The sequence below is a fragment of the Castor canadensis genome, chromosome 16, assembly GCF_047511655.1.
Source record: "Castor canadensis chromosome 16, mCasCan1.hap1v2, whole genome shotgun sequence".
In the NCBI taxonomy this organism is placed as follows: Eukaryota; Metazoa; Chordata; class Mammalia; order Rodentia; family Castoridae; genus Castor; species Castor canadensis.
The window spans coordinates 25,194,198-25,332,403 of NC_133401.1; the positions used below are offsets into that span (position 1 = coordinate 25,194,198).

Consider the following 138,206-nt stretch of genomic DNA (forward strand, 5'->3'; position numbering starts at 1 on the left):
TTCCTTCCCTCTTTCATTCAGCAAACACTAAGTTTCAGAGACGTGCTAAACAGAGGTATTTGGTGAAAGGTGGTGCAACTCAGAGACAGGGACCTGCCTACTTGGCTGGGACGCTGAGGATGAGGAAGGATGCTCGCAAGACCCACACCTGCTGGCTACTCCTTGTCACACTTTATGGAGCAGGTGCCGCCCACTCGCTACGCTATTGGTCGAACTGAAATGAATGATAACAGAACCAGTGAAGAAAAGGGGTGGGCCTTCTTTCCCAACTCCTCCCCCTTGGCTTGGCGGCTGTTTTGATTGGCAGATGACTTCGGCTTGGCCCCCGCTTTGAAGGCACCTGTCTGTCTCCCATTAGGTACGCAGCCCTTAACGCCCACTCTCCATGCCGTCCTTCGTTTTCCCCACCCACTTTCAGGACCACCCAATGGCTACAGAGCAGAATATATCCCGCAACCAATTAAAAACGGCTCCAAACTTGACGGACGACTTCCCGCCCCTGATCAGCCTGACTCCTCCCCCCAGCCAATTGGTTTAGGAGAGGGGGGCGGGTACACCCAATCAGCACGACACACCCCTCTTGATTGACACACGGATCCTCGCGCTGGCGTGTTGTGCCCTGAGGCGGGAGGTGGAGGAGGAGCGGAGAAGAAAACCTGAGCCAATCCTAGTAGGCTGCGCGGGAGGCCAATCGAACGCCGCGCCTTGCAGTGATCACCCAATCTGCTTGAGGGGGCCGGCCGCGTCCCTGACAAGGACCAATGGGACACCTCCGACGGTAAAGAGCGACATGTGGCAGGAGCAATGACGAGCCTATATTCGGGGTTCGGGGGCGGGTCGGCGCCAGAGACGAGAAGAGAGGAGGGGAGGCCTCCTCCGCCGCCGCCATCTTGGACCGGGCCCGGTCAGCTTCCGCGGAGCCATCGGCAGACGCCGCGGCCTCCCTTGAGCCCCGACCCCCGTCGTCAGAACAACCCCGGGCCCATTCCCCCTACCCCACTTCCGCTCCGTGCCGCTATCGCGATAGCGCCCGGGCCCGGGGCGCGAGAAAAAGGCGGCGGGCGCTCGCCTCCCCCGCCTGTCGCGATACGCTCCTCAGCGGCGGCGCCAGCTCCTGTGGTGAGAGCGTCAGGCTCAACTGGGCCGGACCCCTTCCCCTCCCCCGGCGCCGTCGTCCGTACCCCGCGCCGCCTCCCGCCCAGCGACCCGCCGCCTGTCGCGACACGGCCTCCCCACCCGCCCTGTCCTCGTCGCTACCTCGCGCCCCGGGCGGAGCCCCCGCCTTCCTCCCTACTCCTCCACGCCGGCCGCCCGCCCGGACCCTTCCGCGCCGGACCCCAGCCGCCGCCCGCGTGGCACCACGCCGGCCCGGGTGCGAGGTGCCGCCCCCTCCGCGTCGGTCGGGTTGGGGGGCCGGGGTTCTGCCGGGGGGCCGGGCCCCGCCGCCGGGGGAGTCCACCCTTCCGGGGCTCCCTCTGTGCCTCCGCCTCCCGGAGCGTGGCCTCTCTGCACTAAGGGTCCAGCTCGGCGGCCGGTGGGGGATGTGTTTGGAGATGGAGCGGGTGCGGGACAGCTAACTCCCCGAGACCCGAGCTCGCAGCTCCGTTGCGAGTTGGAGCCTTAAGCCAAAGTTTGCACCTCTCAGTTCAAAAGTCCCCCCAGGCGGCCACATCCCGCAGCCTGCCTGTTAGGGAGCAGGGAGTTCCCCCTTCTGGGCTTCAGGACTGTCCACAGAGCTGCTGGTGGTTTCCTGGTCTCGGCTCTTGTCCCCTTTTGGAGTGGGTATGCGCCTCTGGCTGTATGGATGTGAAGCCACAAAGACAGTGGTTGCAAACTGCCTGCCTCTCTGAGGATGAGCTGCCCCTTGCTGTCAAGTGCATGGGTATTGGTGTCTTGGAGCCCTGTAGCTCCCCAGGGTCTCAGGTACTTGACCTGTCTTGGTAACACCTCCTAGGCCCCTACTCACCTTGATCAGCTCTCCTTGTGGGCAGCGCAAGAGCTCCTTTTTCTAAGTAGTAGTTGTCTCTCAGTGCAGAGGCTGTCACCTCCCCCGGGATTGACCCCTTGCACTTTTCTTCTGCACCTTCTTTCTCATCTCCCCTCACTGCATGGGTTGTCACCTGAGTCTGAGGCCTATACTCCACTCACATCTGTGCCCCTCTCCTTTGGGGTGTCATTTCTCCAGGGACCAAGAATCCTCCCTTTGGTGTTCTTGTCAGAGCTGCCCACCTCCCCCGCCCCGTGCATGTGATGTGATGGTCCCATCCCTGAAAAACACTGGGTGTAACTGGAAGTAGAACAAGAGGTCTCACACCTGTCCACCCAACTAGCACTCTGTAGGGATGTAAGGGCTTCCAGACCTAAGGTTCCTGCTCTGCAAGGGTTGCCTCTTCTCCCTGAGGTTGTGCTTTTTTTTTTTTTTTTTTTTTTTAACCAGGGTAAGGAAACTCTTAGTGTTGCCACCCGCTCGGAGTTCCTGCCTTCTTTGATGTTGGCATCAGCCCCTCCTGGATTTAAGGTGTCCATGTCCTCTGTCCTCACTGTGAGGGTGTAGATGCCCCTGGCTCAGACTTCTCACCTCTGTCTTTATGATTTCTCACTGTATGGGACTAAGGCAAAGGTTTGTTGGGGTGTGAGGTGCCTCAAACTTGGGAGAAACCATACTGTGGTCATCTTCCCTGGAACTAAAGATTCCTCTCATGTAACTTTTCAAGTTGAGGGTTCCCAGTCCCCCACCTTTGTTATAGGGGCAATAACTATCTATCCAGGACCTAATATATCTATCTCCCAGAGCCACAAAACCTCCATGTTGCAGCACCAGCATCCTCTCCTGGATTAAGGTTCAGCCTCCAACAGTCTCAGCAGAGCTCCTTGCCTAGAGTGGACACTATCTGGATCAAATGCATCTCGTGCTCTAGTCCAAGACTTGTATGACAGCCCTGTTTCAAGGACTAAGTTTGCTTAGCATGGAATTGCTATATGATGGTGTCTTGTCCCCTGAGGTTAACTGCTGGGGGCTCCCATAGGTCTGGGGTGTGGCTTCCCTACCCCACCCCCTTAGTGTGAGCTCCTGACTTGTGGATGTGCCTTTCCCTTGGACATAGGATCCTCATAGCTGAGACTTCTCCTGGGCCAGGGGTCCCAGATTCCTCAGTGCTGTCTGAGAACCCTCACTATCAAGTGCATGTTCTTCTGTGTGAAGGTGCCCACCTACATCTGAGGGGCCTTGTGGTAGTGGCCTCCTTGGGTATAGGAAAGAGCCCTCAGTGGACAGGCTCTTATGTGATAGTACCTCCACTCTGAGGCTCTACTACCAGCCTCCCTACGCCTTTGCTGGGGTAGGGTTCTGAGATGCAGGCACCCCTCTTGATACAGGATTTTTCTTTGGGAGGTGAAGCCTCCACTGTAGCTGAGGCTTCAGCCTCCAGAGCAAAAGTAGCTTGGCCTATGGCACTTGCCCTTCCATGTGGCTCACCTGCGTTTCTCCTATCAGGTGTTGTCCTCTCTGGTCACAGCTGTGCTCACCTTGATGTCAGAATCATTGCTTCTGGAACCTTTCTTTTCTTTGGCACTTCTGGCTCTTTCAGGACTTCCTCCTTGCTGCATAGTACAGCTTCCTGTCCAGGGGAAATGTTACTACCTTCCTGTAGAAGGTCCCAATCCCTTCACTATGGGATTGGGGAAGGCATCACCTCCTACAGTATAGGGGGCCTCGTGTAGGTGTGTGAACCATGAGATATCTTTTGGGCTGGAGTACCTGTCTGTGACCCTCTGTTGGGCTCTTGGAACAGAGGAAAAAAAGTGAAGGCTCTTGTCTACCATACCAATCTAGATGCAAAAAGAGGCTTTTCTCTGTTGGGGTGTTGGAGCCAAGAGTGTTGGTATCCAGGCCCTTGTATAAGCTCCCTGGATCAAAGGTAGTAGCCCCACCCCATTGTGAGTCTCCTGTGTGGGACTGTCTCCTGGGTCCTTTACCTGGTTGGCTCACCTTTGTGGAGATTCCCCATGTATGATGTGTCAGCTGACGCTGGGCTGAGGGTACTGCTGTTTCTTTTGATGGACCTTTTACTGAGGAGAGCTAAGCTCTCAAAGAATTAAAGGTGCCACCACCACCCATCTTCACTCAGAATGGGACAATATGGAGTTGGTAAAAACTTCCCAGTGGTGGAGGTGCAAGCCCTGTCCTTTTTGGGGCTCTTGTTCTAATACTTGTGCTCAGATACAGTGTTCATTCAGTAGCTATTAGCCACATGTGACTACTACTGAGGTAAAACAAAAACATGTTGAGTATGGTGGCACATGCCTGTAAGCCTATAATCCCAGCACTTGGGAGGCAGAGGTAAGAAAATCTAGAGTTTGAGGCCAGCGTGAGCAACATAGGAAGACTGTCTCAAAAAAAGGAAAAAAACTAATTCCTCAGTTGTACTAGCCACAATTCAAGTGTTTACTGGCTATTAATGCAGTATGGGACATTTCCAAAGTTGCATATTCTTTGGGCAGGGTTGTTCTCCAGGTGACCTCTCATTAGTGAGGACCCCTTAGTATGGCTGTGTTCTAGTTTAGTCCTGAGTGTGGGATTGTTTCTGCCTTTACGATTGAGGGGTCCTCTGGGGCACCCCTGCCCTATGTCAATAGAATGGGACACTCTAGAGCTCAGAAACTCTGCTGGCAGCTTAGAAGTCCTTTTAGCATAATCCTCCTCCCCTTGTTCCAGGATCAGGCCTTGTGTTATGGCTTCCCCCACCATAGAAATCCTGGTTGTCTCCTCTTTGCCCTTAGGCCCCTCTGGGCTACATGTAACTTCTTTGAGGTAAAGTTACTCTGTAAGTTTTGGGTGCCTACCCCGCTGGTTCAGGTTTCTCTGAGTCTAAATTACCAGTCCATTTGATATGGGATTCCTCTGTGTGTGCAGATTGACTCCTTAAGGTACATCTTCACTCTTCTTCCTTCGTAAGATTTCTGTCTTCTCCTAGCTCCCTTAAGTACTACTTTATGTTCCCAAGTCTCTAACCTTTCTTGGTGTCAGGCTCTTTGGGTTAAGAGTATCTCTTTCTGGTTCAAGAATTCTGCTCCAGAATAAATTTCTTGGAGGTATAAGGCCCTCTTCTGTTTGCCATTCTGTCATCCTGTCCTGTCTATAGGAACCAGTTGAGCTCCTCATGGTTTCAGACATCACCTGTCACCCCTACAGCCCAGGCACAGGTACTCAGTATCAGGCCTTTTTCTGCGAGATGCCAGTTTCATTTATCTCCTTACCTGTCTGAAGAATGCTCTCTCCCAGTCACCTCTGCTCCCAATCCCTCTGTATAGGAAGTGTGATTTCTAGGGCTGGTGCCTTGTTCCTAGCAGTCACCTGTGTGCTGCATGGCTTTGTCTTACTCAGAAATATCCTTTAAATGTAAGCTAGGGAAAAGATACTCCAGACTGTAGGAATTTTCCACTTCTTGGGTCAGCGGCCCACAAAAATGTTATCTTCCCTTGTTTCAACAACCTCCTAGAGTCCTGTTGGCCAAACCCTGTGCTGGGCAACTGAGGGAACATAAGGAGAATTGAGCCTGGTCTCTGTCATCAGATAGTAAACTCTTTTTCCCTGTACCATCCCACCTACCCCATTATTCCCACCCATATCCATGTCACTGGGTTTGGAGTGGCTGGAGAATAGATGCTCATTCCTTCCCCATCTTTCCCAGCAGCGTCCGTTTCCAAGAGAGTATGAAGAGAGTGCATCTGTAAGGCAGGGAAGATGGCGGACAAGCGCAAACTCCAAGGTACTAGACTGTGCATTGCTTGTGTAACCACATGCCCTCTGTTTTGGGAATTCCTCTTTGGATGCTTGCTGTCTTGGCAGGATTCTAACAGCCCTCCTTCCTCCCTGGCCAGGTGAGATTGATCGCTGCCTCAAGAAGGTGTCCGAGGGTGTGGAGCAGTTCGAAGATATTTGGCAGAAGGTATGGGGCAGGGGCTGGTATAGGTCCTAAAAAACTGGGTTGTAGGGAAGAGAACATAGGAAGAGATTTAGGGTCTCTGGGCATTGACCAGGAAGAGAGACTGCAAGTCTTGATGCTGAGGACTTAGAGAAGCAGCTCTGTGATGAATTGAGGGGGCAGAGGGTGGGGTGGAGTGGTCCTAGATTTCCCAGCCTCAGAAAGAGAGATACTGGGCCTTTACTACTGTGGTGGACTCTGAGGCAGCCACTCCCACACTGACTGCAGAATTCTTCATCCCTCAGCTCCACAATGCAGCCAACGCGAACCAGAAAGAAAAGTATGAGGCTGACCTAAAGAAGGAGATTAAGAAGCTACAAGTGAGGGGGCTGGGGCTGGACTCCTGTGTCCTGTGGGTGGAGGGATTGGGAGAGTGGACTACTGGGTCCCAGGGAGAAGAGGTCATGGGGGGGCCCATTTCCCAGGTCTGCAGTCTGACTTTCTTGCTTCTTCCATCTGCAGCGGCTGAGGGACCAGATCAAGACATGGGTAGCATCCAATGAGATCAAGGACAAGAGGCAGCTCATAGACAACCGCAAACTCATTGAGACGGTAGGAATCCTGAGGGCTGGGAAGGTGGCCAGATTCCAGGGACCCCAGGTGACAGGTGGAGCAGCCATTCCAGAGGTCCTAGGAGGAGTAACATCCTATACCTGAGGGATGGGCTGAGGTGATGGGCTCAGAGCCTGAGAGGTAGGGTCCCCAGGCTCCAGTTCAAGTGTTGCTGGCTCTTATTACTTTCTTTCCCATCTTTGAGAACCCAACCCCTCCCCCTTGCCAATTCATTCTTTACAGCAAATGGAACGGTTCAAAGTTGTGGAAAGAGAGACCAAAACCAAAGCTTATAGCAAGGAGGGCCTGGGTCTGGCCCAGAAGGTGGACCCTGCCCAGAAGGAGAAGGAAGAGGTTGGCCAGTGGCTCACGGTGAGTTGGGACAGAGAAGGAGGTAAGATCAGGGGCCTTGCCTTCTGGAGTATACAAGAACCATGACTGATAGCTGCCTCCTCTCCTCCCTCCCCCCAGAACACCATTGACACCCTAAACATGCAGGTGGACCAGTTTGAGAGTGAAGTGGAGTCACTTTCAGTGCAGACACGCAAGAAGAAAGGCGACAAGGATGTGAGTGGGGAGAGCCCTGAAAACTGAGGGGTAGTGGGTGGTGGTGGACTGGTGAGCAGGAGACACAGTAGAGGCCTATAGGAGTTGGAGTCTGGATGCTTAAGGCAGAGTAAGGATCAGGGATTGGAGAGGCAGAATCCAGGAGATTAGCTGACTAGGAGGTGCAGGGAAGACATGAGGCAGGATCTCGGATGCTGGTTGTCTGGGTAGACAGTGGGGGCCATCAGAAAGGGGAGAAACTTGGGCAGAGTTAAACTCAGGTTTAGCTGGGGTCTAGAGTAAGTGTGAGAGCTGAAGGACAGCAGGGGGAATCCGCACAGCCCTCAAGGGTCCCAGGTTCTCAGGAAAGGGTGGTGCATGTGGACATGGAAGGGCACTGAGAAATCAGTGGATATGACCTGCAGGAGAAACATGGTCTGGTCTAGGACAAAGCCAGATGCTGGGGTACCAGATTCCACACCTCTAGTATTGCAGGTGTATGAATTCAAAGGGATGTCAGTTGCTTAATGAGGTACCCAGAAAAGGAAGCTGGAGGTAGAATAGGAGATGGGGGTGTAGGAAGTGTGTCAGAGTTGGGTGTCAGACCCTGAGGGACTTGGGAACCAGGAACTGGGAGGGGAGATAATGGTCCTTGAAGAGAGGAGGAATTAGAACTGAGCTAAGGTGTCAAGTCCTAAAGGGAATTGAGACCTTGGGAGGGGTAGGGTTCATGAAGGCAAAGTTTATCATATTGTAAACAGTAATTTCCCCACAGATGGGGACTATAATTATTGCTGTCAGAGCAAGTCTGATAGGTATGGGGGTATGTGTCCCAGGAGGAGGTCAGAGGGGTGGGAAGATTTAGTGGAGAGATTTGGACTGTCAGGTGAGGTGCAAATAGAGGCCAAGTTGTAGGGGTGGCATGGAGACCTCTGGGTCTTTAACAGGTTTTCAGGGATGTCCAGGGTAGGGAGTAGTAGGATCCCTGAGATGTCACAAGCCTCAGATCAGTCCCCACTGGGACAGAGGGTGGGCAGACTCCACACTGCCCCAGGCCAGAAGGGGCCAGAGTGGAGCCTCTGGGTCACCATGGGGACTGGGGACTGAGGACAGGTTCTGTGGGGGCAGGAGGGTCGGGCAGGTGCTCTGCAGCCCCTGAGCCTGGCCCTGGGCTCGCCAGCAGAAGCAGGACCGGATTGAGGGCTTGAAGCGGCACATTGAGAAGCACCGCTACCACGTCCGCATGCTGGAGACCATCTTGCGCATGCTGGACAATGACTCCATCCTTGTCGACGCCATCCGCAAGATCAAGGATGATGTGGAATACTACGTCGACTCATCCCAGGACCCTGACTTCGAAGAGAACGAGTTCCTCTACGACGACCTGGACCTCGAGGACATTCGTGAGGCCCTGGGCTGACCTTCATGGTGGAGTGTGAGGGTCATGAGGGGTGGCTGTACCAGCTAAACATGCCCCCTCCTCTGCCTCCACAGCACAGGCGCTGGTCGCCACCTCCCCCCCTAGCCACAGCCACATGGAGGATGAGATCTTCAACCAGTCCAGCAGCACACCCACCTCAACCACCTCTAGCTCTCCCATCCCACCCAGCCCAGCTAACTGCACTACGGTGAGGCCCTGGAGTACAGCAACTCATATTTCCAAGAGGGTGGTCGTGGAGAAGACAGAAGCCTGAAGTCTTCCTTCTGTCCTTAAGGACAGTGGTTCCCCCCACGGGTTTAGGCCACATGTGGGTGCTGGGTGTGGGAGGTGGGAAGGGGCTAAGGTATGAGCTCACCTGAGGACCTGGGAGGCTAGCTGCCTCAGGCAGGGATCCAAGGGCTGGATTCCATAACAAGAGGAGATTCCTTTGTCCTTTAGAGGATGGGTGGGGGGTGTTGAATGCTAGTTCCCAGAAGACAAGGATCCTGGGGAATCCACATTTAGGTATTTCTCAGAAAATAAAGTTGGGTGTTGAAACAGGTCTGGGGCAGAAGGTCAGTCAGCTGAGGCCAGGTCCCTGAGAGGTTTGGAGTGACAGGCCCTCCTTCTGGGTCCTTAAAGGATTGGCATCCCAGGACCCTAGAGGTTACAGTTTCTGACTACCTTTCTCACCTCAGGAGAACTCTGAAGATGATAAGAAGAGGGGACGTTCAACAGATAGTGAAGTCAGCCAGGTGGGTCCAAGCCTGGAATTTATGACTTGTCACTTCTTTATTCCGTGGTCCCCAAAGGCTTATTGAGGGAGGCCTGAGTGCCAGCCCCAGTGCCAGGCTCTGGAACCCAGTGATAGGTCAGAAGTCAATGCCACCCTGCATACAGGCAGGTGACTAGTGCTATGATTGAGGTGGCTGTGCCCTGGGCTCCAGGAGAAGACTGGTGGTGCAGAAAGGCAGCAGCAGGTCACAGACACATTGGACAGGAAGCTTGGAAGTATGAGAAGTGAGGCTGGCTTGGGATTGTTGAGCTGAGGGGCTTAGACTTTGTGGATCAGCTCTGGAGGGGCAAACAAGCCAGAGAAGTGATGGGTCGGAAAGTCAGACAGCCTGCACTGTGCTCACAGTGGACACACGAGGCAAGTTCCTGAGAGGGGAAGGAAGCACTCAGCACTCAGAATTCCTCTTGTCCCAGTGGACCCTTTTAACCCCATTTCCTTCTCCTAAGATAGGACCACACTTAAGGAAGAAGAGTAACGGTACATAGGAGCAGAATGGGCCCCTCTGGGCTAGTGGGAGGAATGGTCCCAAGGGAAGGCGCTGAATGGACGTTGATGTTGCTACTGTGGGGACCAGAGTCTAGGAGCAACAAAGGGATTGGGGCAGGCCATGGCGACAGGAGAGACTGAGGCAGGGACTATCAAGTGCAGGCCTGCTTCGGCAACTTCCCAGGACCCCCTGCCAACCAGTGATTACAGGAAGGAAGGGAGTGGCCAGTTCCCTTTGGTGCTTGGTGGAGACGACAGCACATGCCGTCTGTCAGGCTTGGCTGTAGTGGGGATGCCCTGGCCACCACTTTGTGGAGTGCCATCACTTATTGTCCTCTAAGAGGTTTTGGTGACTCTTTAAGTAACATCAAGGACTACTGCCTGATTGCCATCTGTTTTCCCTCTACTCTTGGAAATTAGGTTTCTCCAGCTTATCCCATATTGTGCTTATTTAGAAGATCTATCTGTCAATCTGACAGATAGATCTTCTCTGACAACGTAGAGAAGTGTTAGTTCCTTGTGGGCCAGATTAGCAGGTGCACAGACAGGACTTGGGAAGCTGGGTGGGCTGAAATAAATGTGTTAAGCACAAAGGTGATTGAAGCCAGGAGATATCCTAGAGGGCCAGAGCAGTTGAGGGCAGAGAAGAGACTGGTTGGACACCATGGAACCTGAGGCCAGGGTGGGTAAGGGAATGGATGGCCCACTGGGTCTTAACCCTCTGTCTCTCCTCCCTGCAGTCTCCAGCCAAAAATGGCTCCAAGCCTGTCCACAGCAACCAGCACCCCCAATCCCCAGCTGTGCCGCCCACCTACCCCTCCGGCCCCCCACCTGCTGCCTCTGCCTTGAGTACCACCCCTGGCAACAATGGGGCCTCCACCTCAGCAGCACCCCCAAGTGCCCTGGGCCCCAAGGCCAGTCCAGCTCCCAGCCACAATTCGGGCACCCCTGCCCCATATGCTCAGGCTGTGGCTCCACCCACCGCCAGCGGACCCAGCACTGCCCAGCCCCGGCCCCCCAGTGCACAGCCAAGCGGGGCAGGTGGTGGAGGTGGCGGAGGAAGTGGCAGCAATAGTAATAGCGGCACAGGTGGAGGGGCTGGCAAGCAGAATGGCGCCACCAGTAAGTGGAGGCTGGTGGGAGGGAGAAGGAGCCACAGGCAGGGCAAATAGCAACCAACAGATGCCTCCCTTTACTTTTCCTTCCCCCAGGTTACAGCTCAGTAGTGGCAGACAGCCCTGCAGAGGTGGCCCTGAGCAGCAGTGGAGGCAACAACACTAGCAGCCAGGCCCTGGGGGCCACCTCAGGTTCCCACAACCCACCTCCTAGCACCTCGTGAGTGTCTCAGCAGGGCATGGGCATAGACTCCCACCTGCCACAGAGAGGCTGTGGTATTTCTTGCATTGCAGGGCCACAGGCCCTGCCCTTGCTGGGTTCAGTACCCAGCGGGATGTCTTCCACCTTGGCTAGGTTTCTTATCCTTATTCTTTTCTACCTAGGACATGGGCTCATTAGTCTCCAGCCTTCCCCTTTAGAATGCCCTAAAACCTGTCCACTAACTGGGACTCTGGGAGAGCCCCACCGTTACTCCCTCCCTATTTCTGTTCCCTGCCTGGAGGCTCCCTAACTCGCACTGGAGGGACTGTTTCACTTTTCAAAGTAAAATGTCTCTGAGTTCCTCCGAGCCTCAGATCAGAGCACTCTGCTGGAACCACCTGTTTCTGAGTGAAAGACCTGTCATCCAGTCTCCATCACACCCAGCATTAGCTGGGCTTCTTGGGGTACCTGTCCAAAGCTGCATGTTTTGTGACTGAAACACTCAAACCTCCTGCTCAGTGACTATTCTAGAGTGCTGTCCCCTCCTTGTCCTGTATTAGCTCCATGGACTGTTGGAGCACCCTGAGATTCTGTATTCCCATCTCCATAGCTCTGCATTACTGAGGAAGAAGGATTCCAGAGATTGGGTCTACCTTTGCCCAGAAAAGCTACTTTTGTCCCAGTTGGCCCTCAACTGCCCCTTTGGAGCCCATCTTCTGTGACATCTTCCTACCCATCTACCTTCAAAAGACCTTTCTCTGAGCCTCTTCTCCATTTTCTTTCCATAGAAAGGAACCCAGTGTGGCAGCCTCAACAGGGGCTGGGGGTGTGGCCCCAGGCTCAGGGAACAACTCAGGGGGACCCAGCCTCCTGGTGCCGCTGCCTGTGAATCCCCCCAGCTCTCCAACACCTAACTTCAGTGAGGCCAAGGCAGCTGGTGCCCTGCTCAATGGGCCTCCACAGTTCAGCACTGCCCCAGAGATCAAGGTAAGCTCCTCAAGTGGCCCTCGTGAGTCCTGAGCCCGTCTGGCCCTGCTGTACCCTTCCTCCAGGTCTCTAATGACCACCTCCACTTCCTCTTCCTCCCCCTGGAGCTCTGTTTCTTTGGCTTTTTGTCCTCTTCTTGCACTTGTTCTTTCTCAGGATCTTCCTGTACCACTCACACCCTGACCTTGATATCTGGGGCTCTCACACACACCTTGCTCTCTGGGACTGGGTTTCTTTCCCTATCTTGGTTGTATGTGCTCAACTTGCTCTCCCTGGGTTTATCTTCATCTCTTCCTAGACTCTGGGTCTCTAGCCTCATTTTTCCTTACAGACACTGGTGCTTCGTACTTCACATGACCCGTTTCCTAGCTCACCACTATCCTCCCTTCTAAGAAACCATTACATACAAGAAAATATCTGTTGCAGTCAGCTCCAGGCCAAGCTTTGTGCTGGGTGACAGTAGCCTATTCCTGCCTTCAGGAGTTATCTGGGCTGGCAGAGGGAGCTGTGTGCGATCGGGGCAGCTGTCGAGGAGGCAGCTGCAGCCCACAAAGGGGGCATCCAGCCTGACCTGGGAGACAAGCCCAGGAAGGCTCTTACAGGGAGATGTTTAAGCTGAGACTGGGCTAGGGCAAGATGTGCCAGTCTGTGTGGCTAGTCAGGAGGCTGGGTGGGACTCAGCCAAGTTGCAGGACAGTCTCCAGTCTGTCCATCTCTAGTTGCTGGCATTGTTCTTTCTGTATCTCACTTCCTTCATCTGAAGAATAGAGATTATCACGATTACACCTGCCACATAGGATTCTTTGCAAGACCAGTCCTCTAGAGCCCTTGCAACAGCTTCTGGCTTAGAAGAGGCATTCACATTGTAGAGATACTGTGGATAGAAAAATTCAGTGTGTGCACTTTTCTGGAAAAAAGAAACAAGTGTTGAAATTTTCAAAAAGAATCCAGTTTTTAGAAGAAAAGGATCACTGGGGTGGGTGATGGGGAGCCTTGGAAAGGCTGAGTGGAGAGGGACAAAGCTAGGCCTCACTGGAGAGGTCACTGGGACAGAGTGCAGGGAGGTGGCATGAAGGCCTGGCCTGCATGCGCATGGTGCAGAGTGGATTCAAGGGGACTTGGATGCAGGATGAAGGATGGGCCCTGGTGACTGGAGGATTGTTTAGAGAGTGGGGAGGAGCCAGCCCTGACCATAAGATGCAGAATCCAGCTCTAAGTCACTTATCATAGGAAAGCCGGGTGGGTTCAGCCTGCTGTTTCCAAGGAATCCCTGAGGGATGACTGTCACCCCCAGGGCAGCACTGCTTCCCTCCGGATACCACACTGCTGTGGGCAGTCCAGTGGTGTTTTGCCAGCATGTGGTGTCCTTATAGGAGGAATATATACCACGGTGTGTCCTGTGTCAAAAACGCTAGCATGCTAGTGTTCAGCAGTGTCTTTCCTTTCTAACATGTGAAGTTCTGTTTTCAGAACCACTGCACAGGATTCCAGATTAGAGTACACTCAACGTTCCTCTGTTATGGAGGCCTTGGTGGTTTCTGATATTCCCCACAACCATGGTGCTTTAACATGTCACTGGTCCATCTTGAGTGGGTGACTGGCTCTAAATGGCCTTCCCAGCAGAGCAGGCAGAGTATCCGGGGCCTGTCAGGCTGTGCATTCTTACCTAGCCCAGCCTATGCACCAAGCTCTGAGGCCAGGCCTGTCTTTCTCTCCCCAGGCCCCTGAACCTCTGAGCTCCCTGAAGTCCATGGCAGAGAGAGCAGCCATCAGTTCTGGCATTGAGGACCCTGTGCCAACGTTACACCTGACAGAACGAGGTGAGGGTTCAGGGATGGTGGCAAGGAAGCAGACCAGAGGAGGGGACTGGTCACTCTCCATCCTCATTGAGGGGGCCTGCGCCCCTCACCCCACTCCTCCCCACAGACATCATCCTGAGCAGCACATCAGCACCTCCTGCCTCAGCCCAGCCACCCTTGCAGCTGTCAGAAGTGAACATACCACTGTCACTGGGTGTATGTCCGCTGGGCCCAGTGCCCCTTACCAAGGAGCAGCTCTACCAGCAGGCCATGGAAGAGGCCGCCTGGCACCACATGCCCCACCCCTCTGACTCCGAGCGCATCCGGTGAGGGGCTACAGAAGGGCTAGGGGCCAGGGCTCCTGAGTCTAGGGAGGAGGTGGTAGCTGGGGAGCTGGCTCCAGGCCCTGAGAAATTAGGTAATATGTTGGCCCATAAGGCACTAATGACTTGGTTTGGGGCTTTCTGCAGGAGGTAGGGATACATTTTGGAGCATTCTCCTGAGGTCATGGCAGCAACCATGGGGCACCTAGTACTAACTCCCTGCTGTTTCACAGGCAGTACCTCCCCCGGAACCCCTGCCCAACGCCCCCCTACCACCACCAGATGCCACCCCCGCACTCGGACACCGTGGAGTTCTACCAGCGCCTGTCAACCGAGACACTCTTCTTCATCTTCTACTATCTGGAGGTACAGCAGGGCCCCCGGGGCAGCCTCGGGCCCCCCGGCTCCGCCGCCACCGCCGTCGTCCCCCCTCGGGCTGGAGGGGCGAGGTGGGTGCCCCACTGCGGCCACCGGGACCGCATCCCCTCCCTACCCCAGTCCTGGGCCCCTGCAAACCAAACCTGTCTCAGCCCTATCTAGCACAGAGATGTTCAGCTGCTCAGGCCAAGGGAGAGGCTGGCCTCTGCAGAGGCTCCAGCCTATTCATGTTTCTCAGAGGCATGGCTTAGGGACCCTTCTTCAGCATTCCCTGGGCAGGCCCCTTAGTCTCTAGGATGTCCCTTTGCTCTGCAGTGGGCATACTCTCAGGCCTCTGTGGAGACCTAGGGAACCATCTTGACCTCCTGCTGACCCTAGTGAGTCACAAGTAACCTCCACCCTTACCCTCACTTGAGAAGTTTTCTAAATTATCTCCTCTCTCAGCTCTCATCATGCATTAGTTTCTCTTCCTTCTCAAAGCTTCTCTGAAAGCAATTTCCACCTCCTGTCTCATTTTTCTTCTCCTGACCAACATTGGTATGTTCTGTGCCTTCAGCACTGCCTCCAAGTGGATTGTCCAGCCCAACTGTGGTCTGTGGCGGGGGACTGGGTTCAGCTCTAATGTCCTGCCCCATCCCCCTACTCCCTGTCAGCTTGAGGGTCTCCTGATCCCCTATCCTCCTTTCCTCCCCCAGGGAACTAAGGCACAGTACCTGGCAGCCAAGGCCCTAAAGAAGCAGTCATGGCGATTTCACACCAAGTACATGATGTGGTTCCAGAGGCATGAGGAGCCCAAGACCATCACCGATGAATTTGAGCAGGTGAGGGCCCCGCCCACCCTGGTCCCACTGGGATGCGGTTAGTGTCCCCAAGGTCAGGCAGCCTTTGCTGGCCTTTCTTCTTCAGCCAATTCAGTCTGCAGACTGACCAAGCTGGCCTCCCTCAGCTACTTGCTTTATCTAGGAAACTGTCCTCATCCCCCTCTTGTCCAGCTCCTACTCCTCTAGGTCTGAGCCCAAACGTCCCTTCCAAAGAGAAGAGCTGCTGGCCTGTCCCTTCAACTGTGAGGCACTGGGCACCTCAAATGGGTGTGGGATTTTCTAGTTGGTGATGTCTCCCTGAACCAGGGCTTGACTTGATAGCCCCTTCCTGGCCCCCAGCAGAGCAGGGGCTTACCACATTCTCAGAGGGGAGGCTGCTGTTTAAGTGACCATCTCATGTTCCAAGAATTAGCTGATTGGAAATTCCCGCTTCCCTGAACACCTACCTGGGTTTGAGCTCAGCTCAAGCTGGGTGACTTGGGCACCATGAACCGCTCTACCTGTTTCCTTATTTGTAAAAATGGGGGTAATAGGCTCCACCTCATGCGTTGTTACAAGGATTAAACGAGTTAATAACATGTAAGTACTAATGGTGCCTACTACACAGCGAGCGTCACGGACATGTTTTCAAATTACTTTTAAGTCTGTGTGTTCCACAGGGGTTTTTCCTTACAAATACTTCACAGGTGCCAACCTCCCTCTTGGTGGTCCTTGTCCTCACAGAACTCATCCCACCCCTCCGTTCTTCCTCGCTGTTTTCTTTGAGGCGTGTCACTCACTCACTCAGGACCCAGCTCCTCTTCTGTGTCCTCTCCAACACTGACTGTAGGCTTCCTGTCCCAACCTGGTTTGGTCCTCCACATTAGTGTATTTCGGGGCCTCTAGTCATTTAGAAACCCCCACACCACTACTGTCACAATAAAGTGTCTGTCCTTGCAGAGCACTGAATTTAGACTTTGAGCCTGTTGCGTTCTCTAGGCCTGGAGGTGGTACTATTGCCCCAAAGTGAGGAAGATCAGATTAGGCCTTACGACTGTACTTGGCACACACATACACGAGGTGTTTCAGAGCTGCAGCAGTGGAAGCTTTGCCTGGCTTGAGTACAGCCTCTGCACCCTGTTCCACTCTAAAAAAGACATGATAACCCTTCCTACCTGAGAAGATCACGGAGGGTGGAGTGAGAGCACACGTGTATAGGACAGTCTGCCTGGCACCTCTGCAGCCCTGAGAACTGCCCCCTTTGTCTGTCGGTCTGGCCCGGATCCCAGCCCACCTCCTCATCCACTCACTGACCACCTTCTCCCCCGGCCAGGGCACCTACATCTACTTTGACTACGAGAAGTGGGGCCAGCGGAAGAAGGAAGGCTTCACCTTTGAGTACCGCTACCTGGAGGACCGGGACCTCCAGTGACACCGGCCCCCCTCTACCCGACCCCTCCCCCGCATGCTGATCCCCCTGCCCAGGTGAGGGCCCTGCCCTGGAAGACTGGGGGTGGCCCCAGGCCATGAGGCACCCCTTCCCCCAGGAAGCAGGGAGGTGGCTGGGAGGTTTTCTCTTCCTCTCAGCCCCACCCTGGGGGCCCGGGGGCGAGGGCTGCCCCCTCCTCCTCTCCCCAGTGAGGGACATTTTTTGGTAAACCTATTTTCATTTTGGAAAATATTTATGAATAAATAGTTTTATATGACGGCTGGCAGCAGCAGCCTCTCCTGTACCCCCTCAAGAGTCAGTGAGCAAGAGTGGGGTCCTGGCGGGGGCGTCGGGCAAACTGGGGATTGAACTGGGAATTGTACCGCCGGCGCCGGTCATCTGTCTCTTCCTCTTCCTGCTGGCCCTCCTGGGGTGCCTGGCCTTGGACTCGGGCCAGCAGGGCCTCTGCCCGAGCTCTCTCAGCTGTTTCTCTCCGAAGACGCTCAGCTCGAAGCTGGTCCAGGGATGGGGACCTGGGGGGAGGGGAGCAAGGTCAGAAAGCTGCACAGCATACATACACACACACCCATAATCCCCCACCTCATGTTGAAGGAGCTGCCACCTGGAACGACTGCCCATAGCTAACCCACAGCCTCAGGTCTTGAAGCCTGTTGGGAGGAAGCCATGCTGCTGGTATAAATCCTTAGACCTGTCCTCCCAAGCACTTCTGTCCTCCCCAGTTCTAAGATCAGATATCCTTCCAGGTCAAGAAAGCAAATCCTAAGCCAGGTGCCAGTGGCTCTTGCCTATAATCATAGCTACTTGGGAGGCTAAGATAGGATCATGGTTCAAAGCCAGCCCAAGCAAATACTTCATGAGATACCCATCTCAAAAATAACCAGAGAAAAATGGACTGGAGGTGTGGTTAGAATGCTGTTTTAAGTGCAAAGCTGAGTTCAAACCCCCCCCCCAAAAAAAAAAAACTACCCTGGGCCTCAGTTTCTCCTTCTGTAGTAAAAACAAGACTGTTCTTTGGGGTCTGGCATCTTTAGGGACATAAACCATTTACTGTAATCCAGTGGTTCTTATACTCTGGTCTCAGGACCTCTATATTCTTTTAAAAAACTGAGGGTTTCAGAGACCTGTTTAAGTTGATTATATCTATTAGCAAATAGTGATTTAGTAATGAAACAGAACTCTTAAACACAGACATTCATGCCATTAGCTATCAGAGTGGTGGCATCATCTCAGGTCACAAAAATAGGCTTGACTCTAGGCTCCTGAGAGGTATTTTGGGACCTGCCCCTGAACCACATGGTGAGAACCGTTTCTCTGTCTTGCCTTCCCTGATCAGTCAGAGCTTTTGGGTGCCCACACTGGACTGCAGTTAAGCCCTGGAATCGAGGCCTGGTCTGTGAACTGTATCTCATTCTTACTCCTTGGGCCGTTTGTCAGACTCCTTTCTGGCAGGACGGCCTTCACTGCTTTGCTTCCTCTTCTTTCCCAGATGTTTCTGCATCTCCCGTAAGGGATCTAGGCGGCTCCTGACCTTCTCATCTGGGCCTGGGCCAGGTGAGGTGCCCCCTCGCCCTGGGGGGAGCTGGTACCAAGGAGGTTGAGTTTGGGCCTCCGCTGCATTCTGGCCCAGATAAGTCAGGATGCCCAGTGCTTTCTCTTGCCTTTCCTGAGGGGGCCAGAAAATAGAAGAGATGGGGTACAGTCCTTTCAGTTCTTGGAGCCCTGGGTGTGTCAACAGGGAAACCCAGGACCTCTGTCCCCTAAGCCCCAGGTCCTGGGGAGGCAGAACCTGTCATTTAACAAATGGGACTCACAGGCTAATAGTGAACTAGCTATGGCAGCTGCTGGGGGTATAGCAGACCCATAGGCTGAGCTCCCACCCTAGGGGACAGTAGTAGGTGCAGTAGTATTCTCGGAAAGGTGAGGATGGAGTGGAGCTACCTGAGTTCAAAGGCAGGTGGCTTGTGAATAAAAACCCAAAGTAAGCAAAGCAGAGGAGTGGTGGCAAATAGCTTAAATATCAGGCATGGTGGTGTACTCACACCTGTAATCTTAGCATTTGGGAGGCTGAAGCAGGAGGACTGCCAGTTAGAGGCTAGCCTGGGCTACATAGTGAGACTCTTGTCTCAAAATAAATAAATAAAAGAAATGAGAGCTTAAGCCTTCTCACATTCCCATAGGGTCAACCTCAGATGGGGCTAAGGGTGCTCATATCTACTAACAAGACCTGTGAGTGCCCCACAGCAATAAGCAACATCAGTTCTAAATGTCCTATGTGGTCTCATTCACTACTACACTATCTTTACATTCTTTAGCCATAGTTGAGGACCACAATGACCCCTTCCCACAGCTCTACCCTATGATTCCTCCAACAGGTTGAGGCCAGCTTACCTTCTCCTGTCGCTTTTCTTCCTCGTACTCTTTATTGCCTCTGATCACCCCTTTTCCTTCCTCCAGCAGCTCCCGAAACAGATCCACAGGGCCAGAACTTGGAGCTTCTGACTCTACTGCTTCAAGCTCAGTAGAGTTATGATGCCTGGCTTTCTTCCGTAGGAATTCTGTGCGGGCCTGGGAGTAGCCAGGGAAAGAAAGTTACAGGCAGCACATTCAGAACCTAGAGTGGTGTGGTGCTGACTGCAGAAATTACAGCGGTTCACTGTGCTGGGGGCTACAAGAAAGGGACCACAGGGCACTGCAACCCAGGAGAGGCACCTGTTCCACCCCGGGGTGGAAATGAGTGTTTTCAAATAATAAACCATGGGTTATCAAGAATACGTGGGAGGAGATCCCTGGTCTAAACCAGAAGGGTTCCCAGTCTGGAGTGATGATATAGAAATAGCTATACGACTTCAGCGTTGCTCAGTGCTAGATCTCTTGCTTAGTATGTATGAGGCCCTAGGTTCAATTCCCAGCAACACAAACAACAAAAACAGTTTATAAAAGCAGCCAAACCGGGCTTCAAAGGCAAACGATCTGAATTTCAGGTGTAGCTCCAAGTCACTATTCAATTTCTACCAATAAACGTGAATTTCAAGAGCCAAAACTACCTCCCAACTACTATTGAGAATCAGATTAGCCGAGGGACTGAAAGTTAGGTGTAAACCAAACATTATGTAACTATATAAAGAAAGTCTCTGGCCGCTCCCCTGTAAACCTAGGTACTCGAGAGGCAGAGATCAGGAAGAAAGCAGTTCGAGGCCAGTCCCAGGCAATGAAAGCGAGACCCTACCTAAAAAATACCCAACACAAAACGGCTGGAGGAGTGCCTCAAATGGTAGAACGCCTGTCTAGCAAGACTGAGGCCCTGAGACCAGTTTGGCAAAAAAAAAAAAAAAAAAAGAAAAATGTGTGTGGTGGGAGAGCAACGGGGGACAGGGTCTTGTCCACACTTCTCTCTAAAGCCATCTCACTTCTCGGTGCAAGACTATGACAGCTCCTCGTTAAGAGCACCGCTGCATGTTATGAGGGATTTCGCGTCAAACGCTCTACAAGGAGCGAGCACACAGAAGGTGCTCAATGAATAAGTGGTGCAAACGAACTAAAAAGTAATCACATTTTCCTCGAACAGTACACTGGTTCCTTTATTTACTCAACGGATACTTATTAAACTTACACTCTGCGCTAGGGTCTCTGCATTTGAAATACCAGGGTGGGGAACCTAGACTAGGGCGAGATCAACCGAGGTTTCCTGGAGGAGAGCGGAGGGCTCGCAGAGAAAAGACGCCAGAAACATCCGCCGCTTCTGCACCCGTTTACACTCGGGCATTCGCGCCTGCGCAGCACCCCACTTGCGATTCCTGCAGGCGCGATTGGCAGTGTGAGCTCCGCCTGACTGGACTCGGATCTTACCTCTTGCTGAGCGAGCAGCACTCTCCGCTCACGCTCCTTCTCCTCCTCTCGGGCCTGGGCCTCGTCACGCCGCACGCGAGCAACATTATCCTTGTTCCGGACGTGCCAGCTCTTCTTGGGCAAGATATTCATGGCGCTGTAGCTATCCACCGACTGTCAGGCCCGCCTTCTAGCACTTCCTATTGGCAAGAGGATGCCCCTTCCCTGTTGTCCCCGTCTTGTCCACGGATTGGTTCTGGGCTAATTAGCACGTCCCCTTCAGGTGTGCTGCGAAAGTTAATTGGCTGACACGCTCTCCAGTACAGCCAATCACAGGCGCTCAGCGCGGGTTATCACCTAGCGACCCCTCTTACCCGGGTTCTGAATCAATCTCAAGTGGCCCCGCCCCGGACGCTACCGTATATGACCGCCGATTGGCTAGCACGCCTGTCTAGTCCTTTGGCGGAACAGCACTTCCGGGAGACACTCGCCAATATTGGCGAGTATCCTGCCGAAGCCCTGTCCCTGGCTTCAGGAATTAGGTTTCAAAAGCACTCAGCAGCATTGGCGGTTTTTATTGATATAATTAAGAGGTTCAGTAGAGAGTAAAGGAATTGGCGGCTCAAGCCTTGGAAATCTCCGGATTTTATACATGACGTAGCGGAGGCTTACAAAGGGGCTGGGGGGTAGATCAAGGACTTGAAAGTAGGTCGTCATCTGGATCCAACGTGGTCAAAAAGCCCGTTGGTCGAGCTCAACGCCACAGCGCGCTGTGCCAGGAAGACTTTATTCCGCGCTTCCTGGGATAGAGACAGGTGGAGGTGAGACACACCTCCTCTCCCCCAAGTCAAGAACCCCTTCCCAGGGACCGGCCTATCTCACTGTCTCAATCTGGCGTTTGAGCTCAGAGATGAGGCGTCCATAGGAGTTAGCCAGAGCCACTGTATATGCCATCAGGATGCTAGGAGAGAGAGGAATTGAAGTCACATCTGAAAAGGCTTATATTATCTTCAAGCTACGGCTCTGTAGAAACCAGGAACTGAACCTTCAAAGCCCCTCCCCCTCTCTCTAGCCTTCCAGCTCCTCCTCCCTCGGAATCAGGAATCCAGGCCGAAGCCTTCCTCCTTCAGCCCCAGGAATCCGGAGCCCCAGCCCGACGCGCCCCCAGATCTCAAAAATTCAAACTCAAACCCATTAGTCTGGGCCTCCTCACCTGGAGATCAGCAGAAGGGGTATAGCAAAAGCTTGGGTCCCCAAAAAGAAGAGGAAGTTCTGGGCTGTCTGAGGGAGGCTCTCAATGGACTCAGGGATCTGAGCCCAGATGGAAGACTTGCCCTGGAATGGACCGCACACCTTAGAAGGTGGGATCCTAGAGGTGGAGACAGGATGGGTTCAAGTATGTCCAGAGTTAGAGCCCGGGATGGAGGCAAAAGGAGGGCGGGAGGCAGGAGTGTCTGCCACTTACACGAAGATGCTGTAAAGCACGGGAATAGCAGAGAGGACCAGGCCCAGGAGAAGGACCACGGGGAAAAAGAAATTTGCTGTGGAAGCTCGGAAGGTGCGGGAGGCCGGAGAGCAGGTGGAGAAGAGAGTGAGCTGACAGAGGAAGAAGAAGAAAAGGGGATCTGAGACCCAAAAGTCCCCCACGTCTTCTTTTTCCTCATCCGGGAGTCCCTCCCTCTTCCCTCACCAGGCAGGACCCAGGAATCTGGGCCCCCATCGCTCAGACCTATAAGTCGAGATACACTGGATCCCTCCTTCCCCCACCCACGACCCTGCCCTCTAGCGCTCTCCTCCCACGGGACCTAGCAGCCAGAGTCCCCAGCATCCTCCTTCCCCAGACCCCCTCACCTTCTTCAGATAGAAAAGCAGTAGGAACTTGACTGTGTTGAGCAGAGGCAGTAAAGGGCAGAAAAAGCTCCCCACCCAGACTACAGTCTGCGAATATATGAGCCTCAGCACCTCGTCTGGCACCTGGAACTCCTGGTTTCCCGCCAGACGACACAGTGCCCCTGGACAGAGGCCACAGAATATCCTGAGGGACGGGACGGAGCGATCAGAGGCGTGCTGGGGAAGTTTCCCCGCCCCACCGTCCTGCTCCAATCAAACAGGGTCATTAAGGGGCGGGGCTTTTCAAGGTCACGTGGATTCGGGTGTGCTCAGGGGTGGAGCCTGAGGACTACCAGGCTAGAGGTACCAAGGCGGTAGGACGCGGGCAGAGGGAAGTAACTAAATAACATGGATGTCGGGACCTGTGGACTTAGAGCAAGAACAGGGGGAGTCAGAGGTGGGGATAAGAAAAGGGGTGGAGCAAAAGGGGAAGGAGGACTACACCCTTGGGCAGGGCCACAGAGGGGCGAGGCTCTCACTTGCGAGGGAATTGGATGAACAGCATGACCGCCAGGCCAGTCAGTAGATCAAAGACCAGGAGTTTGTACATTTCTTGGCCCAACCGAGTCTCCCAGCACTGAAGAAGAAATGGGTGGGCAAGACCTCCAAACCCATGTACTCGGAGGCCCAAGCATCTGAGACTCCAAAACTAAAGTTTGTGAGACCCCACCCAGGCCTTCTCTGGGGGTTTTCAGTTTTTTCAAGCATCCATCCCATGTCCAGCATCCCAAGCTCCTCCTTCCTTCCAAGTCAAGGGGTTTGGACCACCCAGCTACTTCTTTCACCCAGGGATCCTGGATTTCCAACTGCATATGGTGGTCCTACCTTTAGGCCCAGGAATGCCACAAGTGGCATTCTCACCCACAACATTCTCACCGGAAGTTCTTTGTAATTGTAGCCACAGGTCTTGCATGCTTCAGCCTCACGGTCGCCCCCACAAGTGATCTGATTCCAGAGAGAGAAGAGCAGGACCAGCAGGGAGGCGAGGCGTAGAAACACAGTCCTACGAGAAGAAACAAAGAAATGGACTTGCACTGACCCAACGCCCACCACAAGTCAGCTCCCTTCTACATGGAGTGCGCTCATGATTTTCCCTGCTTGATGGACGAGGCTACTGAGGCTCAGTGACAGCCTGGATTTGAATCCACAAAGCCCAGGATAGCATATCTGCAAGACTTCCTTATCTTATCTGAAGAACCCATGACCCTCAGATGGTTCCCTTCCCCGTTCTCCCAGCACCCCCATCCCATCCATCCCATCCCACAAGACTGGAACCTGAGCAGGATGAAAACGACCTGGCGGCTCCGGGTGAGGCCCTCCAGTGGGGCGATAAAGTTGAACACAAAAGGCAGCACGAAGTTGACCACAGAGATGAAGATTGATGGAAGATAATCCACCACAAGCTTTAGCAGCGGCGTCTGCTGAACAAGGGTCATCTCCTGGGAGGGAGGGTGGTCCAAGGAAAGTGGCATGCTTAAGGTCCTCCACAGCCTTTTCTTCCCTCAGGACCCAAAAGTCCCTGGTCCAATCCACATCCCCATGCCGCCTAAGATTCCAGGAATCCTAGACCTCATTCTCCTCTCACGGCCTTCCATCCTTGGAATTGTAGGTACCAGAACCCCAGGGCTCTCCTTCCCCCAAGACCCTCTGCACCTGCAAATCCACGGTGTACCCTGTAGCCCAGTAGATGCCGTAGAAGGCCGCCCCCAGGAGCGCTAACACCAGCAGGTTGAGCAGTAACCGCACCAACCACACCTTGGCTCGCTGGCCCATTGTCTGCGTTGCAGCCTGGCGCCAGACCAGTGCTTCCTCCAGCTCCACCTAAGGCCAGGAGACAGGTCTACATGGGCTCCAAACCCGTCTGAATGGGTTCCTGTATGATGATCCTGAATCTCCCCTCAAATTGAACTGATGTAGCCCTCCCATGCTCTAACGATCTCTACAGACCTATGCCCCACGCCCTCCTGGCTGTCCTTGGGACCACTTGGATCTTTTGGCAGGCCCCTCCGCGGCCCCGCCCTGCACCTAAGCCCCACCCCTCCTCGGTCCAACCCAGAATCCCAGGTCCCGCCCTGCACTGCTTACCTGGAATTCTAGTTCAACTTTTTGAAGCCCCGCCCTCTCTGGCCACGCCAACCATCTCACTGAACCAAGGTATTTTAACACCCCCTCCCCCAAGGACTTTTTCCTGCACCCTTTGACCTCTGGCTTCCCTAGCGTGGCCTTTTCTTAGCCCTGTCATATCCCAAGACCGGCCTCCTCAGAAGAAAGGGCTGCCTCGCTTCTCTCTGGAAGCCCTGTTGCCGGCCAAGGCCAGCGTCTCATCTCAGCCTGGACCAGCCACCCCAAGCGCACCTGCAACTCATACAGAATGATGCGCTGGCGCAGCCGCACGTTTTCCTTCCCACAGAGGCCAAAGTCCCAAGCCGAGAACACGCGGTGGCTGTAGCTGGTCAGAGCCCCAGACTCAGCCAACAATGTCTGCTTCAGCCCGGACACCGACCTGAGAAAGGAGAGACCCAGAAAACAAGAGTTTGTGGGAAAACAACCATTAGTGGGGGTGAGGCACCTTTTTTATAGGACAAATCCAAGATGAATTCTAAGGCCTCTGGTATATTGCCAGCTGCCACCTGATGGAGAGTCAAAGAGGCAGGAATACATAAGGTCATTTGGACCAAAGGCCAAGAGACGTTTAGAAGTAGACCTGGGGTGCACACATCCAGGAGACTCAGAAACCTAGGACAGAGTGACAGAACTTCACAGAATGGGGAGGGACATGGGAAGGAAATAGGAAAAGGGGGCAGGTAAAGACACTCAAGAGAGGGGTCAGAGGCCTAGAGGGCCAGAAGGGGCAGGGACAGAGATCCAGGGAAAGGATAGAGAACCAGAGAAAGGGACAGAAACAGAACTGGGCAAAGAGATGAGGTCCACCTTCCTTGCTCTGACCAAGGCCTATCCTCTCTCCACAGAACACCTCAAAAACAACCTACCCATTTGGGCACCAGTGCACCAGTGGCTCACTCCTGTAATCCTTGCTACTCAGGAGGTAAAGATCAGGAGGATTGAGGTTCAAAACCAGCCCAGGCAAATAGTTCTCAAGACCCTGTCTCAGAAAACAAAAACCAAAACCAAAAACAAACTCTCATCACAAAAAAAAAAAAGGGCTGGTGGAGTGGCTCAAGGGCTAGGAGCACCTGCCTAGCAAGCATGAGGCCCTGAGTTCAAATTCTAGTGCCACCAAAAAAAAAAAAAAAAATCCACCAACCCCAAACTGAATTCTGGATATTCCCTAACAAGTCTGCTCATTCTCAAAAGATGTTAACTCCATGGTTCCGGTTGCTCAGGCTAAAACAGAAAGTGTTGAGACACAGTCTGGCTATGTAGCCCGGATGGCCTCAAACTCTCCATCCTCCTGTCTCAGCCTCCCAAGTGCTGGGATTTCAGGCATGCACCACCACACCTGGCTTCCCAGGGAATCATTCTTCCATTTTTGTACCACACCCTTCATGAAACCAATTAGGAAATCCTTGCCCCTCAAAATAAATCCAGAGTCTCCATTTATATAAAGTGCAAAAACAGGCCACAGAGTGTGAATGGAAGGATGGTGGTTTTTCTGTGTGTAGACTATAGTATTGTATTTTGTGCCATCTTTCTTGATACCAACATGAGCTTGCCAAACTCTACCTTTTTATTTGTGTACTCTTTCCAGATATGACAAGTGCCTTTTTTTTTAAATTTTGCAATACTGATATATGACATCAGGACCTCATATTTGCTAGGCAGGGGCTCCATCACAAACACCACCATTGTTGCTCTAGTTATTTTTCATGTAGGGACTCGTGCTTTTTGCCTGGAGCTGGCCTCAGATCAAGAGCTCCCAAGTAGCTGGGATGACAGTTGCATATCACCACACCCAGCTTTTTTGTTGAGATGGTGACTCACTAACTTTCTGCCTAGGCTGGTCTTGAACCCCCATCTTCCAGATCTCTGCCTCCCCAGTAGCTAGGATTACAGGCATGAGTCATCTTGCCCAATGACATGTGACACTTTTAAAAACTGAAAACTAAATCCAAAATTGACTCTTTGTCACCACCTTACTTCTGTCACCTAAATCTAAGCCACCATCTGTAATCTGGATTATTGTAGCATTCTTAACACACACACACACACACACACACTCCTTCCCTTTCTCCCTTTTTCCTCTCCTTCTGCCTCCCTCTCTTTTCCCACAAACACACAAGCAAATTCTTTTAAAACCTGAATCAGATCAAGATGGTGTTTATTCAAGAACCCACAAGGGCCAGGTGCCAGTGGCTCACGCCTATAATCCTAGCTACTCAGGAGGCAGAGATCAGGAGGATTGAAGTTCGAAGCCAACCCCAGGCAATTAATTCTTTGAGACCCTATTTCCAAAATACCTAACACGCTGTTGGCGTGGCTCAAGGTGTAGGCCCTGAGTTCAAGCCCCAGTACCGCAAAAGAAAAAAAAAAAAAAAACTCACAAGGATTCCATCCAAACACTCCAGGCTCGCTCCTGCCTGGTTCTGGCCATAGCCTCTGCCTGGAATAATCCATCCCCGCCCCAGGCATTTGCTTGGCTGAAATTCTCACCTCCCAGATATCATTACTGAAATGCCTGCCATGTTCTCAATGAAGCTCTCTTGGACCACCTATTAGTACAGCAGCCCATCAGGCATTACTGTTCATCCCCCTGGCCCATTGCCCTGAGCAGCTTCCAACAGTGGCTCACAGCCTCTGGCCTGTCTCTCCTTTCTACAATGTAAGCTCCACCTGCCAAGACTTTTGGTTTGGTTTGTCTGTTTCACTCAGTATGGAATCCCAACTGTTTACAGCAATGTGTGGCACACAGCAGGTGCTAAGTAAATTTTGTTACACAAATAAATGAATCACCTCTATATATTTACTATATAGCACTGTTACCCATTGGAAACATGCAATTCATGAGCTCATTTAATATCTTACCTTCTACACTGAACTCTAAGTCCATGGGGGAAAAAAAACTTGCCATTTTGTATTCCTCGCCTTGACCTTTACACATGAGATGCATTTTTTCTTTCTTGCTTGCTTTCTCTCTCTCTTTCTTTCTTGTGGTACAGGGGTATGTACTCAGGGAGCTTGCTAGGCAATTACTTTCCCACTTGAGCCATACCCCACACCCCCAACCTTTTTTGCTTTGGTTATTTTTGAGATAGGGTCTCACATTTTTAAATTTCTTTTTTCTTTTCTTTTCTTCCCACCCACACCCACACCAACTCATTGGATGGTACAGGATTTGAACTCAGGGCTTCATGCTTGCTAGGCAGGTGTTCTACTCCTTGAGCCACACTTCCAGCCCAAGGTCTCGAATTTTTGCCTCAGTGGCTTGGACTGAGATTCTCCTACTTATTCTTTCTTCATAGCTGGGACTCCTGCACCATGACGCAAAACTTTGTGTGTGTGTTTGTATGTGTTACTGGGATTTGAACTCAGGGCCTCGCACTTGTTAGGCAGGCACTTTACCACTTGAACCACACCTCAGCCCTATGTCCACTATTTTTGTTGTTTAGATGGGGTCTTCTTAACTTTTTATTCAGGCTGGCTTGGAATCTTGATCTTTCCCTAATTCCCGAATAGCTGGAATTACAGACATGACAAACCTAGGGCCTTGTGCACAGTAGGCAAGGACTTTACCATTGAGCAACAGCCCAACCAAGAAGGATCTTAAAAAATAGAGCACTTGGCTGGTGGAGTGGCTCTAGTGGTAGAGGACCTGCCCTAGCAAGCATGAGGCCCTGAGTTCAAACCCCAGTACCGCCAAAAAAAAGGAATGCTGGGTGCCAACGGCTCATGCCTATAATCATTTAATCATTGCTACTTAGGAGATTGGGAGGATCACAGTTCAAGGCCAGCCCAGGCAAATAGTTTGAGAGACCTCATCTCCAAAATAATAAGAGCAAAATGGACCAGAGGTATGACTCAAAGCAGTAGAGCACCTGCTTTGCAAGTGTGAATCCCTGAGTTCAAACCCCAATCACCCCCCCCTCCAAAAAAGAACCAAAAGAAAAGAAAAGGAAAAAAAAGGAGAGGAAAACTCTTGGGGAGGGGTCTTCAACTACCACATCTTGCTCCCCTCCAGCCAGGTGGTCGGGTTGTGGGGGTCACTGACCGATGCAGGATGAGCAGCAGGCAGATGAGGCCAATGGCAAAGACTGAGCACAGGTAGGTGACTGCCACATTGGAACGGGGTGGGTAGAACCCATAGAACAGAGGGGACCATTCAAGGTAACCCTAGGGAGACAAGGGCAGAGCAGTGGTCACTGTAGGGCAGGGTGGAGGCAGGGGGCAGGAAAGCTGGGCAATTAGGGTGTGCAGGTTACAGCTTGAGAACAGGTCATTGAGGACACTAGGGCTCATAGGTGCCAGGGGCAGGGCGGTGTCCTCCCAGGGAACCTGGTACCCACCTCTCCAGAGAGCAGGTTGAAGAGCTGTGAGGGGAAAGAGACCAGGCCCTGGGTGTGGGTGCTGTAAGAGCCGCAGGAAGAGGAGATATTAGGGCGAGGGGATTCCAGGGGAGCCCCTTCCAACCAGGTGGGCAGCAGCGTCATGCAGACTTCAAGCACAGATGCCATCATGTTGAGAAACAGCAGGAAGCGCAGAAGGGAGAAGTAGGACTCTGTGCCTGCACCAAACTGACCTGCAGGGGGCAGCAGTGAGGGCTCAGGATCCTTATCTGGTGCAGCCAGGTCAGAGTTCAGGTGGTTAGGGTCCCAAGTCTCCTGCCTCAGTCCTCCTCCCTCACACCTAGGGGTCAGGCTCCAGCCCTCCTCCCTCAGACTCCACCACACCCCCAATCCTCTTCAGCGTCCATGCCCAGGGCTGGAGGGTTTGCAAGCCTTCCTTCATCTTTTCCTTAGACTTGGAAACCTTCAGGGCCCAGTGGGAAGCCTTAGATTCAGAGCTGTCCGCCACTTGGTCCTTGGCCTGACTCTTCCTGGAAGGGAAACAGTCAGAAACAGACAACGAAGAGATCCCAACTGGGAACCACCCTGAGGTAGAAACACCCAATATAACAAAGGACCTAACTTATGGCACACTATAGTTCCCATAATGTGGAATATTTGGTAGTGACAAAAAAGAGAAACAAATATAACCTATTCAGGAACAAACAGAAAAGGTAGCCTCCAGTGTCTGAGGCACCAGGATCACTTGGGAAAACAAACAAACAAACAAAGATAGAGCCAGGCTAGCCAGGCTGAAGAAGGAGGATGAAGAGTTTGAGGCTACCCTAGGCTACATTACAAGACTGTCTCAAAAAAAAAAAAAGAAAACCAAAATGTCTACAAGATTCTGTTGACAAAATTCTGATCGAGCTCAATGGAACTGAGCTCCAGAAAGATATAGCCTGGTGGAAAAGCCATAAAGATAACAAGGAAGCGATCTCTTAAAGTCAGGGAAGGAGTTATGTGGTGGGGAGGAATGGTGTCAGGGATGTGTGAGCCTCACCTGTGTGCCCGTCTTGCCTGCATAGGCCATGGCAGTTCCCGAGATGGGTGAGGATCCTGTAGCTCCACTGGGGCAGCACCTGCAAAGGACTGGAGGCTTCTTCCTCCATCTTCCTCCTCTTCCAGTGTCCCCCACGGCACCACACCAGGGCCACGGTACCGAAGAGTAGCTACACTGGGGAGCTCATTCAACACAGAGGCAAGTGACCGGCCTGGGCAGGAGAGCAGAGGGCTGAGGACCCAGGGGTCCAGGCCCCAGCCCTCCCCCCTCAGACCCAGGAGTCCATACCCCAGCTCTCCTCCTTAGACTCAGGGATCCAGACCCCAGGTCTCCTTCCTGAGACCCAGGGGTCCAGGCCCTAGTCTCCTTCCTGAGATCCAGGGGTCCAGGCCCCAGACCTCCCCGACTCCTAGACTCCCCTATCCCCCAGGCTCCTTCTATGCTATGGTTGAGGAATTCAGGTTTCAATTTCCTTTTGACCCTTGCCCCTCCTACATCTGAGACACTAGAGTCCCAGCCCCTGGCCCTCTCTTCCTGCAAGACAAGAGTCTAGGTCTCCAGCTTTCTTCTCCTCAGATCCAGGTGTTCCACCCTCCAGTTCCCTTCTCAGTAAACCCTTTGGCCTTTTGTTCTCAGGACACAGCTTCCCCCTCCTCCCCCAGGCCCAAAGTTTGGATAGACCTAAACTCTTCTGGTTCTCCCACCTCCTCTGGTCTCCTGGGGGTCTGGCCACCCCCCAGAGGGGCCCCAGGCTTCTGCTATCCAGGTTCGGCTTCCTTCCATGGCCCTAGACAGTTGTTTCCGTCTCTAGTGGCCCCCAGGGCGGGGACTGCACTAGATAAAGGGAGGGGCCTGGGGCAGGGCTATACCTGGCCACCAGGTGGCCTGAAGAGAATACAACACACTTCCCGTAACTCAGGGCCACTGCTGCGAAAGTTCTTCTGGGAACTGAAGTCCTGAGCAGGCTGGTCTGCTTCCGAAACCCAGGGCAGGGGCACATCACACCAGCATTGGCTGGGCTAAGCGTTCCTATCAGTTTACTGTCCACAGATACTCTCACAAACAGATGCCTGTGCGATACTTTATTGGGAAAGATTTACACATTTTGACTTCTCAGGCCAAGGATGACAGGAGGGAGGCAGGTGCATTGGGGCCTGGAAGTGGCTCTGAGGGAACCTGCAAGAGTGCATTCACCAGGCTGATAGCCTGCACCTTACTTAGTCTCCCCTTTAGGACCTGGACGGTCATGTTGCCTTCCATGTCTGAAATACTGGTTTGATGAGATAAAAATGGAGCAAGACACAGGAAGCGAGTCCCCCATATCCCAGAACCAAGGCTTGAAACTGTTCCCAAACTGGGGATCCAAAGAGGGCATTTGTCCCAGAAACCACATCACCGTTGGCCCCTGCCTTGGCGTTCTGGGTTAAGTGCAGCTCTCTCAACACTGGTCGGCTGGAGTAGGGCCAAAGGGATCCTGGTGTGGACAACATCCTGATTTCAGAGCACGGAGAAGTGGCCTGTTGGAGGTGCAGGTCAGGTCAGGGAGTTGGGAGAACTCTTGTGAAGGCAGGGTAGTTAGCTGGACCAGACAGAATCCTTTCCAGGCTCCCAGCCAAAGGATGGACTTTTGCTGGGGAAGGAGACAGCAGTCTGTTCACAGAATTCTCAGGGAAAAGCTTGGAGGCTGGACTGGCTGGCAGAGGGGACATGGTACAGCTCACTCCTCACGGAGCTTTTCCCGGGAAAGGCTGCTGGCCTGGGCTGCTGTCTTCCGCCGGCTGGGGCTGCCCCCACCCAAAGCTAGCCCCAGTCCTAGGCAGGCCAGGGCCAAAAAGTGGATGCAGAAGTATATAGAGGCCCAGTACCGGAGCGTGTCACCCATGGAGAGGAGCACAAAGCCCATACACATGTAGTCATAGGCACGCATCTTCAGGAACCAGTGCACCCAGTCCCAGACCCGCTGGCCCCCAGGGCTCAGCCGTCCCCGCAGGGCTGACTCCAAATAGCCCTCAGCAGCCAGGCACAGCGGGATAGTCAGGAAACTTAGGTAGTAGCCAGGGTGCAGGCCATGCCAGTAGGCACTCAGCAGCATGGTCCAGGCACTCCTGGGGGAAGGAAGGGAGTGGGGAATCAGGACACAGAAATCCAAGCTCCAGCCCTCCTCCCTCAGACCCAAGAGTCCTATTCCAGGATTCAGAAGCTCCCAGCAAGGCTAACCAAGGCCCTATCCTCCTGTAAGGATCTACTGCCTCACATTCAAGGCCCTTCCTCCCTTAGAACCAGGAAGTCCAATTACGTAGCCCAGTGATTCTCAAAAGCAGGTCCCTGGTTCTGCATCAGCATCACTTCAGAACTTGTCAGAAGCACCGATTTTCGTGCCCCACTTACCTGTATCAGATACCCTGGCCATGAGGGAAATCTTTGATATGACATGTCCCCTGGTGATCCTGATACAATGGTTTGATTGAGATACTGCCCATCCCAGGCCTGGGGTTCAGGAGTGCTGTTCATTTCCCCTCAAGAACCACCTTCCCTCAGTCTGGGAAACAGAAGTCCTCAGCTGCCCACCTCTCTACAAAATGCAGGCCCTGCCTTCCTTCACAGAGCCAGAACTTCAGGTTCAGTGGTAGAGGGCTAGCCTAGCATGAGGGAGGCTCTGGGCTCAATCCCCAGTATCACAAAATAAATAAAGCCAGGATTATGGTAGCCTGACCCATTTCCTCCTTTGCAGGACCCAGGAGTCTCTACTTCTGTCTTTCTAGGAACCCAGTTCATATCCTCCCACCACTCCTTTTCCTCTGGAAACTGAGATCACAGCCTCTTGTTTTATGGATTCAGGAGAGTAATTCCTGACTTGTGAAAACTTGGAACTCTCCAGCCATGGTCCCTTCTTTGCCATCCTAGACGTTTGGTACCCTCTCTGGACTCAGAAATCTAGTTTCCTAGGTTTTCTTTGTTGTTGTTTTTGATTTTTTTTTTGGAGAGGGGAAGGGGTGCGGCACTTAGACTTGAACTTAAGGCCTCATGCTTGCTAGGCAGGTGTTCTACCACTTGAGCTATGCCTCCATCCTTACCTAATTTCCTAGCTCTTGAGCCCAACAATTCAGTTTCTTCCCCCTCTGCCAAGAACAGAAATCAATCTCCACCTCACCTCACCACCAGGTGCACAGTGGCTTTGCCAGGACTGTGACCTTAAGGGGTTCTTCAGTGACTGGGGGCTTGAAATACAAAAATAACCTAGTGATGCTGAGCATCACACCTGTAATCCCAGTACTGGGAATGTGGAGAAAGGAAGATGGCACATTTGAGGTCACCATGGGCTGGCTACATACTGATACCCTGTCTTAGAAAACAAAATAGGCTTGTGGAGTAGCTCAAGAGGTAAGAGTGCCTGCCTAGCATGCGTAAGGCCCTGAGTTCAAATCCCAGTGCTGAGGGGGGAGGGTTATGAAGAAGAACAACAAAAAATCCCCTATTGGCAGAATAATGCTGACCACCCCATCCTTGGGGTTAGGTAAACAAGAAGGTCAAATCCTGTGCATTGTTTATGTCTAGGAGCACCCTGGCTTCCACCTGTTTTAGGTCAGTGGCCCTCCAGTTATAACAAAAATGTCTCCAGGGGTTGGGGATGTAGTTCAAAGGTATAGTGCTTGCCTAGAATTCTCGAGGTCGTGGGTCCCAACACTAGAAAGGAAAAAGCAGGCCGGTGGAGTGGCTCAAGCAGTAAGAGTGCTGCTGCCTAGAAAGGAAAGTCTCCCAGTGTTGCCACACCCTGATGTGTGGCACAATCACTCCCAATTGAGAACCGATTTAAACACTGGAGTGCCCTGGGCTTTGACCTGATTCTCCTCCGAAGGCTTTAAGTGTTATCTATACCAGATGACCCTCAAGGGTCCACTTCCTGTTTTTTTATTTTTGGCGGCACTGGAGCTTGAACTCAGGACAGACAGAGTTCAAGCTAGGCAGGCACTCTACCACTTGAGCCACTCCACCAGCTCCTTATTGTGATGGTTTTTTTTTTTTTTTTTTGTGAGATAGGGTCTCCCAAACTATTTGGGAGACTGGCTTTGAACCACAGTCCTCCTGATCTCTGCCTCCCGAGTAGTTATGATTACAGGCATGAGCCACACCTAGCTTTTTACCATGGATATTGGGGTTTCACTTTGTCCAGGCTGGCCTGGAACTGCAATCCTCCTGATCTCAGCTTCCTATATAGCTTGGGATGACAGATGTATGCCAAGCATTCAGCTATCGTTTGGCACACAGTCTCCTGAACTTTTTGCTTAGTCTGGTCTTGAACTTCAATCTTCCCCATCTCAGCCTCCCAAATAGCTAGGACTGCAGAAGTGAGCCACCAGTGCCCTTGATTTTCCCAAGTGCCAGGATTATAGGCATGCACATCCAGCTTCTCTGAAGCCCGAGCATTGTATAACTGCCTATCCAATGACCCCAGCAGGACATCACCTTAAAGTTAATGGACTAAACCCCACTCCCAGAACTTCCTGCTGCTGGGTCTTCCCCTGGTGGAGAATGGCCCTCGAGTGACCTTGGCCACTGCTGCCCACAGGCTGGGAGGCAGGTTTCATTTCCTCTGCTCATGTTCCATGTGCAGTCCTCTCTGAGCCCTGACTCTTCTTTTCAAATCCACATCCTGCTGAGCCAGAGTTCCCTACTCTATTATCTCCATCACCCCCACCAGGACCACCCCAAAGACTACATTTGTTTCTCTGCTTCACACCCCAACTCCACAGGTCAGGATCTTTTTTTTTCTTTTTCTTTTTGCAGTACTGGGGGATTGAACTCAGGGCCTTGAGTTTGTTAGGCAAGTGCTCCACCACTTGAGCCACACCTCAGATCTTTTGCTTTCAGATAAGGTCTTGTGTTTTTGCCTATACTGGCCTCTAACTGAAACCCTCCTACCTCCACCTGTCAAGTAGCTGGAATTACAGGCGTTGCACCCCCATGTCTGGCCAGATCCTTTTTTTTTTTTTTTTGAGATAGCATCTCACTAAGTTCCCAAGCTGGCCTGGAATTCATAAAAATGCTGGGATTGCAGGTTTATGCTACCATGCTTGGCTCACAGTTGAGTGGATCTTTGAACCACAAGTCCTAGCCTGCCAGACAAATCTAGCTCTAGAGCTGCAGCAATAAGTACTCCATAGGGCTGGGAGGGTAGCTCAAGTGGTAGAGCTCTTGACTAGTGTATCCTGCTCTCACCAGGTGGCTTTGGGAAGGCTGAGGGACAACTGGGAAGTTACCTAACCCCTCTGAGCCTCAGTCTCCTTATCTTTAAAATGTTTCCACTTCTGCCGGGTTTGGTAGAGCACAACTGTAACCCCAGCATTCAGGAGGCTGAGGCAGGAGGATCTCAAGTATGAGGCTAGCTTGGGCTACACGGTGAGTTCAGGGATAGCTTCTTAAAAGAGAGAGTTCTCACTTCTGACGACTGTAAAGTTAATAATGACTAGCACAGTCTTCATTCGAGAAACACCGGAGGAGGGTGGGGATTTAGTTCAGTGGTAGAGCAGCTGCCTAGCATTTGCAAGACCCTAAATTTGATCCCCAGCACCACACACACACACGCATAATGTGGAAGAATGAAAAATATTAAAAGCTATTACATAGTGAATGCTTACCTGTCAAGCCTCATATTAAGTACATTTCATACTTTTTCTCACTTAATCCTCCGCTCAAACTATAAAACAGGTGAATCTCATTTAAAATTTGCAGAAACCAAGAAGCCAACTCATTCCTCTCAGTAACCTACAGAACCAAAATTGTGGAAAGAGTAGCAACTGAGTCCACAGGACCCAGTACACTGTTTCTGAGGAAGGATGACCTTAGGCCCAGAGAGTGGGAACAATTTATCCCAGCATATGCCTAGGAAACTACAACTCCCATGAGCCTTGGTGGCAAGGACTCAGGCAGGGAAGCTACAGGATGCTGCTGGTATAAAAATGTAGTTCTCTGCCATCCTGGATGTGTACGGGGCTCCCTCACCTCAGGACATAGGAGCGGGTAGGCGCACTCTTGTAGATATACTGTGCCAGCCACCACTGCACCGTCATGTTCCAGTACCGCATGCCGTCCCGCACCCGCACGCAGAAGTCTGTGCTGTAGCAGTCGATGTTGCGAATGGTCACATAGTCATACTTCAGGGAAGCCGCCTTCTCCGGACTGGGGGGGTGGAGGATGAGGGTGGGGACAGACATGCAGCTCAGCCAGGCCCCACCCAATGCCTGTTCCTGTCCCAGCCCCAGATGCTAACTAAGGAGGGGATTCTGGCCAGGCAACAGACCTCTCTCTGGCGGTCGTATGTAGTAGGACCACAAGGTAGGATTACCCAAGAGGGAGTCTTTGGGAGAGCAAGGTGTGTAGGTGGGTCACAGCTCACTAACAGTGTGGTTCTCCTTCCCTTGGTCACTAGTGGGGCCTGCCACAGCCACAAAGCCTTGAGGTGCTACAGTTGCTAAGCTATGGAGTCCTTTAGCAACTGAACTCTGTGTACTCAGAGAAGCTTCTGAACTGTGGGACAGAGCAGTTGCTAAGGAAGTATCTCTAACAAGGTGGTTCGTGGTTGCTAGGGAGATGTTCTAAGCCTGTGACTCTCAATGATCTCTGTTGCTAGGGCAAAGGCATTCCTTAGCAACAAGGCCCGGGCTGTTTAGAAAAGCTTCCAGAAAGGGCCTTTTTCCTCTTCCCTGTGATTGTTCCAGAAGTGTCACCTTCAGGAATACAGTGGTTTCCAGGTCATTGATACCAATAACCCCAACGTGGGAAAACATGCTTGGTCCATCATCCTGAAGGATGATGGGGAGGAACCATCCTTTAGAAGTGGGGCTTGGTAGATTTTGAAAAGCCTTCAATTCCTGCCTGAATTTCTGGGGGAACATCTCTGTAGCAGCTGAGGTCCTCCCATGGTTACTAGGGCAGTGGTAAATTCACGTGGGGGTGCCACTGCCCCCAAACACTATGGCAGTTTGTGACTACTAGGGGGTGGCACAACCCTAGCAAGAGTGGTTTGTAATATACATTGAAAGACTGCTGTACCAGCCCAGCCCCAGCCCCAGCCCCAGCCCCAGCCCCAGCCCCAAGTGGAAGGCTGACAGGGGAGTCTAGGAACAGAGGTTCAGCCCATTGCTGGTTGCTATGGGTACCATTTCTCTAGCAATGCAGGAGTAATATTTCCATAGCAATGAGCCCCTCACTTACTAGCTTTGTGACTCACCTAGCAATGAAAGTGCAGGGACACGTTAGCATTACTAGCAATAAGGGTCAAGCCATAACCACCAGGGGGAGGTTCACCTTCCCTGGCAACAGGAGGAAGGTGACCTGTGGTGTTAGGAATGGCATTCCCTCAACTGTAGGCAAGCACAAAGGGATGCTATTTCCTTAGAAACAGAGAGCATCTGAGAGCAGCTATGTGATGACATCCCATGGGGCGAGGTGCTGGCTCCCAGCCACAAAGGGGCAATTCAGGGGGGCACAGGCTTCACAGCCACAAAGAGCAAGACTTCTGGCAAGAAGGGGTGAATCATGGTTGCTAGGGGTCTGGCTTCCCTCGCACAGGGACAGTTCAGATGCTAGGGAACCATTCCTGTAGCAACACAGGATGCCACCATTACCAAAGGATGGCATCTCCAGCAACTGCAAACAATCTGATAGTTGGGATACACTTCCATGGCAACACAGGGAAGGCGTGTGTTTGCTAAGATACCACCTTTACCTAGCAAAGGAGGGCAATTCACCATATTGAAGGATTACAAGCACTAGCAACAAGAGGCAATCCATAGGTACCAGGATTACCACTACCCTATTGATCAGGGAAGGCAAGTGGTGATTGCCAGAGGGGTGACACACAGGTAGTGGACCTGCCCCCTGCTCCCCTCCCTGCTAGGGGCAGGGCCAGCCCTTGGTGGTGGGGCCTGTTGGGTCTTGGATAGCATCCCTCCCGCCGCCTGACCTGCTGGGGGGTGGGCATTGGAGGGTGGGGCCACCCCCGGCCCGGGCTTTGGCAGCCACGGGGTAGGCCCCGAAGCCAGCGGCAATGCAGCCGCACTCGGCCGCAATCCAGGCGACGTAGAAGCGCATGCGGAAGGCGAAGAAGACCGGGATCATGTAGAAGAGGCGGGCGGGCAGCGGGCGGGCGTAGAAGGCATCCTCACGCACGGCCTCCAGAGGGAAGAGATGGGAAGACAGCAGGAAGAGCAGGCCAAAGAGCGGGGCCGGCCAGGCGCGGCGCAGCAGGGGCCGCAGGCTGGGCACGGCCTCCGGGAAGGGCTGCTCTAGCCAGTCCAGGTAGGTGCGGTAGCGGAAGAACGGGCCTGTGGGGTGGAGAGGGGGCAGGTGGTCAGATGCTATGCACAACTGGGGAAGGAAAGGGGCAAGGACAGAGGGTTAGGGGCCAGTGATGGGAGAAGAGGAAAGTAGACAGGTACAAAACTAGGGGTGGTGTGGGGGGGGAAGGGGCGAACACGGAGACCCAGCAAGATAGGGTCCAGGAATTCAGACAGAAGGAAGGACGGATAGAAAATTAGATATTAGTGTGAGGGGGAGGGTAAATAAATAGAGTAAAGGTGAGTGAACATGGCTGATGTAATTTCTATACAAGTATAAACATGGAACATTGAAACCTGTTGACACCACCTTAAGAAGGGTAATGGGGTAGGAGAGAAAATAATGGAGATGAACCAATTTGGGGTTTAATACATGTATATATCAGAAGTTAACCCTCTGTATAACTATCATATATTAACAAAAATGTTCAAAAAAAAAAGAGCTGGGTGTTAGTGACTCATGCCTCACGCCAGTAATCTTAGCTACTTGGGAGGCAGAGATCAGAAGGATTACCAGCAAGAAGCCAACTCCAGTCAAATAGTTCCTGAGACCCAACACAAAAAAAGGCTGGTGGAATGGCTCAAGTGGTAGAGTGCCTGCCTAGCAAGTGTGAGGAACAGAGTTCAAACCCCAGTACCACCAATAAAGAAAGAAAGGTAAAACAGGTCTTGGCTGGGGTTGGATACCAGTTGGAGGTGGGAGGGAATAAGGGTGAATATGGTGGATGTATTTTGTATTCATGTGTGAAAACAGAATAATGAAACCTGTTGGAATTGTTCTAAGAAGGGGAGGGAGGGAGGATGAGGGAGAATGATGGAGGTGGTGAATCTAATTAAGATATACTGTGGGATGGAGTATGTATGGCTCAAATGGTAGAGTGCCTGCCTAGTAAGCAAGAGGCCCTGAGTTCAAACCCCAGTTCTGCCCAAAAGAAGAAAAAAAAAGATATATTGTAAGCACATATGTGAGTATTACAATGTATCCCCCTGTACAACTATTATATGCTAATAATAAAAAAAAAAGAAAATTAGATAGAAAGGCACAAAGACCCCAAGAATGAAAGGGAGAGATTGAGACAGAGGGGGACAGACAGGCAAAACCTGGAGATGGGGGTGACCTCATTATGAATGAGTCAGAGCTGAAGCAGTGCTGGAGAGAAGAAGGTGGCAGTGATCCTCCCCCAGGCCTGGCAGGGCTAGGAAACCAGTGTAAGCTTCCAACAGGGAAAGACCCGTTCCTGTACACTTTTCACCATCTCAGGGCTGGTAGAATGGCTCAAATGGTAAGAATGCTTGCCTAGCAAGCATGAATTCCAGTGCTAGGGGGAAAAAAATCACTTTCATCAGCTTCCTCTGGCTTGGGCTGTGGAAGTGAGGTAACGGGAAATAGGAGATAGCTGTGGCCTCTGAGATACAATGGTGGGTTGGCATGTTCACAAGAGACCACATTTACAAGAAATGTCCACAACAGGCACGTCTATGGAGATGGAAGTCAATTAGTGGTTCACAGGGATGGATGGAGGTTTGGAGGTGACTGAAAGTATTTCTTCTCAGGGAGATGTACTTGTTCTACAAACATACACAGTGGTGATGGTTACACAACTCTGTGGCTATACTAAAAGCCAGAGAACTGCACGCTTTAAGTGGGTGGATACGAGAATAACAGCTCCCTAAAGCTGTAATTTAAAAAAAAAAAAGAAAGCTGTTGGGTGTGGTGGTGTGTCTGTGATCCCAGCACTCTTAAGGCCGAGGCAGCAGGATCTCAAATTCAAGGGCAGCCTGGGCTACATAGCAAGACTATCTCAAAACAAAAAAGCCTCTGTTCATGAAAAATATTCTCTGAAACTAAAACTCAATCTCAAGCTGTATTTATTCCCTGGGAGGTAGTACCATAAGGCTTCCTCAGGCTTAGCTCCTTTATCTCTCCTATCATCTCGTAATAAGTTAGGAGGAGAAAAGTAAGCAATACTCAGACTGAGAACAGTCATCGTCTACTGAAGCAACTCTGATCCTGCAGTAGAGTCAGACGTGCCTGAGCAGAGGCAGCAAGGGCTAGGATGGAAGTAGCCTGGGGTAGGGTAGGAATAAAGAACAGGTACTGAAATCCAGATGGAGTAGGGCAGAGGTGACTGAGGTGCAGGGGTAGATGTGCTGAGCAGGTCCACTCACCTGTCATGATTCCCACATAGCAGTAGCTATAGCTGAGTGTCTCCATCAAGGAAGGAACGTCTGGCAGCAGCCCCAGGGTAGGCTCCTTGCTAAATCCCGAGGCCATTTCCTTCCTCTGGGCCAGATGCAGGTCCTGGACTTCACTAGCCAGACTCACCAGCTGGGAGAAGGGGGGATACAGGTACAGTGGGCCCTGGTCAGCCTCTGGGCCCTCCTCACACCTAGCTCCCTTAAGCCACTAGCCTCAACAACAAGCTGTCTAGGAGCCTATAGCTGGAGCTGAGTCCCTGTCCATGGGCAGTGCTGTGAATCCAGAGTGGTGGGAAATACCTTTAGCTGGTGGCCATCCCCAGCATTCAGTCCCAGGCCCTCCTCTTCTTTCTCAGCGTTCATGCTCTCATGCAATCCTGTGGCTTCAGATACCATCCACAAGCTGATGACACTCAACCTAGCCCACAAGTTACCTATTGCCATTTATACCTGAATGTCTTCCAGGGATGTCAAACCTAACATTTCCAAAATGGAACACAATATTATCAACTCGACTGTCCAAAGCACATCTTCTAATCTGTTCCATCAGAGAAAGGGCATCACTATCCAATTAATTGCTAAATAAGGCCAGAACCTCCTTTACCCCCCAGACCCAACCTGTCCCATCTTTTGAGTCTGTTCCCTTCTATCTGCCTCCTCTGTGGGCCTAAGGTGTGCCTACCTCCCTTTTACTTGTTCCACCCACCACAGCCAAGGCCCACCCTAGGGCAACAGGTATGTTTTCCAGCTTCTTGCTTGGTTCCATGGATAGAGTCCCAGTGGGAGATGGAGGAAGGCAGGAGGGTGAGGCCCACATTTTTCTTCTCTGTAAGATGATCATCACAGAGAATGCTTTCAAGTGGGGAGCTGGTGCTAAACAACACTATATTCTAGGTTCCATGACCTGCCCTTCCCCCATCCCCTGTGGGAGCACTTGGCTCCTGGTCCAGGGTTCTGCACTACCCCTTCTCCTCCTCTCCATCCTGCCTGCACAGCTGCAAATAAACACCCCTCAAATTATTTTCAGAGCAGCATTTCATATTGGGACACAGTCACCTATTAATAGCTGATAGCATATATCAAGCCACCACCATTAGTCACCCTATCTTATCCCATCTTCCACTTCAATTCTTTGCGCAGCATCCAGACTGAATTATTTTAAACAGTGCAACACTGGTCGATCCCCTCTCCAAAGAACAAACCAAAACCGACTCTCCCAGTAGATCTTGGTCTCCTACAGGAGAAAGTCCAAACTTCTTACCATGGCCAACAATGCCCCATGTGGAATGCCCTTGCTGCCCATTCCCCTGCGTGCTTAGCAGAAAGTGGATGCGGGAGGCATGGTCTGTGGCACTCAACTTGTTCCCTTCCCCATGCACTGGTCCATACACATCCTGAAAGGGTCTTCCTCCGACTCTTCTCTCAGCTGACCACACCTGCCTATACTCAAGCTCCTGATAAGATCATAGAATGCTGGAAAAACCAGTTCAGGACTTTGCATGAGTGTTCTGTTCGCTGATATGTCATTGGAGCACAGAACATAGTAGGAACTCATGACTTTGTAGGTCTAAACCAGGGCCTAGGGATCTATTTTCACCCATCTTCTGAGGTTATTATGGCAGACGTGGCAGTCCCAGCTTTGTGCCTTTAGCCAGGCATCTTCTTCCCAGAGTGGTTTTCCTCCTTTGCAGAATGACTTGCTACAGACTCACAGAGAGTATGTTGGCAAAGCATGCTGGACAGGCACACTCTAAAGCCAAATGGCTCCTTTCATTAGAGCACTCGAGCCATTTCTTTGCCCAGAATAATTGAAGAGGTGAATATTCAAGGGTAGTGAGATGTGAACCCTGTCCCCAGGGAGTGGTGAAGTTCCATGCTCCGGGTTTGTGAGAGATAAAACCATTACCCACTCTCCATGGGAATAGTGGGAGGAGCTGGAGTGGGAGAGGCTAACTAGCTCACAAGGAGGTTGCAGGGAGTATGGAGCCCCAAGTCTGACCTTCAGTGTCAACAGCAGCTGGACAGCATTGGTGAAGGGCGTGGGAGTGGGCAGGCCCAGCAGGCTGAGGGCTCTGAAGAACAGGAGATAGGAGAAGGTCCAGGCGAGAGCCAGAGCATGGCAGGAGCTGAAGCAGAGATTGGGGGGGGGGTGTCACACTGTGCTGGGCACAGAGACCTCAGCCTGTGCTTCCCCCCTCCCCAGAGTCTAGCCACAAATACTCTCCTACTTCTCCCCACTCACACAGAAAAGGTGAGACCAAAGAGAGAATTAGAGGATGGGAGGCAGGGTCAGAAGAGTCATAGTCACATGGAAAGGCACAGCCACAAAGAAGAAAATGAAGAGGGGGTTAAGAAACGCTTCAGAGTGACAACCTTTAAGTCCTCCATTTTGTCTTCATCACCAACATCCAGAGCTCAGGACTGGAGAGGGGGGTTGTTAATAAATGACTATGAATGGTGACAGGTGTGAGGCAAATACACATAGACAAGGTGGAGAACAAGATAGAAGAGGAAGAAAAAAGAGATGAGACAAACAGAGAAACAAGGAAGAGATAAACAAGACATTCAGAGGCTGAAGCAGAAGCTGCAGAAAGACCCAAAGAGGAAACAGGTTGCTTCCTCCTCTCCTCCACTCTCTCTCCCCTCCCTCTACCCAGATCTCACCAGGGCTGGGCCTGAATAAGGGCCCAGGTCCCAAGGATGGTGATCAGAGAATGCAAAGTGTGGGGGCCACAGGTGAACAAGGTGAGCCCAAGGCCTACGGCTGCTGCCCCCCATCTCTTCAGCCCAGGTCCTGCGAAGAAAAGGGACAGCATAAACCTATAATCTTCCAAGTGTCATCTCCCCCCCCACACACACACTAGTCTTCCCTCCTTTATTTTCCATTTGGGAGGGAACTTGACTCACCAGCTTTCTTAAAGAGGAAGCCGATGGGGATGGAGATTAGAAGAACCACTAGATATGTCCATTCTTCGGGTGACATGGTCTGGGGGAGGGATGAGAGGAGGGGCTTATAGTCAGAACCCAGGAGTCCTGGCTTCCCGTCCCGTCCCTTGTACTTCTGGTCCCTTTCTTCCTCAAGGCTAGAGGATCAAGGCCCCACCCCTATCTACCTTGGAGAACCAGGCCTCCAGCCCTCTTCTTTTGAAAGCCCAGGAAATCAGACCTAAGCCCTCTCCTTCTTCGAGGACTCGGGAATCCAGCTCCCAGCCCCACTCCTTTGCCAAGGCATAAGTCAAAATTACACCTCTCATTCCCATTTAAGACCCAGACATCTTTAACAGCCCTGAAAATAAGCCCTCTACCGGACCCTTCTTCCGGGAGCCCAGGAATCCAGACTTCTCTCCCCATCTTTCTTCAAAGACCCAGCAACTCTCAGAAACCCTCTAGACCCCTTTTCGGGTCCCCCAGCCTCTCGTTCTTCAAGAACCCAGGAACTCAGACCCCTTGCATCCCCATCTAGTCCTTCTCCTTCTATAGGAGGCCAGACCTCCAACTTACACCTCTTCAGAGCTCCAGGCCCCTCTCCTACCTAAAGACCCCAAGAGCCGACAGCCCATACTCCCATCTTTAGGCTCCCTCCGCAGCCCCAGCCCGGCGTCGCGCAGCCCGGAGCCAATTAGATCCCACCCAGCAGAGCTACAGGCAGTTACGCCACCAAGCTCGATGAGCTCCGGGTGCCGTCCCCGCACCCCGCCCACCCACCGATCCGCAGCGACCCCGCCGTGCGACCACACCCGGTCCCGGGGCGCCCCCAGCTCTGCGCACCTGAGCCGCCCACGGGGCAGGAGGAGGCCAGGCAGACCCAGCCTGTGTCCGCCGCGGCTCGGGCCACGCCTCCCCGGTTCAGCACGCCCACGCACCGCCTGCTCCTGCGGGAGATCGGCCTGGCAGCGCGATCCCGGGCCAGGGACGAGGCGGCCGTCAGGGCTTGAGCCGGGCAGGGAGGAAACCGGGTACACGAGTCCGCGACTGGACACCGGCAACAATCGATCTGCGGAGCACGGGGCAAGGAACAGCTAGTACGTGAAGGGGTGTGGGTTCGAACTCGGAAAAAGGAGGGGCCCGGAGCTTCGCGGCCCAGAACAAACGCGATAGGACCCGGGAAGGAGGCGGAGCCTGGAGCTCGGCGTTCGGAAGGAGGCGGGGCCTCCGCTTCGGCTTCCTTCGGAGAGATAGTCGAGTACATCAATCACTGTTCAGAATTAGGCGGGGCCACAAGCTCGGCAGGATGTGGGCTGGGGCATGAGCTTCGGTTTACTTCAAATAGTCAAGTGCTTAAGTACCTGTTCGGATGCAGGTGAGGCTACAGATTTCGTTTTACTTTGGAAGTAATCGGGTATAAACGACCTTGATGTAGAAATAGGCGGTGCCAACAGCTTTGCCAAGCCACGAGCCTAGTTTTTCGGAGGAAGTTGGGGTCACAGTCCACGAGAGAAGCGGGGATCCAGATAATTTACAAAGGGGCCAGGAAAAAGCGAACTAAAGGGGACAGGACCCCGGAAGACTCTTGGGCCTACGGAGCGGGGCTAGGGTAATGAGCCTCATTTTCCCAAGTTGCGGAACCCAAACCCGTGAGCGAGGGCCAACACGTTCCGCGGGGACGGAGGTGGGGTTACAGCCCTGCCGTAGGTGGACCCCAGACTTTTCGCTTAGTTGACGTGGCAGGGTGACGAAAGTGACGCAGGGGGTCGGCTTGGGGGGGGTGGAGGCAGCGCGGGGTGCGCTACGTAGGTGTTGGCTCCGCCTCGACTAAGGTTGATGTTTGCGAGGTGACTAGCTGGTTCCATCGGAGAACAGTAAGACATTCTGAAGAGAAGCAAAGGACGCAGGCTGAGCGCTCCCAAGAGGGGTGAGTCCCCCTAGCAAAAGAGCAGACAGCGGGTGCACAGGGGGCGGGGCCTCCTACTGTGGGGTTCAACTGTGAGGCGGGAACTCCCCTACAAGAGGAGCGCTGTTGGGGGCGGGGTCACAGGCTGCGGGATTGATGGAAGTTGATGAGGCAAAGCCTGAATACCACAGCACTCGTGGCCGGAAGAGGGTGGGCTGTACATTCGGCCGAGGCGAGGACACCCGAATGCCGAGTCGCCTACGTTCGGAAAGGGGGCGGGGCTGCGGATTCGGCCAAGCGGAGGGCGCCCAACGCCGAGTCCGCTTGCGCTCAGAAGGGGGCGGGGTTTCACAGTGAGAAAGTCTGGCTCCGGCTCGGAACAAGACCAAATCATAGGGGCCGAACCGGAGGGGTGGGGCTTAGAGGGGGCGGGGCCTGGCCTCTCGCCGCAGGTGGCGAACTGGGCTGGATCCCTGCAGCTCCAAGGCGGGTGTTTGCGGCGACTGGGGGCGTGGGGGCTCGCGCGGCGTCCAAGCTGCTGTTTGGGTGATTGCCGCGACCCCGTTCCGCAGGAGGATGTTGGTGGTGGAGGTGGCGAATGGCCGCTCGCTGGTGTGGGGGGCCGAGGCGGTGCAGGCGCTGCGGGAGCGCCTGGGCGTGGGGGGCCGCACGGTGGGCGCCCTACCCCGCGGGCCTCGCCAGAACTCGCGCCTGGGCCTCCCGCTGCTGCTCATGCCCGAAGAGGCGCGGCTCCTGGCCGAGATCGGCGCTGTGACCCTCGTCAGCGCTCCGCGTCCTGATCCTCGCCACCACGGCCTCGTAAGAACTGGGGGAGCCACTGTGGGGTGGGAGGGCCTGGGAGTCCCCGTACTGGAAAGAGTGGTCGGGAGGGTGCAGGGAGTCAGGATGCCTAGCTGGCTAAGAGGCCGCAAAAAGTAGGTCCTGAAGCACCGACTAAGTTTACTTTTTAGGCTCTGGCATCGTTCAAACGCCAGCAAGAGCAGAGCTTCCAGGAGCAAAGCACGTTGGCAGCCGAGGCCCGGGAGACCCGGCGTCAGGAGCTCCTGGAGAAGATTGCAGAGGGCCAGGCTGCCAAGAAGCAGAAGCTGGAACAAGATTCAGGGACCGGCGGGAGCCAGGAGGCCGGTGGGAGCCAAGCTGCAGAAGGGAATGAGACCAGCGAGGACGCCCAGGCTTCTGGGGAGCAGGGGGAGAAGGAGGGAGTAGGTGAGGCTGGGGTTTGATGTCCAGAGACCAAGGGAAGGAGGAAGGGGAGTTTTGGGGAAATTTGGCTGGGTCTCACTGGGGGGTGGGAGGACTTTGGAATTTGGATTCACCAAATTCTTCTCTGCACTTCCTTTCCGCAGTCCTCTCCTCTCCCCAACCAGGGCCTTCGAATGGGGTGGCCCCGCTGCCCAGATCCGCCCTGCTCATCCAGCTGGCCACCGCCAGGCCTCGACCTGTGAAGGCTAGACCCCTGAACTGGCGTGTCCAGTCCAAAGACTGGCCCCATGCTGGCCGTCCTGCTCATGAGCTTCGGTATAGCATCTACAGGGACCTGTGGGAGCGAGGCTTCTTCCTTAGTGCAGCTGGCAAGTTTGGCGGAGACTTTCTGGTCTATCCTGGTGAGTTTGGGTTGAGGCTCAGGTGGCTGTGTTTTTCCTCCTGTTCTCAATATGTTCTGCACCCTCTCCCCTTTGTTTTTGGCAATACTGGGGTTTGAACTCAAGGTTTTGCCCTTACTAGGCAAATGCTCTACCACTTGAACCACACCCCAAGTCCTTGCAGTTTTCCTTTTGTTTCACCTTCTTTTAGCCTCTGAAACTAAAAGCACTTTGGAGCTCTCATGTTCATTTGGAAGTCAGCTTAGTAACTTACTAAACATTCCTATGATTTAAAACATTCACTTAGAAATCCTTGCACGTGTGCACAAAAATATAAGAATATTCACTGCAGGATTCTATTTTGTTTTTTTCAGCACTAGGGTTTGAACTCAGAGCCTTGAACTTGCAAGGCAGGCACTGTTACCACTTGATCCACTCTGCCAGTGCCCCTTTTGTGATGGCATTTTACTAGATAGCTGGAACTACTTGCCCAGGGCTGGCTTCCAACCACAATTCTCCTGATCTCTGCCTCCTGAGTAGCTAGGATTACAGGTGTAAGCCCACCGGTGCCCAGCTATATTTATACACCTTAAGCTGAACCACTCAAACTTTGTGTGTATGGAGGGGGGTGTGGTGTGGTGTGGTGTGTGTGTGATGCCTGTGTGATGCTGAGTATCCAGAGTCTTGTGATTCAAGGCAAGTGCTCTGCCACTGAGCTACATCCCCACCCTGCTTCCCAAGCATTCTGATTACTCTTCACAGCTGGCTGAGGTCTGGTAATAACCAGAGAAGTGTTGCCCCAGGCTAGATTTTTGCTGAAAACCCTGCTCCAGGCTGGGCTTTGTTTTAGGGATGCAATGACAGTTTTCCTCTTGATGGGATGACACATAGCTTTGCCCTTTTAGTTTTTCATTGCCCATTATTACTCTTCTGCACAGTGCCTCACTCAGATTCTTACTCTAGGGGCAAGCTACGGCCCCAGCTTAAACCTGGCCCACCAAGTGCTTTTGTAAATAAAGCTTTATTGAAACTATTCTCTGCCCCTTTGCTTGCATATACCTTTGGGTGCTATTGTGGTACACTGGCAGAGTTAAGTGTAACATGGCTCACAAAACTGAAAATATTTATCTGATTCTTTTTGGGAAAGTTCTGTGGATCCCTTTCCCATCTATTTACTGCTTCATCCTCTTATAAACATCTTTTCTTACTTTTATTCTGTCATTGACCATTTTCCTTGTTGGTATTATTTTTTTTTTAAATTGAGATAGGGTCTACTGGTCTCAAACTCCTGAACTGAAGTCAAGTGATTTCCCCACCCTGTGCCTCTTGAATGCTGAGATTACAGATGTGTACTATGACCTCTGGATCCATTCTTTCTTTTTGGGGTACTGGAGTTTGAACTCGGCTTCACCTTGAGCCCCTCCACCAGCCCTTTTCTGTGATCGGTTTTTTTTGAGATAGGGTCTCACAAACTGTTTGCCTGGGCTGGCTTTGAACCATGATCCTCATGATCTCTGCCTCCTGAGTAACTAGGATTACAGGTGCCTGACTGGCTCCATTTTTTTAATTTTTTTTTTTAATTCTTTTTGGTAGAACTGGTGTTTGAACTCAAGGCTTTGTACTTGCCAAGCAGGTGCTCTATCACTTGAGCCACACCTCTCGTTCATTTTGTTCTGGTTATTTTGGGGATAAACGTCTCAAGAACTGTTTGCCCCAGCTGGCCTCAAACCAAAGTCCTCCTGATCTCAGCCTTCCAAGTAGCTAGGATTACATGTGTGAGTCACCAGTGCCTGGCTCATTCTTTTAATCTTAATAGTTGTATACAGATGTGCTATGAATTTAACCAGTCCATGGTTTGATCGTTTCCATTTTTTGGCCATTAGGAGTGTTAACAAAGTGATTGCTCTTGTAGGTGTACCTTAGTGCCACTATACTTACAAAAATCCATACCATGTGTGCTTCAGAATATTCATAGTGATTGCTAAAAATGATCCCATGTTGGTGATCCAGTGTCTTCCCTCCCTCTGCTGTTGGGAACTGCCACATGTCTGTCTCTTTCCTGCAGGTGACCCACTCCGTTTCCATGCCCACTACATTGCTCAGTGCTGGGCTCCTGAAGACCCCATTCCACTCCAGGACCTGGTCTCTGCTGGCCGTCTCGGAACCAGTGTCAGAAAGACACTGCTGCTTTGCTCACCTCAGCCTGATGGTAAGGTGGTCTACACTTCCCTGCAGTGGGCCAGTCTACAGTGAGCAGCAGAGGTCCAGGGGATGTGGTTGAGCCATGGCAAGATCCTTCCTGGATGTTCCTAAGCTCAGCTCCACATGGAGACTCGTACCTTCCTGCCTCTCTATGGTTAGTTCTGATCCCAGGGTTTTGAACACTACAGCCTTTTTAGGTTCTCTTTCAAGGCACTTACCAACTGTGTTGTTTTAGTAGTTATCTCTTTCTAAACTGTGAGCTTCTTCAGAGTGGGGTCTGTGTTTGATCCATCTCTGTTTTTTACAGGGCTATGTCCTAGCAGGTCTTAATAAATTTGTTGAATAAATGTCATGTTTGTGAGTTGAGTCCTTACAACAATCTTGAAAGCCTTTGAGCTTTCATTTGCATATTTAGATGAGGAAGAGGAAGGGAAAGGACTTGCCCGAGGTCACCCAACCAGTTAAGTAGCTGGCCTGGTGGTCCTTTTGCCATCCCTCTCCCAGCCCTCACATCCTTGTACTGGGGTTTGAACTCAGAGCCTAGCACTTGCTAGGCAGATCCTTTGCCACTTAAGCTGCGCCCCCAGCTACTTTCTGACTCTTAAGTCTGCCTCTTGTCACCACACTAAACCTCCTCTTGAAATGTTTTCCACAAACTATTTCAGATGCATATGAAGATTATAAATAAAAATGTAGTGTAAGAAAGCTATCTTGTAATAAATAACAGATTTTAATATTGAAGCCACAAAATTTTTTTTTTAAATGTAGTGTAAAGGACAGGGAATCTTGTGTTTTAATTTCAGAGTTCAAGGTACAGGGAGAACATTTGGAGCCATCTGAGATGCACTGTTCTTTCCATGGCCTGCGTGGTGTTTGAGAATTGTTTTGATACTGTATGTTTATATTTTAGACTTTTTGGATACATCATATTCCATGAATTTTACAAAATCTAAAACATACACACAGAAAATGGGTATTTTTATAAAACCATTACCCATTTTTCTGCTTAAGAAATTACTAATGTTATCAATATTCTAATTTATACACACTTACACAGCTGTAGTTTATATCTTTTTTTTTTTTTTTTAAAGATGTGGACTAAGTTTATTGAGTTCTTAAAGGGTGTCCTCTCACTTTCATTAGTGTGTATTAATTGACAGGGTTTTCACTGCAGTATTTCCACACACACATAAAATGCACTTTGGTTAAATCCACCCCATTACTATGCAGTTACATCTTAATAATATGCAAGTTTTTTGTAGCATAGGTTTTTTGAATTTTGTGGCATTGGGGAATCAGACTTGGTCTTGCACATATAAGCAAGTGCTCTACCATCAAGCTACAACCCAGGATCCCAATTTTTTGTTTGTTTCTGGTTTTTCTTTTTTTTGTTTTACTTATTTGTGGGACTGGGGTTTGAACTCAGGGCTTTGTGCTTGCTAAGTAGGCACTCTACCACTTAAGCCACACCTTTAGTCCATCTTGCTGTGGTTATTTTGGAGATGCAGGTCTCTCTCGAACTGTTTACCTTGGGCTGGCCTCAAACCTCAATCCTCCCAATCTCAGCCTGCCAAGTAGTTAGGATTACAGGCATGAGCCACTGGAGCCCAGCTTCTTTTATTTCTTTTTGGGACATAGTTTTCGTACTTAGCCCAGGCTGGCTTTGAACTTGAGATGCCCCTGCCTCAACCTCTCAAGTGCTGGGATTAGAGACATGTGCCACTGAACCCTGTTATTGGTTGAGATGGTGGTCTCATGAACTTTTTGCCCAGTTTGGTCTCAAACCATGATCCTCTCCATCTCAGCCTCCTAAGTAGCTGGCATTATAGATGTGATCCACCATGCCCAGGTTTTATGGTCCTTTTAAAATACAAATTGTAATTTACACACTTCTGCAGCAGCTTGCTTTTTTTGCTACATACAGGTTTATCTCATTTTTGCTCACAGCTACAAAGTTTTGCATTGTGTGAATGGGCCATACTTTTTTGAGACTATGTCTCCCTATGTAACCCTGGCTGGCCTAGAACTCGAAATCCTCCTGCCTTAGCCTCCCAAGTGCTAGGATTACAGGCGTGCACCACCATACTTAATTTTTATTACAGTAGTTTGAAAGGAAAGTAACTTACCTTTCCCCTCCTCTCCTCCAAGCATCCTGTCCACGGAAAGGTGAAATTGCACATGGAAGGTCTGGGAGGGAGATGAGTCGGCCTGAGTTCAAAGGGACAGATAAGGGAGGAACAGGGCAGAGTCTGGAGGCAGGAGGGACAAAACTTGAGTACTGATGGACCATGGCCGGAGGCTGAGGTGGGGGGCACAAGGTAAAAATAGGTTTAATGATTTATTCCTGGATTAGGAGTCAGGTGATGAAACTATTCCCTAGATAGAGAACCTAGGACTTGGGGTGTTGCTCAGTGGTGAGTACTTGCCTAACATGTGCAATGTTCTATGTTTGATCTCCAAGACTGTAGCAGTTTAAAAAAAAGACAGCTGGACACTGGTGGCTTACTACTGTAATCCTATCTACTTGGGAGGCTGAGGTCAGGAGATTCATGGTTCAAGGCCAGCCTGGGGAAATAGTTTGTGAGACCCTATCTTCAAAATAACCAGAGCAAAATGGACTGGAGGTGTGGTTCAAGTGGCAGAGTGCCTGCTTTGCAAGCATGAAGCCCTGAGTTCAAACCCCAGTCCCACCAGAAAAAAAAAAAAAAAAGAATGGGGGAGGTGGGTAGGGGAGAAGAATTCCAGACCTATGAGCAAGTTTTTTTTTTTTTCTATGAGCAAGTTTTAGGGACAGATTATGAATTTGTTTTGAGATGTATTGAATCTAGAAGTCTGTAGGCACTGGGATTTAGGTTGAGAAGATTGGATTGGAGGGAATTTGACTAGTGAACATAAAAGATGATGTATTGGGGAGCCAGATACGGTGGTACAAGCATGTAATCCCAGCACTTAGGAGTTTGAGGCCAGCCTTGGCTACATAGTGAGATCCTATCTTAAAAACAAACAAGCAGGCTGAGGGCATGGGTCAAGTGGTAGAGTGCCTGCTTAGCAAGTATGAAGCCCTGAGTTCAAAGCCCAGTTCTGCAAAAAAAAAAAAAAAAAGCACATAGCTATTCATGGTCATTCATTCATATGTTTACTCTTGACTCCACCTTGAGCCTATGCTACGCCTATAAAATAGGAAAGACAAGTTTTCTACTGTCAAAAAACTTTGTATGGATGCCAACTAGAAAAAAGAAAACACAAGTGAACAAGATACTCTTGAATATAGGAGTACAATGAAGATAAGAATAGTGATGATGACAACTAACCCTGGTGCTTTATTTTGTTGCAAAACCCTAAGCATCTACGTAGATCACATCACTTCCCTTTGGTGATATACCTTTGAGATGGACACTGTCATCACCTATGCAGAGGGAGAAGTATGTGCAGGTATTGCGACTGGCATGTGGCTATGCCAGGATTGGAACCCAGGTGTCTGAATTAGAGTAGGGTGATCTAATAAAGTGCTGAGTGGGAATGCTTCTCTGAGGTGGTATTAATCAGCCAGTCAGAAGCTGAATAGAGCAAGGGGCTACAGAACCATCCCAAGCTGAAACCTTGGCTTGACCTCTAGCTGTGAAGACACTGAATTTTCAAGGGGACACAGCCATATAAAGACAACTCTGACCTTCAGCCTATGTGACCCTGCTCAGGAAACAAGTCCCCTTATCTACAATCTTTGGGTCTCAAGTTAAAAAAAAGAAGTCACTTTCGCTGACCATTCTAAAATACATCAGGTGCCACCTTCACTAAAGTTACTTTCTTAAAAGCACCATACTCTGAAATTATGTACTTTAACTCATTTTTCCCCATCCTCTTCAAGGACTCAGCTCCAGGACCAGAGGGGCTGTTTTATCCACTGTTATGTGCCATTGTATAGAACAATCCCTTGGGATGCTCAAAAACTATTTGTTGTATACAATAGCTAGTGAGGCCCCTGTAGAGGTGGGGCAACTTCCAAACAAAGTTGCCAGAGTTTCTACCAACATCTTTTTCCTTGTCTGCAAAAAACAAGACAAAAATGAAGTATTCAGAAGGAAAGATGAGCCATGTGTTCTTGGGTAAGTCACTGGAACAGGTGATTCACTTTCTGCATGTACTCTGACTTGTGCTTTTGTTAATGCTTCAGGTTGAAATTATTCTGAACACGATTTCATTACTCATAGAACCACCACCTGGATTGGCAACAATTGTCAGGGGTCTTTGCAAGGGGAAGGTGGCTGAGGTCTAAGGAGGATGGAAATAACCAATCCAGAGACAGGACTGGCACACAGACTACTGAATCCTAAGCCAGTTTGAATGACTTGAGGACCACTGCCCAGCAGCTGAGGTGTAACCAAACAGTCTTGGCAAGTGCAAAAGCCAAAAATCACAATCAAGAGATAAGAGTGGAGAAAGATTACCTGCAGCAGATGAGGATAATGCTTTCCCGCAAAGAACAGAAGCATGTGGATTTTATTTGGGAAATCTATAGATACTGATATAGGAACGTACTTTAGGGGGTGGGCACATTTCCGGGCATGCTCTGTTAAAGGTCATGGCTCAGGAAGGAAAAATGGCAGACAGTTTTCTAAGCATGCTCAGCTCAAGGTCTTACGAACTCATGTTCAAAAGGTTAAGATGGCGGACACGCTTTTGAGCATGCTTAATGTCATGTTCTAATGAGTCAAATTTATTCTAAGTTGCCTAAAACAATGAGAGTGGCTTGATCTTGCCTGGTTCTGGGCACATTTCTCCAGAGCATCTTACCTGAAACAAAGAGACAACTATGTGGGGCGTTAATGCAGGAGTTTGCCAGGCAAAGTACTTCTCGAGACACAAACCTAGTTCTCCCGACCCAAAGCCACTCTGGCTCACCTCGCCTCTCCACTGCTTTTCCGTCCGCCAACAACGCTTCTTTTGATTGGCGCAGACGTTAGCCTTACGCAATGACATCACGGGCAGGCGGGGTTATTATAAATTCCCTGCTCAGCCCTCTCACGTTCTTTTTTGTTAGGGCCGGCGCATTGGTGAGTAGAGCTGACAGGCATTCTGTTCGGGACTTGGGGGTGGTGCATGGTCGTATAGGCCTTCTGAGCGCTAACGAATACAGTGAAGCAGCTATGGAGGGAAGTGGACGGGAATGGAGCATGGTTTGGGGGTTGACACCGGGTAGGAAAAGAATTGCGGGCGTTTCTCGCGAGATCGCCTCCGACCGTCGCGAGGAGTAGGGAGACTGCGCAGGCGCACTCCGTAGTTATTACGCAGAGGTTTTCTCGCGTGCAGGCGCAGACACGCAAACGGAGCCAACATGCCGGTGGCCCGGAGCTGGGTTTGTCGCAAGACCTATGTAACCCCGCGGAGACCCTTCGAAAAATCTCGCCTTGATCAAGAACTGAAGTTGATTGGTGCGTGGTCACAGTGAGGTTTCGGGATGTGGAGAAAGTTAGTTCTTGCCGGGGGTGGGGGAGGGGTTGTCGCCCGCGTGCTCGTCGGCTTTGAGTCCTTTGGTAGTTAAAAAGGATATTCGGCGGCCCGAGGTTGCCAGTCAACCTGTCGACCGTCTCTTCTACTCTCGTGCAGGCGAGTATGGGCTCCGGAACAAACGTGAGGTCTGGAGGGTCAAGTTCACTCTGGCCAAGATCCGCAAGGCCGCTCGGGAGCTGCTGACGCTGGACGAGAAGGACCCGCGGCGTCTCTTCGAAGGTGCGTATGAGCCGTGGGCTGAGTGCGGTGCAGTGCCGCCAAACTAGACCGAGAGTTAGTGGAGCTGGCCTTCAGCTTAGAGGTTTTTCTTATTGGGTCCTTCGCGGGGTGGTGCTGGGGGTTAACGTGCAGGGACTCTGCATCCTTAGTTGGTGTTCTGCCACTGAGCTATATCCCAGGCCCTGCCTTGATCCAGAGGCAGCCTGTCCGTAACTTAAGGGTTTTTGCTTGTGTGTGCTGACAGTGCAAGGCAGGGCTTCACATGTTAGGCATCTAGTGAATCACAGAGCCAGTATTCCCAGTCCTTAATTAAGCATTTTACTAGGGAAAGTGTATTTGAATCAGAATCGTTGCCCTATACGTTAAGGGTGTCGGGCATTTTCAGCTTACTGGGGTCTGGAGCTGGTCATTCCTATCAGTCCTGGACACCAGATTATAGCTATGTATGGTGTAGTGAAACAATTATGTAATGCATCCTGTTTGTTAGTGTATATAGTGAGATTTCTGGAAGTCTAGTGATAAGAAGATGGGGCTTGGGTGTGTAAATTTGCTTGCTTTATTCAGTAAGCTGATTAACAATGTTGAAGTCATACTTAATAAAGTCCTGAACAGGAAAGGTCGCCCAGAAGTCTCCCGGAAAAACATTTCAGAGAGTGACTTTGTAAAGTGCTGCAAATTATATAGTGACTTACACAGCTATTCTAGGCTCCCTTTTTTTAAGGCCTTATTTACTTTTCCTTATAGTGGTGCTGGGGATTGAACCCAGGGCCTTGTACATGCTAGGAAAGTGTTCTGCCACTGTGCTACATTCCCAGCAAGGCCTTAAAATGCCTACTTTGAGCTGGGTGTCAGTGGCTCATCCTTGTAATCCTAACTACTTGGGAGGCAGATCAGGAGGATTTCAGTTCAAGGGCAGCCCAGACAAATAATTTGAGATATCTCCCATCTCCAAAATAACCAGAGGTATGGCTCCAAGGGGTAGGGTGCCTGCTTTGCAAGCATGAGGTCTGAATTTAAACCTTAGTCCCACCAAAAAAAAGTATGCTCTGAGGTACAATGTAAATGAATGGAGGGCTGTCCAGAGCAGAAAATCTGAGTGCACTTAGAATTTTTTTTTTTTTTTTGAGATGGTCTTGATGTGTCGCTTATGATGGTCTGGGCCTCCTGTCTCTGCTAGAATTGCACACCCCTGTACTCAGTGTTAATGTTACAGTAGTTTAAGATAGTACCACTTTGTTGGTAGAATTAAAACGAGAATTTTTTTTAGTTGTACTGGCTAGGCAGGAATTTTATACCACTTGAGCCAGACCCCAGCCAAATACAGGATCATTTTGTAAGGCCTTGCTAAGTGTTTTCCTAAGCTTTTCATAGGCATTGCTTTAAAAGTATTTTTATACAGGGTAAGATTGTTCTCCAATGTTGATTAGAGGCACTTAGGAATGAGTTGCCTCTTCACCCTAATGCTGACTGGATGTTAACGTGGTCTTTCATATTAAAGACTGAGGAAGTCATGGCCCTTGTTTAGTCACAGATTGAACACCTCCCACAGATACTGCCACCCTGTGGAAGTCTATCCCATAGCCATGGGGAGTGAGCCTCCAATTCCTTTCTTAGGGATGAATTTCCAAACACAAGTAAACTGCTGGGATCTACATTAGTGAGCATACAAGTATAGGTCCATGAGGGTTATCTGAGTTTCCTGTGGTGAAGGTGAAAGTTCCCATGGGGAAGATAGCCCCTTAGGTGTCACTTGCTAGTAAATATCTAATTATGCCAGAGCTAGGAAGGAGAAGTCCTGTGGTTTTGCCTTTGCAGGTGCTCCTGTTCCTCAACTTAGATGTGTTGTTGACATATAGCCTGTCTTGATCTGAGACCCAGCCTTTAACAAAAAAGTGTGATTTTTTTTTTTTTTTTTTTTTTTTGCCTGGGCTTCATCTTGGATTATAGATGCAAGAGAACCCCTCCTGACAGAAACAAGACACCAGTACCTGCCATGCTCACTAGTTTACATTTTTTAAACGTTTTATTTCTATAAGCACTGGCCAGATGGACCCCATGTAACAGTTTGCAGTGGTGGGACTGTTCTTGTTGAAGTTGTGCAGTTAAGTTTGTCTTCATACCCCAGTGTGGTTTTGCCAGAAATGGAATTGGCTGATCGTCCCCTTTTCTAATTTTGAGTGTAAGTGATATGAAGTGCATTTTTCTTTTCTTTTTTATTTTATTAGCATGTATTAGTTTTACTGGGGCGCTTCATTGTGACAATTCCATATGTGCTTATAATATATCTTGGTTAGATTCACTCTTCTTGATTCTCCTTTCAAAAGGTTTTTGTCCTATTTTCATATAAGTGTATATATAGGGTACGTTGGCCATATTCACCCTCCTGTTACCCTCTTTATCCTCCTCACACATACTAGTACCTACAATCAGCCTGTTTTACATTCTTGGCCTTTGTTTTTTAAAGTGTATATTCATTGTTCAAAGGGTTTTGCTATAATTTCACGCAACAAAATGCACTGAAAGCTGTTGAATAATGAATGTAGGAAGGAGTAATAGAGGAGGTAATCTGGTTACGTACATACATTTGTATTAATGTCTGATTGTCACTGATGTTTATTTCAGCATTTATAAAAGTTAAGGCAATATTTTAGGATGCTGCAAAAGGTTTGGCACATGTCTCCGTTTAATTGTCCCTCTGATGGAGCACTGGGTCTTCAGACTTTCCTGGGAGAGTAGATCCTGGAACATTACAAGTGTCTTATACTGTGTGTTCACTATATAGGTAACTAGGACAGTGGCCATTTTTATTAAATGTGAAAGTAGAAAGGTTTGGGGGACTGCCCAGGGAACAGTTATAGGGTAGCTGCCAGGAGTCACGGTTTGGGGTGGCAGGTAGCTGGTCTGCTAAGCCTGAGGTTGTAGCTGGAATCTGTTGAGTACTTTACTTCTCCTGATAATGCTAAGAGGTTCTTTACTCAGGTGAGAGCACAGGTATATATAAGCACCTGCCCGCTTTGCCAAAGCACGTTAGCTTTGTTTTAAGTTGGCTTTGCGTCCAATATCAATTAGCTGTTCTTGTCTCACTAGTACAACATGTAGCTAATTAAGTGGAGCCAAGGTGTGAACCCAAGAGGTCTGAGTTAACTTCCTCTGTTCCCAGGCAATGCCCTGCTGCGGCGACTTGTTCGCATCGGGGTGCTGGATGAAGGCAAAATGAAGCTGGATTACATCTTGGGCCTGAAGATAGAGGATTTCTTGGAGAGGCGCCTCCAGACCCAGGTCTTCAAGTTGGGCCTAGCTAAGTCCATCCACCATGCCCGGGTGCTCATCCGTCAGCGTCATATCAGGTACCACTGCAGCCATGCCCCAGCCTCTTCCCCAGCCCATCCCCTCCGGTGTTTGTTTCCATTAAACCTGCTGTCCCTGTCTCCTGTGCAGCCCTTGGAGCTGACAAAGGTGTGAGCTTACCTGGAGGGTAGTGATTTACCCCCTACAAAAAGCTCATGGGGGAGCTGAGGACAGCCTCATCACCCCATAGCCCAGCGCAAGGGTCACTGCGGCCTTAGCCGTACACCTTGTGAAGGCCTTTGGCAGGCATGTGAGCAGCTGGACAGGTAGCAAACAGCTTTTGGTGCCCCCTTGGCAGGTGAGACTTGTGTGTTGTTGGGCTTGTTATTCTATACTTAGTCATTAACTTAATGCATACTTTTGAGGTCTGGAGGCAAATGGCCAGGATAAAGGTCAGTTGGAGGGCAAGTGAGAATTTTGAGTACCACTTGCACATGCTGTGAAGTGGGCACAAATCAGGCGTGGGTTCATACACTGCCACCTTAACTTGCTTTGTGGTCTTGTGTGGGTTCCTTCTGAATTTCACCCCCAGTCTGTGAAGTGGGTGAAAAGCTCATATAAAGCATTTGTGTGGGTTAAGTGATACCCCAAAGCCTGCCCAGACACCCAGGGCCTGTGTTGGGACTACCCTTCAGCCTCACACCAATCATTGCCACTGAAGCACCAGCCACATCAACTCAAAGAACAAGTGAAGAAGAGTCACCTGTGTCCTGGGTGGGGTCCAGTTTCAGTCTCCTTCATCTGTTTCCCTCCATTCAGGGTCCGAAAGCAGGTAGTGAACATCCCGTCCTTCATTGTCCGCCTGGACTCCCAGAAGCACATTGACTTCTCCCTGCGATCTCCATATGGGGGTGGCCGCCCAGGCCGTGTGAAGAGGAAGAATGCCAAGAAGGGCCAGGGCGGGGCTGGAGCCGGTGATGATGAGGAGGAGGATTAAGGATTAAGTCCACCCTTCCGTGGGCTGTAGAAGTGTCTAGTTTTCTAGTCTGATAATAAAATAGTATCAGTGCTTTGGAATTGGTGTTTGTGTGTTCCATTCCCACAGTCTTCGTATCTGCTCCAGATACATCCTTACCTAGTGGAAGAAGCTTGGCTGGGTCTAGGCCGGGCCATTGCAGCACTTCCTGCCCTCAAGTGTTTCCAGGTGGGTAGGAAAGGCCTGGTTAAAAGTCCACATGCTTATGAACACCTCCCAAATGGTTGGTGGGCTATAATACACAGTAGTGAGCAGGATAGAGTCCATCAGCCAAACATTTGCATATGCCCAGGGATGAGCCAAATGTCTGGTCAGGAAGTGGCAAGTGCATGTCCGTATCATCTTAGCAATGGAATTGGGCTGACTGAGTGGTGAAATACTTGCGGTTGAGCACAGCAGAAGCAGACCAATTAAAAGATTACTGCACCGTGATCTCAAGATGAGTCTGGTGAGTGGGAAGTGGATTAGTGACCTTTGGGTGGGATGTTTAAGGGGGTTCTTCATACATGGTCTAGAGAGAAGTGCGCTGCTGTTATTTCTGCTCTTCTGAGAAGTGTCAGATGGGAGGAAGTGGTTTGGTTTCTGAGAAGTGGGGAACATTTGAAATTGAGCAATTCCTAACGTGGCTACAGCCACTTTGGGCTGTTAAGACAGTTAAGTGTGCAGCTTCAGTGCAGGGTCCTTTAACAAATTAGCTTAATGTGTCAGGTGGTAGGTGCTCCCTGTTTACCACTTTCAATGTCTTGGAGGTTTCATGGATTTAGGGACAGCTGGGTTGCTTTGGTAGCCCTGAAACATTGTAATTGAAGTCTCTGGAAGCTCTTACTGTCTCTAGCCTGCTTGAGGTTCATTACCTTAGTGCCCATGGCCACACCTTGATGGGCCTTGTGGGGTCTTCCTAGTAGACAAGGAAGTGTCCAAGCTGGGCTTGTCTGGGAGCTGTTCTTATGAGGGAAGACATTGTAGAGTAAGTCTCCCTGAAGGCTAAGATGCACAGGTGAGTATAGGTCATCCTGAAGGGGTCTTAAGCCAGAAGATGGGGCTGTGGGGAGGCATATACCTGGGTCCTGTGAAGCCTGAGGGTTTAGGCAGGAATGGACATGCTCAAGAGGCAAGTAGGATGTCTGCCTGATTCCACTCCTATACTTCAGTCTGTGGGGAGTGAGAGGGAGCTGAATGCCTGAGTGTGGGCAGGGGCAGCTGCCCCTGTGCCGGGGTAGTGATGAGTGATGCTGGGCAGAGGTCAGGCCTGGAAACAGGAAGTGGCTGTGGAGCTGTTGACATACAGAAGTTCAAGTAACCCTGGTGCCCCTACCGAGGAAGTTAGGTTCCATGGGAAGGGTGGATGGAGGGAGCCTGTGTCATGACCTACTATTGCCTACAACATGGAACCTGATGAAGGAGAATAAATGGGGAAGCCCTGGCTGAGCTAGATTGTGGAATGGAGAGTGTGCATTTCCGTCCCCACAGTCCCTGGCCTCATTGTGCAGGACAGACTACAGTCACAAGCTTCAGTCTTGACAGCCCTACAGCATTCACAGCTGAAGGGTGAGAAGAGACACTAGAGGTGACCAGGAAGGAAAGTAGCATTCAAACACCCATGTGCTTCAGGACAGGCTGGCTGGATGCTGCCCAGTGGTCCACTGGTGTTAATTGTGTGATTAAGGAGACTTGAGTTCTCCAGTAAGGACCAGAGGGGAGTCACCTGGCTGTCTAGCTGCCTGACCTCAGATGGTGAGTCTCAGAGCAGCGTCTGGGGTGGGGATGGGGAGCTTAGATCAAGGGTTTATCTTTCCAGGATAGCCCAATATCTGTAGCCCCAGGGGCTCTCCAACAGCCAAGGCCTCACACTAAGAGATTCATGCGCTCCCATGTACAAGCAGAAAACTGTTTCCATTTACCCCATCCTATTAGAGCTCTGCTTTGTGGTTATAATTATGTGAACTCTTTTTTTTAATAAATTCTTTATTAGGTGATATTCATTGGGGGATTCATAGTGACAATTCTGATTAGACTTACATTGTACATTCTTTACATTATTTACATAGTCTCCCCCTCTACCTCCTCCCCACCCCACTTAAAGCAATTGCAAGAGGTTTCTTAGTTCTGTTTCGTATAGGCATATGAAGTCTGTCTGCTATCTACTGTCACCTTAGTCTACTTCATTCACCTTCCCCTCTCCACTAGTACCCCCTGCACACTGTACCTATTTTACAGTCCTGTTTTCCATTATTAATATTTAAGTTGATGTTCAAAGGAGTGTCAACGTATGCCCACTGTGGGTATACCTTTCTTTGGTCCGCTCAACCCCTTCCATTACTCTTCCTTACCCCTTTACCTTCCTCCCCATTTTTCAACAGCTTTCGGTACACATCCTTGTATCCTCTACCTTCACATCTTTATATTATGTGTTATTACTGATGCTCTATCATTCTCTTTTCCCTCATTCCCCAAGTTCCATAGAGGAGTTCCACAATTACAAACGTGTTCTACATCTGAATTTGTATATGATCATGCTAATTTTTGTGTATGTTTATCTTTGGATCTATCTTCCACATATGAGAGAAAATGTGGCCTTTGTGTTTCTGAGCCTGGCTTACTTCACTTAACATGGTGTCCTCCAATTATATCTCTTTACCTTCAAACCACATGTCATTACTCCTTACGGCTGAGTAAAACTTCATTGTGTATATACACCACATTTTCTTGATCCATTCATCAGTTGTAGGGCACCTGTTTTGCTTCCAAAGCTTGGCTATTGTGAATAGTGCTGTGATGAACATCAGTGTACAGGTGTCTCTATTGTAGTCTGTCTTACATTCCTTTGGGTAGATGCCTAGGAGCAGTACCATTGGATCATATGGCAGTTCTATCTTTAGCTTCTTGAGGAATCTCCACCCATACTGTTTTCCATAGTGGTTGTACTAATTTGCATTCCCACCAGCAGTGTATAAGGGTTCCTGTTTCACCACATCCTTTCTAGCATTTCTTGTTACTGCCCTTGATTATGGCCATTCTAACTGGGGTGACATGAAATCTAAGTGATGTTTTGATTTGCATCTCTTTTATAACCAGGGAAGTTGAACACTTCTTCATGTAGTTACAGTCCATTTGTACCTCTTCCTTTGAGAATTGCCTGTTTAATTCATGTGTGCATTTCTTCATTGAGGTGTTGATTCTTTGGGGGCTAAGGTTTTTGAGTTCCTTGTAGATTCTGGATCTTAGTCCCTTATCAGATGAGTAGCTGGCAAAGATTTTCAAAAGGCCCAGCATCTAAGAGAAAGAATGAACCAGACTCAAGAGACATCCCACAGAACTGTTCTTTTCCACAACATCCTTCAAGGCGTGGTGGTCTGAAACCTCCCTTAAGTTGTTTCTGCCAGGTATTTGATCACAACAATGAGAAAAGCTATCACAAGCCCCATGGGTGTGAAGCTGGAAACAACATAAAAACCTTCTGCCTGTTGATAAATGGGGGTCTGGAATCTCTATACTTGATAGAATCCCGCTCCTTTCCCCATGTGTGAGTGAAAATTCTCCACTAGTGTGGGCAGCTTTTGCCTCTAATATGGCAGAAATGTCTCCCACATTTCTTATAAGGCTGGGTTTAGTAATCAATGCATTACTAAAAACCTGATCAGAACATTGCTTTTAGAGCACACATACTCCATGGGCAACTGTAAACAGCATTCCCCCCTCTCCCCGCCACCCTTGTGCTGGGGATTGAACTCAGGGCCTGCATGTGCTAGACAAGCCCTCTTATGACTGAACTATATATTCCAGTCCCCCAAGCAACAATTTTCTTTTTGTTGTTGTTGTACTGGAGCTTGAACTCAGGACCTACACCTTGAGCTCCCTGCACCCTTTTTTGTGATGGTTTTTTTTTTTTTTTTGAAATAGGGTCTCGTGAACTATTTGTCAGGACTGACTTTGAACTGCAATCCTCCTGAGATGATAGGATTACAGGTGTGAGTCACTGGCACCTGGCCGGCCCCCAAGCAGCATTTCTTCAAGATTTTACAACCCAGGATGATATAGGTCAAAAGTTCTATGAAGGAGTCCCTTAGTAAGTAACACAGTGTATGAGGTCACACTGCAATGAAAATCATGGGAATTCTCAATCAAGGCAATGGACATTATGGATGAAACTGGAAAGATGCTTATGTGTTAGAACTACAAAGAGGAGTTGTTTAGAAAATTGTGGGTGTTATGAAAATCTTAGACAATTTCTATCAGAAAATGAAAAGATTCATAAGTCCATTCTATAACAGATGGGAGATAGTTGGTGAGAAAATTAGGGAACTGGAAAATGAAACTCTGGAAATACATCAGAATGTAGCAAAACCATTATAAAAATTGATACCGCAGATGAGGGCGTGGCTCAAACAGTAGAGTGTCTGCAAGGCAAGTTACAGGACCCTGAGTTGAATCCCAAATACATCTATTCTGAGTTTCAAGAGGAGACAATAAGAGAGTGGTTAACTGGCAGTAACCAGCTAGATTGTTTGATGGTATGCTAGACAACAGCACAGGCTTTGAAACACTGTGCTGGACATACATCCATTCCGAGAGCAGATCAGAACTAATAGTCAAATCCCAAAAGAAGATGAAATAGTGTGGGAGATGGCATATCACCCAAAACTGCTGAGTAGGGAACTAGAGTGCCTTGTCCCTCCCTGAAAGGAATGAGTTTGTTGGCAAAAGTTATTTGAACAAACTTTTGGAGAACTCTGACCCTGTTGAAAGCTAAAGCACCAGAAGAGATGTGGTGAGGAAAGCAGCAGCTGCTGTTAGTAAGAGCACTGTGACAGTTTACACAGCTTGCCACAGAGCTGTGGCTGTGAGCAGATGGCTAGTGCCACAGAAGCAATATGGACCCTGTTCTCAAAGAACAGTGGGTGTGAGTCTCAGCCTGTTTGCCAGGTCCCTTCAGTGACTGGTGCAAAGGCTTTCATTTTGTCTGACTGGGAGCATTCCCTGGACTGCAGTACTGTGATTTCCAGGAAGTTGTTTACCAAAGTGTTTAAAGGCACAGCTGTTGGGCACAGTATGTTGGGACAAGGAACACTACTTGGACCAACATGTAAGCAGACAGACCAAGAGTATTACTGGGAAAAGAGTTAGGGAGGAGCTGTATGGGAAATGTTGTATGGGTTTTGAAAGCTCCTGTATATCACAAGGCACAGAGCAGCCGTGTGAATGTCAAATGTAGGATGCATGCTCAGAAACAAAAGGGTTTTGCTTCTTTGTTTTTCTGAGACAGGGTCTCACTGTGTACCTCAGGCTGCCCTCAAACTCATAATGCTGCCTCAGCCCCAAGTGCTGGGATTACAGATGTGTGCTACTATGGTCAGTGAGAATTTCACTTTTCACCTGATTAGTCTACAGCCCCAGTCCATCCATAAGTCTGAGTTTTTTTAAATGACTTGGCTATGCATTAAAAAAAATTACCTCCAATCCAGAGTCAACCTGCAGGTTAGAGAAAGACATGAATCCACGCATCTGAAGATACCAATAACTCCAAGCAAGATAAACCCGAGATGTACATTGAGATACATTATTGTCAAATTCTCAAAGCCAAGGACAAGAAACTCTGAAAGCAGAAAGAGGGAAGTAATTTGTCATGCACAAGGGATCCTCACTAAGGCTGACTTTCTCATCAGAAACCATGTAGACTAGAAGGTGGTGAGATGACATTTATATTTAAAGTACTAAAGAGATTATACTGACAAAGAAGAACTCTGTATCTGGCAAAACTGTTCTTTCAAAATGAATAGGAATAAAGATTCCCAGGGAAACAAAAGCTGAAGGAATTTGTTACTAGTAGATCCGTCGTATCAGAAATGCTGGAGGGGGCTAGAACATGGCCCAAGTGGTAGAGCACTTGTCTAACAAGTGTGAGGCCCTGAGTTCAAACCCCAGTACTGAAAAAAAAAAACAAAACCCCAAAAAACAAAAAAATAAAGGGAGTCTTTCAGGTGAAAAAGACAGTATTCAGAGCCACATGAAGAACTCATGTAAATAACTTATGCAAAGATTTTATATATATATATAAAATATATCATCTTTATATATATTAGATTATATAATCTAATCTCTACTATTATTATAGTCTAATAATATAATCTATATTGGATATAGATTATATAACATATAATCTATATTGGATATAGATTATATAACATATAATCTATATTACATATAATATATCATCTTTACATATATATGCATATATATGTATAAATACATATGCGATCATTGTCATTGCATGTTTGGTTTATAACTATTCCCTATGTGATTTGGAAGGTAAATGCATACAACAATAATTACTGAGCAAACATTAAGGCATGTTAATGGTATCTGTGTAGGGTTTTTTCTTTTTTCTTTTTAATCTATTATACATTAATAATACAAGAGGACTTCATTGTGGCAATTGCATCCACGTGACGGCGTACCTTGAACAAGTTCACCCCCTCCATTTTATTGTCATTTCTTCACTAACTCTTCCCCTCTTTTGTTCTGGTGGTAGTGGGGTTTGAACTCAGGGTTTCACACTTGCTAGGCAGATGCTCTTTTTAAAATTTTATTGTTTTTACATTTACTCACATGTAAATTGGCCCCCATCACCCTCCACCCCCAGCTTCGGGGCAGAACCTGTTCTGCCCTTTTGTTCTCCTATTTTGTTGAAGAGAAAACATAAGATATAATAAGAAAAACATAGTGTTTTTGCTAGTTTGAGATAAAGACAGCTATACAGAGAGATTCCCAGCATTGCTTCCATGCACTTGTGTATTGCAACCCACACTGGTTCATTTCTACCAGACCTCTTCACTACTTCCCGGTCCCCTTCCCATAGTGGCTTCTGCCAGTTTAAGATTACTTTATTCACTCTTCTACAGTGAGCACATAAACCACATTCAAGTCTAAGGTTTCCTTCCCTTTCCCTATTCCTCCCATGTGCATGACCTATGCCCAATAATACTACTGCATTTGTTTTAGGTTTGTAAGCTGCATAGGAGGTAGGCAGACACTCTTACCACATGAGCCACCCTACCAACCCTTTTTTGTGGTTTTTTTTTCTTTTTTTTGAGATAGGGTCTCACAAACTATTTTGCTAAGTCTGGCTTCAAACTGCCATCCCCCTGATCGCTGCCTCCTAAGTAGCTAGGATTACAGGCACCTGGCTCTTTCAAACGGTGTTTGGTGGGTTTCATTATGCTGTCTTGATATGTATATATGCAGCACACATCCCATCCTCTTCACCCCTCAGTATCCTTTCTTTTATCCCCCTCTCACTCCCAAGTAGAGTGTTTATGCATCTTGAAAGTAAGGTGCCAGATTGGACTGGAGGTGAAGCTCTGAGTTCAAACCCCAGTTCCACCACCACCAACAAAAATGTTAATGTTTAAACTGGGGGTGATGGTACATGTCTGTAATCCCAGCACTCAGGAAGCTGAGGCAGGAGGATTATGAGTTTGAGGCCAGCCTGGGCTGCAAGGTGAAAATCTGTCTAAAAAGAGCAAAAATAAAAATAAAGAAAAGAAGTTAAGATGCCAATTGTGAACAACACAGTAACCACTAAGGAAAGAATTTTTAAAAATTCAAAGAAAAAGAAAATAGAAGAGGGTTGGATGTGTGTTCCTGGAATGCCTGCCTAGTAAGCGAGGAAATCCTGAGTTCAAATACCAGTCAGTACAGCCAAAAAAAAAAAAAAGCCCCCCAAAAAAGAAAATGGAAGAGATTAAAATAGTACATTAGAAAAAAAGTCACAAAAGAAGGTAATGGAGGATTGAAAGGGGAAAAAAGATAGAAAACAACAAAATGGCAGGAGGAAGTCCTTCCTTGTCAGTAATTACTTTAAATAGCTTAAATACTCTACATAAAAGGCATATATTGGCAGAATATATGAAGAAACATGGTCCAATTAATGTCTCCATAAAACTCATTTTAGATTCAAAGCAAATATAGATTGGTTTCCATGCAAATAGTAACCAAGAGAGCTGAACTGGTTATACCAATATTGGGCAAAATGGACTTAATTTGGTAAGAGTCCATTAAAAGGCATAAAAAATAAACATATGCACCTAAAAATTAAAAATGTGCAAAAATGAACAGAAGTGAAAGGAAGAATAGAAAATTCTACAATAAGAGTTGTAAATATCATTAACCCACTCTCAAAACATGCCTAGAACCACCATGCAGAAGAGAACAAGGAAATGGAAGACTTGAGCAACAGTACAGTCTAACTAGACCTAACAAATTATATATGCATATGTGTATACATACTCGGACACAGTACATGCATACATATGAACAAACAGGATACAGTTTTTTTTGGTGGTACTGGGGTTTGAACTCAGGGCCTCCACCTTAAGCCACTCCACCAGTCCTTTTTTTGTGATGGTTTTTTTGAGATAGGGTCTTTTAAACTATTTGTCTGGGCTGGCTTTGAACCGAGATCCTCCTGATCTCTGCCTCCCAAGTAGATAGGGTTATAGGCGTGAGCCACTGGCACCTGGCTAGAATACACATTCTCTTCAACAGCACATGGAATGTTCACCAGGATAGATTACATGTTAGACCACAAATAAACACATATTTAAAATTTTTTCAATCATACATGCTAAATTCTCCCACCACAATGAAGTTAAGCTAGAAATAATAACAGAAGAGAGCAGGCAAGTTCACAAATACATGGAACTAAAACAGCACACTTTTAAAGAGTAAATTATAAGTGAAAATATAAAATAGGTTGAGACAAATAAAATAAAAGCACAACATAAACCTATAGGTTGGGTCTACGACATGGCTCAAGTGCTAGAGAAGTTGCCTAGCAAGTGCAAGGCCCTCTGTTCAACCCTCAGGATCTCAAAGCAAACAAACGAAACTCCTACAGGGTGTAGTGAAAACACCTCTCAGAGGGGTATTTATAGCTGTCAGTGCCAACATTAAATATAAGAAGTTGAAGCTGGACACCAGTGGCTAACACCTGAAATCCTAGCTACTCAGGAGGCAGAGATCAGGAGGATCACAGTTCGAAGCCAACTCCAGGCAAATAGTTCTTGGAAATACCCCACATAAAAAAGGGATGGTTCAAGCAGTAAGAGCACCTGTGTAGCAAGCATGAGGCCCTGGGTTCAAACCCTAGTGCTGCTAAAAAATTAATAAAAAATAAAAAAGATGTAAATGATGAGAATAAAAGAAGGTGAATATGGTTGGGGTCTTTTTGACATAGGTATGAATATGGAACATTGAAACCTGTCAAAGTCATTTTAAGAAGGAGAGTTGGGGAATAGGGAAAATAATTGAGAGGTTGAATCAAACCAGTGTACAATGTATGTATGTATGGAACTGTCACAATGAAACCCCCTGTATTAACTATCATATACTAATAAAAAATCTTTTTTAAAGTAAATGAAGGAAGGAGGGAGGGAGGGAGGAAAGAAAAAAGAAAGAGAAAGGGGCAGGGCTGGCACAGGTATGGATGGGGTGGATCTGGAGGTGGCCACAATGAAGGGCATCCTGGTCATGGACACTCCCAATGGGAATAGCCACAGGCTGCAGTGCTGCAGAGATCACGTGGGAGGATCGTGTGCTTGGGCAAGAAGATTCCCCAGGTGATAGCTCAAGGAAGGATGTCAAATGGGAGCAGAAAGAATTTTGGAAACAGAGCTGAATGGAGGACCCTGGGAATTCTTGGGCTGGCAGGCTATCTGGATGCAGTACTTTGGGATGAACTCTACAAGGTATAACTCTATCGGTGTTCAGCAGCTGTCCCTGGAGGAGATCTGGCCTCTCTGTGGTTTCATTACTGTGCACATACCTCCTCTGCCTTTCATGACAGCCTTGCTGAGTGACAGCATTTCACCCAGGGCAAGAAGGACCGTGTGTGGTGATCTGTGCTTAAGTAGGGACAGGATGAAGGCACCCTGCTCTGTGCCCTGCAGTCTAGTCACTGTGCTGGAGCTGACTGTATGTGTTTACAGGAGAGCCGACACAGGACCAAGTCTTGGTGGACCATGAGAATATCATCAGCTGCCCCCACCTGACGACAGCACCAGGGAAGCCCAGAGCCACTATGGGGTAGAAGTTGCCATCCGTTTGGTGAGGAGGAATCTCTTGTAAGGTTTGTAAATATGTTTGCCCTTACCAGTGCTTTCTGTTCACACACCAAGCCTTGGATGGGTCTGCAGAATCTCTGGGAACACTGACAGGAGCTGGGGCTGGCCTCCCCCCAGGTTATCTTGGTGGTAACACAGGGAATGTCTCTGAAGAATGATGGGAACTGCCTAAGCCATGTTGTCATTGCCATCCTCCCCAAAAAGGCATCCCAGAAGGTGGATGTGAACTTGGTGAATGCCAAGTTTCTGGTGAGAGAGGCTGGCTTTAATGTCACCACCACCAGCAGTGCTGTGGCACCAGGGAGCAGGGCAGTGGGGAGTACCTCCTGACCGTGGCTCAGGTAGGATCCCCACCAGGCTGTGGGCTCAGTCCTGGACACCACACCTGTGCTTCAGGTGCTCAGTGGGGTAGTCTTCAGGCCAGAAGAGCCTCTACACTGCAGCAGCCTTGCCCATGTTCTGGGCTCAGCCCTCCCAACCTGTAATAGCAGAGGGAGGTATGCAGTTGTTCTCCTACCAGGCTTCAGTGGTGTCCGAGGGGGAGACCTGGCACATCGTGGACATCTCCTTCCTGATGCTGTCTGGAAGTGCGGTGGAAGTGTCTGAGGCCTTCCAATTCTGCTTCAGACCTTGAGACTGACTGTCCCAGAATTGGGGACTTTTCCAAAGAAGTCTGCTGACTATAAGCAGTAGGGAGATCCACATTCCTGGGGCTCACACAGGCCTCTGACACTGCTGTGCTGCATTCATCTGCCCTGCAGGACAGTAATGAATATCTGTTTAATAAAGAGCCTGCCTCCAGCACAAGAAAAGGAAAGGTAAGTGATGTTTTAAAAAAAAAACAAAACAGTATTTACAGGTTGGTCACTTAAAAACAAAAATTTAGTTTAAAAATATTTCTTTTCCTTAACTAAATAATTTGTCAAATGCAAAACAGAAGTAATCTGCCACAACACAATAGAAGTAATCTGCCACAACACAATAGAAAGATTGCTTATGTAAAAAATAAACAAAGTTAAGAGCTGGGTGTTGTGGCACATATCTTTAATTCCAGCACCTGGAAGGCTGAGGCAGGAAGGTAGAGAGTTCAAAACCAGCCTGCACTATATAGTGGGATTCTGTCTCAAAAAAGAAAAATAGCTTAAAAACCCAACACTGCAAAAGTAAAGTAGAAAATAAAAAAGTAACTCAACTTTGTACCTTAAGGAACTGGGAAAAGAATAACAACCCAAACTAAAGTTAGAGGAAAAAAGAAAATAATGATTAGTATGGAGATACTTAAAATAGAAAATGGAGAAACAGAATCAAAACAAAAATTGGTTCTCCTTTTTTTGTTCTTAGCACGAGGGTTGAACTCAGGGCCTCACACTTGCTAGGCAGGCATTTTAACACTGGAGCCACTTCACCAGCCCTTCTTTGTGTTGGATATTTTCAAAACAGCATCCTGAGAACTACTTGATGGGGGCTGGTTTCAAACCACTATCCTCCTGTTCTCTGCTTCCTGAGTAGCTAGAATTACAGGCTTGTGCCATGGTTGCCTGGCTAAAAGCTGGTTCTTGAAAAAATCAACAAATTGACAAGTTTTTAACTAGATTTACCAAGCAAAGTAGTGAGCCATCTCAAATTACCAAAGTTACCATGGGAAATGCCGATATTTCTATATAGACCTTACTGAGAAATAAAGAAATGATTATGAGAGCATATTATGAACCTTTGTAAAACAGGAAATTAGATACCCTAAATAAAACGGATAAATTCCTAGAGACAACCACCCACACTGACACCAGAAGAAATACAAAGTTAGAACCAGTAAAAAGACTGAATTAATTAGTGAAACGCCTCTCCACAAGGAAAAGCCCAGGAATAGATGGCTTCCTTGCTGAATTCTACCAAACCTTAGAGAGAAATGAACACCTTCTCATACTGTTCCAAAAAACAGAAGAGCAGTCACTTTCAGTCTCATTCCATGAGGCAAACATTACTCTGATGTCAAAGCCAGGCAAAGGCAGCCTCAGAAAACCGTCAGTCAATGGCTCTTATGAATACAAATGCAACATTTCTCAGCAATCCAAGCTACCCGAATCCACTGTATGTCGAGAGAATTACTCATCATGGCCCAGTGGGATGTATTCCAGGAAAGCAAGGTTGTTTTGACACACCTAAGTCAAGGCAATGCACTGTATGCACAGAAGGATGAAAGGAAGGCATGATCAGCTCAGTGGATTCAGAGCAAACACCTGACGGGTTCCAATACCCTTTAGTCAGAGGGAAACAAGAACATTTTCTCAGCATGAGCAAGGGCATTTTTGAAAATCCCAGAGCTGACCTTCTCAGTGGTGAGAGGCTGAAGGCTTTCCCCCAAGTTCTGGTATAAGATCAGGAAGCCACTTTGGCCATTTCTTCTCACCCTTGGACCCTAAGGTTTTAGGTAGAGAGATTAGGCAAAGAGAAGTAAAACATTTAAATTGAAAGAGAAAATTAAAACCACTTAATTTTAACAACAACTGTGTTCTCTGATGGCACAACCTTATATGTAGACATCGACATGCAAAAAATCAATGAGTGATCTGAAAATTAAGAAAATGATTGTGTTTACAAAAGTGTAAAAAGAATAAAATACTTAGGTATTGACATAACCAAAGGGCACAAGACTTGGACAGTAAAAAACTACAAACTAGCATAACTGAAAGAAATTAAAGGAGACTTTCCTAAAGGGAAATACCTTCTGTGTTCATTAATTCAATGATTGAATATTGTTAGGATGGCAACATCTTCCCAGATGATTTATCGATTAAATATAATTCCTACCAAAGTTCTAACAGCACTTTTTGTAGAAATGGAAAAGCTTGTTTGTTGATGTGTTATTTTTCCTCAAGCTGGCCTCAAACCACAGTCCTGCTGATCTCTCCCCTGAGCAGCTTGGATTACAGGTTTGAGCCACCATGCCCAGCCTACAATGAGGCTTTTTCCTTCCCCTGGTGGTACTCAAGGGTTGTACTCAAGGCCTTGTGTTGAGCCTCTCCACCAGCCCAAAGGCAATTCTTAGAGAAAGGAAAACTAAGAAAATTTGCTGCCAGCAGACATGATGTAAGAGAAATGCTACAGTAAGTACTTCAGGAAAAATGGCAATAATTCCAGAGGGAGGCATGAAAATTAAGAGCAGAACTAGAACTAGGCATGATGGCAGATGTTGTAGTCCCAGCTACACAGGAACTGGGATGGAAGGACTCTTGAGTTCAAGAGCAGCCTGGCAGCATAGCAAGACCCTGTCTCAACAGAGACAAAACCAGAATGAAGAAGGAGGGCTGGCTGGCAGAGTGGTTTGTGATAGAGCGCCTGCCTAGCAAGCACAAGGTCCTGAGTTCAAACACCACTACTGCCAAAAAAATGAAAAAGGGCAAACAAAGGTAAATATTGTTTTCTTTTTATGTTCTTTAATGTAGCCTGGTGCCAGTGGCTTCTGCCTGTAATCCTAGCTACTCAGGAGGCAGAGATCAGGAGGCTGTGGTTTGAAGTCAGCCTGGGCAAATAGTTCTTGAGATCCTGAGACCCTACCTCGAAAAAACCCATCACAAAAAAGGAGTGGTGGAGTGGCTCAAGGAGTAGGCCTGAGTTCAAACCCCAGTACCACAAAAAAAAGTACTTTCATGTATGCATGGTTGTTAAAATAAAAAATTCTAATTTTTTCTGGTGATATTTTCAATGTGTTAGATATGGATATAATTATGTGTATAGATATTAGATATAATACATATAACAATTACAACAAAAAGGCATGAGGATAAAGGCCTTACACATTTGTAAGATTCCTATATTTTCCAGACATGAAAGTACAATTATTTTTTTCCTTTTTATTTATTTTAGGTTTTTGAGACAGGTCTTGCTATGTAGCTCAGGCTGACCTCAAACTCTCAGTCCTCTTGCCTCAGCCTCCTGTTGAGATTTTTGGTGTAGGGTGCTCAATTCGCAATATTCCTTTTTAATTTGAGTAAAGTGTGTTTACATGATTTTATGCTTCCTATACACACACTTGTGTCAGTGATGCATGATGAGATCTCACCCTGTCAGTTCTTATCAGTCTGTTTTGGTTTACATAATTGGTTGGTACCTCTGATACCAGAGAAGTCACTGAACAGAAGTGACTTGGGGCTGCTCCCAACACTAGGCAGAAAGACTTGAAATTCTCACTTTAAAAATGATGGTAGCAGGACTAGTGGCTCAAGCAAAGCCCTGAGTTCAAACTCCACAGTAGCACCAAATAAAAAATGATGATAGTGGAGACTTTAACCATATCTGTGTAAGTGGTAGGAATTCCCCTTAATTCTGATGAGTTTTTATTATGAAGGATTGTATTAGTTTATTGAAAGGCTCATCTGCATCTATTGAGATGATCCCTTTTTTTCCTTTTGCTGTGTTCTTATTTATCCATGTGGGTATGCAAGAGATGATAAATTTACATATTCTGTTAATGTGTAAAATTCTCTTGATTGGTTCATTTTGTTTGTTTTTGTTTTTGGCAGGACTGTCACTTGAACTCAGGACCTCATTCTTGCTAGGATGATTATTGATTTTTAAACTTGTCTCCCAAACAAAATTAAAAAGCAAAACCAAATGAAAACAACAGTGTGGTCATGATGTATTATTCTTTTTGTGTAGCACTGAACCTTATCTTTGAAAATTTTAGGGGTCAGATGTGTGTTATGTGAGAGATCGTCCTGTGGTCTCCCTGTTCTGTGGTTTTCTTTTCCTTTCTTATTTTTTTTAACAGAGACATTCTGCCATTTTCATTTATTTATTTATTTTTGTTTATTTATTTGGTGGCACTAGGGTTTGAACTTGGAGCTCCACACTTGCTAGGCAGGCATTCTTATCACTTGAGCCACTCTGCCAGCTGTTCTGTGGTTTTCTTGTCAAGTTTTGGTATCGATTTCCTCTTGGTTTGGTAACTGTGTTAGGCTGCATTTCCTCTTTTCTAGTTTTAGAAACAGTCTGCGTAACTTTGGGGAATATGTGCTTGGTAACTGCATAAGGGTTTGAGAAATGACCAGCAAAGTTTCCTCAACTAAAGTTCACTGGGGAAATGTTTTGTCTTTATTTTTGGTGGTAATGGGATTTAAACTCAGAGCCTTGTGTTTGCTAGGCAGGCGTTTGACCACTTACTCCACACCGACAATTCCGGGAAACATTTTAAAAGACAGACAGTGTCTGTGACAGTCGATGTGTATGAAATGGCTCACATTTTATATTGGCATTTTTCCCTGTGTCTACCTAGTGAATACCATACTGGGGGATTTGTGTGTTTTATCTGCATGTTGTCATACAATTGCTCAGAGTGCTCTGTGGCTACCTCTGAAATGTGCAGGATTGCCTTCCCTGCATTTTACTCCTCGCTGACACCTGCTCCCATGTCTGTCTGTCCTCATTGCCAGCTAATCTGTTTCTTTCCCTTTCTCTTCATTAAGCGAAATTTGCTATTCTTTCTCTGAATTCTTGATATGACAGCTTAGTTCATGGATTTTTTTTTTGAGAAAAGTTTCACTATGTTGCCCAGGCTGGCCTTGAACTCCTGATCCTCCTGCCTCTGTCTCCTATGTGCTGGAATTGTGTACGTGTGCCACCACACCCAGCTCTCATTGATTTTTAAAAAGTGCTTTGTGTGCATTACTAGGGACCAAGCTCAGGACCTGTGCATGCTGTTACATGCTGCAGGACTGGGCTGCATCGCTGCCCCTTGTTCACAATTCTCCCCTCCCTTTTTTCTTAGTGTTTATTGATGGTAGAAAGGGGTTTCATTGTGACATTTCCACACATACATGTAACTTACTCTGATCATATCCACCTTCTTTACTCTTTCTTATCTCTCCTCCCCCTTTTTGAACAATTTTAACAGCCTTCATCGTTGCATTTTCATACATGTGTATGAAGTGCTGTGATCACACTCACCCCTTAACCCTGTCCTTTCTCCCTCCCCCTCCTGTTGTTTCCCCCAAACAGCATCCCCCAGGGTTTTACACTCATGACATTAATTTTTTTAGGTCTAGTTTCTGCATATCATTCATGGTTCTTATTTTGTAATTTTGTAGCTTTGATGCGTAATTTTTTTGTAGTGAAAGTCATAGTAAAGTTTATTAGGAAAACAATACACTTAGAATGAAAGCAGGTCATTTCCAGGGTGAGAAAAACCTGATGTGTAATATTATCACTAGCATTGTCATTCAATTCAGACCTCCTCTCCCTTCTGTCTTGTTCCTCATTTCATTCATTGATAAATGAGAAATATCCTGCTTTATTTCCAAAACCTGGGATGTTAGTTATCTCTGAGTGCAGTCAGGCATGTCCCCAAAGTTCCCAGAATCTCCTGCAGCTCTCTGTAAGGGGGTCCTGCTTGGCTGGGGGCCATTAGTTAGTGTTCTTGGGGACAGCTATTAGGCTGGTGGTCGCCAGAGCAGCATACACACTGGGCTCTGCTGGGAGCACCCCTCCCTGGGAGGAAGGACTTGCAGTTCTCCCCTGTCTGAGTGTCATGTTGCACAGCTGGGCATAGATTACATCCTGAGGATCCTCAGATGCAGCCTGGAGGGAAGAGAATGAGAGGGAAGATGAATGCTTGGCATTGGGAATAATGGGGGCCTGGGGAGGACAGCACCCACTTGACTGTCCACCCGTCTGTCCCCTCCTGCCTGTGTGTGCTTCCTGTCCAGGAATTTCCCCACCAGGGGGGAAGGAGGAGCAGCCCCTCCCTTCCTGAGTCTGGAGTGGTTCACCTGGGCATAGGTCACTCCCTGGGAGTCTTCCTCAGGTGGGCTCTGCAGCAGGGGGACAGTAAAATAGAGACATATCCTCCTGGTTTCACCTGGATCTCTTCAGCTAGTTTTCCCCATGGTGACCAGAGTGATCCTTTAAAGACTTAAATCAGTTTAAAATCCTATTGGAGTCTTCAGGGTTTTCCTAAGGCCTTGAGGGTCTGGCAGCTTCCTTCTCGTAGTTCTGAACTCTCATCCTAACACTCTGACGCTTGCTCACTTGACTCCAGACACACGACCCATCTTCCTGGGAGAGTTTGTTCCTGCCCCAGGACCTTTGCACTTGCTGTGTCCCCTGCCTGAAGGTGCTGGTCCAGTAGATGTCTGTATGTCCTCTCCAGGCTTCTGCTCAGAAGATACCTTGTCAGAGTTCCCCTTGTAATTCATACTGGCCCTTTCTGCCCCTACACACTCAATCCCCCTTTTCTACTTCATTTTTTTTCTAATAGAACTTTTCACTTCTGACACATGGCATTCCACCCTCAAGGTGAGCTCGGGGTGGATGGGGCACTCAGATCACAGGTGCATCTGCAGCTTTTATAGGGAGGCTGGTCAAGAGGGGCTCCCTGTGGACAGCTGGGGGATGAAGTGGAGAGTCTCAGGGGGACTCAGTTCCTCATGTGTCCTTCTGAGACCCAGGAACAGGCTCACTAGGAGACAGAGGACGAGGAGGCAGAAAGTAGACAGGAGAGAGGGACCAAGAGGTCAGGAGAGAAAGAGGTCACAGCAAGAAGAGAGGCAGGAGCTTCCAGAAAGGGTGGTCAGCTCTGGATATAGGGGAAAGCTGATTGAGGGGAGGACTGAGATGGTAAAATTGGGCAACAGAAGTCCTTGAGCCCTGTATGGTTTAGAGTTCTCACCTGAATGTCCATCTCCACCCTGTCCTCAGGCTGTGTGTCCTTCACAGCATCATCTGTGGTGACAGAACATATGGGTCACCTCCTGCCAGAGTCCTGGGATCTCTAGTCCCACAGGCCCCTTGCTGTCCTAGATGGGGACACAGAGCCAGGGAGCATGGTGACATCCCAGGTCCACATTGTGGGGTTCAGTCTGACTCAGCCTGAGCCCAGCCTTTCCCTCCTTCCCTCTGTGGTCCCAAGTCATTTGGTGTCTCCCTCCCAAGGGCCCTTTTCCTCTCACAGAGGTTTTCTTCCTGGACAGCAGCAGCTGGGCTGGAGCTGGGGAGACAAGGAGGTCAGGTGTTAGTGAAGGATGCAGGCATGTGGGGATCTGGGTCCTTGAGCAGGAATTACCTCTTCTGTAGACCTCTGTCCCTAGATGCTACCTCCTCAGCCCCTGCAGGACATTGGACGTTGGCCTCTCTCTGGGCTGTGTGAAAGGGAAGAGTCTCAGGCCAGGAGGGTTAGAGCTCCACCACACAGGCCCCAGAGGGGAGGACAGGGACTTTAAACACACTGGATACTTGTCTATGTTTCTGAGATGGAAAAGGTCAAAGAAAAGCTGAAATTTGCACAGGTACCGGGATTAAGTGTTTCCTGTTGTAGGTTTTCTGATCTGAGATTCTGCAGAAGGGTTTCTAAGTTGTCCTGTCCTCACCTGGATGGATTCCCTCGGGTTCATGCCCTGAGCTCACCTTTGGTCACCTCTCCAAGGAGACCAACCCCTTCTAAGGCCCAGGTCACCCACTCCCTACTCACCTGACGCCCTGCCTTTGCCCCTAGGCCAGTGTTGGAGGAGGTAGAAGAGGAAGAGCAGTAGCAGGAGGAAGGCCACTGAGACCCCGATCAGAACCTTCTGGTAGCTCTCCAGTCCTTGGGCACAAGTGACACAGTGGATGAAGAACAGTGCTGCTTAATTCAGAACCTACTGTGTGCCAGGCCCTGTGTGCTGGGTGTTTGTACCCTTTACCTCTGACCCTCACACTCCTGCAAATTGGCATTGCCTTTCCCGCCAGTTTACAGAAGAGGAAACTGAGGCTCAGTGAGGCAAATCACTGGTCCCATGTCATCCAGAAAGAAGCAGCAGATCTGGGATTGGACCTGGGGAGTCTGACTTCCAGCCTCAATGTCTCCACTAGAGCTGAGACCCCTGAGCTGGAGGGAAAGAGCCTGAATGCTGCTGTCACAGCTTTGTGCCCTCTGTGTACAATGTCACCACAGCCCTGTGTTCCTTCCTGCACAATGTCACTGTCACTGTGTCTCTCCCTGCACACTATTACCAACACCATGTCAGAATGGACATGCCCATTGCAGAATCAGTCTTGGAGGCTCCCCCAGGAAGCCTCCTCTTTTAGAAGGTCACAGCCAAGGTCAGCAGTGAAAAGAACTTGGAGGACTGAGCCAGGCATATCCTTTATACTTAGAGAAACTGAGGCCCAGATTAGGGAGGGACTTGTGCAAGTCAGTGTCTCCAGAGGAGGTTGCACAAACTCCAGAGCTCAACCCCTGATCTTTGACACCCACTTTCTAGAGACCCTGCTTACCTCTTTGGGGTTCTGACTCCATGGGGGTGAAGGGCCACCCACAGGCTCAGGGCCTGTGGGGTGAATGGAAGGTGAGGGGCTGGGTGCCCTTGCTGTCCACCTCAGCCTGGCTGTTCCTCTCCCAGGTTGGGCCCCAATATTTCCCTGTGCCTTGACCCCACACTCATGCAACCCTGAATGTGCAGTCCTGGGACCACCAGAGGGTCCTGTGAATGAGGAAAAGAGTATGGGGAGGGTCTGGGACTGTCCCTGGGGACCCTGTCTCTGATCACTCTTCTCCATCTGCCCTGTTACCTCACCAAAGCCCTCCTCTTGCCCACCTGACATCTTCTCAATTCCAGTGGAGTGGAGGTGCACATGCCTGGGGGACCCCTGCTAGCCTCCTCCTCTCTGAGGAATGAAACACGCTCTAGCTGGTCCTCCCTAGGTTGCCACATTGCTATCCCAGACCAGAACTTCCTAGAGGCAGAGACTATAGTGACCCTTTTGGCTCAGACAGGATGGGGCTGGGGCCACTCACCAGAAACCATAAGCTCCAGAGGGTCACTGGGCTCTGACAATAGGTAGGGGGATGAGTTTTGAGACCCATAGCACCTGAAGGTTCCCCCGATGGCTGAGGTCACAGCAGTCATGGAGAATTCTGCCTGGTGCTGCTGAGCTTGGGACTTTGATCTGAGACGCAGGGGGGGATTGGCTGCCCCATCCTTGGACAGAAGGAAAGTGTCCATTGGGCTCCATGACTGACACAGCATGATCACATTTTCTCCTGAGGATACTGTGGGACCCGGCTGCACCGAGAGGGAGGGTCTGTAAGGTAGCTGTCCTACAGAGAAGAAGGAGGGTGAGGGGCTGCCCCACCTTGTCCTGAACTATGAGTTCACCAGGGCCTGTGTCTCTCTGTCCATCTTAGTTTTCTCTGATTCTACCTCTCCCAGTCCCTTTCCCATCTCTCTGTCTCTGTCCTTCCCTAAAACCCACCCTTCATCCTGGAAACCTCTTGGGGCTCCCCAAGCAGGTCCTAGGCAGAGTCTGATCTCTGATTGATTCTGTTGGGTCCTCACCTGTGATCAGGATGTCCAGGGGGTCACTGGGAGCCGACCACTCAGAGGAGAGGTTGTGTGCACCATAGCATCTGTACTGGCCCCCATGTGAGCTGTTCACAGGGCCCAGGAGAAAGTTAGCCTGAGAGAGTCCAGCCTGGGACTGCTGGCCATGACGCTGAGGGAGGTCATGTTCTCCCTCCTTGGACAGAGCAAATCTGTCATAGCCGATGTCAGAGCGACACTGGAGGGTCAGGGTAACTCCAGGGTCCAGGACATGGCCCTGCTGGGTCAAGAGGGATGGTTTCTTGGAGACCCCTGAAAGGAAGAGGAGCTTGGGTTGAGGGGCTGGTTAATGCCAAACACCTGTCTCCTCCTGTCCTGCCTTCTAGGTCTCACTGTCTCTCACTCTCTGGATTTCTGACTCAGGGTTCCCAAGCTCCTCTCAGCCCCCCTCCCACCTGATGCTCCACACATTGCTTATGGCAATGTGTTTGGGGTTCCAAAAAAGATTGGCTCATTACCTGAGATCTGTAGCTGTAGGGGGTCACTAAGTCCTGACCACACCTGGGGGTTCCTGCTGTAATAACCGTAGCATCTGAACCTGCTATGGCTGGGGGTCACAGGCCCCATAGGGAACAGGGCCTGGAACTGCCCATTGGAGTGTTGCTGTGAGTCCAGGGTCCAGGAGAGCTTGGGTTCCCCTTCCTTAGTCAGAATGAACCTGGCATATGCCTGCTGTGAGGCACATTGGAGGGTTACATTCCCCGCTGAGGCCACCACAGGGCTGGGCATGGCTGAGAGACTGGGTTTGCTGTAGACTCCTAGGAGAGAAGGAGGCAGTGTGTTAAATGGGCTCACACCTTGCACACTGTACTCAGGACTGGGCTGTAAGAAGGGACACCCTTGGGAGCAGACCCTCTTCCTGAGGGCAGAGTTTGGGGCTATGACTCCTGAGAGTCTTCTCACCTGTTACCACCAGTTCTAGGGCATCACTCTGCTCTGACCATCCAGCTTGGGTTTGATAATAACAATAATATCGCCCTGCATCATACTGTAACATGGATTGGATGAAGAACTTGGTCTTGTTCCTAGGCTCCATTGAGGTCTGTCTCTTCCAGGGCTCTGAGCGTCCCTCTTTATACAGACGGTACTCCTTGGCTTCCAGGGTCCCCTTACACAAAATGGTCACAGAGCTTCTTTGGGTAACCACAGAGCCTGGCTCAGCTGAGAGAGTGGGCTTGGGGAGGGTCCCTGTAAGAAAGCAGCTGTGAAGGGAGCAGGCAGGTCTGTTCTAAACAGGGCACAGGGTATGTTGCACTTATGGATGATATTTAAGTGGATCCCTGAATAGCAGAAGGACAGAAGACCCACATGAAGACCTGTCTCTCTCTTCTGGACCCTCTATTTCTCACTTCTACTGTCCCCTGAGTCTCTATATCACTGGTCCCCTGTCTCCCACACTCTGTCATTGGGTTCAGAGCCCTGGCTCTCCTCACCCTACCACACAATCAAGGGGCCTCCTTTGGGACCTGTGTCAAGTCCCAGGTCATTTAAGGGAAAGGCTGGGGCTTCCTTACCTGAGACCTGGAGATCCAGGAGGTTACTGGGGTTTGAGCACAAATAGGGGTTGTTCCTGTGACAACCATAGCATCTGAATGCCCACCTCTGGCTTGGATTCACTGGACCCACAAGGAACAGGGCCTGGGACTGCCCACTCTGTGAGTTCTGAGTCCAGGAGAGCATGTGTTCTCCTTCCTTAGTCAGAATGAACCTGTAATATCCCTGCTTTGAGGCACACTGGAGAGTCACAGTCCCTCCTGGGGTCACCACAGGGCTGAGCAGGGCTGAGAGGCTGGGTTTGTAGTAGGCTCCTATGAGAGAAGGAGGCAGTGTGTTAAATGGGCTTACACCTCGCACATTGTCCCCAGAGTTGGGCTGTGAGAAGGGACACCCTTGGGAGCAGACCCTCTTCCTGAGGGCAGAGTTTGGGGCTGTGACTCCTGAGAGTCTTCTCACCTGTTACCACCAGCTCTAGGGCATCACTCTGCTCTGACCATCCAGCTTGGGTTTGATAATAACAGTAATATCGCCCTGCATCTTGCTGTATAATGGATTGGATGGAGAATGTAGCCTTGTTCCTGGTCTGAGGCCAGGGTTGTCTCCTCTGGGGTTCTGGGTGTCCCTCTTTATACAGACGGTACTCCTTGGCCTCCAGGGTCCCCTCACACAAAATGGTGACAGAGCTTCTTTGGGTGACCACAGAGCCTGGCTCAGCTGAGAGGGTGGGTTTGGGGAGGGTCCCTACAAGGAAATCAGAGGTTGGGTCTCAGGACATTCCCCCTCCTATCCCAGATCTCATCTCCAGGACCCTCCAAACACCCCCAGCATCAGTCACACCTGCTGTTCTCCATCCCACTACCCTTATCCCCAGTGATGAGGAAGGACAGCTGGGGACACACTCACCTGCCTGTACTTGGGTCTTTGGTTTCACATTCAACCCTGGAAGAGAGTTCCTTGTGAGAGGTTTGCCCCTGAAGCCTGAGCAGGTCCTCTCCTCCCTGGAGACCCATGAGCCCCTGGGTCTCCTGAAGGACTTCATGGATGACTGTGTTTTGACATTCCTCCCAGATTAGGGTACCCCTTCTCCCTCATGTCTCACCAAGGCAGAACAAGGCTATGAGGGTGAGGGTCATGCCGTCTACACCCATGGCTGTAGCTGTGCAGATGGATGAGACCACATTGCTCTGCAGGACAGACATACAGGGTGTGGCTTTGGAATCTGAGTTCTTCCTGTCACGGGGTTGTCACATCAGCAGTGCAACAAGAAGAGGAACTGCCCTGCTCAGGAACCTGGTTCTTGTGGTGCTACAACTGGGACCAGGGCTGGCACTAGGCTCTTTGCAGACACTTCCAATAGTAACCAGGCCTCTTCGACTCCCATCCATGTGCACCTGATCTGTCCCCATCTCACTGAGGGCTAGGATGTAGCAGCAAATACACCTCGTTCTTTCAGAGCTGGCCTCTTCCATGTGAAAGAGACTGAGGTCTGGTCCTTCCCTCTCAAGCCCTCCGTGGAGTCACCATCACTCCGTCATCCCACCCGCCTGCACTGAATTGTGGGGTCCCTACTATGGGCAGTCACCTCCACAGCTCTGCACATGTGCTGGGAAGTTGCAGGTTCTGGCTGCAGGGCAGATACCGAGCAGAAAAGACACAGAGAGCACCTGACTGTGCAGCTCACGTGGAGCTTCATCATGGGGATGAGCACAGAGGAGAGGCAGGGACATGCGGAAGGAAACACGGCTCTTCTCTGGGCTCTGGTTGTGGGTTTCCCCCACTAAACCATCCCCTCCATGGACTTCTTTTTTTCTTAGCAGCAGAATCTCCACTGCCAACTTCCCAGAATAGATTCTAAGGCATTCCTACCTCCTCAGTGCCCCTGTTTCCCAGGGCAGAATTTTCCTGGTTGGGCAGGTGCTAATTTATATTTCCTGCATGCTCACCACCCACTGCCTGGACCATCTTGAGGATGGACACCCCCATCTCTGAGCCTTAATTTCCTTTTTTGAAATCTGCACTTCATTTCTCAGAGTGGTCATGGGGTCAGTGGTGTTGCGGACATGGAGAGTCTCAGCCATCATTAATTTCCAGACCACGGTAGAACAAGGGTTTGGGACATGAGACGTTCATGGTGTTTTACAATGTAGGTGCCCACTAATGGTCCTTATCTGATCTGAGCACTAGAAATGGGCCATGTAGTATGTCTGAAATCTGCAGATCATCACGGTCATGAGCAGAAAAGGAGAAATGAAAGTTCTCCAAATGAAGAAGAAGCCACATCAAAGACAAAGGTCAAAGTTGACACTGAATTCTAAGATTAACCTGGGGTCACAAAGGGAAGGTCTCCTCTTCCATGTTTAGGTGTGGTCTGGGCTCCAGATGAGGGTTGGCGTCTGAGTGTCCCTTCCCCTGTGTTTCCCTCTTGGAACTTCTTTTGCATCACTCATTAAGATTTTATTTTACTTTATTTCTCTTTTGGTGCTGGAAATTGGACCCTCAGCCTGTATGTAGCATGTTAAGCATGTGCTCGGCCACCTAGCTGCAACCCCATCTTATCCCATGAGTTTCCATGTATGCTGTTCTCAATTTTGTTTGGCTTACAATAGTTTCCAATTTCCCTTTTGATTTCTTTGACCCTGTGGTTGTTCAATAATGTATTGTTTAATTTCCATGCATTTGTGAGGTTTCCTGCTTCCCTTTGTGGTCTGAAGAGATACTTGGTGTGATTTCAGTCTTCTTAAATTCATTCAGACTTGTCTTGTGACCCCTGTGCTCTGTCATGGAGAATGTTCTGGTGTGCGTTAGGGGACATGTGGTCTGGTGCGGTTGTCTGGGTGTTCTCATTTGTCTGTTAGGTTCATTGGTTCTGTAGTGCTGCTCACCTCCCCTGTTTCCTTTTTAATTCTTTTCTGGATGCCGTGTCCACATTAACATTGGACACAGGAATAGAATAGGAGACTCAGAAATAAATCACACAGCTGTAGCCATCTGATACTTGACAAAAGGCAAAAGCATACACTGGTGAAAAGACAGCCTTTTCCCTACTAATGTTTGAAAAACTGGATCTCCATATGCAGAAGACTAAACGTAGGTCCCTATCTCTCACCATGTAGAAAAATCAATTCAAAGTGAATCAATGATCTACTGAAATAGTCACAATTTTGAAAGCACTCCAGTAAAACAAGGAAGACACTAGAAGATACAGGTACAGGCAACAACTTTGTGAATGGAATCCAGCTGTTCAGGATATAAGAGCACAAATTGACAAACGGGATTTCATCAAATTTAAAATCTTCTACACAGGAAAGAATAATTGACAGAATGAAGAGAGAACCTGCAGACCTCAAGAACATCCTTGCTAGCTCATCTTTGGACAAAGGATGAATATCCAGAATATATAAAGAGCTACAGGGCTGGCAGAGTGGCTTAAGTTGTAGAGTGCCTGCCTAGCAAGCATGAGGCCCTGAGTTCAATCCCCAGTACCACCAAAATGAAAGAAAGAAACCTCTATAAAGAGCCAAAGAATTTATCCCTAGAAGATCAAATAAATCTAACTAATGAGAGGGCAAATTAATTGAACAGACAGTTCTCAAAAAATGTTCGAATGGTGTGTAAATACATAAAGAAATGTTCAACATCCTTATTCATAAAGAAAATGCAAATAAAAAAGACACTGTGATTCTAAGTCACCCTCATTAGCATGGGGTTTTCTTTTTCTGTTCTTCTTCTTCTTCTTCTTCTTTTTTTTTTTTTTGCGCTGCTGGGATTTGAACTTAGTGCCTACACCTTGAGCCACTCCACCAGCCCTTTTTGTGATGGGTTTTTAAAGATAGGGCTTGGGAACTACTTGCCAGCTGGCTTTGAACCTTGATCCTTCTCTTCTCTGCCTCCTGAGTAGCTAGGATTACAGGTGTGGGCCACTGCTGCCCAGCTAGCATGGGGTTTTCATCAAGAAAACAAACAGTGCATGTTGGTGAGAATTTGAGGGAAAAAGGAACTCATTTACTGTTCGTAGGAATGTAAATTACTACAGCAACTATGGAAATCAGGATACAGTTCCTCGAAAAATGAAAATTAGAAGTATCATATGATCCTTCTGCACCATTCTTGCCTATATATATGAAGAAGTAAAAGTCAACATACACTAGACACCTGCTCACCCATGTCTACGGCAACACCCTTCATGATAACTGAGCTATGGAATCAGCATAGGCACCTACCAATTGATGAATGGGCGGTGTGGAGTATTATTCAGCTGTAAACATGAATCATGTCATTTGCAGGAAAATGTATGGAATTGTAGATCGTTATGTTAAGTGAAATAAACCAAACTCAGAAAGCCAAATACTGCATTTCTTTCTTATACAGAATGCAGACCTTAAGAAATGACATGAATATAAAAGGGGACTGTTTGGTGGGAATGAACCAGTGGGAACAGGAGAAGGATGATAGGAAGGTAAATGTGATTGAAGTCCTTCTAAGTGGATGTATGAATATAGAATAGAGAGACCCACTAAAATATTTTAAAAAGGGGAAGGGGAGGAAGGATAAGAAAGAGTAACAGAGGTGAATAAAAATCAAAGCACATTATATGCACACGTGGAAATATCAGAATGAAACCTCTTTGTTCAATTAATACATGAAACCTCTTTGTTCAATTAATACATGCTAATAAAAATGGAGAAAAAAATAACAGACTCAAAAAGAGTTTTTTTTCTCATATATGGAATCTAGATTAAAAAAGAAAGAAGCAAAAACTATGAATGATTGGGATCTGGAGGACCAGTAGGAGATGAGGAACAAGTGAGGGTGATGGGGGTCAGTATGACCAAAGTACATTGTGTGCATGTATTGAAAGGTGATAATGAAACACACTATTTTGTAATAAAACAAAAATGCCAGTATTGGTGGTTCACTCCTGTAATGCTAGAAACTCAGGAGACAGGAGGATTGTGCTTCAAGGGCAGACCATGCACAGTTAACAGGAGAACCTATCTGAAAAACAAATTAAAAAAAGCAAAAGAGTTGGTTATGTGGATGAATTGGCAGAATGCTCACTCCAATGCCCAATACTGGAAAGAAAAAGAAAAAGAAGAGAATACAGTGGTTAAAAAGGAATCATTTAAAAAATGAAGCCAAGTAATTTGCATTGGGACTTCCAGAAAGGTCCCTCAAGGACATCTTAGGAGTCAGAAAGACCCCACCCAAGTACAGGCTCAAGGGTGTAGCTGTATAAACTTGCTTGAAAGACTTGGCTTTGAGAAGAGAGCCCTGGGTTCCCTGCTTATACCAGCCTGCCTAGGAAATGTTTCCCCAGGGTTTGCTTCCCCTGTTCAGCCATCCACGTACCCAGAGGCTGCTGAAGCCACAGTCCAAAGTGGTCCTGCTACCACTTGAGCTGGTGGCCAAGCTTGGCATCATCCACGTGTTTCTGAGTTTGTAGGCATCAAAATGCAGGAGTTGAGGGGTCACGGAGGCGTCCACCCAGATTACAAAGGAAGGCCTGGGAGCTCAGACAGGGTGTGGCAGGACTGGAGTCCCTGTGAAGAGCCCCTGAGAGGGCAATGCATGCAATTGTGTGGGCGAAGCTGAAGTTGCACTCTAGAACTCAGTAAGGAAGAGGTGCCGGGAATGTGAAAAGTCTGCAAGGGAAGCTGCAGGTGGTGAGCAGAACCAGCACAAGAGAGATGCTGTGTGGGCTGCAAACAGCAAGGCCATGGGGCAGAGCTGCCAAGCCCCTTGGAGCTCACATCATGCCTCTGTGTGCCTCAGATGCGGAATGTGGACCTCAGTGTCTAGTGTTTGCCCTGCTGGGTTTCAGTCTTGCTTAGGTCTCACACTCCTTGCTATTTTTCCATTCTTCTTTTTTAGATTGGGACTGTTTACTCTTTGCCATTGTATGTTGGAAAAATGTAATGGCTTCTTAAGTTATTAGCATGTTCTGGTGTACAGGTGGTACATTGTGACATCTATATAAGTGCTTACAATATATCCTAATTAGATTCATCCCTTATTCTTTCTCTTTCTTCCCCACCTTCTTAGAACTATTTCAGTAGGCTTAATTCTTCTATTTTCGTACATGAATACAAAATATTTCCACCAAATTTTCCCTCCTTTACCCTTTCCTTATACCTTCCTGATGCATATCCCTGGACAGGACCTGTTTCACCTTCTTGTCTTTTATTTATAGTTTTTTTAAAAAAAGACATTTTTGTTAATTTATATTACATTTTCATATATACATATATTATACCCTGAATTAGTTCATACTCTCCTTTTTTGTCCTTCCTACCCCAAATTCCCTCTTTTGATGACCTCAACAGGTTCAAGTTTCCATATTCAGGAAGTATGTAATAAATTCTTTTTGATTTTTTTTACAAGGACTCACAGTCCAGTTTTTCTTGGTTCTTGGAGGGGATGTGGACTTGGAAATTTCTGTAGTGCTGGCTATCAAGACTTTGGGGACTCTTGGAGGTGGACATGAGTCTCTGGGGGTCAGGGGCAGAATGTTGTGGTTTGGAGCTCAAATGTCCCCAAAGTCCATGTGCATTGAAGGGTTTGTCCCCAGGTTGGTGCTAGTGGGAGGTGGTGGAACCTTCAGGATGTGAGGTGTAGTGATAGGAAGTAAGGTCACTGGGACATGACCCTAAAGGGGATACTGGGACCTTAGCACCTCCTCTGTCTCTTTCCTCTTTGGCTGCCATGAAGTGAGCAGCTTTCCTCCAACCTGTGGTCCTCACCACAATGTTCTGTCTCACCACAGGTCCAGAAGCAGTGGAGACAATTGACCATGGCCTGAAACCTCTGACACTGTGAGCCAAAGTAAACCCTTCTTCCTTTGCAATTGATTTTCTCAGGCATTTTGTCATAGCAACAGAAAGTGGAGTAACCTGGAATCTTATTGTGGTTTTGTTTTCCTTTTGATTAGTTGTGTTGAGCCATTTGTATGTGGGTTGGTCATTTGAACATCTTCTTAAAGAAATGTGATCTTCAGATTCAGTTCAATGTCTTCAAAATCCCACTGGTTTGAACTCAGGGCCTCATTCTTGCTAGGTAGGTGCTCTTACCACTTGAGCCACTCTACTGGTCCTTTTTGTGATGGTTTTTTCCAAGATAGAATATCACAAACTATTTGGTTGTGGCTGGCTTCGAACTGTGATCTTCTTGATCTCTGCTTCCTGAAAAGCTAGGATTACAAGCATAAGCCACCAACGCTCAGCTACCAGTGATAATTTTATGCCATTTAGAGTTTGCTGAGATTTGTAATGACAAAACATTGTGTGCAAGATGTTTTCAGAAGCAGTGTCTTCAGGACCCAGAGTTATATGTGCATAGCCTCCTCCATGTGTCTGTGGAGAGTTCAACACACTTACTACTGCCCTGAAGGAACTGCAGCTGGCTGCTTCTCTGGTCAACCTTCACTCAAGGCAGCCAGAAACCCAGAGGAGGGCCAAAGAATTGTCAGTTAGGGAGTTGAATGGTCCCAGCCCCCAACATGTGAGTACACATCAAGGAAAAATAAACATTAAAAGGGTGCTTACAATAAAGGCTGACAATTAGCCTTTGCATTGGTTTAATAGTGTTTTATAGCACTGCAATGCTTAGCTCCTGCCCCAGGCCCCAGGGAGAGGTGGTGGCTTCCATCTGTTTCACAGGCATCCATCAAACATAGAAGGTCTGCTGCCCCCTAGTGGCTCCATGGGATGAAGTTGACTCCAGAAGAATTGTGGTCTCAACAAAGGGCATCTCACCCAGACTTCTCTGATGATGACAGGCCAGATTTTCACCCTCAGCAGTGTTAACATGGTCCCTGGAGGGAGAGTCACTCCCCAGGAACTTGGCTCCATCCTTGGACCCCATCACTGCACCATGGCCACTCCATCCATGGCCTCCCTGCTTGCATCAAGGCTACTGGATAATCTCTGCTGGGGGATATCTGTGATCAGACAGGCCTGTCCCTGCCTCGTGGACTTCTCTTGCTTTAAGCTCAGGGACAGGCTCAGGATGGGAAGTAAGCGTTTTTTGTCCCCATCCAGCCTCAGTCTTAGGCAGTGTCTATGTGCTTGGGCCATGAGGATGGGGCTGTTGGTGCTTTTGTGCCTCCTCCCATGGCAGCCATTTTCTGGCATGTGCTTGATTGGTTTGGGGAGGGAACTCCTGGCCTCCGTCCAGAGGTTGCAAATCTCTAATGGGATTTGTGTAGGATCATGGGCCCAAGGTAGTTTCCTTCTCTCCACTGGGAGTAGAGTGACTTTTCTGCAGTACTTGACTGAAGTCAAGGCTTTCACTTTCTAGGCAAGTGCTCTACTACTTGCGACATGGTCCCCAGTCCATTTGTTTTTAGTTTGTTTTTCAGATAGGGTCTTGGGTGAACTTTTCCTGGGCTGGAGTATAAAAATGATCCTTTTTTCAACTTTCAAGTAGCTGAGATTACAGGCATGTGCTGCCACACCCAGCATAGAGTGACTTTTTAATAAACTCTTCTAGTCATGAGGGCTAATCACATGAAGGTGAGATGTTTGCTGACCTTCCCCTAATGGATTAAGACTTTTGTTCTATGTGAAAGAAGGGTCTGCACAAGGTTAAAATTCTAGACACAAGCCGCAGTCAGGCAGGACAACACCACAAATATGTTCTCTCATCTATGGTCGTGTGTCTAAGGACACAGAGTGTGTTTAGATCCAAATAAAGCCTCACAAATAGCAACTGCTCACAATATAGGTCTACTATACAGCTTGGTTGTAGAATAAAAGGATGAAGGGAAGCCAGGGGCTGAAACACACGTGATCTTCAACTACTAGTGCGTGTAGTGAGCTTAGTCAGAAAAGCATGTCCTTGTCCTCGGGCAGTTCAAGTCCTTGAAGGCAGGATGGACAGATTTGAGCAGGGAGATATTGCAATGAAGTGCAATGGAGAAAATAAATCAGAGGCGTGGGTGGGGGTGAGGGATGGAGAGAACAGATTTACCAGTTGATGCTGGCAGCCTCTGGGGAGGGGACAGCAGAGCTGAGCTCTGTGTGACAAGAGTGGCAGCCCTGTGACACCCACACGGAGGTCTTGATGACTCTGCTGATGGCTCATGCTGGTCAGTGTGTTAGACCCGGGCTTCCTCCACTATGAGGCCCCAAGCACAACTTGGCTCGTCCCCTCTGTGTGAGGCATCACACTCTGTCCACCCACTGTGAGCAGTGTTTGCTGTGACACCAGTGCCAGAGGAGGAAAGGGGAAGGATAAGCAGGAGGAAGGCCACTGAGACCACCATCAGAATCATCAGGTTCTTCTTCAATCCTCAGGCACAAGCAACATTATAAATAAGGAACAATTCTGCTTACTCAAGAACCTACTGTGCTGGGCTGTGTTAGGTCCTTGCTCGCATCGCCACCAGCCCTTATAACCTATAACGCGGGATTGCCATTCCCACCCAGATGGTTTACAAATGAGGAAACACAGGCTCAGAGTGAGAAATCACCTGCCCCAGGTCACCTGGTAGGAAGCAGCAGAGCTGGGATTCGACCTGGGGAGTCTGACTTCTAGCATTGTTGTCTCACCAGAGCTGAGACCCCTGAAATGAAGGGAGGGAGCCTCTCTAAGACCCTCTTCTTCTCCATCTGGAACCTGTTGGATTTTCAATGCAGTTCACATGCCTGGGAGGACTCCTGTTGTTTCCTCCTCTCTGAGTGGTGAACCTACTCTCCACCTGACCTTCTCAGGGTCTCCCTCTGTCCCACACAATCCCAAAGCTTCATGGGAGCAGAGAGCCCTGAGTAATCCTTTGAACTCAGAAAACTGGGTCATAGGCCCCTCTCTTGTTGGTGATGAGCTCCAGTGGGTCACAGGGAACTGACCACAACTGGACTTTGCTTCTATAGTAGTATCGTAGCATCTGGATGTTTTTAAGCTGGCAGGGGTCACAGGTACCACAGGGAGCAGGTCCTGGACCTGCCCATTGGCATGTCACTGTGAGTCTTGGGTTGAGGAGAACTTATGTTCTTCTTTCTTACTCAGAATTAGCCTGTTTAATGTCAGCTTGGGCCACACTGGAAGGTCACGATCCCTGCTGAGGTCACCACAGGGCCGGGCAAGGCTGAGAAGATGGGTTTGCTGTAGAGTCCTAGGAGAGAAGGATGCAGTGTGTCAAATGGGCTCACATCTCCCACATTGTCCCCAGGCCTGGGCTATGAGAGAGATACACCACTGAGAGCAGACCCACTTCCCAATGCCAGAGCCTTGGGCTGGGACACCTGAGTATTCTCTTGCCTGTCACTACCAGCTCCAAGGTTCACTGGGTTCTGTTCTGACAGCTGGGCCGTGATAGCAACAGTGATGTCACCCTGTGTGAAACTGGATCATGATGGGATGGAGAACTTGGCCTTGTTCCTGGTTTCCAGTGGGATCTGTGTGTCCCAAAGCTCTTTTCCTTTTTCTTTATATAGAGAAGAAGTCTGTACAAAGGATCTCTGGACATCAGATTATCACAAGCCTTCCTCAGGTGCTTACCGAGCCTGGCTCAGGTCAGAGAGTGGGCTTGGGGATAGTCCCTGTATGAAAAAAAGAGACTGGGTCCCAGAAAATGTTCCTCCAATTTCTCACCTCATTCCAGGGCCTCTCCCCATTTTACCACACTCATGCCAGACTGTTGTTCTTTCCCCTGAGGACCAGGTGCTGAGGATGAGCAGGATGTTGGATTCTAAGGAAGGAGTTAGCTGCAGGTACTCAGGCTTTTTTCTCAGACAGTCCTGGAATAGAGATCCTTATGAGAATTTTTCATTTGGATGACTGAGTTGATTTCTTCCCCTCAGGACCTCAGCATTCATTTGAGCCACCTGAGCTCTGAGGGTCCCTATTGAAGTGTGGGACCTTGCTCACACAGTCTGCTCTCATCTCCCTCATACCATGTAAGAGGTAGAAAGGACAGGGATGATGAAAGTCATGTCACTTTCTCTGTCTGCTCCAGGTTCACTAGAGAAGACCCAGGCTTCAGCAGGACCGAGTAACTCATGGAAGTGTAAGTTGGAGCTGCTGCCACCTTCAGTGCCCCATAGCTGTGGGCCACGGGAAGAGGACAATCCTTCCATGAACCTTGCTCTGGATTCCCATCTGATTCAGGGGATCTCTGGCCCCATGGAGACATCTCAGATCACATCTGAAGATTCCCTGATCCCAAGACCTCTCCTGCATGGACTGACTCTCACTCAGTGAACACTAAATCCATCCTGAGTTGACTTAGACAGGCTGACTCCCATCCAGGGCATGTATTTCCTAGAGATTCCACTAAGGGGATTTTTTATTTTATTGCTGGAGACATTCTTAGCCAAATATTTACTGAGTAGGTTGGTGATGGATGGGTACAATGTCATCAGCTCCGTGTTCTGGTCAGCTCTCTTATAGGTGAATCTCCTTATTCTGCCTCCAATTCACAAAGCTTCTTGTCTTTCAGATAAATGCCACTGAGTTTGTTATTACTCATCTGTTCACTACTACCCTAAGCTGAGGAAAGAGCCTGATTCTGTAAGAAATGTGGATCAGTGTATAGACAAGACTTTCTCTCTCCTTAGTTCTGGTGTGTGAACTGACCCAAAGAGAACATACACCAGGTGATCTTTCTCTTGACAAGCACTCATTACAGGAGATTTGAGGTGAGTGGTTATGCAGTTTGGGCACTGCACAAAAGAAATACATTTGAACTGTGTCATGCACATCAGAAATTTGTGTATTCATTATTTTACCTTTTTATAGCAGGTGGTAGTAAAATATCTTTTTTTTTCATTTTTCTTTTATTATTCATATGTGCATACAAGGCTTGGTTCATTTCTCCCCCCTGCCCCCACCCCCTCCCTTACCACCCACTCCATACCCTCCCTCTCCCCACCCTCAATACCCAGCAGAAACTATTTTGCCCTTATCTCTAATTTTGTTGTAGAGAGAGTATAAGCAATAATAGGAAGGAACAAGGGTTTTTGCTAGTTGAGATAAGGATAGCTATACAGGGCATTGACTCACATTGATTTCCTGTGCATGGGTGTTACCTTCTAGGTTAATTCTTTTTGATCTCACCTTTTCTCTAGTACCTGTTCCCCTTTTCCTATTGGCCTCAGTTGCTTTAAGGTATCTGCTTTAGTTTCTCTGCGTTAAGGGCAACAAATGCTAGCTAGTTTTTTAGGTGTCTTACCTATCCTCACCCCTCCCTTGTGTGCTAAAGCTTTTATCATGTGCTTATAGTCCAATCCCCTTGTTGTGTTTGCCCTTGATCTAATGTCCACATATGAGGGAGAACATACGATTTTTGGTCTTTTGGGCCAGGCTAACCTCACTCAGAATCATGTTCTCCAATTCCATCCATTTACCAGCGAATGATAACATTTCGTTCTTCTTCATGGCTGCATAAAATTCCATTGTGTATAGATACCACATTTTCTTAATCCATTCGTCAGTGCTGGGGCATCTTGGCTGTTTCCATAACTTGGCTATTGTGAATAGTGCCGCAATAAACATGGATGTGCAGGTGCCTCTGGAGTAACAGTCTTTTGGGTATATCCCCAAGAGTGGTATTGCTGGATCAAATGGTAGATTGATGTCCAGCTTTTTAAGTAGCCTCCAAATTTTTTTCCAGAGTGGTTGTACTAGTCTACATTCCCACCAACAGTGTAAGAGGGTTCCTTTTTCCCCGCATCCTCACCAACATCTGTTGTTGGTGGTGTTGCTGATGATGGCTATTCTAACAGGGGTGAGGTGGAATCTTAGTGTGGTTTTAATTTGCATTTCTTTTATTGCTAGAGATGGTGAGCATTTTTTCATGTGTTTTTTGGCCATTTGAATTTCTTCTTTTGAGAAAGTTCTGTTTAGTTCACATGCCCATTTCTTTATTGGTTCATATCATCAATAGCTATAGCAAGGTAGCAGGATATAAAATCAACATAGAAAAATCATTAGCATTTCTATACACTAACAATGAGCAAACGGAAAAAGAATGTATGAAAACAATTCCATTTACAATAGCCTCAAACAAAATCAAATACCTAGGTGTAAACCTAACAAAAGATGTGAAAGACCTCCACAAGGAAAACTATACACTTCTGAAGAAAGAGATTGAGGAAGACTATAGAAAGTGGAGAGATCTCCCATGCTCATGGATTGGTAGAATCAACATAGTAAAAATGTCGATACTCCCCAAAGTAATCTACATGTTTAATGCAATTCCCATCAAAATTCCAATGACATTCATTAAAGAGATTGAAAAATCTACTGTGAAATTTATATGGAAACACAAGAGGCCACGAATAGCCAAGGCAATACTCAGTCAAAAGAACAATGCAGGAGGTATCACAATACCTGACTTCAAACTATATTACAAAGCAATAACAATAAAAACAGCATGGTACTGGCACAAAAACAGACATGAAGACCAGTGGAACAGAATAGAGGACCCAGATATGAAGCCACACAACTATAACCAACTTATATTTGACAAAGGAGCTAAAAATATACGATGGAGAAATAGCAGCCTCTTCAACAAAAACTGCTGGGAAAACTGGTTAGCAGTCTGCAAAAAACTGAAACTAGATCCATGTATATCACCCTATACCAAGATTAACTCAAAATGGATCAAGGATCTTAATATCAGATCCCAAACTCTTAAGTTGATACAAGAAAGAGTAGGAAATACTCTGGAGTTAGTAGGTATAGGTAAGAACTTTCTCAATGAAACCCCAGCAGCACAGCAACTAAGAGATAGCATAGATAAATGGGACCTCATAAAACTAAAAAGCTTCTGTTCATCAAAAGAAATGGTCTCTAAATTGAAGAGAACACCCACAGAGTGGGAGAAAATATTTGCCAATTATACATCAGACAAAGGACTGATAACCAGAATATACAGGGAACTTAAAAAACTAAATTCTCCCAAAGTAAAATATCTTTTTCTGAGAAATTAGTGTATTGCAATGACTTTGAGATAAGTGAAGCAGAGTTTCGAGGAAAGAGTCTGTTCTAATTCACTTTTACTCATTAGAATTCATGCAAATGCAACAAAAAGGACAGGGTGAGTTTCCATATTACATAGTCATTGTCAAATCCAAAGTGGGAGGTGACAGAGGTGAGAGTTGAGCCTTGGCTGAATTACTGTCAGGAAGGAGAGATTTGGTCAGATCTGTAGGAATATGAAGGGAAGGTGGTAGTTCACCTCAGTGTGACTTGCAATGTTTTTATTTAATAATTAACAGATGAATCAATTTATATGTCCATTTATCTATTTGCCATCCAGCATTTTAGCAGTCACTCTATTAATGAATGAATGCATTCATCCTACCTTCATCCCTTCATCCATCATAACCTCCTTCCATCTAAGCATCCATCCATCCATCCATCTTTTGTAGTGGTGGCTTTCTGGTCACATATTGTTTTAGTTTCTGCTTATCATGGAAGACTTTTATTGCTCCATCTATTTTGAATGATAGTTTTGCTGGGTAGAGTATCCTGGGGTTGAAGTTATTTTCATTAAGTGCCTGGAAAATCTCACCCCAAGCTCTTCTTGCTTTTAATGTTTCTGTTGAGAAGTCTGCTGTGATTTTGATGGGTTTACCTTTGTATGTTATTTGTTTTTTCTCTCTTACAGCCTTCAATATTCTTTCCCTAGTTTATGTACTAGGGAAATGTTTTAGTGATGATATGCCGTGGGATAGTTCTATTTTGGTCTGGTCTATTTGGTGTTCTGGAGGCCTCTTGCGTCTGTATGGGAATAGATTTCTCTAGATTTGGGAAATTTTCTGTTATTATTTTGTTGAATATATTACGCCTTCCCTTTGCTTGCACCTCTGCTCCTTCTTCAATGCCCATGATTCTCAGGTTTGGTCTTTTGATGGAGTCAGTGAGTTCTTGCATTTTCTTTTCACAGGTCTTGAGTTGTTTAACTAATAGTTCTTCAGTTTTTCCTTTAATTACCATTTCTTCTTTGAGTTCTGAGATTCTGTCTTCTGTTTGTTCTATTCTGCTGGCTTGGCCTTCTGTTTTGTTTTGCAGTTCTGTTTTGTTCTTTTTTCTGAGGTTTTCCATATCCTGAGTCCCTTCCTCTTTAATGTTGTCTATTTTTGTCCTGAGTTCATTTATCTCTTTATTAATTGTGTTCTTTGTTTCACTTTGGTGTTTATACAGTGCTTCTATGGTTTCTTTTATTTCTTCTTGTGCTTTTTCAAATTCTCTATTTTTGTTGTCTTGGAATTTCTTGAGTGTCTCCTGTACATTTTGGTTGACCATATCCAATGTCATCTCTATAAAATTCTCATTGATTACCTGTAAGTATTTCTTCTTTTAGATTGTTCTTGTGGGCTTCATTGGGTTCTTTGGCATAGTTTATCTTCATTTTGTTGGAGTCTGGATCTGAGTATCTGTTTTCTTCATTCCCCTCTGGTTCCTGTACTAATTTTTTGCTGTGGGGAATCTGGTTTCCCTGTTTTTTCTGTCTTCCTGTTATTGCCCTTGATGTTGTTATTATCCCTGTACTGTGTGCAATTAAGTATTTTCTAGCTTGTAATAATAACAATGGTGATATTTAGAATGGAAGGGTGAGAGGAGATGGAAAGCAAAGAAGTTAAAGAAAAAGGGAAAAACATATAAACAAGTAGAAAAAAACAAAACAACAAAAAAGATTTCAAAGATATAAACAGGGAGAGATAGTGTACTAATCAACAGTAAGTTGAACAGGCATTAGGGAGACAGAGAGAAGATTGAAAAAAAAGATAAAAAAATATATAAAAAAAACTCCAAGTTCAAATGCAATAAAGTTTCAGTGGTAATAATTTTGGTGTTCATCCCTCAGCCTCCAATCCTGGAGATGGTGTCTCAGAAGTAGTTCTATTGTCTCATCAAAGGGGAGCAAAAAATAAAAAAAACCAAAACAGCACAAAACAAAAAAAACCCCACAAAATGTCCCAAGTTCAAATGCAATACAGTTTCAGTAAGTTTTTCAGCATGCAGGTGTAATTCGGTTGTTCTCTCATCAAAGGAAGACAGAAAAAAAAAAAAGTCTGGAGATAGTTCTGTGAATGGCTATCTGTGGCTGTGGCTCACCTGCCCGCTGCTGTCAGCCTGCTGTTGCTGGAGGCTTTATTTTTGTAGATCTCAGGAGTGAGCTTAACACTCACCTGGCCCCACAGGCTTTGTTTACTCAAGAGTTCTCCTGGGAGTGATGCCACTGCTACAAGCTTTCCCCTTTCCAAGCACACTGGGGGAGGTGACACTGCACCAGCTTTCTCAGGCCGGCATGTTTATTTACAGTTCATGTGGGAAGTGGTCTTCCCCCTTGTCCTGTGGAGTTTTCCTCCCACAGTCACTTTTACAAGCTTTCCCGCTCCTGGTTGCTGGGTGTGTGGCACCACTCCTGCCTTCTCCAGCTGGCTTGTGAGGGATTTCCCCTCCCCTCCTCTTTGGTGCTCAGGGTGCCCCACCCTCTTTGCTATGTGTCTTTTTTGTTGTTATTGCTTATTATTCAGTTTCTCTTTTTTCCCTGGATGGGGGTTGGTCTGTCCAGGGGGCTATGCTGATCTGGCCCAGAGTTGTCTGTGGGAGTACCATGTACTGCTTAGCTCACCTTGTGGTCTGCATCTTCCCAAGCCGTCTGGGCGTTGGCATCTGGTGGTGGCATGGGAGCCTTCCTGGTTTCTCCATTTAACGTGAAGTGGAGATGCTATGAGCAGGCTGGTGGAGTGGAGAAGTCAAAGTTTTGCCTCTTCTGGGTGGTTTTTCCTGTAATATGTATCTCCAGCATCCCTCCAAGATTTTACTTTAGGAGGCACGCTTTCTGCTTCCTCCTTCTAGCTGCCATCTTGGAATTCCTCCCATCCATTCATTCATCCATCCATCCATCCATCCACCTATTCACCCATCCACATCTTCTATATGTTCTTTCCAACACTGTCTATTCAAACCTGAATGTATTTCACATATTTTCAAAGAATATAATTGAAATATGTGATAAACAAGAATTTTACTGTGTGGAAATAATTTGTCTTGGGGAATACCAACATGGTAATCAACATTTAACAAGCATATATTTACATGTAAAACATGTGTTGGGAGGTACAACATCATGCAGTTAGGAGAGGAGAAGACAGGGATCCAGCCAGTCTGAGATATGATGGAGACCTTGGTTTCATGAGGTGACATTTAAGGAAGGAGCTGGAGGTTGAGAGGGGTGTTCCACCAACACTGGGTTAGTGTTGAGAATTTGAGAAGAGAGAACAGCATGTTGAAGATGAGTTTTTCCTATTTTGGAACCCCTTTAACAATTGTAAACACGCTTATCCCTTGGGTCTTCTCTGAACTGACTATAACATCTTTTTAGTTCCTTCATTATTGAGAAGTTAAATAAAGCTCTGTTTCTTTTATATCTGTAAAACTAGTTTACATTTTTGAAACTAGTTACATTTCTTCATTTACCAACATCTATTTAAGAAAAGAAATGGTGTCCTACTCTGGAAAAAAATTTGGAGGCTACTTAAAAAGCTAGACATTGATCTACCATTTGATCCAGCAATACCACTCTTGGGGATATACCCAAAAGACTGTGACAGGTTACTCCAGAGGCACCTGCACACCCATGTTTATTGCGGCACTATTCACAATAGCCAAGTTATGGAAACAGCCAAGATGCCCCACCACTGACAAATGGATTAAGAAAATGTGGTATCTATACACAATGGAATTTTATGCAGCCATGAAGAAGAACGAAATGTTATCATTTGCTGGTAAATGGATGGAATTGGAGAACATCATTCTGAGTGAGGTAAGCCTGGCCCAAAAGACCAAAAATCGTATGTTCTCCCTCATATGTGGACATTAGATCAAGGGCAAACACAACAATGGGATTGGACTTTGAGCACATGATAAAAGCTTTAGCACACAAGGGAGGGGTGAGGATAGGTAAGACACCTAAAAAATTAGCTAGCATTTGTTGCCCTTAACGCAGAGAAACTAAAGCAGATACCTTAAAGCAACTGAGGCCAATAGGAAAAGGGGAACAGGTACTAGAGAAAAGGTTAGATCAAAAAGAATTAACCTAGAAGGTAACACCCACACACAGGAAATCAATGTGAGTCAATGCCCTGTATAGCTATCCTTATCTCAACTAGCAAAAACCCTTGTTCCTTCCTATTATTGCTTATACTCTCTCTACAACAAAATTAGAAATAAGGGCAAAATAGTTTCTGCTGGGTATTGAGGGGGTAGGGGGGAGAGGGCAGAGTGGGTGGTAAGGGAGGGGGTGGGGGCAGGGGGGAGAAATGACCCAAGCCTTGTATGCACGTATGAATTAAAAAAAAATCATATAATGAAAAAAAAATACTTATCAAGGTTAAAAAAAAAAAAGAAAGAAATGGTGTCCTTAGCTTTCTCTTGTCTCTGTGTTAACCTACTGTTCCCGTATGGAGAAAACTAAACAGCCCATGTGCCATGCTGCTTTCTATGTAGCCAGGGTGACACCAATGTCCAAGGTTTTATGAAGTGTGAGTTTCATAGACAGAAGTGACCAGCTACAAGGAAAGCAGGTATATGGCATGATTTCCAAGGTTTCAACAATCAGGCAGAGCAAGACAGCAAGGAATTAAATGTCTCAGGTATACAAGGCCACCTCATCTCTTAGTCACATGGGGAATTTTCCTAAAGTTGTGTTCCCAGCTGCCAGGCAATGGCCAAGTTCACATGCAAGACCTTGTAAAGTCACTGTAAATAAATGATAAACTTTCAAGGTGATGAATATGCTAATTACTCTAAATTGATCATGACCTGGTGTGTGCATGAGTCAAAATGTCACATTGAGATACAAAGGGTATGTGCCATCAACAAACAGCAAAAAGTATTTTAAAAATATTGAAAAACTCAGCATTCTTAAGGCAAGTCCTCCTGTAAATATGTGCAGCCACATTACGGCATGAAATCAAGAAGAATAATATTTCTCAAAAAGTTCAATGATTACAACATTCTGACACCAAATGCAGAAAGATTTCTACTGTGGCCAAAGTGTTTTTACAACAAAGACATGGAAAGTGTGATCTGAGACAACATAGATCTGTGTTCATAGAGAAGAAAACAAGTGTGTAATGAGTTTTTAGGTGAAAATCAATGAAGCAATGAAATGAGGCCATAAACACCTGCCTGCAAGGCAATCACCAGTCCTGAACCATGGAGTGGAGACTGTTATACACCCACAGAGCATCGCTGGAGGAAGCCGATCAGAGGTGTCTGACTTTGTTTGATGATGGAACTGGGATGAGGTGAGAAAGACTCATGGGCATGAGGGCAACACTTGTTGTCTTTGTGTGTTCTCTGCTGAGTGCATTGCACAGGGGGATTAAGTTTATAAATAAAGCTTATGACTTGATTGAACTTTTCTGCCTTAATTAAATTTTTGAATGGTTGTGTTTCTTTTCCACAAGCCTCATGGGCCTCTGAGGTCCAGGTATTGATCTTGGATAGGCAGAGCTGAGAGTAGGTAAATCCACACCCGGATGATTTCCTCTAAAGGGAGAATTGTGAAGCGTCAGCCTCCACATTAAACATGATGGGAATTGACTTTGAGCCCAAATCAAACCAGTGTCCAGACCCCAACGTGACTAAGTTCATGATGTTTGAGTGTGCTGCAGCCAAAATTATACCAAATCCAGGCCTTTTGTTTCAAAAATGTGTGGAAAAGACTGTCTCTTATTTGTCTTTCTTTCTTGAGCAGGTTTGACAAATTTCCACTGTAAAAAAAAAACAAGAAAAAACAAAACCACAAATACACTTCCTCTTTCATTTCCTTTTTCACATCCCTAAAATCTGATTCTGAGTTGAATCATAATTGACTTGAGGGGTGGGAGCAACTACTGAGGAGAGTGGTAGAGCCAATTTCAAACTCAGATGAATACTCACACCCTCCTTGTCATGACGCCCTCACCAGGGATACAGTTTGGTGCTCACTTGTTACCTTTGTTCTTTTCCTCACACAGTGACCACACTTGCTGGTGGAGACGAAATATGTCCAGAGTAGACTGATGATCCAGGACAGGTGATTTCTGACCCTTCCTTTCTAGGGAAGTCCCTGTGACCAAAGTTTCTGACCAACATTTTCAAACACGAAAATGAATTCTACATTGATAGATGGGCCCCAGTTTTAGATAAATTTTGCCAAGTCTCCATTCCAAGAGTGGCTGAGGAAATGCAACTTGAAGCAATGGTTTCCTGTGAGCCCCCCAGACAACCTGTCCTCTAAATGACACATTCCCTTCACTCTACAGAGTGAGGACTGATTGCATGGGATGTTTGGATGTTTTTTAGGGACCCATAAAAACCAGCACCATGGGGATAAGCCAAGGTGAATCTGGCATTTTCTGCCTTATCAGCTGGGCAGTTCCTCCCACATTGACTACCCTTCAGGACCTATGACCTCAGTGCTGTTGAACATGAGCTTCTTCCTTCTCCCCCTTCCTCCTTCCCAGTCCCTCTGTCTACAACCACTCTATGAACACTCAATATGGAAAAGGGTAACCTAAGGTCAGTAAGGACCTTGGGGGACACTGTGACTCCTCTGGGCTGATGGTACTCTGAGTCAACAGGCCTAGAGAGTGTCCACATGGGTGAGGGGCTGCACAATGCACTTGCTGCTTAGAAAGTGGACGGAGGAGGTTGTGGGGCTGTGGTTTCCTCTTCCTCCCTCTTCAGCTCATCTCTTTGCTTAGAGGGTGGCCTGGATTCTCTCTTCAATCTCTTCCCTCTCCTCCCCTGTCACCGTCATGTAGGGATAGGAATGGAAAGGGTGGGGAATAACTTTCTGACTGGCTTTGGGAAGGAAATATTGTCACCAGGGAGCCCATCTGGGTTTGTGAAGCTGCCTTAGGTTGTTCTTTCTGGAATTGGGTTCCTACAATTGTATGACTACTAACAACACGCCTTCTGTTCATCACACACAGACAACACAGGTGTTGAGAATATCCCAACAGGTTTTGCTAGGGCTAGATTCTGACAAGGTCAGTTTTTGCATCTCTCAACCCTGCAGTGACCTGATTGTTTGAGACCCTTGTCCTTACTGTCTGCCCTTGGGAAGCCGACTAGGACGAGACCAGCACGTGAGGCATCTGAGTGCCCATCAAGAAACAAAGGGATGACTGCAGGTAAAGTTTTCCAAACAACTAGGAGGTGGCCTTCCTGTTGGTGTCTAAGGAACAGTTATTTTGCTTGTGACTTCTCTTCTCTGTGCCCAACCTCTCCTACCACTCAGCCAAGATGACTCTGGTGTGTACAAAGGAAAGAGGGCCTCTTGACCAAGTCCACCTAGTGGAGATCCTACACTCACAGCTACCCTCTCTCCTCTCCAGGAGGAATCAGGAGCAAGATGTCTCTGTTGGCACTAAGATTTCCCCCAGGAGAATGAGGAAGGTGATGTAGAACCATTCTCCTTACTCTTCTCAGTGTGTCCACTCTTGGATGTTTTTGCACCAATAGTGTTCTGGAATTAATTCTTCATTGGATTTTCTCAAACGTGATCTCATCCTTGGTTGTCTGTCAGAACCAGTGACTGCCAGGGGAGGTGATAGAGAGCTCCTGTTCTGCTGCTTCCTGATGTCACATTCATTTGTAATTTCCAATGCATTTCACTGGTATATTTATTTATTTTTATCTATTGGGTAGCTGGCAAAGATCTTCTCCCATTCTGTGGGTTGTCTCTTGATTCTGGTAATTGTTTCCTTTGACAAAAGGAAACTCAATTTATACTGCAGAGCCATAGTAACAAAAACAGCATGGTACTGGTACAAAAACAGACACTAATACCAAAGGAACAGAATAGAAGATCTAGAAATAAAATCACACAGCTACAGCCATCTGACCTGTGACAAAGGAGCCAAAAACACACACTGGAGAAAAAACAGCCTCTGCAAAATATAGTGCTGGGGAAAACTCGCTATCTATATGCAAAAACTGAAACTAGGCCCCTATCTGTCATCCTGTAAAAAAAAAAATCAACCCCAAATGGATCAAAAGTCTCTGAAACACTACAGGGAAAAAATAGGGAAAATTCTGGAAGATATTGGCCTAGGTAATTATTTTCTGAATGGGACTTCAATTGCCCAGCAAATAAGAGAAAGAAATGATGTGTGATCTTTAAATGTGTTGTTGAGCTTGGTTCGCATGAGATTTAAATACTCTTGGCTCCATTTTCATAAATCATATGCGTCTAGAAATTTATCCATTTCTTCCAGATTTTCAGTTCATTAGAATACTGGTTTTCGAAGCATTCCCTAATGATGCTTGGAATTTAACTGGTATCTGAGCATTGTTTGTTCTTGTTTTCAAGCCCCTCCACCCTATCTTAGTCTCAGTTGGCTATTCTCAAGATGGTATCAAGCTATAGCTCTGCAACATGAGGGGAGTGACAAAATGTGCTTTTCCTCTCTCTGAGCCTAGCCTTCCCCACTGGAGCAGTCACAGTCTTACCAAATCACACACTGTATTTAAGTATTGCAGGGAGTGTGGGCTTACCCCACCTCTAGAGTTGTCAGTTGGTCACTAGAGCCATCTGGCTTCCTTTGTGGTTGCATCTTTAGCTTCCTTCCTTCCCTGGGGATCTGAGGATGCAGCTTGAGGCTGTTTGCCTTTCTCTTCTGCTTTTCTGTTTCTCCCTGGTTTTCAGCTGTCCTGTTGTCTCCTTCATGATTCTAAATGGCTTTCTTCTCTTTCTCTCTTCAGATAATAGTCTGTCCTTTGTTACCCGACTTTTCTCACTCATGGGATCACAATGAGGGGCATGCCCAATCTGCCATCTTGGCCTGACCTTCTCACAACCTTTTTTTTGTTGTGTCAGTTAGGGGGGGTACATTGTGGCATTTACAAAAGTTCTTACAATATATGAAATATATCATACCTGAATTCACCCCCTTCATCATTCTTCCTCATCCCCTCTCCCCTCATTCCTGGAATAGTTTCAACAATATCATTTTTCCATTTACATGCATGTGTACACAGTATTTGTGCCATATTCACCCTCCTTCACAATTTTCCCACCTCCTCCTCCCTCCATTCCAGGCAGGACCTGTTCTTCCCTCCTGTTCTCCAATACCATATAACAACAAAAGAAGAAAAGAAATAACATTTTTGCTCATTTAAGATAGCTACACAGGGCGTTTCTGGTGGCACTTCTGTGTATAAAAATATTATAGCTCAATTATGTTCATCTCCTCTATTTTTCATCTTTGTACCTTAGTCACTTTCTTTTGGTAGTTTCAACTGGTTTAAAATTCTATATTCATTCTTATATAGAGAGCATGTCCACCATATTGTTCTTAACTTCTTCCTTTTACTCTCCCCCTCTTGTGTGTGACCTCCCCTTATCACAACCTGTTTTTCACAGTATTTCTCTATTTGTTTTATGTTTATATTCCACATATGAGAGAAAACATTTGGCTTTTGGCCTTCTGAACCTGACTAAGATCACTTATGGCAAAGTTTCATTCTACTTTGTGGCTGAATAAAATTCTGTTTTATATAGATACTACATTTTCTTAATTCATCCAGTAGTGGGGCATCTTGGCTATTTCCATAGTTTAGATATTGCCTCACAATCATTCTTGAAAATTGACCACACAGCATTTTGCAGTTTTAGTTGATACATTTTTCCTTTTGTGCACTATTCTGACATGTACATACACCCTCAAATTTTCCTTTTTTGGAGGGGATTGAATGGGATCTCTTGTTCTTTATAAATTTTGGCCATATGAGCAACGCTGTTCTTGAAGTTCTTGGGATTCCATCCTTAGCACACGTCCATATTTTTCTCTACGGTATAAAGCAACTAGCTATACTCTGTGTTTCTTTCTTTGAAGAAACATCCTAGCATAGTCCCCAGATTGATTAATCCAGTTTATACTAATTCCCTTAGTGCATGATAATCCTATGTGCTTAATATTCTATCCCAACATGATGTACTAAGTTGTTTTGCCACTAACAGGGATGTGGTAGGATTTTTGCACCAGTATTTCATTGAATGGTGGTGTCACCAGCATCCACATAAAGGGGCCTATGTACACACTGGCAGAAGATGTGTGTGGCTGCCTCGCTGTCACTTGTGAGACAATTCTGCACATCACATCCCTTCTCCACATGTAGTGACATGACACTAGCACCTGGAATTTGGTGGAGGGAGAACTCAAACCACTGCAACTGGAAAACGCCACAACCAGGTCACTGTTTTCATTTTTATTATCATATATTCTTTGTATAAGTAGAATTTATTGTGACCCTTTTTTTTCTTATCATTCTTATTTAATTGACATAGAGTTTTTTTATTCATATGTGCATACAATGTTTGGGTCATTTCTCCCCCCTTCCCCCATCCCCTCTCTTACCCCTCCACCCCTTTGCTACCCGGCATAAACTATTTTGCCCTTATCTCTAATTTTGTTGAAGAGAGAGTATAAGCAATAATAGGAAGGACAAAGGGTTTTTGCTAGTTGAGATAAGGATAGCTATACAGGGAGTTGACTCTCATTGATTTCCTGTGCATGTGTGTTACCTTCTAGGTTAATTCTTCTTGATCTAACCTTTCCTCTAGTTCCTGGTCCCCTTCTCCTATTGGCCTCAGTTGCTTTAAAGTACCTGCTTGAGTTTCTCTGCATTGAGGGCAACAAGTGCTATTTGGTTTTTTAGGTGTCTCACCTATCCTCATACCTCCCTTGTGTGCTCTCGCTTTATCATGCGATCAAAGTCCAATCCCCTCTTTGTGTTTGCCCTTGATCTAATGTCTGCATATGAGGGAGAACATACAATTTTTGGTCTTTTGAGCCAGGCTAACCTCACTCAGAATGATGTTTTCCAATTCCATCCACTTACCAGTGAATGATAACGTTTCGTTCTTCTTCATGGCTGCATAAAATTCCATTGTGTATAGATACCACATTTTCTTAATCCATTCGTTAGTAGTGGGGCATCTTGGCTGTTTCCATAACTTGGTTATTGTGAATAGTGCTGCAATAAACATGACTGTGCAGGTGCCTCTGGAGTAACCTGTGTCACAGTCTTTTGGGTATATCCCCAAGAGTGGTATTGCTGGATCATATGATAGATCAATGTCTAGTTTTTAAGTAGCTTCCAAATTTTTTTCCATAGTGGTTGTACTAGTTTACATTCCCGCCATCAGTGTAAGAGGGTTCCTTTTTCCCCCCTGCATCCTTGCCAACACCTGTTGTTAGTGGTGTTGCTAATGATGGCTATTCTAACAGGGCTGAGGTGTAATCTTAGTGTGGTTTTCATTGCATTTCCTTTATTTCTAGAGATGGTGAGCATTTTTTCATGTGTTTTTTGGCCATTTGATTTTCTTCTTTTGAGAAAGTTCTGTTTAGCTCACTTGCCCATTTCTTTATTGGTTCATTAATTTTGGGAGAATTTCATTTTTTAAGTTCCCTATATATTCTGATTATCAGTCCTTTGTTTGATGTATAGCAGACAAATATTTTCTCCCACTCTGTGGGTGTTCTCTTCAGTTTAGAGACCATTTCTTTTGTTGAGCAGAAGCTTTTTAGTTTTATGAAGTCCCATTTATCTATGCTATCTCTTAGTTGCTGTGCTGCTGGGGTTCCATTGAGAAAGTTCTTGCCTATACCTATTATTTCCAGAGTATTTCCTACTCTTTCCTGTATCAACTTTAGAGTTTGTGGTCTGATATTAAGATCCTTGATCCATTTTGAGTTAATATCCATATACATGGATCTAGTTTCAGTGTTTTGCAGACTGCTAACCAGTTTTATCAGCAGTTTTTGTTGAAGAGGCTGCTTTTTCTCTATCATATATTTTTAGTGCCTTTATCAAAGACAAGTTGGTTATAGTTGTGAGGCTTCATATCTGGGTCCTCTATTCTGTTCCACTGGTCTTCATGTCTGTTTTTGTGCCAGTACCATGCTGTTTTTATTGTTATTGCTTTGTAATATAGTTTGAAGTCAGGTATCGTGATGCCTCCAGCATTGTTCTTTTCACTGAGTATTGCCTTGGCTATTTGTGGCCTCTTGTGTTTCCATATAAATTTAATGGTAGATTTTTCAATCTCTTTAATGAATGTCATTTGAATTTTGATGGGAATTGCATTAAACATGTAGATTACTTTGGGGAGTATCGACATTTTTACTATGTTGATTCTACTAATCCATGAGCATGGGAAATTTCTCCACTTTCTATAGTCTTGACATAGAGTTTTATTAAAATATTTTTTCTTGTAACCTTTCTGAATGGCCTTACATTGTACATTGGTTAGATCACCCCCTCCATCTCTGCCTCCCCACCTTCTCCTAGTCCCACTTAAAGCAATTACAAGGTGTTCCATTGTTCTATTATGTACACAAAGCCAATTGATCCTGACCCCATTCCTCCATCTTCTCCTTCATTCACCCTGGTCCATCCCACAAGCATCCATGAAACTGTACCTATTTTAGTCTGTCTTTCATTATTAATTCTATAGTCAATGTTCAAAGGGGTTCTCAATGTATCCCAGCTGTGAATATGCTCTAGTTTGGTCAAGTCAACCCCCTCTGTTACTCTGTGTTAACCCTTCCCTCCCATGCCCCATCGTTTGACAGCTTTCAGTTGATATCATTATATCCTCTACCTGAGCAGATATGAAGTATTTCGATCTTGTTGTCTCTCTGTCATGCTCTTTTACTTTCCCTCCTCCTCCACATTCCATAGTGTCCTTCCACTGTTGCAAACATGTTCTATGTGTAGATGTAACATGCTTGTTTTTGTGTACACATTTATCTTTCGACTCTATCTTCTGCATATGAGAGAAAACATGTGGCTTTTGTCTTTCTGAAGCCAGGTCATTAAAAAAAATCATTGTCTTACAGTGTGGTTTTCCTGCTTTCCACTGGGCAGTCTCATCAAACATCATTGTGTGGACCCCAAATGGATTCTGGAGAAATGACACAGGACCACATATGAAGAGTGGGAGTCTTAGGGGTGGTGTTTTGGATTTAGCTGTCTTGGTTTTCAGTCTGAGTTTAGACCATTTGTTCTAGTACTTTCTTCAAATTTTGTGTTTGAGCTGAAGAAATAAAAAAGCAATAGCATACACTAGATAATGTGGTAACTGCACCAAGGTGGGAAAGGTTACCTGGAGTACAATGGAGAGGTGGAGATGTTAGCGGGCTCAGGGTTGAGAATAGAAGTGCCCAATCAATTAAAGTGCATAAAGTTTTAGGGAAAGTATCACAATTTAATACAAGATGTTTCCTTCACAACTCACACAGACATTCCATTCACCCAAATCAAACATTTCATCAACTCAAGATCCCCAGCAGACAGTTCACCAAACTTAACCACCAGATTCTATTCCAGAACTTCCTCAGCATGTAGAGCTCATTGCTCATGCTCCATTCACTCTCAAAAGTCTGGTTCTCCCTCCTGTTCACCTCCTATTGAATGTTGTGACTCTACCAAGTCCAAAATAGCAGAATTCCAAGAATCACCAGGAGCAAGGCAGCCATGCCTATCCAGATGAAATTCTCCACTGTGTAATCCTGGGCATGTGAGGCTGGAAATTATGGACCAAAGGGTCACAGAGACCAGTGCAAGCCCAAATCATTGCAGCATCCCTGCATGTCCACCACTGAGGGCACCCACCTCCCTGGACAGGACTTGACACATTTTCCTGCCCTGTAATTGAGAATTCTCCTTACTCACCTGTCTCTGGGTCCGACCTGTTTTGTGATGGGCTGATGGTCTCCATTGCTCCTGATAATCAAAGAATTGTAGTAGGATATGTGAAGCCTTGAAGAGAGTTTAGCCTTTGTCCTAGACTCCACATTCTTGTGTGTTATTCTCAGACATAGATTTATGCAAACCCTGAATAAACCCTTTGTCTGCTGTAGCAAGGAGCTCCCTTTTATCTCCTCATTAGATTCTTCAGCCTCACTCTGCTCCATGAGTTCAGAACCAGTGTCAGAGTCACTATAGAACAAAGTTTATCTGAACCCAAAGACATCAGGATGAGTGAGGAAAACGATCTCCCAGTTTGTAAATAACCATTCCCTCTGTGCTATGGTAAATGAGGGACACAGGACCATGTAAAGTAGTTCCCTTGGAGATGAGTTTCCACTGACTCACACCAAGGGTCCATGGGTGTGTGGTTGTACTCAAGGATCCTGTACTTCAGGAGCAATGAGGGGTGAATGTCTGGGGCTGCCTCCCCTATACAAACCTTAGCCAGTTCTCCTGGGGATTCATCATCCATTTATCTTCTCTTCAACTAGCTAAGAACATAACTAAGAACAGTGCCACACACAGACACAGATACACAAACAAATGTATGAATAATCTAAATGGTGGTAGTGGATGTGGTTCATAAAGACAAGTGTTTATCCATTTTAGATATGTGAATTTATGTAGAATTACTGATAATAAGGTAGTAAAAGCATACCAGTTGAACAATATTAAGAATATATATTTATATATCTATATTACTGTACATAATATTTATTATAGACCTACATGTACATATTTATATAATAGTAGGTATATGCATGATTATGAACATTCATATCTGAAACAAGAAAAATGTGTGGAATTTAAAATTAATAGGTGAAATTTCTGTGCTGCACCATTGATTTACATTTTACTAATGAATTAGAACAGGTTGATTGAAAGGCAATTGTAATAAGGGCAGAATAGTTTCTGCCTGGTAGCGAGGGGTAAGGGAGGGAGTAGGGGGGATAAGGGAGAGGGTGGGGGAAAGGGGGGAGAAATGACCCAACAATGTGTGCACATATGAATAAAATAAAAATAAAAAAAAGCAATTGTAAGTCAGGAATTCTAAGTTAATATAAAATGAAATTAATGTGTCCCAAACCAACTGTTCTCTGTCTACTCTGTTATTCAAAGATGTACTGCCCAAACTTGGAAGGAAAGTGTCCTTGGGCTCTTGGTCACATCCTCTCCTGAGGATCCTGGGCCCCACAGTGTCCCTCTCAGCTGCACTGAGAGGGAGGGTCTGTCAGGGAACTGTCCTAGAGGGAAAGAAGAGGTTGAGGGGCTGCTCTACATTGTTCTCAGCCAAGACCTCACAAGTGCCTGTGTCTGAGGAACTTGTTCTCTCTGTCTGTCTCTGTTTTCTCAGACTCTGTCTGTCCCACACCCCTCTCCTTTCTCTCTCTCTCTCTCCTTCCCTGACATCCCACTCCTCATCCTGCCCATCACCTCCTAGATCTCCAACAATAGGGCCTCTGCAGAGTCTGGTCTCTGACTGATCCTGCTGATTCCTCAGCTTGTCCAGTGGGTTACTGGACCAACTAAGAGGAGAGTCTGTGTGCACAGTACATCTGTACCTTTCCCCTTGGTTGCCACTTGCAGGGCCCAGGTCTTCAAAGAGTCCAAAATGGAGCTGTGGGCCAAGATGCTGGGTTGTGTCACATTTCCCCTCCCTGGACATAGTTGATATCAGAGAGAGACTGGAGGGTCAAACTTTCTCCAGGGTGTGAGGACAGGTCCCTTGTGAGTCAGGAAGGACGGGTTCCAGGACACTCCTGGATTGAAGATGAGCTAGGGGCCGAGAGGCTGGTTCCTGGAAAACACCTACCTTCTCACATCTTGCTCTGCAAGTCTCAGTGTCTCTTATACTACGGATCTCTGTGTCAGGAGCCCTAAATCCCCCTCTGCTTCCAGAATTTTGCTGTAGCAACTTGGGAGCAGTGCTCAAGGTATTGTGTTTGAGGGCTCCAAAATGACTGTGTTAAAAAAGGGCCTTCCTCACCTGAGATCTGGAGCTCCAGGGGGTCACTGGTTACTGACCACACCTGGGGTTTGCTCCTGTCATAGCCATAGCATCTGGACATCTACCTGTGGCCAGGGGAAATAGGACCCATAGAGAACAAGGCTTGCAACTCTCGAATGGGGTGTCTCTGTGATTCCTGGGTCCAAGAGAGCATTGGTTCTCTTTCCTTTGTCAGCAGGAAACTGCCAAATCCTAACCACAAGCCACATTTGAAGGTCACATTTGCTCCTGAGGTCACCACTGGGCAGGACTGAGAGGCTGAGTTTGCTGTAGACTCCTAGGAGAGAGAAGGGCAGTGTGTTAAATGGGTTTGCATCTCCCACATTGTCTCTAGGGTAAGGAATGAGAGGGGGCACTCCTGAGAGCAGACCCCCATTCCTGAAGGAGGAGACTGGGCTTGGTTGCTCTGAGTGTCTTCTCACCTGTTACCACCAGTTCTAGAGGGTTGCTATGTATTGACCAACCAGGAAGGCTCTGACAGTAACAGTGATACTGCCCTGCATGCTGCTCTTTTATGGATGGGATAAAGTACTTGGCTTTGTTGCTGGGCTTCAGTGACATCTGTGTGTCTCAGAACTCTAGGCTTCCCTCTTTAAGCAGGTAGTACTCTTAGGCCTCCAGCATCCCCTTACACCAGATGGTCACTGGTCTACCCCAGCTGATTATGGAGCCTGGCTCAACCCAGAGGGAGGGTTTGTAGAGAACAACTGCAAGGAAATAAGAGTCTTAGTCCCAGGACATCTTCCTTTCAGATCTAACAGCAGGACCCTCCAGTCATCCTGCCATCAGCCCATATTGCAGTTCTCCCATCCTGACTATGCAGGAGTGGCCCCTGTTGTCAGTGAGGGGGACGTGGGACAGCTGGGGACACACTCACCTGTGTGCAGTTGTGTTGTGGAGTCTACACTTAGTCCTGGAAGAGAGTTCTCTATAAGAGGATTTCTCTGAGCAATTTCTCTCCTCCCCAAAGCCTCCTGAGCCTGTGGGGTCTCCTGAAAGACCAGAGCCTGGCTATGGGTTTGGGTCCCTCCCAAGCTACAGCTTCCCTTCCTCTCTTTACAGCTCACCAAGGCAAAGCAGGGCCATGCTGGTGGGAGTCATGGTTGTCTTTTCCCCTTGCTGTGTGATTCTATAGATGAATGAGACTAGTGAGCATGGCAGGACTAACAAAAGCACAGGATGTGGTTAGTTGTAGACAATCTTCTCTCCAGTAGGGATTTTCACATCAGGAGGATGCAGAAATTGAAACTGCCCTCACCAGGAGCCAGACTCTCATTTCTCCTGTCCTGCAGCTAGGGTGTGCACCAGGCTCCTTACAGCCACTTTCAACAGAAGTTTGGTTTCCCTTGAGCACATCTGCTGTCCACCTCTTCTGTCATCTCACCAAGGTCCCAGGTAGATCTGCAAATACATATGCTGCTTTCCTGAGCTGGCCCTTCTAGGTGAGCTGGACTTTCCCTCTGGAGCCTCTCCATGGGCATCTCCATCCCTCCTTCAGCCTGTCCATCTATACAGCATTGTGGGGTCCTTCCCATTTCCAGTTACCTCCCCATCCATGGAGATAGATCAGGGAGATGCAGGTGGACACAGAGCAGCAGAGGACTATGCAGCTCATTTGGAGTTTTGTCACGAGGATGAGCACAGAGGAGAAGCAGGGAAATTTACAAATCTTTTCATGACAGTGGTGTGGGTTTTCTTTCTATAAATGGGATACTTTATGTACTTCCCTTTTATCTGTCCAGCATATCTACTCCCATGTCCTGGGAAACAAATCTGAGTTGTTCCTGTCCCTCAGTGCTACATTTTTTCCTGAGTACCACGAGTCATCTAAGTGGGACAACACTTAGATTTGAGCTCTGGTTTTGTGCATTCAAAGCTGATTTAAAAAGAAAATTCCTGGTAATCATCATAGTTGAGCATCGGTACCCCTTCTCTGAACCTTGGGTTCCCCATCCTGGAGTAAGTCACCACAAACTCCAATCCATAGGATATGTTGGCTTTAGTGGTGCCTGTGACATGGGAGGGGTTCCATTATGGTTAAGACGTGGGGGATTGGTTCAGACATGAGAGGAACCTGGCATGAGACTCTAGAGTCAAGGAGGACTAGTGATGTGTTCACTGAAGAGCCTCCATCTGCTCCTAAAACTGTGAAATTGTGCACAGTACTGCTAAAGTGTGAACTAGCACATTTGTGAGCAGAAAAAGAGAAATGAAAATTCCCTAAGTGGAGAAGAACCCATAGGAAAGAATTAGGGCAAACTGAAGTGGTTACTAGGGTCTGGGATCAACATGAGGTCACTAGGTCAGAAGATCCACCTTGTGTCCAAATAGGACAAAAGAACCAGGCACAATAGTGCATCGAGCAATGCAAGTGTACTCAGTGAAAATGAGGTTTAATGATCAATTTGAATTTTTTGTGGTACTGGGTTTTGAACTCAGGGCCTCACGCTTGCTAGGAAGGTACTTTACCTCTTGAGCCACTGTACAAGCAAGGGTAATGATCTAAACTTAGAAATGCCATGTATTGGAAACATTTAAAAAAGTCTAGGTGCATTGGCTCAAGCCTGTTATCCTAGCTACTAAGGAGGCGAGATTGGGCTCAAGGCCAGCCTGGGAAAATAATTCTTGAGACCCCATATCAAGTAATACCTGGGCATGGTGGCACACACCTGTCATTCCACTGACGTGGGGAAACACAAACAAAAGGATCGTGGCCCAGGCCACCCAGGTATAAAGTAAGATCCACTCTCAAAATTGCCACCAACGAAGGCCTGTTTTTGTATTCAAGTGGTACAGCAGCTGCCTAAAATGCAGGCCTTGCATTCAACGCAGTAGCATCAGAAAAAAAGAAAAAGAGAGGCCACATATCACTTCCAAAGTATAGCTGTATTTAAATGAGAGAAATAAATTTCAGTTCATCCAAAAGAGATCAAGAAAGTAGAAAAGAAGAAGCAAACATCACATGCCTGAAGTAGTCCCATTGCCCCCAGATGTGCTGTTGGTGTGGGTACCCACACCTACCCACCCCCCCCACCCCAGAGCTGTGGCTGCTGTTCTTGCAATCATCCCAGACCCCAGAGCTGCAGCTGTGCACCCATAGCAGACTTGTGCCCCAGTGCTGCTGCTGTGGCCACAACCTATACTCACCCCATACCCGAGCCTTAGCTGTCCACCATGCTTGTATCAGCCCAGGTCACATGAGAGAGGAATTGCAGGCAGACTTGTGCCTAGAAGCGAACCAGTACAATACATCAGAGGAGCCACAGACAGAATTCTGAGGGCCAGAGATTGGGGAAACACACCTGTTGTCCAGACAGGGCCCAGCCTGTCTCCACCCTCCTTCTCAGCACAAAGAAATATTGGATGGTTTTTTCTTTTCCCCCCCTCAGTGTGTTTTGCCTTTCTCTGCCATAGTTATACTGTTATCTCCCACATTATTTCTTGTACCTTCATCCCATTTTCTTTTATTCCTTTTACTTATCTTCCTTCTCATTCTTTCCTTTGCCCAATCCCCTTCATTATTTTTAAATTTTAAACTTAATTAATTTAAGTTTACTCTTAATTTTAAATGCACCCCCTTTAATAATTGCAAACCTCTAGTTTTCCTTATAAGAATTCTAGCTTTTCTCTCCTTCAGTCTTATTGGGTATATAGATGATGTTTCAAACAGATTTTAGTAAATTATTTATCAATTTTAAGGTCAGTCATGGTGTAAATCAAAACTGTGCAGTGGGAAGTTCAAGGTTGCCCAGGCAAAAAGTTGGCAAGAGCCAATTTCAAAAGAAAACAATGCAGGCCAGGTGGTTCATGCCTATAATCCCTGCTACTCAAGAAGCAGAGATAGAAGAATCATATTGAGTTTGGCTCTGGACATGAGAATGAGACTCCATCTGAATAGTAAAAACTAAATCAGTAAGGGTGGGGGACAGGGCTCAAGTGCTCGAGCAGTTGTCAAGCAATGACAAGATCTCAGTTTAAAGCATTTCTAAACTGGACTCCAATTGCTCAGGAAAATTGTCAGCAAAGTTGATAAATGGGGTTGCATCAAGCTAAGACACACCAAAGGAAACAGTTACCAGAATGAAAAGAAAAGCCATAGAATGGGGAAAATTTTGCCAGCTACTCATTGGATAAAGAATTAATATCCAAAGGGAAAAATAGTTTCTGTCATATATCAAGGGGGTGGGGGGGAGAGGGAGGGGGCGGAGTGGGTGGTAAGGGAGGGGGTGGGGGCAGAGGGGAGAAATGACCCAAGCATTGCATGCACATATGAATCAAAAAAAGAATTAATATCCAGAATATACAAAGAACTCAAAGAGTTAAACAGCAAAAGGACAAATAACCCCATTAATAAATAGGCAAATGAATTAAACATTGCTCAGAAGAATAAGTGCAAATGGCTGATAAACACATGAAGTGATGTTAACATCCTTAGCAATTAAAGAAATGAAAATCAATCTACATCGAGACTCCATCTCAGCCCAGGCAGAATGGCTGCCATCAAGACAACACAGAGCAACAAAGGCTGGCAAGAATGCAGGGGAACAGGAACCCTCATGCTGTTGGTGGGAATGTGACCTAGTACAACCCCAAGGGTATCAGTATGAGATTCATCAGAGAACCAAAAGCAGACCTACCTTATGAACCTGCTATATGAATTTTGAGCATATTTATATCCAAGGAGTGTAAATCAGCATACAGGAGAGACACCTGCACACCTGTGTTCATCACAGTAGTGTTCACAGCAGACAAGTTCTGGAATCAGTCCAGATTCCCCACATTGATGAATGGATAAAGAAAATATGGGACATATACACAATGGAGTATTAGTTATGAGGAAGTTCAAAATGATGTTATTTTCAGGAAAATGGAAGGAACTGGATATCGTCATACTGAGCAAAATAAGCCAAAGTCACAAAATCAAATATCATACATTTTTATCATATACAGAATCTAAGTTTAAAATGATAACGATGGTGTTGATAATGATGAAAATAATGATCATTATTATAATATTGGAACATGAATATAAAGCAGAAACTGTTGGGAAAAATCAAAGGGAAGAAGAAGAGGAAAGACAGGGCACTTGGGGGTGAAGAGGTTCAAAGTATAATATATATCTATCTCTCTTTGTATATATGAATATAGCATGGTGAATCCCATCAAATACTGCTTGATGAAAGGGGAGGAGGGTAGGAGTTAAGGGAATATTAGAGAGGGGTGAATTTGTTCAATGCGCACTGTTTGCATTGATGAAATTTTCACAAGGAGTTCCAATGTATGCATATACTAACAAACTTTATTGTTGCTGTGGTTGATGGATTTTGACCTTTGTCCTGTTGGTGATGTGAGCAACATTCCTATCGATGTTCCTGTGGTTGTTGCTCTGAGGCAGATGTACACATTCTTCTCTGGGTTATGTTGTTAGGAGCCATAGCTTTGTCTCTCTTCCTTTAACCACAAGGCTCCAATCCACTCCCCTAAGTATCAATCTCTACTCCTACAAATAGTGCAGGATAATTCTATGTGCTTAGTATTGCCTCCCAGCATGACTTTACAAATTTCTTTTGTGTCTGTCATACATATGACAGGACTTTAAATACCATTATTTCATTGAAATTGTTGCACCACACTGAGACATAAATTATCATCAAACAGAAGGGACATAGACACACAGTCAGAGGGAAATTTCCTGGGAAAGACAATTCTGCACATCACTTCCCAACTCCACATCTAGTGACACCACACTGGCTCCTGGAATCGGGTGGACAGAGGACCCATACCACATATATCACAAAATACCACAAACCAGTACTTCTATTAAAAATGATTTTCTCAGATGTGGTTTGACCCTCTCCACTGGACAGTACCTATAAATACAAGTGTGTTGATCCTAAAGGGTTCCAGGAGAAACTACATAGGATCACATCATGAAGAGGGGAGGGTGGGCATCATTTTAGATGTAGCCATGTCAGGTTGGAGTCTGACTTAGGCTCATTTATTTTGCTCTTTTCACCAGATTCCATGTTTGAGCTGAAGATGTAGAGAAGTAATAGCATAAATCAGGGAATGTTGTTTGTTGGGAGCATTACGTGAAAGTGTATTAGGGAGTTGATGTCTGCACAGGTGCATAGGGGTGAGAAAAGAATAAACTAGTCAATGAAAGTGAAAAACATTTGAAGGGAAGCATCACAGTTTAATGAGGATGAGATTTCTCCAAAGACATCACAGACATTCTCTACACGCAGACCAGGTCACTCCCCTGATGATTCCTAGAGGACAGTTCAGTAGTTTAAACCCAAGATTTTCTTCCAGAACCATCTTGGTGTGCAGGACCCATCTCCCAGGCTCCACCTGTCTGAGCAGTGCACTGCTATCTCTCCTGTTCACCTCCTGGTTGCCTCTTGGGTCCTTCTCTGGCTTTGCCAAGCCTCAGATAGCATAATCTTGAGGACCATGAGGACCAGGCCAGCCATGCCCAAGTGGATGAGATTCTTCACAGTGTAATCCTGGGACCAGGAGGCTAGGGACTGTGGATAAAGGGGTCACAGAATTCAGGGAAGGAAAAAAAATTACCCTGGATCCCTAGACACCCACACAGGGGACCTGACTCCTCTGGACAGGACTTGTCCCTGTGTGTCCAGGACCAGATCTCAGAATTCTCCTTACTGACTTCTGTTGGTGTCTGACTAGTTTTATAACAGAATGATGACCATAGCATCTTTTTTTTTGGCAGCTCTGGGGCTTGAACTCAGGACCTCATGCTTGATAGGCAAGTGCTCTTACTGACGGAGTAACTTTGCCAGTGGACTTAGCATCTTATGAGAACCAAAAAAGAGGGTTATCTTTTTTGGCTGATGAGACTTTGAAGGGGACTGAAGTTTTCTCTGGGTTCCACATTCTTATGGCTTATTCTCATGAAGTAATAGTGTTTGCTCCAAATGGTCCAGTGGCTCCTCCTCATCAATCAGCCTCAGGATCTTCCCTGTGTCCAAGTCTGGCCTGGATACCATGTCCTGTTGACTTGGGCTCTTCTCCTGCCCCTATTCCTCAAAGAGCTCCTGGGACAGAATGGGTGTGTGGGGATCATGTGGGTTTCTGTATAGTGGTGTGTATTTGCAGAAAACCTCAACAATCATGCATGACTCACAAAAAGGGCATGGACTCTGAACCTATGGGATTTTGTATATCCCAGCATTTTCTGTAATACTGTGGCTTCTTATTAAGGTTACCACTCAGCAAATATGGATTAAATCTATGTGCCTAACCCCCTCCTTCAGCTTTTTCATCCTCAGAAGTCACTGTTATTGAGAGAAGCAGAACAAGACAGAGAGGGCTGGAGACTGGAGCAGCCCTAGGATATTCCCATCCAGATGCCCCTGAGGTCAGAAATAAAAGGTCCCTGTAGGTCAGGTCCAGACAGCTCCTCTTGTTGAGAAGGAAATTACTGGGAGAGAGTTTTCTCAGAATGCCACCTCCCCAGGACAGGCTGAGCCATCACAGACTCAGAACACCTCCCAGGGTTCCCTTCCATGCCTGGTTCCTGGATTCATTTACCTTCTGTTCTTCTACAGTCTGTCCTGGTCCTGACTATCCAGTGAGCAGAGGGGCTCCTGGAATCCTGCTCAGGGAGGGCTGGACAGGTACAGCTCTCCCACCTCATCAACTCACATGTCTCTTCTTCCTATCTGGATCTCAACACCCCCACTCCTGTGAAATACAGATGAGCACCTGCCCCATCCTTGGAGACCCAGAAAACCACCTGACACTCATTTAATGTGTACTTCTAACTGCTATTTGGGACATAGATCTTGAAGATTAGAAATAGGGTTGAGAGTGGTCTAGAAGATTCTCTTGGAGAAGGTAAAGGTCTTTCCACCACCCATGGAGTCAGGAACTATTGGTGAGAAGTGGGATACCTGAGGAAGTTTACTCTGAAATAGAGATATGGCGAGGTAGGCATTGAGGCCACCATCCATCAACCTCTAGCTAATTGTATTTCCTGTGAGCATCACCCCATCTCATTCCATCACTTCTACCATTTAACTCTGTCTGAGTATCAGGGGTCAGGAACCCAGATGAGGGAGGTTCAGTCTTTTCAACCCTTTAATGGAGAAGACCTTCCCCATGTGTCCTCCCCTTCACCCCATGAGCTGTTATGTTACCAGAGCTGTGCCTGGGTGGGAGGCACAAGTCCCTGTGTGAAGCTTTGTGCTCAGAGTAGATAGGGTCAGGAGTTCCTCACCTGAGACCACAAGCTCCAGTGGGCCACCAGGGAGTGACAACAGGTAGGGGGATAAACTTTAAGACCCATAGCACCTGTAGATCCCACCAAGGGCTGAGGTCACAGCAGTCATGGAGAATGCTGCCTGTGCTGCTGAGCTTGGGATTTGATCTGAGACACAGAGGGGAATTGGTTGCCCCCTCTTTGGACAGAAGGAAACTGTCTTTTAGGTTCCATGACTGACACAACAGGGACACATCTTCTCCTGAGGACACTGTAGTGCCCGACAACACCAAGAGCAAAGGTCTGTCAGGGAATGTACTAGGGAGAAAAAGGATGATGAGAGGCTGCTCCATCTTGTTCTGAGTGAGACTTTACCAGGTCCATGTCTGACAACCTCAGTCTTTCTGTATGTTGATGTTTTCTCAGACTGTGCTTTCCACTACCCTCCCCTATTTCTCTTTCTCTCTCCTGTCCTGATAGCTCACCTTTCATCCTGCTTATTAACTCCTGGGGTTTTCCTACAGGACCCGTGTAGAGTCTAGGTTCCTGACTGACCCTGCTGGCTTTTCATCTGTGTTCAGGATGTCCAGTGGGATGCCTGGGGGCCGACAACTCAGAGGAGAGACTGTGTGCACTATAGTATCTGTACCAACCCCTACAGCATCTGCTCGCAGGGCCCAGAAGAACTCGGCCTGAGAGAACCCAGCCTGGAGCTGACTGCCAGGGAGCTGGGGGAGGTCATGATCCCCTTTCTTAGGTAGAGAAAATCTGTCATATCTGATGTCAGAGAGACACTGGAGTGTCAGGTTCTCTCCAGATGCCAGGACATAGCTCTGCTAGGTTCTGAGGGATGGCTTTCTGGACAGCCTTAGAGCAAAGAAAGCCAGGGACTGGGCACTTAGATCCTACCAAACACCTGGCCCTCCCCTCCTGTCCTGCAGGTCTTACTGTGCTTCAGATTCTGGGACTCTGTGTCAAGGTCCCTAGAGATCCCTGGCAGCACATTTCATGGTAACATGCTTGAGGCCTCAAGAAGTAATTGGGACAAGATGGGGTTTCCTCACATGAGATCTGGAGCTCAGGAGGTCACAGAGCTCTGACCATCCAGCAGGGGTGTAATAGTGACACAGATGGTGTCATACATGCTGCTCAGTCATAGATGGCATGGAGTCTGTTCCCAGGCTCCAGTGAGGTCTGTGCACCCCAGTTCACAGACAGTCCTGGGCCCCCAGGGTCCCCTGGTATTCCAGGGTCTCTTTGGTTCCCCTGACACCAGATGGTCACAGGGTTCCCCTACATGATCACAGAGTCTGACTCACTCCAGAGAGTGAGTTTGGGGAGGGTCCCTGCAAGGAAGCAGGTGACAATGAGATGGGTCAGTTCTGAAGAATGCAGCAGAGAAGTTTCACTTGGAGATGACATTTAAGCTGATCCCTGAATAGCAGAAGGACTGGAGGAGTCAAGAGATAACCCACTTTGCTTTTATATCTTCTGGTTTTGGCTTTCATTGTCTCCTTTGGTTTCTATAACACTGTCCCCTGTCTCCCGCACTCTGTATCAATGAGCTCAGGAGCCCTGGTTCCCCTCCTCCCACCACACACCAGAACCTCCTCAGGACCTATATCAAGTCCCATGTCTTTAAGTGAAAGGCTGGGGCTTCCTCACCTGAGACCTGGTACTCTGAGAGGTCACTGTGTACAAACCAGAGCAGAGGATTTCTCCTGTAAGACCCATAGCATCTGAACGTCCCTCTGTGGTGGGGGGGGGGTCACAAGGCCCACAGAGAACTGCAACTGGGGTGTCACTGTGGGTCCACAGTTCAGGACAGCTTCTCTTTCCCTTCCTTGGTCAGAATGAATCTCTCAAATCCCTGCCATGCCACACTCCTGAGCTCACCACAGGATTGAGCAGGGCAGAGACGCTGGGTTTTCTGTAGGAGAGAAGGAAGCAGGGTTTCAAATTGTCTCTCACCTCCCACATTATCCTCAGGGCTGGGGAATGGGAGGGAGACACCCCTGAGAGAAGACCCCCTTCTTGAGGGCAGAGCCTGGGTCTGGGACCCCTGTGTGTCCTCTTACCTGTCACCACCAGCTCCAGGGGAGTCTCTATCCTCTGACCAGGCAGCAGTGCTGTGATAGTTGCAGTGATTTTGCCCTGCATAGTGCTTTGTCATGTGTGTGATGGAGAATTTGGTTTTGTTTCTGGACTGCAGTGGGCAATATGTGTACCAAGGTGCTGAGCAAATCCCTTTATTCAGGTGGTACTTCTGGGCTTCCAAGGTTCCCTCACACCACATGGTCACAGGCACATCCCGGGTGTTCACAGAGCCTGGCTTAGCCCAGAGGGTGGGTTTGGAGAGGGTCCCTGCAAGGAAATCAGAGGCTGGTTTTCAGGACAACCCTCTCAGACCACAGATCTCATCCTCAATACCCTACAGGCACCCTTGCATCAGCCACACCTGCTGTTCTCCATCCCCTACTACCCATGGGCTTCCCCTTGACCCCAGTGAGGAGGATGGATCTGGGAAGGCTGGGGAGAAACTCATCTCCCTACACTCAGGTCCTAGGGTCCAGACTCAGATCTGGAAGAGAGTTCCATTGAGAAGTTTGTCCCTGAAGCCTGAGCAGCTCCTCTCCTTCCCAGGGCCTCCTGAGCCCTGGAGTCCCATGGCCTCTGCTGCATTCTGTGACTCAGGTTTTCTGCAGCCTGGATCAATTGCAAAGACTTCTCTGGCTCCTGGCTCCCCTGAGCCATATGTATTTAAAGGAATTTAATGAACGGATTGTGATCACACAACCAAGGAGTCCATGCTGTCTTTGAACTCCAGAAGAGACCCAATATGCTTTGGGATTTTCCTTACTACACAAATGTCCAACTGAACATGTCTTCACTTTGTATGGAGAAACTCAACATGCCTCAGGAATCTGGACTCCTAGAACTTGTATCAAGGCAGTATGAACCTGCCATTCAGAACCCCTTTGTTTCCATCAACTTTCTCTAATAGCTGCTGTACCTATGAGGTTCTCCTCATGCATAATCACTCTGATGGATGTGAGGTGTTCTTAACACTGAAAAAACTTGTGGCCTGCAGACCAGATGGCAGAGGCTGTTTTGACAAAGACTTACAAAGGACAATAAAGAAGCACTCCTGATCCTCAGGCCTTACAATATCTCATCCATGTTTCCCAGGACACAAAACTGCTATTTCCCAACACTTCTAATTTTGCAGTGTTCCAAAATAAGATACATAAGTTATCTTTTCTCCAAAATCGATTTCTGCCTGTCATGAACCTCTGAGGTTCATTCTTGATACTTTTCCAAATATGCCATTGGCTGAAGAGAGCCCAATGTGTTAAGGTCCCACTTCTCCCTCATCATTGGTTGTGTTCATCTCTAAGTCTTCCCAGGTTAGGGAATCCTGAGTGGATTGTTTGTGTTACAACAACATGGATGGGATGCCAGGGACCTTCTCCTTTGGCGTTGTCTCTGGTCTTGGGTCAAAGTCAGCTGCAAAGTGTTAGGCAAGGGTCCCAACTCCCAAATATCCCAGGACTAAATTGAGAGACAAACACCCCTTCCGCCTTTTGATGATGCAATGAGAGGTCAGTGCCTGACGATGTCCACTCACCTACCATGTGAACTATGCAGAGAGGGCAGAGACATGACATTGTCCCTTTGCTCTCCCATCCTGGAGTTCCATGATCTTGTTCAGGAGTGAGGAACTGGAACTTCATTGGGGACAGGGCTATTTCTGCTCTTCCCAACTACACTTGGTGTCCTGCATCAGTTTTAGGTTCCATCTCTCTGCATCATAGCCTTAAACATAAGTTTCTGAGATCTTGGAAAAGGTGCCAGTGATGGATGAAAGTAGTATGACCCATGTGTTTCTGTCATTAGGACAGGAAGGATTTCAGCTCACCTCCTTCTTTGTCAACTGTCCTGCATCCCAGTGTCTGGAGTTCACCTGGGGCTATGTGCTGAGCATATAATTAGAAGAACTTGGGAACCTAAAAGATGGTTGAGTCCCATGTGAGATCCCAGGCTCTGGGACATCCCTGGGTACTGACATCCCATGGTAATGACTGTCAGAGCTCCAGGATCTGTGGAATATGCTGATACATCAGGGAAGAAAGAGGACCATGAGATGTTCCCTTTCTCTACAGGGTCAGATCATGAGCTTCACAGATACTGATGACCTGTGGCAGGAATAGGGTACCCATGTGAATGGGATCAGGAAGGGAAAGACAAGGAGGGTCAGCCAGGCCTCTTCTCTTCCAGAAGGTTCTCTTTAAGTCCTAGAGGGAGAATGTGAGATTGGAACCCACCAAGACAGCTGCACACAGGTCTAGGCAGTGGGCCAGTTGCCCTAACTCATGCTAGGCAGCATTATCCTAATACACAAAGTGGACAGAATATTGGAGAAAACAAAGTATAGACCTACATTTGTCAGAAATGCAGGTGAAAAATCCTCAAAAATACATTCACACCCCACAAAATGACATTGGAGTCAATGACAGATCTTATCTGTGGTGGTGGTCCCACAAGATTAGAGAACTTTGAGACATGGGATCCATGTGACGCTGTGTATGTATGGTCTATGATCACAGAGTAACAAAATTGTCCATGGATGCATTCCTCAAAACATATTATGTCAAAAAGTCATGAAAGTATATTGTAAACTAAATACAATGATATGTAAAAGAATTGTATTCCAAGAATGAGTGGAATTTACCATAAGTATATAAAACCAGTTTAATATTAAAAAACATAGTAATGTAATCAGTCACAGCAACAGAGTTAAAAAGAAAAGTTACATGACAATGACATATCTGTAGATGTAGAAAAGCATTTGTCATGATCTCAAATATCTTCCTCATAAAAAGTGTCAGCAAACTAGGAATTGAAAAATTTTCTAATCTGGTCAAAATCATATGCAAAGAAGCCTGAGACTTGCATGATATTTAATTTTGAGAAACCAAAATTTTCCCACTAAATAAGGAAGACGACAAGGGCGTCCCCCTGTCCACTCCTTTTCAGCATTGCACTGGAAGTCCTGGCTAATGCAGGAAGAGAAATAAAGGAAACACAAGATGCACAGATCAGAAAGGAGAAAGAGAACTTTCTTTATTTTCAGAAGACATTGTTGTATAGAAAATCTTTTTTTAAAGAAAATCTTAATGATTTGACAAAATGAAAAAAAGTTAATGAGTGCTTAGAGGAAGGTTGATTCATGGTTCATATACAAGTGAATTTATGTTGGATAGACCAGCAATGAACAGAGGAATTTGAAATGAAACACACAACACCACTTGAGTTCATTGCTCCCAAACCCTCATGCCTGACATGACATCTGCATTTTGAAGTCGGCCATGAAAGGAGTGTATACAGTTTTTAGCTAATGTCACAAATTAGGACTTTGTTTTACAAAGTGACTTTTTTGAGAGTCATGTCAACAGTGCCCACCAGACTGTTTCTTCAAACACCAGTGTGTTGGTTCCAAATTGTTATGTTTTGGGACAAAACCAGAATCTGACAAGGACTGAGGACTTGAGGCTCCAGAGACTGTTAGAATATCATTGTGCATTTAAGCTTTTTTTCATGCTGGAATCTGAGATTTTTCATTTTTTCTTTTAATTGAGCCAAGGTTTGTGTTATCAGATGAAACAATGGAGTCTAATTAAAATGCAGCGGGGGAAAGGGTAATTAAATATAGAGGAAAATGTTACATGAAAGTGAAGCAAAGCAGTAAGTGTACAAAGACGAGGACCCACAGCTGGCATGTGGGATTCACCCTCACGTCATGGAGGTGAGAGGAGAGGAGAGGCAATCAACAAAAGTCCATGTGGAAGAAATCACAGGTTAGGAGAGAAAGAACCAACCAACCCCAGAGATTCCATGTTCCCAAACCACGTTTACTCCCTGGACATCCTCAGAACACAGTCCCCAACTCTTGCCCAGATTTCCTTTTAGATTCTCCCGGGATTGTCATATTCAGTTCTGAGACTCCACTGCTCTGCATGGTGTCCTGTTTGTTATTCATCTTCAGAGCGCATCTTGGGTCCTTCTGTGGCTGTGTTGAGCCTCAAATATCAGAATCCCGAGGCCCACAAGGACCAGGCTAGCCATACTCAGGTGGAGGAGAATCTCCACTGTGTAATCCTAGGAGGATTACACAGCCTGTGAGGCTGGTGATTGTGGACAAAGAGGACATAGAAGTCAGAGCAGGTCAAAATTACCAAGGATCACTGCATGTCCACCCAGGGCACCTGATCCCTTGGACAACACTGTCCCTTTGTGCCCAGTCCTATATCTAAGAATTCTCATTACTCACCCATCTTGGGGTCTAACATGTTCTGTGTTGGGATAAAGCTGCTCCTGAGAACAAAGAAGAGCAGTAGGACGTGTGAAATGTTAAAGACACCTGAGTCTTTGCCTTGAGCTCCACATTCCATTCCGGTGTCTTATTCTCATGACACAATGTCACATAGATCCTGAACACACCCTCACTCTACCACATCAAGGTTCCCTCTGGCCACCTCATTGCATTCTTCAGCCTCACTGAATCTCCTCCTATATATTGAATGTATCCTAATAAAAAATTTATAAAAATTAAAAAAAGAAATTAACTGGAAACCTCCCAAAAGTAAGTAAGGTATGTATGCACAATGGAGTTTTATTTAGTCATAAAGAAGACTGAAATTATGCTGTTTGCAGGTAAATGCATAGAACTGGAGAACATCATGTTAAGCAAAGAAAGCCAGGCTCAAAATGTCAAAGTCAGATGTTTTCCCTCATTTGTGAAAGCTAGAACTGTAAGTTAAATGTATATGTATATATATATGATCATATATGTATACATTCATATATGTAGTGAGAGAGAACAAAATTGTATCAGTGAGTCTGTCTGACAGGACTCTGTGAGGTGGCAAAGGAAAAGAAAATGTTAGAGAATGAAAAATATTGAAACAACCCATCTACATGTGAATATGTTACACTCACTGTAAGCTATTGATATTACGTGATCATTGTGATAAAAAGACTAAGTAATGGGGGGGTTAATTTGACTAAAGCACGAAATATACAGTTCTGAAGTACCAAGATGAAACCCTCTTAGATTATCAATATTTATTAAAAAATAAATGAAGGGCAGGAGGGTAACATAGGTCTTTTCCAGGGGCAGGTCTCAGTAGGAGGGGTGGGTATAAGGAAAGGGTGGATGAGGGTGAGTAGGTGCATGTATTTATATTCATACATGAAAATAGAAGAATTAACCCTGTTGAAATTGTTCTGGCAAGGGGGAGGAAGGCAGAGGGAGAATGATGGAGGAGGTTAATCTAACTAAGATACAGTGAAAGCACATATGTAAATATCACAATATATCCCTGTGTACAACTATTATATGCTTATAAAGTTTTTATAAAAGAAAAAAAATTGATAATTTTACAGGTATATATCTACATAGTTACCAAAAACAAACATGTAAAAACATACCATTTGAGCAGTATTGATACAGATGAATATTTGAAAATATGAAACAAATGTAAACTAGATATACAATGTGTGTAATTATAGATTTGCATATATATATATGTATATGTATATGCACATATGCATAGGTGGTCTGAGATGTCTCCAGGCTATGTGGGGACCCAGAAAACACCCTGAACAGAGGCCCCCAATACTCACCAGCTATTGAGATGTGCCCTGAGCAGGGGGTCCTGCAAATAAAGAACTAGAGTAGAGTGAAGGGATTGGGGCTGCCCCTAAGAATCCCAGCTCTGCTCACTCCCCTACATCTGTCCTGTGGCTTGTTCAAGGAACACTCACTGCTCATATAGCACTTTAGGTTGCAATAAAGGGAAGGGAGTTCACATGCCTGGGTGGATCTTGCCATCCTACTCCTCTCTGAGGAGTTCTCCCCTTCTATCTGTCTCACTCCCAACCATGTTCAAAGCTGTCCTGGGAGCAGGGCCCTAAGTGACCTCTGAGCTCAGAGTGGATAGGCTCAGGGGCTCACATGAAACCAGGAGCATCAGAGGGTCACTGGGGGGATAAGCTATGAGAACCAGATCATCTGTAAGTGTCCCTGAGGGATGAGATGACACCAGTCATGGAGAATTCTGCTTAGTGCTGCTGACCTCAGGACTTTGACATGACATGAGGCAGGAATATTGGCTTCCCCCTCCTTGGACAGAAGGAAAGTGTCCATCAGCTCTGTGACTGACATGTCATGGTCACATTTTCTCCTGAAGACACTGTGGGGCCAAGATGCCCTGAGAGGGAGGTTCTGACAGAGAGCTGTCCTAGATAGAAGGAGGGTGATAGTTATCCCCACCTTGTCCTCAGCTGAGACCTCACATGGCGTGTCTCTGAGGATCTACATCTCTCTTATTCTCTTTACTCCGACTCTTCCCCTCCCCACCCCTACTCAGTCTCCATGTCTCCCTCCTGAGGCCCACATCACCTTTGAGACTCCCCTAGCAGGCCCTAGTTAGAATCTGGTCTCTCATTGACACTGTTGGACTCTTTACAGGTGATCAGAATGTCCAAAGGTTCACCAGGGGCCAACCACGTACAGCAGAGGCTGTGTGCACCAGAGCATCTGTACTTGTCCCCATATGATCCTCTCACAGGTCCCAGAGGGAAGGTGGCCTCAGAGATCCCAGCCTAGGGCTGCCAGCCAGCATGCTGGGTGAGGTCAAGTTCCCCTTCCTTGAACAGAGAAAAGACACCATAGCTGATGACAAAGTGACACTGGAAGATCAGTTTCTCTCCATGAGTAAAGACAGAACCCTCCGGAGTCAGGAGGGACAGCTTGCTGGACACCCCTGGAAGGAGATGAGCTGGGGGATGAGGGTCCATTTCCTGTCTCAGTTCTGTACTCTGGGTCTCTGTCTCAGAGTCCCTGAGCACCCTCAGCCTCAGCTAAAGAAAAGTATTAGTAATTAAAAGAATAACAGTGTCAAAAATTAAGCTAACCCACCTGAGACTAGGAACTCCAGGAACTCACTGGGTCCTGACCACACCTAGGTTTTGTTCTTGTAATAACTGTAGCATCTGAACATCCACCTGTGTCAGGGGATCACAGGGATCACAGGGAGCAAGGCCTGGACTATGCACTGGAGTGTTGCTGTGAGTCCAGGGTCCAGGAGAGCTTGGGTTCTCCTTCCTTAGTCAGAATGAACCTGTCATATCCCTGCTGTGAGGCACACTGGAGGGTCACATTCCCCCTTGAGGCCACCACAGGGCTCGGCAGGGCTGAGAGGCTGGGTTTGCTGTAGACTCCTAGGAGAGAAAGAGGCAGTGTGTTAAATAAGCTCACATCTCCCACATTATCCCCAGGGCTGGGCTGTAAGAAGTGACCACACCTAAGAGCATACCCCCTTCCTAAGGAGCTGGGAGCCCTGAGTGTCCATTTACCTATCAACCCCAGCTCCAAGGGGTCACTATGATCTGACCATCCAGTTTGTGTTTGCTAATCACAGTAATATGGTCCTGCATCCTGCTGTATCATGGATTTGATGGTGATTTGGGTCTTGTTCCTGGGCTGCAGCAAGGTCTGTCTCTTTCAGGGCTCTGAGCATCTCTATTTATGCAGAAAGTACTCCTTGGCCTCCAGGGTCCCCTCACATGAAATGGTCACAGGGCTCCCCCAGGTGATCACAGAGCCTGGCTCAGCTGAGAGGGTGAGTTTGGGGAGGGTCCTTGCAGGAAAGCAAGTGAGAAGGAGGCAGGTCTGTTCTAAACAGGGCACAGGGAATGTTGCACTTACAGATGATATTAAAGCAGAACCCCAAATAGCAGAAGTACAGAGGACCCACATGAAGACCTGTCTCTCCTCTGGACCCTGTTTTTTTCACTTCCACTGTCCTCTGAGTTTCTATATCATTGGGTACCCTGTCTCCCATACTCTGTCAATGGGTTTAGGGTCCTGAATCCCCTCACTCTATCACACACCAAGTGGCATCCCTTGGTACCTGTGTCAAGTCCTAGGTCATTGAAGAGAAAGGCTGGGGCTTCCTTATGTGAGACCTGGAGCTCTGAGGGGGGGGTTACTGGGGTATGAGCATACTGGGGTTTGTTCCTATGACAGTCATAGCATCTGAATATCCACCTATGACTTGGATTCACTGAACCTACAAGGAACAGGGCCTGGGACTCCCAATGGGGAGTTTCTGTGAGTTCTGAGTCCAAGAGAGCTGCTGTCTTCCTTCCTGAGTCAGAATGAACCTGTCAAATCCCAGCCATGAGTCATACTGGAGGGTCATGGCTCTTCCTGAGGTCACCATAGGGCTGAGAGTCTGGGTTTGATCTAGTAGACTCTTAGGAGAAAAGGAAGCAGTGTGTCAAATGGGTTCAAACCTTCCACATTGTCCCCAGGGCTGGGCAGTGAGAAGGCCACCCCTGAGGTCAGACCCCCTTACTGCAGGCAGAGTCTGGAGCTGGGGTCCCTGAGTGTCCTCTCACCTGCCACCACCAGCTTCATGTGGTCACTGTGCTCTGACCAACCATCAGGGCTGCAATATTAACAGTAATATTGCCTTGCATAATTCTATTACATGGATTGGATGGTGAACTTGGCCTTGTTTCTGAGATGTAGTGGCTTCTGTCTGTCCCAGGATGCTAAGCTTCCCTCTTTATCCAGATGGTACTCCTAGGCCTCCAGGATCCCCTCAGACCATATGATCACAGGACTCCACTAGGTGATCACAAGACTCCACTGGGTGATCATAGAGCCTGACTCAGCCCATAGGATGGGTTTGGGGAGGATCCCTACAAGGAAATCAGAGGCTGGATCTCAGGACATTCCCCCTCCTATCCCATCTCTCAGCCCAGTACCCTCCACATACCGCCAGCATCAGTCACACCTACCATTCTCCATCGCTACTATCCTTGTCCCCAGTGCTGATGAAAGACAGCCTGGGAACACATTCACCTCCCTGCACTTGGGTCTTTGGTTTAACACTCAGCGCAGGAAGAGAGATCCCTGTGAGAAGTATGCCCCTGAAGCCTGAGCAGGTCCTCTCCTCCCTGGAGCCTCCTGAGCCCCTGGGGACTCCTGATGGACCTCCTGGATGGCTGTGGTCTGAGATTCCTCCCAGACCAGGATACCCCTTCTCCCTCATGTCTCACTGATGTGGAACAAGGCTGTGAGGGTGAAGGTCAAGCCATCTCCACCAATGACTTTAGTTGTGTAGATGGATGAGGCCACATTGCCCAACAGGACAGAAAGACATACAAGGTGTAGAATCTGTGTTCTGCTTGCCTTGGGATTGCCATGTCAGCAGACCCACAGGAAGAGGAACTGCCCTTCTGAGGAGAGTGGTCTTGTGGCCCTATACCTGCACCAAGACCAGCACTAGGCTCTATGCAGACATTTTCAACAGAAACGGGGTCTCCCCCACCTCCATCCATGTACACCTGATCTGTTCTCATCTCATACACAGAGAGCTAGGATGTGGCAGAAAATATACCTGGTTCTTTCAGACACAGCCTCTTCTGGTGAGAGTGTCTGAGATCTGGTCCTTCCCTCCCAAGACTCCCTGTAGTCACTTTCACACCTTCAGCTCATTCATCTTCACTGCATTGTGGAATCCTTACCATGGCCAGTCACCTCTCCAGCCCTGCGGATGCTGCTGGGAAGTTGTAGATTCCTGCTGTAGGACAGAGGCAGAACAGAGAACACCTGACTGTGCAGCTCACATGGAGCATCATCCTGGGGATGAGAACAGAGGAGATGCAGAGAAATATGGAAGAAAACAAGGCTCTTCTTTGGTCTCTGGTTGTGGGTTTCCTCTGCTCAACCGTCCTCTCCATGGACTTCCTTTTTCTTAGCAACAGAATTCCCACCCCCAACTTCCCAGAACAGATTCTGATGTGTTCTTACCTCCTCAATACCCCTGTTCCCCAAGGCAGAAATCTCCTGGTTGGGTGGGAGCTGATTTGTATTTCATGCTATTTGCCACCCATTGCCTGTGCCAGCTTGACAATGGACACCCAGTCTCTGAGCCTCAGCTTCCTCTTTTGAAGCCTGCACTTTACTCCTCAGAGTGGTCATAGGGTTGGTGTTGTCTGGGAACATGGAGAGGCTCAGCCTTCCAGAGCAGGGTGGAACATGGGTTTGGGACACGATAGGCTCATGGTGTTGAACAACATAGGTGCCCACCTATATTGTCCTTATTTGACCTGAGCACTAGGAATGATCCAGGTAATATACCTGAAATCTGTAAATCATCACAGTCATGAGAAGAAAAGGAGAAATGAAAGTTCCCTAAATGGAGAAGAGTCCACATCAAATACATAAGTCAGAGGTAGGGGCCACTGGATTTTTGGATCATCTAGGGGTCACTAAGAGCAGGTTTCCTCACTGTGTGAGGTGGAATTGAGGACAGGGCTCCAGGTGAGGGCTTATAGCTGAGTGTCCCCACCCCTGTGTTTGCAGATGGCCCTGGGCTTTCTCAGCTCACTGTGCAGGCTCATGGTTAGCACTGAGCCCCTCCCTATGTGTGTAAATCAGATTCACTATGGTGCTGTCACCCATGGCGTCTGTCTCATGTGTGACTCTGAGTATAAGTGTCACGTTGGACCCCTCCCTGCCAGTCACAACCCTGAGAAGGTGCTAAGTTGGGAAGAGGGGATGCCACAGGGCAGGTGAACATCTCCCCTGTGCAGGGCAGAAGAGACACCCAACAGGAATGGAGAGCACACAGCAGGCTACAGGTGAAATAGGTATCAGAAATGATTAGGTAGGTGTGATGGTGGAGGAAAGCAGTGAGTTGAGCTGATGTAGTTATAACAATTCTGGTCAGTGTGGCACTTCTTTTGTCTTTTTATTCTGTTCTATTTTATTTTTGTGCTGGGGAATTATCTTTCTTATGTTCTTTTGTAAGCTGACATAGTAAATGTTTAAAACAACACTGATTGCCTTCTTAAGATACATGTTGTTTAATTTCTGTGATCTTTTCTGCTTCTCTTTTGTTATTGATTTCTGCCTTCATTCTATTGTGATCTGAAAAGATACTTGATGTTATTTGAGTCTTAAATTCACTCAGAACTTTTTGTGACCCCATGCTTTGTCCTGGAGAGTGGTCTGGTGTGCTCAGCTGCTGCTGGCTGGGTGTTCTCACCTGTCTGTCAGGTCCACCAGGTCTGCAGTGCTGCTCACGTCCCCTGCTTCCTCATTGATTTCCTCTCAGTGGCCATGATTGAAGTTGGATGTGGTCTTCTTTTACTATCGTTTTGCTCCCTGTTTCTTCCTTCACATCATCAGTGTTTGCCTTTTATACATGTGTGCTTTGATTTTGGATAAATATATATTCATAATTGTCATATTTTCTTATAGATTGACACTTTTGTCATTATTTAGTGACTTTCTTTGTCTCTGGTGACAGGTGTTAACTTAGAGTCTACTTTGATATAAATGTAGGCACTCCTGGTCTCTTTTGTTGCCATTTGTGTAGAATATCCTTTCCACCCTTCACCTTCAACCTACGTGTGTCCTGATATCTACAGGGAGTCTTAGGAGCCTGGTGTGGTGGCACCCGCAACCCCAGCTACTCAGGAGGCTAAGTTAGAAACATCACTGGTATCCAGGAGTTCAAGACCATCCTAGGCAACATAGTGAGACCCCGTCTGAAATATGAAGTAAAACAAAGAAACAGACAATGTCCTCCAAATTAAAAGGAGTATCTTCTGGACAGTATGTAGCTGCAACTTGTGTTTGGATCTGTTCAACTCTATGTGTCTTTGAGTGTCTTTGATTGGAGAGCTGGGTCTGTCTATGTTTAGAACAACTACCAGTAGTTGAGGACTTCCTGCTCATCTTGTATCATTTTGTTTGTCTTTTCTTCTCTTGCTGTCTTTCTTTGCTATATTTTTGTAGTGACATGGTGTGATTCTTTTCTCTTTTTTCTCTTGTGCATATTCTATAGATATTTTCTCTGTGTAACTAGACATTTACATTATCCATCAGTCTTCCTATGCTGATGACAGCTTGACTTCAAGGCACATAAAAACTGTATTTTGCTTCTCCTTCACATACCTACATTACTAATGCCACAGTTCACATCTTTTTATATCATTCATTCATTAGCATACTTTTGTGGTTATGGTTATTAACATATTTGTTATGTATTAGTAGTAAAGTGATTTACGTACTCCATTATACCCTAGAATATTCTGTTTACCTATTTGTTACCTTTATTGGAGGGCTTTATCCTTTCATGTGCTTTTTTATTGTCTAGGCATTTTGTTTTTGTTACAGATCCTGGCATCGACTCAGGGTCTCACCCTTCAAAGCAAGTTCTCTATCACTGAGCCTCAGCCTAGCTCTTATATTTCTAGGTAGCATGCTTTGGATTAAACATGAAGAACTCAATTGTTTATTTGAAGGTAAACCTAGCTGTAATGAACTTCCTCAGCATTTGTTTGTCTGAGAAGGTCTTCATCTCTCTTCCAGTTTTGAAGGAGGACACATCCATATAATTCCCAGTTTTAGGCATATATAAAAAATAAAACCAGGTCCTAATGAGATGTCCGACTCCCATGATACAGAAGCATTATTCACAATATACAGAGTGTGAAAGAAAACTAAAATCCCATTGGTGGACCACTGGGTGAACACAATGTGGTTTAGACTCACAACAGAATGTGATTACACTTTCAGAGAGAAAGAGATCCTGCCATACTTGACAATAAGGATGACAAAATGGAGTAGTCCAGTCATAGAAGGACAAACACCACATGGTGTCACTTTTTTTTCCTTTTTCTTTTATTATTCATATGTGCATACAAGGCTTGGTTCATTTCTCCCCCCTGCCCCCACCCCCTCCCTTACCACCCACTCCGCCCCCTCCCTCTCCCCACCCTCAATACCCAGCAGAAACTATTTTGCCCTTATCTCTAATTTTGTTGAAGAGAGAGTATAAGCAATAATAGGAAGGAACAAGGGTTTTTGCTGGTTGAGATAAGGATAGCTATACAGGGCATTGACTCACATTGATTTCCTGTGCGTGTGTGTTACCTTCTGCGTTAATTCTTCTTGATCTAACCTTTTCTCTAGTTCCTGGTCCCCTTTTCCTATTGGCCTCAGTTGCTTTAAGGTATCTGCTTTAGTTTCTCTGCGTTAAGGGCAACAAATGCTAGCTAGTTTTTTAGGTGTCTTACCTATCCTCACCCCTTCCTGTGTGCTCTCGCTTTTATCATGTGCTCAAAGTCCAATCCCCTTGTTGTGTTTGCCCTTGATCTAATATCCACATATGAGGGAGAACATACGATTTTTGGTCTTTTGAGCCAGGCTAACCTCACTCAGAATGATGTTATCCAATTCCATCCATTTACCAGCGAATGATAACATTTCGTTCTTCTTCATGGCTGCATAGAATTCCATTGTGTATAGATACCACATTTTCTTAATCCATTCGTCAGTGCTGGGGCATCTTGGCTGTTTCCATAACTTGGCTATTGTGAATAGTGCCGCAATAAACATGGGTGTGCAGGTGCCTCTGGAGTAACCTGTGTCACAGTCTTTTGGGTATATCCCCAAGAGTGGTATTGCTGAATCAAATGGTAGATCGATGTCTAGCTTTTTAAGTAGCCTCCAAATTTTTTTCCAGACTGGTTGTACTAGTTTACATCCCCACCAACAGTGTAAGAGGGTTCCTTTTTCCCCGCATCCTCACCAACACCTGTTGATGGTGGTGTTGCTGATGATGGCTATTCTAACAGGGGTGTGGTGGAATCTTAGTGTGGTTTTAATTTGCATTTCCTTTATTGCTAGAGATGGTGAACATTTTTTCATGTGTTTTCTGGCCATTTGAATTTCTTCTTTTGAGAAAGTTCTGTTTAGTTCACTTGCCCATTTCTTTATTGATTCATTAGTTTTGGGAGAATTTAGTTTTTTAAGTTCCCTATATATTCTGGTTATTAGTCCTTTGATGTATAGTTGGCAAATATTTTCTCCCACTCTGTGGGTGTTCTCCTCAGTTTAGAGACCATTTCTTTTGATGAACAGAAGCTTTTTAGCTTTATTAGGTCCCATTTATCTATGCTATCTCTTAGTTGCTGTGCTGCTGGGGTTTCATTGAGAAAGTTCTTACCTATACCTACTAACTCCAGAGTATTTCCTACTCTTTCCTGTATCAACTTAAGAGTTTGGGGTCTGATATTAAGATCCTTGATCCATTTTGAGTTAATCTTGGTATAGGGTGATATACATGGATCTAGTTTCAGTTTTTTGTAGACTGCTAACCAGTTTTCCCAGCAGTTTTTGTTGAAGAGGCTGCTACTTCTCCATCGTATATTTTTAGCTCCTTTGTCAAAGATAAGTTGCTTATAGTTGTGTGGCTTCATATCTGGGTCCTCTATTCTGTTCCACTGGTCTTCATGTCTGTTTTTGTGCCAGTACCATGCTGTTTTTATTGTTATTGCTTTGTAATATAGTTTGAAGTCAGGTATTGTGATACCTCCTGCATTGTTCTTTTGACTGAGTATTGCCTTGGCTATTCATGGCCTCTTGTGTTTCCATATAAATTTCACAGTAGATTTTTCAATCTCTTTAATGAATGTCATTGGAATTTTGATGGGAATTGCATTAAACATGTAGATTACTTTGGGGAGTATCGACATTTTTACTATGTTGATTCTACCAATCCATGAGCATGGGAGATCTCTCCACTTTCTATAGTCTTCCTCAATCTCTTTCTTCAGAAGTGTATAGTTTTCCTTGTAGAGGTCTTTCACATCTTTTGTTAGGTTTACACCTAGGTATTTGATTTTTTTTGAGGCTATTGTAAATGGAATTATTTTCATACATTCTTTTTCCGTTTGCTCATTGTTAGTGTATAGAAATGCTAATGATTTTTCTAGGTTGATTTTATATCCTGCTACCTTGCTATAGCTATTGATGATGTCTAGAAGCTTCTGAGTAGAGTTTTTTGGGTCTTTAAGGTATAGGATCATGTCGTCTGCAAATAGGGATATTTTGACAGTTTCTTACCTATTTGTGTTCCTTTTATTCCTTCTTCTTGCCTAATTGCTCTGGCTAGGAATTCCAGTACTATGTTGAATAGGAGTGGAGATAGTGGGCATCCTTGCCTGGTTCCTGATTTTAGAGGGAATGGTTTCAGTTTTTCTCCGTTAAGTATAAAGCTGGCTGTAGGTTTGTCATATATAGCTTTTATAATGTTGAGGAACTTTCCTTCTATTCCTAGTTTTCTTAGAGCTTTTATCGTGAAATGATGTTGGATCTTATCAAAGGCTTTTTCTGCATCTATTGAGATGATCAAGTGGTTTTTGTCTTTGCTTCTGTTAATGTGGTTTATTACGTTTATTGATTTTCGTATGTTGAACTACCCCTGCATCCCTGGGATGAAGCCTACTTGGTTGTGGCGAATAATCTTTTTGATGTGTTGCTGAATTCGGTTTGCCATTATTTTGTTGAGGATTTTTGCATCAATGTTCATTAAGGAGATTGGCCTATAGTTCTCCTTTTTGGAGGTGTCTTTGCCTGGTTTTGGAATAAGTGTAATATTGGCTTCATAAAATGTGTTAGGCAGTTTTCCTTCCCTTTCTATTTCGTGGAACAGTTTAAGGAGGGTTGGTATCAGTTCTTCTTTAAAGGTCTGATAGAATTCAGCAGAGAATCCACCAGGTCCTGGACTTTTCTTTTTGGGGAGACTCTTGATTGCTGCTTCAATTTCATTTTGTGTTATAGGTCTATTCAGGTGATTAATTTCCTCTTGGTTCAGTTTTGGATGATCATATGTATCTAGAAATCTGTCCATTTCTTTTAGATTTTCAAATTTATTTGAATATAGGTTCTCAAAGTAGTCTCTGATGATTTCCTGGACTTCCATGGTGTTTGTTGTTATCTCCCCTTTTGCATTCCTAATTCTACTAATTTGGGTTTTTTCTCTCCTCATTTTAGTCAGGTTTGCCAGGGGTCTATCGATCTGGTTTATTTTTTCAAAGAACCAACTTTTTGTTTCATTAATTTTTTGTATGGTTTTTTTGGTTTCTATTTCGTTGATTTCAGCTCTTATTTTTATTATTTCTCTCCTTCTATTTGTTTTGGGATTTGCTTGTTCTTGTTTTTCTAGGAGTTTGAGATGTATCATTAGGTCATTGATTTGGGATCTTTCAATCTTTTTAATATATGCACTCATGGCTATAAACTTTCCTCTCAAGACTGCCTTAGCTGTGTCCCATAGGTTCTGGTAGGTTGTGTTTTCATTTTCATTGACTTCCAGGAACTTTTTGATTTCCTCTTTTATTGCATTGATGACCCATTCTTCCTTAACTAATGATTTATTTAGTTTCCAGCTGTTTGCATGTTTTTTGTCTTTACTTTTGTTGTTGAGTTCTACTTTTACTGCATTGTGGTCAGATAGTATGCACGGTATTATTTCTATTTTCTTATATTTGCTGAGGCTTGCTTTGTGCCCTAGGATATGATCTATTTTGGAGAAGGTTCCATGGGCTGCTGAGAAGAATGTATATTGTGTAGAGGTTGGATGAAATATTCTGTAGACATCTACTAGGTCCACTTGATCTATTGCATATTTTAGATCTTGGATTTCTTTATTGATTTTTTTTGGATGACCTATGTATTTGCGTGATATTTGGGTGTTCTAAGGGGGTGTTAAAGTCTCCCACAACCACTGTGTTGGCGTTTATATGTGCTTTTATGTCTTTCAGGGTATGTTTGATGAAATTGGGTGCGTTGACATTGGGTGCATACAGATTGATGATTATTATTTCCTTTTGGTCTATTTCCCCTTTTATTAGTATGGAATGTCCTTCTTTATCTCGTTTGATCAATGTAGGTTTGAAGTCTACTGTGTCAGAGATAAGTATTGCTACTCCTGCCTGTTTTCGGGGGCCATTGGCTTGGTAAATCTTCTTCCAGCCTTTCATCCTAAGCCTATGCTTATTTCTGTCGGTGAGATGAGTCTCCTG

At 47.1% G+C, this 138,206-nt stretch overlaps 7 protein-coding genes and 2 pseudogenes across 45 annotated transcripts; 4 read left to right on the forward strand and 5 right to left on the reverse strand.

The window, feature by feature from the left end:
- The first annotated feature begins 858 nt into the window (after positions 1-858).
- Cnot3 (CCR4-NOT transcription complex subunit 3) lies at positions 859-17,094 on the forward strand. Of its 9 annotated transcripts, none has more exons than XR_012442732.1 (18): positions 859-1,119; positions 5,694-5,768; positions 5,881-5,948; positions 6,230-6,304; positions 6,447-6,536; positions 6,780-6,908; positions 7,008-7,103; positions 8,263-8,485; positions 8,577-8,710; positions 9,201-9,257; positions 10,525-10,906; positions 10,996-11,119; positions 11,890-12,088; positions 13,809-13,908; positions 14,015-14,213; positions 14,444-14,659; positions 15,284-15,409; positions 16,722-17,094. XR_012442732.1 is itself a non-coding variant. In XM_020160152.2 (18 exons), the coding sequence occupies exons 2-18, from the start codon at positions 5,744-5,746 to the stop codon at positions 16,818-16,820; spliced, it is 2,259 nt and encodes a 752-aa protein (XP_020015741.1). In that variant the 5' UTR covers positions 859-1,119; positions 5,694-5,743; the 3' UTR covers positions 16,821-17,094. The 9 variants fall into 9 exon arrangements, 6 of the variants coding, with proteins under 6 accessions (XP_020015741.1, XP_020015743.1, XP_073914277.1 ...); XR_012442733.1 differs by lacking the exon at positions 16,722-17,094 and adding an exon at positions 16,096-16,229; XR_012442734.1 differs by lacking the exon at positions 16,722-17,094 and adding an exon at positions 15,581-15,987.
- Positions 17,052-20,916, reverse strand: Leng1 (leukocyte receptor cluster member 1). Its single transcript, XM_020160132.2, has 4 exons — positions 20,685-20,916; positions 19,227-19,403; positions 18,254-18,501; positions 17,052-17,350 (listed from the first exon to the last, which is right to left on the reverse strand). Exons 1-4 carry the CDS (start codon positions 20,814-20,816, stop codon positions 17,134-17,136), a joined length of 774 nt encoding a protein of 257 aa, XP_020015721.2. The 5' UTR covers positions 20,817-20,916; the 3' UTR covers positions 17,052-17,133.
- Positions 20,917-21,218: 302 nt separating this feature from the next.
- Positions 21,219-30,992, reverse strand: Tmc4 (transmembrane channel like 4). Of its 8 annotated transcripts, XM_074058179.1 has the most exons (15): positions 30,761-30,992; positions 30,057-30,267; positions 29,399-29,544; positions 29,015-29,247; positions 28,720-28,841; positions 24,909-25,056; positions 24,207-24,374; positions 23,829-23,992; positions 23,430-23,556; positions 23,033-23,130; positions 22,515-22,698; positions 22,129-22,259; positions 21,877-22,032; positions 21,546-21,624; positions 21,219-21,463 (listed from the first exon to the last, which is right to left on the reverse strand). In XM_074058179.1, exons 1-15 carry the CDS (start codon positions 30,837-30,839, stop codon positions 21,377-21,379), a joined length of 2,133 nt encoding a protein of 710 aa, XP_073914280.1. In that variant the 5' UTR covers positions 30,840-30,992; the 3' UTR covers positions 21,219-21,376. The 8 variants fall into 8 exon arrangements, with proteins under 8 accessions (XP_073914280.1, XP_073914285.1, XP_073914283.1 ...); XM_074058184.1 differs by lacking the exon at positions 29,399-29,544; XM_074058182.1 differs by lacking the exon at positions 22,129-22,259 and having other exon boundaries at positions 21,877-21,998; positions 22,626-22,698.
- A 131-nt stretch (positions 30,993-31,123) lies between these two features.
- Positions 31,124-44,584, reverse strand: Mboat7 (membrane bound acylglycerophosphatidylinositol O-acyltransferase MBOAT7). Of its 8 annotated transcripts, none has more exons than XM_074058191.1 (8): positions 44,455-44,584; positions 43,499-43,577; positions 43,256-43,385; positions 42,591-42,717; positions 40,562-40,721; positions 38,020-38,380; positions 36,057-36,233; positions 31,124-32,161 (listed from the first exon to the last, which is right to left on the reverse strand). In XM_074058191.1, the coding sequence occupies exons 2-8, from the start codon at positions 43,572-43,574 to the stop codon at positions 31,774-31,776; spliced, it is 1,419 nt and encodes a 472-aa protein (XP_073914292.1). In that variant the 5' UTR covers positions 43,575-43,577; positions 44,455-44,584; the 3' UTR covers positions 31,124-31,773. The 8 variants fall into 8 exon arrangements, with proteins under 8 accessions (XP_073914292.1, XP_020015723.2, XP_073914291.1 ...); XM_020160134.2 differs by having other exon boundaries at positions 44,360-44,500; XM_074058190.1 differs by lacking the exon at positions 44,455-44,584 and adding an exon at positions 44,297-44,350.
- On the forward strand, positions 44,476-49,575 carry Tsen34 (tRNA splicing endonuclease subunit 34). Of its 4 annotated transcripts, none has more exons than XM_074058196.1 (6): positions 44,778-44,891; positions 45,349-45,443; positions 45,995-46,241; positions 46,394-46,649; positions 46,790-47,047; positions 49,092-49,575. In XM_074058196.1, the coding sequence occupies exons 1-6, from the start codon at positions 44,886-44,888 to the stop codon at positions 49,277-49,279; spliced, it is 1,050 nt and encodes a 349-aa protein (XP_073914297.1). In that variant the 5' UTR covers positions 44,778-44,885; the 3' UTR covers positions 49,280-49,575. The 4 variants fall into 4 exon arrangements, with proteins under 4 accessions (XP_073914299.1, XP_020015718.1, XP_073914297.1 ...); XM_074058197.1 differs by having other exon boundaries at positions 44,780-44,891; positions 45,372-45,443; XM_074058198.1 differs by lacking the exons at positions 44,778-44,891; positions 45,349-45,443 and adding an exon at positions 44,476-44,613.
- Positions 49,576-54,219: 4,644 nt separating this feature from the next.
- On the forward strand, positions 54,220-59,320 carry Rps9 (ribosomal protein S9). Of its 2 annotated transcripts, XR_012442737.1 has the most exons (6): positions 54,220-54,279; positions 54,536-54,657; positions 54,833-54,955; positions 58,116-58,302; positions 58,394-58,601; positions 59,063-59,200. XR_012442737.1 is itself a non-coding variant. In XM_020160135.2 (5 exons), the coding sequence occupies exons 2-5, from the start codon at positions 54,561-54,563 to the stop codon at positions 59,238-59,240; spliced, it is 585 nt and encodes a 194-aa protein (XP_020015724.1). In that variant the 5' UTR covers positions 54,257-54,279; positions 54,536-54,560; the 3' UTR covers positions 59,241-59,320. The 2 variants fall into 2 exon arrangements, 1 of the variants encoding a protein (XP_020015724.1); XM_020160135.2 differs by lacking the exon at positions 58,394-58,601 and having other exon boundaries at positions 54,257-54,279; positions 59,063-59,320.
- A 9,439-nt stretch (positions 59,321-68,759) lies between these two features.
- Positions 68,760-74,024, forward strand: LOC141417909 (D-3-phosphoglycerate dehydrogenase pseudogene; annotated as a pseudogene).
- Positions 74,025-75,433: 1,409 nt separating this feature from the next.
- On the reverse strand, positions 75,434-82,474 carry LOC109684005 (leukocyte immunoglobulin-like receptor subfamily A member 6). Of its 13 annotated transcripts, none has more exons than XM_074058203.1 (14): positions 82,349-82,397; positions 82,153-82,188; positions 81,706-81,990; positions 81,267-81,560; positions 80,656-80,940; positions 80,211-80,510; positions 79,708-80,004; positions 79,167-79,469; positions 77,862-77,975; positions 77,457-77,532; positions 77,344-77,381; positions 77,064-77,116; positions 76,081-76,206; positions 75,437-75,973 (listed from the first exon to the last, which is right to left on the reverse strand). In XM_074058203.1, the coding sequence occupies exons 1-14, from the start codon at positions 82,395-82,397 to the stop codon at positions 75,800-75,802; spliced, it is 2,430 nt and encodes an 809-aa protein (XP_073914304.1). In that variant the 3' UTR covers positions 75,437-75,799. The 13 variants fall into 13 exon arrangements, 11 of the variants coding, with proteins under 11 accessions (XP_073914310.1, XP_073914304.1, XP_073914303.1 ...); XM_074058205.1 differs by having other exon boundaries at positions 75,440-75,973; positions 76,165-76,206; positions 82,349-82,473; XM_074058209.1 differs by lacking the exon at positions 80,656-80,940 and having other exon boundaries at positions 75,434-75,973; positions 82,349-82,474.
- Positions 82,475-108,681: 26,207 nt separating this feature from the next.
- Positions 108,682-112,123, reverse strand: LOC141417910 (leukocyte immunoglobulin-like receptor subfamily A member 5; annotated as a pseudogene).
- Between the last annotated feature and the right edge of the window lie 26,083 nt (positions 112,124-138,206).

What these genes read in the sequence shown, in the direction of transcription:
- Cnot3 (XM_074058176.1), top strand. Translation starts at nt 5,744, where the DNA reads ATGGCGGACAAGCGCAAACTCCAAG. An exon ending in TCTGACTCCGAGCGCATCCG is followed by an intron (nt 14,214 to 14,443) that starts GTGAGGGGCTAC and finishes GCTGTTTCACAG; the next exon opens with GCAGTACCTCCCCCGGAACC. An exon ending in TCATCTTCTACTATCTGGAG is followed by an intron (nt 14,577 to 15,283) that starts GTACAGCAGGGC and finishes TTCCTCCCCCAG; the next exon opens with GGAACTAAGGCACAGTACCT.
- Leng1 (XM_020160132.2), bottom strand. Translation starts at nt 20,816, where the DNA reads ATGAATATCTTGCCCAAGAAGAGCTGGCACGTCCGGAACAAGGATAAT. An exon ending in TGCTGCTCGCTCAGCAAGAG is followed by an intron (nt 19,404 to 20,684) that starts GTAAGATCCGAG and finishes GGCTACTCCCAG; the next exon opens with GCCCGCACAGAATTCCTACG. An exon ending in AAGAAAAGCGACAGGAGAAG is followed by an intron (nt 18,502 to 19,226) that starts GTAAGCTGGCCT and finishes TGGCCCCCTCAG; the next exon opens with GAAAGGCAAGAGAAAGCACT.
- Tmc4 (XM_074058179.1), bottom strand. Translation starts at nt 30,839, where the DNA reads ATGGAAGGAAGCCGAACCTGGATAGCAGAAGCCTGGGGCCCCTCTGGG. An exon ending in CAGGCAAGACGGGCACACAG is followed by an intron (nt 29,545 to 30,056) that starts GTGAGGCTCACA and finishes TTTCCCTTCCAG; the next exon opens with GAAGAGTCAGGCCAAGGACC. An exon ending in CTGCTGCTCATCCTGCATCG is followed by an intron (nt 25,057 to 28,719) that starts GTCAGTGACCCC and finishes CTCCTTTCTCAG; the next exon opens with GTCGGTGTCCGGGCTGAAGC.
- Mboat7 (XM_074058191.1), bottom strand. Translation starts at nt 43,574, where the DNA reads ATGTCACCCGAAGAATGGACATATCTAGTGGTTCTTCTAATCTCCATC. An exon ending in CTTATTCAGGCCCAGCCCTG is followed by an intron (nt 42,718 to 43,255) that starts GTGAGATCTGGG and finishes TCTCTGCTTCAG; the next exon opens with CTCCTGCCATGCTCTGGCTC. An exon ending in CTATGTGGGAATCATGACAG is followed by an intron (nt 38,381 to 40,561) that starts GTGAGTGGACCT and finishes TCCACCCCACAG; the next exon opens with GCCCGTTCTTCCGCTACCGC.
- Tsen34 (XM_074058196.1), top strand. An exon ending in GCTGAGCGCTCCCAAGAGGG is followed by an intron (nt 45,444 to 45,994) that starts GTGAGTCCCCCT and finishes CCCGTTCCGCAG; the next exon opens with GAGGATGTTGGTGGTGGAGG. An exon ending in ATCCTCGCCACCACGGCCTC is followed by an intron (nt 46,242 to 46,393) that starts GTAAGAACTGGG and finishes TTTACTTTTTAG; the next exon opens with GCTCTGGCATCGTTCAAACG.
- Rps9 (XM_020160135.2), top strand. Translation starts at nt 54,561, where the DNA reads ATGCCGGTGGCCCGGAGCTGGGTTTGTCGCAAGACCTATGTAACCCCG. An exon ending in TCAAGAACTGAAGTTGATTG is followed by an intron (nt 54,658 to 54,832) that starts GTGCGTGGTCAC and finishes ACTCTCGTGCAG; the next exon opens with GCGAGTATGGGCTCCGGAAC. An exon ending in CCCGCGGCGTCTCTTCGAAG is followed by an intron (nt 54,956 to 58,115) that starts GTGCGTATGAGC and finishes CTCTGTTCCCAG; the next exon opens with GCAATGCCCTGCTGCGGCGA.
- LOC109684005 (XM_074058202.1), bottom strand. Translation starts at nt 82,288, where the DNA reads ATGAAGTCCTTCAGGAGACCCAGGGGCTCATGGGTCTCCAGGGAGGAG. An exon ending in CCTGGATCTCCAGGTCTCAG is followed by an intron (nt 80,941 to 81,266) that starts GTAAGGAAGCCC and finishes GCTTTCTTACAG; the next exon opens with GGACCCTCCCCAAGCCCACT. An exon ending in GGGCAAAGGCAGGGCGTCAG is followed by an intron (nt 77,533 to 77,861) that starts GTGAGTAGGGAG and finishes CCTTTCACACAG; the next exon opens with CCCAGAGAGAGGCCAACGTC.